Here is a 141,913-nt window from a genome sequence, read left to right on the forward strand (position 1 = left end):
CACCTTTCTCTTGGCTGCTCATCATTGTGTCCAAACTGTCACGCTCACTCGATTTCCAGGTAGAAAAACATCAGGAGTCGGCAGTGAGCCACGGACGATGCAAAGGGATAATGGGGAGGTCCAGCCCAGACCCAAAACTAGAACACTTGAGGGGCTGGAGCAATAGCACAGCGGGTAGGGCGTTTGCCTTGCACGCAGCCGACCCGGGTTCGATTCCCAGCATCCCATATGGTCCCCTGAGCACCGCCAGGAGTAACTCCTGAGTGCAGAGCCAGGAGTAACCCCTGTGCATCACCACGTGTGACCCAAAAAGAAAAAAAAATACTAGAACATTTGGATCTCATTGATCACCTGACCCCCCACAGGGCTGACTCACATCCAGGACCTAGTGTGGAGGAGAAACTGGGCCGAAGGGGTCTCTTGCAGAGGCTTCCCTCTAGTAAAAGCCCTTCCTCTGACTATAAGATGTGCCACTGTCACCCAAGCAAGCTAGTTAGCCCAGTCTCTTAACAAGGGCAGTAGCTAACACCCGCCAGCCCCCTCCACCAGCTTATGAATGTGGGGTCCTCTCTGGAATCCCTTTCCTCAGCTCCACGAGCTACCCCAGGACCCACTTAATCTGCATGGTGAGGGAGCTGCTCCCGACCACCGAGGTTTTAGGAGAATGTGATTCTCAGGCTGGAGTGAGGTTTGACTCTTCGTTGGAAAATGAAAGTCAGTCCTGATCCCTGCTCAGCTCTCTCAGGTTTGTTCTTGAAGCAGGAGACGAAGACACAGAAAGTGTCAGGAGAAGACAAAGGGTAAGGCCAAGGAACTGCATTGAAAGTGGGGTTCTTCAAAGTGCTGGTGAACAGGAGAAAGGAATGCAGGTAACCCCAGAAAGGATGGCATGCCACTGGCTTGGGCAGAGCTGACCGCACTGGCCTTTTTCTGAATTATTGAGTTTTATGATGTGTACACTTTTCACCTCATTTATTAAGATGGCTCCTAAGTATTTGATTTTTTAATGAAACTGTAAATGGACTTGCTTTTTGTCATTTATTTTTCTTGTTAAGTTTGTTATTTGTAGACATACTTGAACCCTTGGTGATCTTTTTTCACCCTCCAGAAGCATCTGCTCTGTGAGGGGACCTGTCGTGTCGAAGGGGGCTGGCTCCGTGAGTCCCCACGGCCTGTTCTGGGAATCAGCCCCAGGGGGACAAGCCTGTGGGTATAGGCTGGTGTTCTGAGTCTGGTGCAGGTAAGGCCTTTTCAGATCATATCTTGGTTTTATGACTTCCCGAAGTCACTGTCAAACACATCCTCCTACCTGTCCGCCCACTGCCTACCTCATGTCCACTCATCCATGGGCACTTGAGCAACTCCCAGTTCTGACTAATATGAATCATGCTGCTCTGATGTACGGCTTTGTCTTTTCTCTCTTCTCTGGGTCTTGCATCTTTTTCTAGCCAGAGATGTTGACCGTTCCCTCCAGGACACTGGTCATAATCAATGTTCGGTTTTTCAATTTGATATTAATTTAATTTGCTATTAATATCCACAGACTTGGGTTCTGTGGAACTTCGCTCATGCGTGAGGCTCAGCCTGAGCGTGTGGAACCCAGGTAATGCGGAACTTTGTGATCTTGGACTCTGGGCTCAACGGCACCCGGGAGCAGAGATCCTCTACCTGTGTCCCCCAGTCTCTGGCAACCTGGGAGTCACACCTATAAGCCACTTCCTGCCGGCGCCAGGTAATCTCCTCATCAGCCACCCTCCAGAACTTATGCTTCTCCCAGAAGGGAGCATAAAATGAGGCCCCCATAACTATGCCACTAGACTCCGTGCCAGGAGCACCCCAGAGGGGGGCAAGTGAGAGCCCTCCCTGCCCCAAGGGACCCAGCCCTGGCAGCCAACCTCCACTACCCAACCACCACCACGCTCTGGGCCACTTTCCACAAGCCACAAGCTCGATCCAAGCTTCACCCATGAATGAACATATTCCTGGACTGCGCAGCCGCAGTCCTCATCATAGAGGGAAGTATATATATATATATGTATATATATTTATATACTTATTTATACATATATACAGCACTGTAGCACTGTCCTCCCGTTGTTCATCGAATATATATATATGTACATATGTATATCTGAGAGCCCGGCAAGCTACCAAGAGTATCCTGCCCGCACAGCAGAGCCTGGAAAGTTCCCCTTGGCGTATCCGATATGCCAAAAACAGTAACAATAACAGGTCTCGTTCCCCTGACCCTGAAAGAGCCTCCAATACGGCAGCATTGGGAAAGACGAGTAAGGAGAGGCTGCTAAAGTCTCAGGGCTGGGACGAATGGAGACATTGCTGGTGCCCACTCAAGTAAATCGACAAACAACGGGATGACAGTGATACAGTGATACAGTGATCATTTGACTTATGAAAGCTTTTAAATGGGACATTCTAAGGAGAAGAGAGCCTTACATTTATGTCGGGCTGGACCCTTCTTGTTTGGTTTGGGAGCGCTCTGGTGGGACTGTATTTAGGAACCATGCAGTGCCAGAGCTCACACCCAGGGCTCCCACATTCACGCATGCACTTCGAGCCCTGGTGCCAACTCCCCAGCCCGAGCAGGAGATTTGGAGAACAGAACAAACATTCCTGGTTCTAACTGGTTGCACTGGAGACTCAGAAAGTGTCAGTTCCTAGGCCCTAGCACCCGAGTCTGACCTTATTGGCTAGACCTGGCTGAAATCACCTGCAAGCGTTTCAAGCCCCAGGAACTGAGAACTGCCTAATGGGCATAATGCCAAGGTTCTCCAGGTCAGTTTATTGCCAGCGGGGCCTGAGAACCACAGCACACACAGCCCTCTTTGGGGGGAGGACCGGTGTGGTGTATATGGGGGGTGCAGGGGAGCCATTCCCTGGACCTGCTCATCCACTCCACCATCAGTCCATGCTGTGGTTAGCAGATCGGGGTGATTTGTGGATTTCAGACACACCTTTGGAGGAAGCCGGCAGTGTTCCCCAGAGTGTACCCAAGAGAGCTGCTGCACCAAAGACACACTTTTACCTGCAGAAATGATCTCAGCGGGCCCGAGAACCACAACCAAGCCCACCCTTCTTTTAGGGGACACCAGCATGGGGCCCCTGGGAGTAGATTTTCCCTCAAATTTCCCAAAAGATCATGCATTCCCACCAACACAGGTAACAGCTGGAGTTTCTTTGCACCCTCGCCAACTGGCTGCGATCGGTTCTTGTTTTGGTCATTCTGGAACAGGTAGGGTTCTCCATCATGGTGACTGAAAATTGAATGTTTTGTTTGTTACTAAAGAAACAAATGAATTCTGGAAATAAAAATGAGGGAACATAAGTTCCTCCCCAATTACCAATTTTAAAACTTCCCCTAGGGCCAGGTAGACAGCTCAAAGGACTCGAGCAGGCGCCTTGCCCGGAAAGACCCGAGTTTGACCCCCAGCACTGCCTGTCCGCTGGGCATCCTGAGTCCTGAGCAGCCCTGGGTCAGCCTTCCAGGCCCCCACATACCACGGAGGATGCCCCTGGTTTTAACAAAGCAAATGTTTCACCAATCTTTTATTATAAACATTCCAATATAAAACAAAGAAGCTCCTTGTGAGATAGGTCGGCACCTTTTTATTTGATTAATCACCTCTCTCCACCCATCTTCCTTAGAATGCTTCTAATTAAATTGCAGACAACGATACCTTCCATTTAAAATACTTCACCTGACAGATTGGCGCTAAATTTGGCTATTCAAATGTTTCCTTTTTCTTTTTTAAAGTTTTTTCTTAATTGAATCATCATGAGATAGAGTTACAAACCTCGTCATGGTCAGATTTCAATCATACAGTGTTCCAACACCCATCACTCCACCAGTGTGCATTTCCCGCCATCAATGTTCCTTTCCCTCTCATCCCCCAGTTGTCTCTATGGCAGTCACTTTATCTCTCTCTCTCTCTCTCTCTCTCTCTCTCTCTCTCTCTCTCTCCACCCCTGCCCTTTGGGGCATTATGGTTTGCAAATGTTTTCTTTTTTTTTTTTTAGAAAAACTTATGGCTAGGGACCAGAGAGACATAGTACAGCAGTTAGGGCATTGGCCTTGCATGTGGTCAACCTGAGTTCAGTTCTTGGCATCCAATAAGGTCCCCCAAGCCTGCCAGGATTGATTTCTGAGTGCAGAGCCAAAAGGAACCCCTGACCACAGCTGGATTACCCAAAACAAAAGAAAAACAGAACTTGTGGCTAAAAAAATAGTACAGGGATTACGGGAAATGCTTTGCATGTGACCAGCTCTGGTTTGATCCCTGGCACTGCATCGTTCCCCCAGACACTGAGCCAGGAGTAGCCCCTGAGCAATAATGGATATTGCTCAAACACCCGCCCCCAAAGAAAACCACGTGACAAGAAAACACTCAACATAAAGTGTCCCCTACTCACCTCCTTTGAGGACATACTCCAGCAGAGTTTGGTAGGTTGACAACACTCTGTAATCATCTCCATCATCTTTTCACCTTAAAAAGCTCCACCTTTGGTCTGAACAAATAGTACAGCAGATTGGGCACTCACTTTCCTTGCACTCAGTTCAACTGGGTTGGATCCCCTGAAACCCACATGAACTCCCAAGCACCACCAGGGAGTGATTCCTGTGTGTCAAGCCAGGAATGAACTCTAAGCACTGCCGGGTGTGACACACGCCCTCCTCCCAACGCTTCAGTGGTTCTCTGCCACCCAGGTCGTCCACTGAGTGCTCAAGCTGGAGAATGTGCTGCTGTTCGACCCTTTAGTGCCAGGGTCACACCCAGTGATGCTGAAGGAGTCACACGGGTTCCAGGGATCAAACCCAGATCAGGCATGTGCCACCACTCGCCACTCTTCCCAGCCCCAAATCAGACTTGTTTCTACAGAACCTTCTTTTAATGTCAATGGCCTTTTCGTGTTTCATGAGATGATCCCAAGACAGTCATTTTCACACTGAGCTCCTCAAACCCTCAGACTTCAAGGTAAAGGTAAAGGTAAAGGTAATGGTAAAGGCCCTCCCGTTGATCATCGATTTGCTCGAGCGGGCCCAGTAACGTCTCCATTGGAGACTTTGTTGTTACTGTGTCTGGCATATCAAATACTCTCGGTAGCTTGCCGGGCTCTCCGAGAGGGGCGGAGGAATCGAACTCGGGTCGGCCATGTTGGCTGCGTGTAAGGCGAATGCCCTACCCGCTGTGCTATTGCTCCAGCCCAAATGTAAGTTAAATCCTTGGAGTCGCCCCAGATCCCCTTCAGAAATCTTGGGGAGAGTCCAAACAGTTTGGAAACTACACATCTAAGTCAGTGAGTTTTACTAACAGAAAGAATTTAAAAGTATAGCAGCAGACACTTTTGTTAGCTAGGTAAGGAAATGAGTGGCTGGGGTCCCCAACGTCTCCAAATGCGGCAGAACCACACTCAGAATGGGGGGGGGGGGGTGCTTGCCCCCTGCTCCTACTTAGCTCAGACTATAGGTCTAAAGGAGAACAGGCGGAAAGTCTGACTAGGTCCCAGAGAAACCAGACCACAGGTGTGATCCTCAACCAAATCCATGAGACCCAAAACATTTGTTTTCAAACCAGTTATTTCTCATCCTTTTTCTAAAAATTGTTTTCAATAACCATCGTAGCGTGTATGATGTTGATTGACATTAGAGAACCCCAGGGATTGAAGGACCCCGCAGGCAATGATTTTGAGCCTTCTTTCTGAGGATCAGCCATTCTCAGACGCTCCCCAGGATGAAGGGGCACGTTTTCAGAGAGATTCCATCTTGCATATGACTCATGGCGTATGTGGACCCTTGGAAACCTGTCCTGATGTGGTGCTGTGTGCTTAGCAGACATCCAGCCCCACTGATGTTTAAGCAGGACTTTCTGTCGGTCTTTGGTAGGAACTTTAGAGTTCCAAACCTTTTTATCTTTAAATGAACTTCATAAAGCAAAGACCACACTCCTCTAACTTATGTTAGACAGGGGAATTAGGAGGAGAATTGAACCAAGTCATCACTGTTTGTGGGACTCTTGCAAGAGCAAGAGCTACTTTCACCAGCATTAGCATCTGGTGGTTGAAATTTTTCTCATCTTGAAGAATGAAATACCCAACAGCACTGTTTGGCCACTTCCTCTGTGCTCTCTGTCTCAGCTAACTCCTGAAGATGCCCTAGTGTATCGCCTCATTTTCGTCTGCTAAGTATTTAAGGTATATGAACATTGGAGGTCATTTTATTGTAACCAACATAGATGGCAGCATTTTATTTAATGATACAGGGAAACATAAACAAAGAGAAGTGTATGTTATCTTATCTCCTCCCTTGTCAGGATGTGAGAAGAATTAGCTCCCTAGTTCTCCCCTGAATCAGTTACAACTTTGCCAGGGGTAGGGGACAATCCCGGTTCTGTGCTCAGAAATCATTCCTGGGTGGTGCTCAGGAGAACATATGGTGCACAGGGATCAAACCCAGGTCAGCCACGTGCAAGACAAATGCTATACTACCCACTATACTATCACTCCGCACCCCTTCAACTCCCAGACGCAGCTCTTGTCCTTTTGCTGAGGCAGGGATTTCAACTTGCAAATCTTTCTCTGAACATTTCCCTATCTGTCTGGCTGGACACTGTTCTACACCCCTATTTCCACCAGGGGGCACCACTATATAAGCAGGCATGGTCCCTAATTAGATACGTGGCCAAGAATTTTCTCCACTTTGCGCCACTCTTAAGGAGTTCTTGAGAACATCAAGTCTTGTTTTGTTGTGTGATGTGTTTTCAGAGCTGAGGGCCTGTTCGGTCTCTGTTTCTCTGTAGGAATCAGAAATTAGTTGCTTGAAAGTGACCCGAGTCACAGCCTCAGACAGATATTCAGACATTCCCTGCCACCATCATGAGAGAGACTTGGCCCTTGCTTCCTCCAGGCCCCTGGCCTGGTTGAGAGTTTGGGAATGAAACAAATTTGGTGCCTGTGTTTGGGGACAGGGTCGACAGGAGAGCTCCTTGTGGTCCTTGCTCTGGATGCAATCCCAGACACACCTCGGCTGAGTCCCACCTCTGCCTACTGTGAGCTCTGATTTGGACCAGGCTGACCTCTGCTTTCCCATCTGTAAAATGGGATGAGGAAGAGACCCACTTCACAATCAAACTCTAATCTAGTCTCTGTACCTGGAATACAATGTTTGTACTTAGTGTGGCCATATGTAACCATGAAAAGAAATAACAATTATTTATTGTGATTATTTCTGAAGGATCCTCCACCCAGATCCTCCAAATTCCAGTAGGCGGGGATCACACACACCAACTGGCCCCCTGGCGCCGTGTAATCCCATCAGCAGCCAAGACTCAGAGACTATAAAAACCAGATCCCGGAACCGTGCGGCCGCATTTGCGGCCACACGACATCTTATTATGACATCTCATTCCTACTTTGACAAACTGGCAGGCTACTGAATGTAACCTGCCCACACGGCAGAGTCTGGCAAACTCCCTGTGTCGTACCCAATATGCCAAATACCAGTAACAATGATGGGTCTCATTCTCCTAAAGAGCCTTGAATATAATCTTAGGGCTAGGATGAAGGAGACGTTACTGGGGCCTGCTCGAGGTAATCGACGAATAACAGGATGATCTGTGATCTGTGATTTCTGAAGGAACAATAACAAATGCTTTTTAATTTTTGCTTTATTTCCTTTTTTTTTTCTTTTTGGGTCACACCCGGCGACATGCAGGACTTACTCCTGGCTCTGCACTCCTGGCAGTGCTCAGGGAACCTGGGATGCTGGGAATTGAAGCCAGTTGGTAGCGTGCAAGGCCAACACCCGACCCCCTGTGCTATCGCTTCAGCCCCCAAATCATTTTTAATGAATAGTTTTCTTTTATTAATCAGAAAGGAAGGACAGTGCGGAGTTCATGCCTACTTCAGTCAGCTTAAGCAATGACAGAATAAATAGCAGTACTCCTACATTAAAAAGAAAAATAAAGGAAAGGGGGTTTGAAACATTATTGTCCCAGTTCCTGATGATTCCTCTGTAACATTCATATATTTTCTCTAGAGGGCCAGAGTGATAGTATGGCAGGCAGGGTGCTTGCTTTGCACATGGCCAACCCAGATTCAATTCCCGGCACCCCGGATGGTTTCTGAGCACTGCCCGGGGTGATCCCTGAGCATGAAGCCAGGAGTAAGCCCTGAGCACAGCCAGGCATAGTGCCCAAACATAACAACAACAAAAAAGCAAATGTTTTTTCTATTTCTCCTTGTGCTCTGAAGATGTGGGTCTATGTCTTATCTATTTTGATATCTCTAATATTAATTACCTCCTTTGGCATCCTGTAGATAAGTGCTGTGAATTTCCTAAGCACAATACCAACAGCAAATTACTTCAGGTTTTTAGTACTTGGTGTAACCCAGATCTTTCTTCTTTTCCATAAATTCTTTGTTCGTGACTTAGATCCAATTTATAATCCTTTGGCCTCTTTAACGGAAGCCTCCACAAATTTGGTTCTCTCCAAATTCCCATCAGAATCTCTTGGATACTGTTGCGTGGCTTCAGGTTGTCACACTGTGTCACTGATGGCACAAAAGCCCATGAGTGAGATGAAATCTTTTCGGGACAAGGGGGACCTCGATTCTGCGGAGATTCTCCAGGGAAATAGGCCTCTGGAGATGGGTCATGTTTCCTTTAAACCTATAGTGGGAGGGTGACTGGGTGTGGTCCTTGGCCGCAAGCAAGGTCGCTGCTGACGATATCCTAGCCTGTGGCTTTCCCACGGTGCCTTTGATCTTGAACTTGGACCGAAGCTGGTTAAGTCACCTCTGGGGAGGACAGGTCCCAGCAAGACGCGAGGCACATGTTTCTTCATACAAGTACATGAAAATACATATTAGCCCTGGGCAGCTGACACAAGTTAGTTGTTGTTTTCGATGCAGTGTCAATACACATCCATGTAGCTCTCTCCTTCCGGGGAGTGAATCCAAATTCACTCCAGATTCCTGGAGTAAATCCAAAGACAAACCCAGCAGAATCACCCTGAGGGAGGGTCCCTGAATCTCGGGAACTCCAGAGTAACCCCAACACACAGTCTAGATATTCACTTCCTGCTTTCACCCCCAGATCCTCTCTTGCTTTCTCTTTGATAATGACATTCTAAAAATTAAACTAAGAACAATAATTTTGGGGGTCAGAGCAATGGTACAGGGGGTAGAGCACTTACCTGGCATGTGACCAACCTGGGTTCAATCCCCGGCATCTCATATTGCTCCTGAGCATGGCCAGCAGTGATTCTTGGGTACAGCGCCAGGAGTGACCCCTGAGCACTGCTGGGTATGGCCCCAAAACAAACCAAGAAGAAAACAGAAATTTTAAAAGACTCAGAATATTGACATTTTTGTTTCTTTTTGTTTGTTTTAGGAAGCACACCCCAAAGTTAAGGTCTTTTTTTTTTCTTTTTGAGTCACACACAGTGATGCACAGGGGTTACTTCTGGCTCTGCACTCAGGAATTACTCCTGGCAGTGCTCGGGGGACCCTATGGGATGCTGGGAATCGAACCCTGTGCTTAGGGGTCGCTCCTGGAGAGTGGGATGTGGGGGCTCAAACCCAGGTCAGCTGCATGCAAGACAAGTGCTCTACCGACTATACTACCTCCCCGCCCCCACATTCAGACTGAGGTAGGTCTTCAAGGGTGCTGGGCTGGGCTTGGATGCCAGCGCCCGGAGCCAGAGGTGAGGGGTGGCAAGAGATGGTAAGAAGAGGGAAGGCGGTACTGGTGTTGACAGCGGCCCCTGTCAGGACGATGCAGAAGGTGGAAGGCACATAGCACTGGGAACTTGCACTTGTGTCCAGCCGGCATCCTGTTCTCTAAGATTCAGTCAACAAGGCGCCAACACATAGCTAGGGTTCTCTGTCCTGGAGCCCGTGTCCTGGCAGGAGGTGGGGGGGTGTGGGGAGTCTCCCCACCGCAGACTACAGCAGCTCCCCGGAGTTTCTAGGCCCAGAAGTGGAAGAGCTGCTCTGTCCAGACTGTTGGAATGCGGCTCTTACAAAGCTATTATCGCCTTATCTCTCCCCGCCAGAACAGAAACAGACAAATAAATGCATAAGAGGCCCGCAAGACCAAGCTGAAGGTAAGGTGTGGGCTTTGCAGGTGACCGGCCCCAGTTTGAAATCCTGGCACCACAGATGGTCTCCTGAGCGCCGAGCCAGGAATAGTCCTGGGGCACTGCTGGAAGGGCCCCCCAAAACTAAGTTAAAGAAACAAATGCCTGAAAATCCAATCAATTCCTCTGTACAGAGGCCAGGATCTCTCCTACTGCCAAACGTGCCCAAGCACGTTTAAGCTCAGAAGTTAAGACGATCAAGTGCAATGTAACCCCTGGGTCAAAAGGAAAATTCCAGCAAGCTTGGAACTTCTCACATGACGCTTGGTGAAAAAGAGCTAGTCCGGGAAAAACTCTGCTGGCTTCAAGTTGGGCCACAGGAAAGGGAGGCTTGAAGGAGCCTCAGAGAGGAGCTGCTTCACTAGACAGGGGACTCCGAACCCTCACCAGGAAAGTCTGCTGAGAGCCCAAGAAAGCAGAAGCCAAATAGTCACCAGGCATTTTAAAAGCGAACTGAAGTTGCTGCCTCAAAGTTCAAAGAGTACAGGGAAAAGAATAGGAAGGCATCAGGAGCCAAAGCATTGGCCCAGAGTTTTTTTTTTTTTAAAGAGCGTATTTTCATTTCTAGTATAGCACTATAGCACTGTCCTCCCGTTGTTCATTGATTTGCTCGAGCGGACATCAGTAACGTCTCCACTGTGAGACTTGTTGTTACTGTTTTTGGCATATCAAATACGTCACGAGGAGCTTGCCAGGCTCTGCCATGCGGGTGGGATACTCTGGGTAGCTTGCCAGGCTCTCCAACAGGGACGGAGGAATTGAACCCAGGTCGGCCACGTGCAAGGTCAACACCCTACCCGCTGTGCTATCACTCCAGCCCCATTTCAAATATAATGAAAGAAAAATAGAAATTAAATTAGCCCCAGGTAAAATATTGTACAAATTTTTATAAGGACACAGAGGGCAGAAATGACAAAAATTCTTTGAGACTGGAGCAATAGTATCACAGGTAGTTACCTTGCAGGTAGCCAACCAGGGTTTGATCCCCGACATCTCATATGGTCCCCTGAACCCTGCCAGGAGTAATCCCTGAGCACAGAGCCTGGAATAAGTCCTGAGAACCACAGGGTGTGACCCCAAAACAAAACAAACAAAAATTCAGCAAAACGAAATGGAAAGAAAGGGACTTGACACCCAACGTTGATTCATTTATTGAGCATCTATGTCATGACAGGTACCATTCCAGGCACAGAAAAACAGCAGCTTCAAGACCACCTCAACACACTAGCCAGGTCCTTCCATCCCTTGAAGTCACTGTGTTGTTGAGTTGTGGGTGGAGTGAACAGGGGTCCCAGAGCCCCTGGAGCCGTGAGTGGGTGCTGCTCCCCACTTGTCACCCGTGGCTGGTGATGGCCTTGTCTGGAAAGTGCCAGTGAGGGAAGTCTCACACATGTCCACACCCATCCCTCCACGGGGTGGCTGCTCTGCTTCTGCTGGCCGGTGCAAGTTCCCGCCAGGCGACCTGAGAACTGCTTGTTCTGCAGGATCTGGGTCTGTTCCCCACCACCCAAATATGGCAGGAGCCAGGGACGTCAGGCCAGAGCCAACCTTCGCTGTTGTCGGGAAGAGGCGACATCAGTTCTGATGGTCCCCAGCTTCTGCGGAAAGGAATTTCAGAAGACAAATGGTGACCTAAAGGAATTGTATCGGAAGGGAGAGAAGTGAGGAGAGAAGCACCCACATTTGGAGTCTAATGAAACAGAGCAAAAAGGCTGGACTGTCTGAATGGGTCCGAACCCCGAGCCTGGCCCACAGATCTGGGGCAGACTGGGCTGTGGCGGTGGCAGACGACTGGATTAGCTGAGGCTCGTGAGCACCTTTGGTGCTGTTGGGATTTGCCAGGGATATTTGTTCTGCTTTCCCTAGAGACATCTCTGCCTGCTTTTGATATCAGGGTAATATTGGCCTCAAAGAAACTGGGAGAACTGCTCTTTTTTTTGGCTTTCTGGAAAAAGCCTGATGAGGAAAGGAAAAGGGTTCTCGAAGATTTGGAAGAATTCACTAGTGAGCTCATCTGGGCCCAGGTTTTGTGGGGAGTGAGATTTTTAATTGTGTTTCAATTGCCTTTTTTTCTTTGGGGGCCACAACCCAGCAGTGCTCAGAGCTTACTCTCCAGCCGCTGAACCTAATTGCCAGTGTCTGGGCTTCTTTTAAATAAGGAAACACAGGGGTCAAAGTGCTAACTCGGCAGGTAGGGCACTTGCCTTCCACGTGGCCAACCCGACTTTCCTCCCTGGCACCCCAAAAGGCTCCTGAGCCCTTCCATTTAAGAGTGAACCCGAAGAGCAGAACCATGAGGAAACCCTGAGTACCAAGTGTGACCAAAAACCAAAAATAAAAACAAAACAAACCCGGGGCTGGAGCAATAGCACAGCAGGTAGGGTGTTTGCCTTGCACGCGGCTGACCCAGATTCGATTCCCAGCATCCCATATGGTCCCCTGAGCACCGCCAGGAGTAATTCTTGAGTGCAGAGCCAGGAGTAACCCCTGTACATTGCCGGGTGTGACCCAAAAAGGAAAAAAAAAAAAAAAACCACCACCACCAGCAACAAAAACTGCCCAGTGCCTTGGGGTTATTTTCTCTCCCATGTCCTGATGTTTCTTTCAGTTTTGGTTTTTTTTTTTTTTTTTTTTTTTTTTTTTGCTTTTAGGTCACACTGGGGCTGGAGCGATAGCACAGCAGGTAGGGCATTTTCCTTGCACGCAGCCAACTTGGCTGACCCGAGTTCGATTCCTCCGCCTTTCTCGGAGAGCCCGGCAAGCTACCGAGAGTATCTCACCTGCACGGCAAAGCCTGGTAAGCTACCCGTGGCGTATTCGATATGCCAAACACAGTAACAACAAAGTCTCACGATGGAGACTTTACTGGGCCCGCTTGAGAAAATCGATGAACAACGGGAGGACAGTGACAGTGACAGTGACAGGTCACACTGAGTGATGCTCAAGGGTTACTCCTGGTGGTGCTCTGGGGACCATATGGGATGCCGGGGATGCAAGGGCCCAGCTCCGGGCCCAGCTCTCCTTCCTTTTAGTTTTTGGAACCCCCAGCAGTGCTTACAGTCTGCCCCTAGCTTGGTGGTACTTGGGAGAGCAGGCATGTCCGGGTTGGAATCTGCTCCCACCTTTTGTGCTCTCTCTGCCTGATTTTCCTAATCTTTCCAGGACAGCAATTGTGTTGGCTGAGGGTCCACAGTCTTCACTGAATCACACCTGCAATGGCCCCTTTCCCATCTCATCGTTCAAGGGGGCACCATTCACAGCAGGATATGTATACCCAGCCAGCTACAGAAGTCTCACTCTGGGATCCTCTCCCCCATCCCCCCACCTCCCCCCCACACACACACACTCCAGTGAACCTCTTATTGACCTGTTTACCCATCTCGTCTTCCTAACTGGCTCAAGCCTCTTCTTCCCCCAAAGTGGCAAAGCCAGAGCCCCAAGTAACATTCCATGATGGCACTCCACTCTCTGCAGGAGAGGTGGGGCCCCTTGGATGAGAGTTGAGTACCTACCGGCTGAGCTGCACTTCCCGGGGAAAGGGCATCTGTGCTGACACAGCTCCCAGCAGCCCTGCCCCTCCCCCCACCCAGGGCTGGTCTCTGGGGCGCTGTCCCCTCTGCTGCACAGGGAGAATCTTGCTCACCTTCCAGGTCTTAGGAGTTTTGTTTGCCCAAGTCACAAGTTCACAAACCCATGATCAGAAAAGGAAGGGGCCACAGGGCAGCAGGTATGGTCCCTCGTTGATTGTTCAGAAGGGAAACTGAGGCCAGAGAGGGCAAGGTCTGGTTTGGAGACCCCCACAGGGAGCCAGAATAGATGTGGGGCCTCCCTCCCACACCCAGTTCTGGGAAGCATCCCCTCCAGCAGGGAGAGGGCCGGGGATTCTGGTGGGGAGTTGGCGGAAGGAGGCTCCCTGGGGGAGGCCTGTGTGACTGACTTCAAGCTTAGGAAAAGCTGGTGAGACCCCAAACTGGAGAGTCCTGCCAGGACCACCTGCTCACCACTCACTCCCATGATTTCCCATCAGTCCATGTGGCTTTGCCTGACTCCACAGAAAAACCCACCCGGCAGAACTTTCAGAAGCGAGTTCCCTCCTTCTCCTGTTCCCCAGAGACTCCTGTGATCTTCCTTACACAAGCACCAGTGGCAGTCAGAAGGCAGAACAGGTTGCTAACAGAACAAATGGACCATATGTGTGATTGAGGGTTGGGTACAGTACAGGGGTTAGGGCACTTGTCTGGCATGAGGCTGACCTGAGTTTAATCCCCAGAATCACATATGGTCCCTCCCAGCATCACCAGGAGATACCCCTGAGCACAGAGCCAGGAGTAAGCTCGAGCACTGCCAAAAGAATGGTCCAAAAGCAAAATAAGCAAATTGAATAAATAAAATAATATATATAAGTTAATAAATAAAATTTAAAAATGAAAACCCTCAGTGGCATATAACTACACTAAAAAATATGAGACTTTTAATTTTAACCGTAACCTATATGCTCTGCTCTCTGCTTTTCTCTGATATTATTTTATACCTCTCTCCACTCACAGTCTTCTAGACACATGCAGTTTCTTACCAGTCTTCACACAGGTCAAGCAGGCTCTCACCTCAGGACCTTTGCACATGCTACTACCCTGGTCTTCTTATGGCTGATTCTGGCATCTTCATATCCTTGATCAAATGTCGCTGCTCAGAGTTGATGCCTATCTAACCCCTCATCCCTTGCCATGCTTTATCCATTTTCCCTGTCTTATTATTTTTAGAGTTTTATCACTATATCACTATCTGGAGTGATTAATCAACTTGTTTTTATTTATTTATGTATTTTATGGTTCTCTCCTCCTCTTCTCCTTTTGCTGCTAGTCTCTTGGGTTGCTGTGATGACCGGGGGTCGCAAACTTGGTTGTGAGCCTGGCTCATTGGGGATCACACCCTGTCTGTAGTTGCAGTGTTTGCACATACTTGGCTGCTATGCTGGAAATTGCACACTTTGTGCATGCACCAGGGATCCCCACAGCGGCAGTTCCTTTGGCATTGTGTTCCGCATGTAGGGGACTGTGGGGGACCCAACTCACAGCCTCATAGCTGCAAGGCAGGTACTTGCTCACTGAACTTTCCCCACATCATATCAGCTTGCTTTTTGTTATTTTTCTTTAAAATTTTTTTTTGAATCACTGTGAGATAGACCCTTACAAGGCTGTTCATGACAGATTTCAGTCATACAGTGTCCCAACACCCATCCCTCCACCAGTGCACATTTCCCAGCACCAGTGTCCCCATTTTCCTTCCATCATCCACCACCACCCCCAGCCTGCCTCTATGGCAGGCATTTCTGTCTATCGGTCTCTCTCTCTCTCTCTCTCTCTCTCTCTCTCTCTCCCTCTCCCTCTCCCTCTCTCTCTCCCTCTCTCTCCCTTTTTGGGAATTGTGGTTTGCAACGCAGATACTGAAAGGTTGTCATGTGTATCCCTTTGCCTACTTTTAACACTCAGTTCTTGTCCAGTGTGATCATTTCCAACTACTACTGTCATAGTTGTCCCTTCTCTATCTTACCTACCCCCACCCCACACCGTGGAGCATGGTGACAGGCACTGGAGCAAATAAGACCCGACCTTGCAAAGCAGCCCAGAAGCAAAACCTTGAAAGAGGGAGTATCTGGGCAAAGTTGACAAGAACAGGGTGTCAGCCAGCACCGTGTGTTCGGCCTTGAGCCTCACTCGACCCCTTGGTCCCATGCACCCAAGACAAAGAAACTGTCATGTATGCTTAGCAACGTGCAGCATCTAGCCTTGATTGGGATTGGACTGGGGTGAAGCAGAGAAGAAAAGGTGACAGGCCAATTATGCTAAACTTCATGTGACTGGACCTTCTTATAAGCTGAGACCCTCTATAAAATATGTGTGTGTTTGGCAATAATGTGAACAGCCATCAGCTCTTCCTGGAAGGTGTTTCTCCACATGCCCATCATTATTCATCCCATGTCTGCCCGGACCCAGTGTGCAATGTGTCTGGGAATGTTGGGGAAAACTGTTCCCCAACACCACACACACTTGTGGTAGGCCTAGCCCTTGTTTCGCCTGGCCTTGGTGTTCTACTGTATATAATATATAGGTTTTTTGGGGTCACACCTGGAGATGCACAGAGGTTACTCCTGGCTCTGAACTCAAGAATTACTCCTAGTGGTCCTCCAGGGACTATATGGGTTGCTGGGATCTAACCCGGGTCGGCCACATGCAAGGTGAATGCCCTACCCACTGTACGTACCACTGTACTATTGCTCCAGTCCCCTCTACTATATGTATATATATATGTACATATACATATATATAATATCCCACAAATGAGTGCAGTCATTCTATGTCTGTCCTTCTTCTCCTGACCTATTTCACTCAGCATGATACTCTTCATGTCCATCCATTTATAGGCAAATTTCATGACTTATTTTTCCCAAGTTCTGCGTAGTATTTCACTATGTAGATGTGCCATAGTTTCTTAATCTTTTTGTCTGTTCTCAGGCACTCAGGTTGTTTCCAGATTCTGACTACGGTGAATTGTGCTGCAACAAACATAGGAGTGCAGATGCTGTTTCTGCTGTGCGTTTTTAGACTCCAGGATATATCCCCAGAAGTGGTATTACTGAGTCAAAGGAAAGCTCAATTTCTAGTTTTTTGAGGAATGTCCATATTTTTTTCCCAAAAAGGCTGGACCAGTTGGTGTTCCCACCAAGAGTGAAGGAGAGCCCCTTTCTCCCCGTGCCTGCGCCAGCACATCATCTTATTTTCATATGGTCAGTGATTCCAAAGTTCGTGGTACGGAGGTGTGTCTTTTAATGGCTTGTTCAGTTTTGATTTTATTTGGGGGCCACATCAGGTGATGCTCAGGGGCTATTCCTGGCTTAATGTTCGGGGTCATTCCCGGAGGTGCTCAGAGGGCTGTGCGTGGCATCGACGGAGCCCAGCACCCCTGCATGCAGAACCAATGCTTCTGCCTTTGGGCCTCTCCCCTCCCTGTCTTCCTGCTCGCTGTTCTGTCGGTGCTTAGAAGAGTGCCTGGTGCATAGCGGGTGCTGGCTGATGTTTCTTGAAAGACTGTGGACAGGTGTGAAGGCTCTGCACAGCCCAAGTGACTCTGGAGAACACTACTGCACTCTTGTGGCCTGCAGGGCTTGTGCCCTCCTCCTTGCTGGAAGTTTGGTTGCTCCTGTGCCTTGGCCCCTCCTGAATCCCTGGAGGGGGTGAGTTCCGGTACCTGGACAACCCCCTGGGACCTGCAAGATCCTCAACAGACCCCGGCGCCGTGTCCAGAGACTGTTCGACGACAGGTTGCTGAGCTTTATTTCCTCTGGGACCCACGGCCCAAGGTCCTTGGGTCAGAGGAACCACCCAACCCCGTCTGCCTCCCAGCATCTCTGCTGGCTGCGTTCCTCCAGCCCCTAGACTGTTCTAAAAACTAAAACCTTCCCTGAACCTAACCATGGGAATCAGCCAACTCAAAACAGAAATGACTGGGACAATAAATTGCCTCAATTCAGCCCTTGCCTCATCACTCAGGACTCAAAGGGAAGTGGGAGGCTTTCTCTGTGAGCAGAGGCTGGAGTGTAAGCCACTCAGCAGGTGGGGGGTGACAGAGGACATTTTTTGGCCAGAATCCACTTAACTTGGAGACCAGCAAACGTATAGCAGGTAGGGCATGTGCCTTGCACGCAGCTGACCAGGGTTGATCCCAGCACTGCATATGATCCCCGAACTCCTCCAGGAATAACCCCTGAGCACAGAGCTAGGAGAAAGCCCTGAGCCCACTTGGTGTGGCCCCAAAACAAAAGCACATCAACAGTCCATTTAGCTCTAAACTTTAGATTTGTGCATTTCAACATATGCAAATTTTATTCCCTCCAATAAAGAAAAGAACTGTAACAAAAAAAGGAAAACAGATGGGGCTGGAGCAATAGCACAGGGGGTAGGGCATTTGCCTTGCAGATGGCTGACCCGGGTTCGATTCCCAGCGTACCATATGGTCCCCCGAGCACCGCCAGGAGTAATTCCTGAGTGCTGAGCCAGGAGTAACCCCTGAGCATCACCGGGTGTGACCCAAAATGAAAAAAAAAAAAGAAAGAAAAAAAGAAAGAAAGAAAGAAAGAAAGAAAGAAAGAAAGAAAAACAGAATGAACAACATGGCTATGTACTTTCCATGTTTGGGCCCCTGCAGGGCCTGGAAGGGGCACAGACAGCAGTCACGCGATAAATCTATCTCTGCCACAGGCTCCCGTAGTCACATGCTAAATCTACCTCTGCGACAAGCTCCCTTTCTCCACTCACGGCTGTGCAGTTGTGGGCAAACTATTACTACCATTGCAAACCCAAGCAAAAGAGGAAAAAAAAAAAGAGAAAGGCAGGGCTTTCTCCTGGCTCTGTGCTCAGGGGTCAGGGGTGGGGGGGGGTGGGGTGGGATCATATGCAGTGTTGGGATCAGCCCTGGTCATTTGTATGCAAGATAGTGGCAAACCCATACTACCTGGAAGAAAACCTATCCTTATTAACTTGTAAATTAAATTTCCAAGGAAAACTATTTGCGAAACTCTGCTTCTTAGCCACACGGACCTACAGCAGCAGGCCAAGCAGAGAAGTAGTGCGCATGTCTTTGCCTTTTGTAGCACAAAACTTAAAAAGGACAAGATATTTTTGACCTATAGAATTAAAAAACCCGGCTGGAGGGGGGGAAGTAGTGAAAATTGTTCTCTATTTTAAATACCAACCGTGAAATTTCCTATTACGATAAAGCAACGTAAAATTGTGACTAATAAATACCAAATCTGGAAGTGATGGCTTTAAAGTACAAGTTGTTTAATAACTCAGTGTTTTTTTTTAAAGTTATTGTCCCGTTTGTGATTTAGTGCCACTAAGCACCTCTCCCAGATGGGACCCCATCTGGGACAGGAAGAGAGGTACCCCAGTTACCATTTCCGAAAAGGTGGACGTCTCTCTCCATACTCCTAGAAGTGGTCACTGCGCAAGGCGCTGGTGCTGTGCTTAAGCAGCGGTCCCCAGCCCCGGGGTGCCTGGTGAGGTCTCTGCCGTGTGTGTGTGGGGGGGGGGGGGCGGGGGGGAACCGCAGAGCATGACGTGGACTGTCCCTCTGTATTTACTTTGGACCCAGAAGGCGGGGTTGGTGGAGTGCGATGCAAATCCTAAGACCAGTGCATTATTTTTCTCTCTCCCCTTTCTGCAAAGGAAATGTAGCTTTCGGAGCCAACCAGGCCGTCACCAGGCCAGAAGAGGTGCAGGAAGGCAGCTGTGGTCCTCTGTCTCGTGCTAAGGACAAAAGCTCGGTCAGCCCAGACAAGTCCCCGGCAGGGGCAACCCGGGCACCCGCATGCTGCACTCGTCCACCTCCGCGGTGACTTGACTCGCCTCTGTGGGTTCAAATCCTGCTGGCCCTGCAGAGGCCGGTCAGTCTTGGGCACTTTGCTTGGAGGCACTTTAGACACCCTAAAATATCATCGTGACAGTGCGCCGCCGTCAAAAGTCAACCCATGCAAGCCCCCTTCTCTGCCTTGTCCTCCTTTGCCCAGCTCTTGCCTGGAACCGGGCCAGTTAAGACCTCTCTGTCCGCGGCTTCCCCACGCGGGGAACTGGCCGGGGTGGAAGAGCACGAGCTTGAGCCCCTCTCCAGGACGAAGTTCCCTGACCCTTTGGGGGGGGGGGGTGTCAAAGCGCAGAAACGGGAGCGGGGCCGCTGTCACGTCTGCAGATCGCCGTGCCGCCCCGGGTCGCCCGGTGTCCTCCCCATCCCCCTCCAGGGCTCTCGCAGAGATGCGCCCCCGGGGGCTGCCCCGGGGCGGCGCCGTGGCGAATCTGCGGGCGGGAACGCGCGGCTGCGCGCCCGGCGCGGCGGTTTCATCATCCCGGCCGCGCCGCTTCCGCCCGCGCCGGCCCATGCCCTGCCCGCGGCCCGCGCTGCTCCGCGCCGCCCGCGCCGCGCTGCTGCCCCCGCCGTCCCCGCGCGCGCTCCGCACGGCCGCCCCCGCGCCCCGCAGCATGGACGGCGCCGAGGCCGCGCTCGCCCCGCTCCGGCTCGCCGTGCGCCAGCAGGTACCGCGCCCGCCCGCCCCCCGGGGGCGCCCGGACCTTGGTCCGTCTCCAGCCGCTGGTTGGATGCGCCGACCCCCGGGGTCGCGCGCGCGGGGGATCTCCACCCCCCACCTCCCCGGCCCCGCCGCTGCGCCCGCGCCACCCTCCTGCGCTCGGGGCTCCGTGGGTGTCGGGGCGGGGGTGGGGGGGCGCGCTGGGGCTTTCCCGAGGAGCGGTACCCGGAGCGAGCTCTCGGTCGTCGTCCCCCGGGCGGAGGGACCACCGCGGGGGTGGGCGCGGGGTTCCCGGCTGCGCGCAGCGGGTCCCGGCCCCCGGCCCCCCAGGCTCTGGGGAGCGGGATTCTCCCCGGGTCGGGAGGGCCTGCAAGGCCTCTGTCTCTCCAGGGCAACGCGGGGATCTCGGGATTTGGGGAGGTCGGAGGGGAAAGATGCTTTTGAGATGATGCGCGCACACCCAGCCCTGTTCCAGTCCCGGCTGGCACGGGGGGCATCCGGGCACCACGACCGAGGAGTTCACCCGAACGGGTTCCTCCTGTACCGGCGCCTGCCTGATGCAATAACTCGGGAGGGTGGGACTAGGGCTGGGAGCGATTCTTTGGGGCAGCAGTGCCGCACATCCAGCAGATACTGCTGCCCCTGGGCAGCGCCCGGGGGCCCCCCGCCTGGGGGCCTGCCCTGGTCGAGCGCGGGTTTTATTGGGGAGTTAGTTTCACGGGGGTCTAAGTGGGTCGCGGGACGCTGCGGTGTGGGCGTCCTCTGGGCCCCTGCCCCGCCCCGCCCGCCCCACATGAAGTTAGGTGTGGTTCCTTTGTCTCTCTCGGGGCGGGCGCTGTCAGCTCTTGCTCTGGTCCTTGGCCTCCCCAGGCCGTCTAATTTGGAAAACACGCGCCCAGAGCCCTCCCCCTGCCACGTTAGCCTGTGACCGCCGCGCAGACGACTCTGCAGTGGACGGGAGCTGGCCTCCGAGCCAGCTTGGAGCACGACCTGCAGACCGGGTTGCCGTGTGTGTGGAGGCTTCTGTTGGCATCCTTGTTCGTTGATTATTATTATTATTTATTATTATTATTATTTTTTGTACTTGACTGCTTTTAGAACATGTGAGTTGGTTTATTGAAGTTCAAGTTCTTTTGACTTTGCAGGAACACACACACACACACACACACACACACACCAGCCCCCCCCCCCCACACACACATACATCAGGCCCCTGGGCTTGGAATCACTTTGACTCCAGTGTTCCCTCGTAAGGACCTGAGCCGTGATCTAAGGTGTTTATGGGGGCATATGGTCCCCTCTGGCCTCTGTGGATATTTTCATGGTGAAGTTTGTGCGGTGGGGTTTTTAAGGCATTTGCGTTTGGGGAATGGGTCTAGTGATGGGTGATGTATGTTACTGTTGTGTCTCATGGAGACTGGCTTCTCTGCTTTTGCTATGTGGATTTTATTTTTAAAGGTTTTGGCTGTTGACTGAAGTATATTTCCCGGTGGCATACTCCCAGGTATTCCTAAGGAATTAGCTGTAGAACATGTAGGAAGACATCACAGCTTCTAAATCAAGTTATTTGATGAAACAAGTGCAGTCTAGGCTTTTGTTTGTTTTTGAAGAGGAGTTAGGGGCCAGAGCCTTGGCACAGCAGGTTAGGGTGCTTGGCTTTGCACACCCACCTGGGGGACATCCCATCTGGTCCCCTGAACACCACCAGGAGTGATTCCTCAGTGCAGAGCCAGGAGTAAGCCCTGAGTGTCACCAAGAGTGGCCCCCAAACAAAAAAACAATAAACGGGGAAGGGGTTAGTATAGTATGACCAGCCCTAATATTGCCAAATAAATAACATTTTAAACAAACAAACCCAGTACATGGGGCCAGAGTGATGGTCTAAAGGGTTGGGTACTTGGCTTGCACTGGCCAATCCAGGTTTGATCCTCAGCACCCTATATGGTCCCCGGGCCCGCCAGAAGTGATCCTTGAGTGCACAGCCAGAAGTGAACCCTCAACCCCACAAAACAAAAACAGTACAAACTACTATCTGTTTTTTGTCTTTTTACAAAGAAAGGAATGTTTTTTTCTTCTGTCTTGGGTCACACCCTGCACTCGGGGGTCACTTCTGACTCTGCACTGAGTAATCACCCCTGGTGGTGCTTAGAGAAATCATATGGGATGTGAGGAATCAAATCCAGGTGGACTGCGTGCAAGGCAAGTGCCCTCCCTGCTGTATTACCACTGTACAGTTCCAAAAGAAAAATTTTTGAGGGGGGTACACTTGGCAGTGAGCGGGGTCGGGGGGTACCCCATCGCTGTGGTGGTCCTGGGGAGCAAACCTAAGGCTTTTGTGCAAAATATGCTCTCTACACCTTTGTTCTTCTCCCAGCTCACGAAAGGATAACATACAACACACTTCCCCCTCTGTGCCCCCCCCAAATTAAAAAATACAGACCGTAACTCAGTAAGAGCCATCTTTTATGTATGGTAGGTACATCTTTAAGAAAAGGTCTAGTGAGCTGTTTTCCCGTACTGTACTCCTATAATAGAAAACAGTTTTAGGGGCCAGAGAGGTAGCTCAGGAACTTGCCTGGCATGTGGCTGACCTGGTTTTGATTTCCCCCGCACCACGTTTGGTCGCCTGAACATTGCCAGGAGTGATCCCTGAGCACGGAGCCAGGAATAAGCCCTGGGCACAGCTGGGTGTGTCCCAAAACCTCGAGACAGAGAGACAGAGATGGAGAGAGAGGGAGAACACAGTATTTAGTATCTGTTTTGGGAAATAATTGCTAGGCCAAGATTATCAGTAGTTCTGTAGAACCCTTGGAGGTCCCCAAGATCAAAGCCATTTTCATGGAAGCAATCTATTTGCAGTTTTCATGCACTGGTGTTTGCACCATGTTGAAAAGGCAGCCGTGCATAAAAGGGCTGATCCTGGACTGGGGGGGCCTAGCTCTGAGGGTCTGGAGCATATGCTGGTTCGATCCCCAGCACAGGTGTGGTTCTGATCGCGTCAGGGGCAGCTCACCAGATCCTCTGTTCCCCACAGTGTAGCTGTTGGAAAAGTCAGTTTTGCTTCCTAGTAGAGGTTCTTTGATCTTATTTGGCCCCTCACCCCCTTTTCAGAAGGGTAAACCAGCTCGGCATCTTCCCTCTAAGGAAATCTGCCTTCTTTCGTGACAGAAAGCAACCCCGTTGCATCCAGTCTGCCACCACTTCTTCCCCCCCGAATCCTAGGAGCCCCTTTGGGAAACACTTCCCGCCCTCCTTGATGAAGCAGTTACCTGTGTCTCTTTAGTATTCTGTGTGTGCGAAGGGAAGTATGTGAGAGCACGCGGAAGTAGGTGGTTGCTTTAGGAGTGACACTTAGTGTGACTGAGCTGCAAGCTGACTGCCTGCTGCTGGCCACGAACGCTGAAATGTCTGCGAGGGTGTTATTTAGTCGTGGCCACTGGGCCTTCATCAGGTAGGGCGTTCGCCTTACACGCGGCCAACATGGCCGACCCGAGTTCGATTCCTCCGCCCCTCTCAGAGAGCCCAGCAAGCTACCGAGAGTATTCGATATGCCATACACAGTAACAACAAAGTCTCCAATGGAGACGTTACTGGGCCCGCTCGAGCAAAGACAACTGATAGTATATGTGGCCAATGAAAAAATTGAGCTTTGGGGAAATCCTAGAATTTCGGAAAGCTTTTTCCTGCTGATAGGTGCTTGATGGTTCTGTAGCACTAAAGTGTTTTTTTAAAAAAAATTTAATTAGGGGGTTGCAATTAAAATGTGGTTCTTCTGTTATGGTGTAATAGATGGGCCAGGATTTGGAAGAACTACTTAACTCGGTTGGGATTTTCTTAATGACCTATGGGTGATGAAATGACTGTCTAGCTGGTTTTAAAAAAGATTTATTCAGAACCAAAATATACTTATAGATCATGAAACTATTATTTTCACTTTTTAAAAAATAATTTGGGAGGAACCATTGTTTTACAAAAATATTACTCCTATGCATGGAGCACAGACTCATATTAGGGGAGCAAGGGGCCTCTCAGATAATTTTCAGGGGGTCCGGGAGCCTTTCTTGGTGGTTCCTGGCCTGTGGTTCAAAGCTGGGGCCTGAAGACACGCTGCTGGCTGGGTCCTGTGAGGTTGGGGTGATCAGGCTACCCCCAGGGGTGCCCAGAGGCCTCCACAGTGGGTCTGCTTGCTTGGACCAAGGAGAGCTGGGGTGGAGCCGGGCGCTGCCACACATGGGTCCAGTGCCCTCATCATCCTCCCCGCCCTGTTGGCTTACTACTGTTTTATAGGAGTTAATCTTTTTAAATTTCTCTGTCTCTCTATGTGTGTGCATGTATGTGTATTTGTGTGTGTATGCATGTATATGTGTGTGTGCGTGTGTATGTGTGTTGTGTGTCTGTGTGTATGTTTGTGTATGGGAGTATGTGTGTCTATGTGCGTGTGTGTGTCTATGTGTGTGTGTATGCGTGTGTATGCATGTGTGTGTGTTATGGGGATGGGGCACACACCCAGTTGTGTTTGCCACTGTTCAGGATCCGCAGTGTGGTGCTGAGGATCAAAACTAGCTTGGCTGCACGCAAGGCAAATGCCTCACCTGCTATGTCATCTCTCCCTTCCTAAATTTCTGTTTTAATTTTGAACACACCAAATGTTGTTTAAAAGAGAAAAACCTGGGATCGGAGTAATAGTCCAGTGGGTAAGGTGCTCACCTTGCAAGGGGTAGACCCGGGTTTGATCCTCGGCACCCCGTACAGTGCCCTGAGATCACAGGAGTGAGCCCTGACCAGAGAACCAGTTCTGAGCCCTAAGCACAGCAGGTGTAGAACAAACAAAACCCATATATTTTATTATTATTATTATTATTATTATTATTCCTTAAAGGTAAAGGTAAAGGCCCTCCCGATCGATTTGCTCGAGCGGGCCCAGTAACGTCTCCATTGGAGACTTTGCTGTTACTGTGTCTGGCATATCGAATACGTCACGGGGAGCTTGCCAGGCTCTGCCGTGCGTGCGAGATACTCTCGGTAGCTTGCCGGGCTCTCCGAGAGGGGCGGAGGAATCGAACTTGGGTCGGCCATGTTGACTGTGTGCAAGGCAAACGCCCAATGGTTTAAGAAATTTCTGAGACCAGAACATCCTAGACTGCTGCTTTTGGACAGAGTGTCGGTTTATGTGATGATAGATCTGAGCTGCAGGGGCCCCCCGGCCCCCTTTCCCCGGCCTGGTTTTCCTTTCTCCCTTTGCAGCCAGGATGCCCCTCGTGCCTCTTCGTTCTTGCTCTTCTTCTTGCTGCGGTCTGCCGGGGTTCCCAGCACCTCCCTGGCAGCTCCCCCACCCCCACCCCCCCGGTGCTTCTCTGGCTCATCCTTTTACCCATCCTTAGCTCTGGACTGAAGATTCGACCCTAAATCAGTAGTCTTCAGCTTCTGCTCTGCAGGGGTGGAGAGTTTGAAAACCTCCGAGTTATTGCCTTGGTTATCACTTAAAGAAGGAAGTAAAACCTGGGTTCCATCTCCGGCATCCCAGAGGGTCCCCTGAATGCTGTCAGGATCATTCCTGAGTACTGAGTCAGGAGTAACTCCTGAGCATCGCCAGATGTGACCCCAAAGCAACAAAAAGAAATAAAAATAAATTGCTTTTCCTGGGTGCATATAGAAATTTTCCTGTTGAAATTATCAACAGGATATTTGAAATGAAAGTATCAGCAGGGTTGGGTCGGGTCAGGTCGGGATGTCGGTTCAGATCATCCAAACCAGGTTTGCAGTTCCTGACCGGGACTTTCTGAAGTGCCGGGTGTGATCTTCGGGTGAGGGGAAGTCAGTGGGAGCTTGGAAAATGCCCACGGGGCTGTGGGGCAAAGGCTAGTGACAGTCTTGTTGCTTTCCGAGAATCTAATTTCGTTCTCTGTCATTGCTCTGGTGAGCTTGAAGCCCTGTGGCTTTTTAAATTTTGAGTCGAGTGCTTATTGCCGTGCTTGTGGTTGCTCTCCTTACCTACCCTTCACCCCTCGCGCTGCTCGAAGCTTTCCCGACCAGCAGTAATCATTTCCTTCGTTTCTCCCAGATTTCCTCCAGCACCGTGTTCCTGTCAAGAAACCAGGGGAGGTTGAAATCAGAAATCGGAGAACTAATTAGGTGGAAAAAACGAGTTTGTGGGCTGAACTAAGAGTGGAGCGGGTAGGCCGTTTGCCTTGCACACGGCCGACCTGGGTTCGATCCCCAGCATCCCATATGGTATCCCAAGCACTGCCACAGGAATACTTCCTGAGTGCAGAGCCAGGAGTAACACCTGAACATTGCCGGGTATGGACCACCCATTCCCCCCCAAGAAAACGCCAAGTTTTTCTGGGTTGTTTTTTTAGGAGCTATGCCTCTCACTCAAGGCATGTGTTCTTGCGCCCAAGCCATTTGTCTTGGTTTGACCCCTGCCACCACATATGGACCCCCACTCCCCACTGCCAGGAGCGATCCCTGAGCACCACTGGATGGGGCCCAAAAATAAGGGGAAGAGGGGAAGAAAGATGTTCTTTCAAGGGTCATATCCTGTATCCCGAAACAGTTTTGCATGTGTGCGTGCGTGCGTGCATGCGTTCGTGTGTGTGTGTGTGTGTGTGTGAGAGAGAGAGAGAGAGAGAGAGAGACATGCAGCGATGCTCAGGGATTACTCCTGGCAGTGCTTGGGGGACGATGTGGGATGCTGGGGATCAGACCTGGGTTGGCTGCGTGCCACTGGACTACCGCTCAGGCCCCCAAGACCATTTGTTTTATATGCACAAGAGGCGGGAAATCAAACGTGGGTGCTGTTCATGGGTCTCCGGTGCCCCCGCTGCTTCGCAGGCTCCTCCTCTCTGCTTCTCTCCTCCCTCACCTGCCCCCTCTCCTGCACCCTGAGTCCCCTGCACACTCGCCAGGAGAGCGCTAGGTTACGAGTGCTAGGGCACAGTGTGTGTTTCAGTTCACAGTCATTTGAACTTCGCACAGTGTCTGAACGTCCGTCCCCCTTCCTGCACAGACGCTCCTTCCAAGCCCTGCCTGCTCCTCTGTGGGCCGACTGCTGCCGGGGCCTGACTGGTCTTTCTCTTCGCCGCTAGGGAGATCTCGTGCGGAAGCTGAAGGAAGATAAAGCCCCCCAGGTGGATGTCGACCGAGCCGTGGCTGAGCTCAAAGCCCGGAAGAGGGTGCTGGAGGCGAAGGTGAGTGTTGGGACCCTCGAGGGTCACCCAGAGAAGGGGCCGGATCCCGCCTGTCTTGAGCGGGAGAGAGCTCCGGTGCTCTTGGAGAAGTAGCAGTTGCTCTCCCTCCTCCTCTCCTGTCACTGTGCCCCTGCAGGTGGCCCCGTCCCCCCTCCCCACAGATTCATGACTCTAGGAACTCCCCTGGAAGCTAATATGACCTGCAAGATTGGCTTTGTTATTGTTTTTAAAACTTTAAAAAAAAAAGGTAGGCTGGAAATGCTTTTTGATTGGATGAGTTTATTTGCCTGCCCCTTCCCTTTGTTGCTGACCTGGTCGTACCTGTGCCTGGCTGCGCAAACACTTAGTCAAACACTTAGTCGGGGCCTGCTTGAGTCGGGACTTGGACTCTGCGGAGGTTTCTCCCGTGAGGTAGAGTTCCATCTGCCCGTTTGGTAGTCGGTGTCAGTGTCGGCATCTGCTCTCAGCCCGGTCAGACCGTCACTCTGCAGTGGGACTGTCCAGTCTGCAGACAGTGAACCCGGCTGGGATAGTTTGAAGTGTGAGGTCACTGTTTCGCTGTAGTGAGCCAGTGAAGTTTCAGAAATACTCATACTTTCCTTAAAAAGGCATCTTTTCCATAATGGTATCTTTTAAAAAAATATATTTGTTAATACGAGATTAATACCTAAGAATAGCCGAGATCAGTACCAGGAGGATTACTCCATGGCATAGAGGCCAGCCGGGCATGCTAGGGAAAAGGGCAGCTCAGATAGAGAAGGGAGCACCAAATAAAGGGTGTTTGGAGGATCCTCCCAGGAGCGGAGATGCATGTCGAAAGTAGACTATGGACTGAACATGATTGCCACTCAATGCCTCTTTTGCAGAGCACAACACCCAAAAGGAGAGAGAGGACAGAGGGGAATGCCCTGCCACAGAGGCAGGGTGGGATGGGGGGATGGGTGTGGGAGGGATAGTGGGATCCGTGGTGGTGGGAAATGGGCACTGGTGGAGGGATGGGTATTTGATCGTTGTATAATTGAAACCCAAGCACAAAAATTTGTAAGTCTACAACTGTACCTCATGGTGTTTCACTAATAAAAATTTTAAAAATATATATATATTTGTCATAGAATCATAATGAGATACATGGTTACAAAGCTGTTCGTGACTGGCTTTCAGTCATGTAATGTTCCAACACCCATCCCTCCAGCAGTGTACATTTCCCACCACCAATGCCCTTGTCTCGCTCTAGTACCCTCCTGCCCCCACCCATGGCTGGCACTTTTCTTCTCTCCCTCTCCCCCTTCCCCCACCCCTTGCCCACCTTCTTCCCCTTTCCTTCTCTACTCCTGCTTTTTGGGCATTATAGTTTGCAATACAGATACTGAAAGGCCAACATGAATATCCCTTTACTTACTTTCAACGTTCAGTTTTTGTCCAGAGTAATCATTTCCAATTATTATTGTCATACTGGTCCCTTCTCTCTCCTGAGTACCCTTCACACACACACACACACACACACACACACACACACACACACACACTTGATCAAATACCTGCTCTTCCCTCCAACTACTTCATTCTTTTTCTTCCAACAATTGACCAGTTTTGGCCTTCTGACCCCTGTTTTTCCTGGCCTTGGATATTAGTCTCTTTTATATATCACTGTCACTTTCCTCCCGTTGTTCATCGATTTGCTCGAGCGGACCCAGTAACATCTCCATTTTGAGACTTGTTGTTACTGTGTTTGGCATATTGAATACATCACGGGGAGCTTGCCAGGCTTTGCCGTGCGGGCGAGATATTCTCGCTAGCTTGCCGGGCTCTCCAAGAAGGGCGGAGGAATCGAACCCGGCTCTGCCAGGCTGGCTGTATGCTAGGCAAATGCCCTACCGCTGTGCTATCGCTCCAGCCCTTTTTATATATAAATATATATATTTTGATATATAAAAAATATATATATATATTTTAATATCCCACAAATGAACACAGTCATTCTGCATCTGTCCCTCTCCTGACTCATTTCACTCACCGTGGTACTCCCCATGTCTGTAATGGTGTCTTTTCTGTAATGGGGGAGATCCCCAAGCTTCTGGTATTTGTGAATTTGCCTGTTGGATCAAGTTTCTAATGAATCCTGCTGATGAATAGATGAAATTTATATGTATAAACCCAAAATGTCTCCTACCTTCCAATTACTTTTTTTTTTTTAATGATTTGCAGGAATTAGCATTACAGCCCAAAGATGACATTGTGGACAGAGCCAAAATGGAAGATACCCTCAAGAGGAGATTTTTCTACGATCAAGCTTTTGCCATTTATGGAGGTAGGAGATGGATGGCAGAGAACAATTGTGTTGTTAGTGTCTTTACCATTGTTCTTAAATAAATGGAGAGCTGTATCAGACACATAAAGCAGAGAAGAGCTGTTTTTGTTTAGAGGAGGACTGTTGACCAAATACCTGCTCTTCCCTCCAACTGCTTCATTCTTTTACTTTGTTTCTTGGGCCACAACGAGCTATGCTCTGTGCTTACTCCCGATTCTGCTCAGGGGTCACTCCTGATGGGACTTCAGGGACCAGAGGTGGTACCCGGGATGGACCCTGGGTCGAACACATGCAAGTACCTTACCCCGTTTACCCCATACTGTCTCTCCCTCCCCCTATTTCATTTCAAAGACTGCTTTCTTTCCTGAAGATGTCAGGGCTCTGGAATTAGCATTTGATGTGTCCATGCATACATCAGAGACCTTCTTTCTTTTTTTTTATTTTTTATTTTTGGGTCACACCCAGGGATGCTCAGGGGTTACTCCTGGCTCGTGCACTTAGGAATTACTCCTGGCGGTGCTTGGGGAACCAGATGGGATGCCGGGAAGCGAACTCAGGTTGGCCTCGTGCAAGGCAAACGCCCTACCCGCTGTGCTATCGCACCAGCCCCCAGGGACCTTCTTAAAATGTGTGGAGACTTGAAGCAGTAGAGGCCAAGGAGGGACTCACTGTACATCCTGCCCTCCACTCTGGGCAGATAAGCCCTCGTGGGGGTGCGGATAAATCCCTACAGCTTTGTACCACTCCATGAAGGCACAGAGTCGGTTAAGACTCACCAAGATTTGTACATGTTCACATTTTGATATGAGTGATAGATACTGTTCATAGTTGACATTATTTATTATTACAGTGATATTTGACTTAAAGGATTTTGTTGTTGAAATTTGGGTCTCTCTGTCTCTCTCTCTCTCTCTCTCTCTCTCTCTCTCACTCACTCAATCACTCACTCTTTTGACCCTATGTCCATCCCTTCATCCTTTCTTCCCTCTCTCCCTCCCTTCCTCCTTCTCCTACACTTGATGCTCAGGGGTTAGTCCAGGCCCTGCGCTCAGGAATTACTCCTGGCAGGGCTCAGGGACCATTAGGATGACAAGAGATCAAACCCTGGTTGGCCGCGGGCAAGGCAGGTGTCCTTCCCACTGTACTATATCTCTAACCCAGAAACTTGAGTTTTTCTAAGATTTTGAAGATTTTTTTTCAGTCTTGGAGACTTTTGCTGCTGCAGATAATGCAACGTCTTAGTTGTCAAAATAGCATCTTAATTTCTCTTTAAGGTTTTTCTGATTTTCCTTTACAAGATTATAAATAAATGTTCATACTTTTTATGGGGACAGTATTAAATTTTACCTTTTTGAAAGTTAAATAGTGGCTCAGATAATTTCGAATAAATTGCAGAATCAGATGCTAAAATTTTAGATCATTGTCATCAGCTGATACAACATTTTTATTTCTAGAGTAGAAAACTATGCTTTCTATTTTGTTTCTTAGTGTACAACTCCTTTTGTGTCTTTTCTTTCTTCCCTAATCCATATTCCAAACTTGGGAATTGTAGATGCAGTGAGAGGTTTTAGTTTTATATCTGTCAGTTAACAAGAGGCCAGACTTTTCAGGATCAAAGCGTTCGAAGTGTTTATTTGAAAAATGTTATTTTGGGGAACTGTAGCAGACATGCAGTTTGGGTTTCAGTCTCTTGTCTCCTGTTTGTTCATGCCAAGGTAAAGGGCTTGTTTTCCTCCCTCAGGTGTCAGTGGCCTGTACGACTTTGGGCCCGTTGGCTGTGCTTTGAAGAACAACATCATTCAGAATTGGAGGCAGCACTTTATCCAAGAGGAACAGATTCTCGAGATTGATTGCACCATGCTGACTCCTGAGCCAGTTTTAAAGTAAGGAGTCTACCAATCGAGGCAGCCTTTTCTGATGGTGAAAAGTTACCCATGCTCATTATAAAAATTTGGGAAATGAAAAAAAAAGAGTATCCCCTACTGCCCACAGGAAGCCATGGCTGGGTTTGTCCTTGCCGTTCTTTCTCCGAAGTTCTTCCATGTATCAGTGTCTTAGTAGCACTCTTGCTTTTTCATGTAATGTAGGTGAACTTTTACTTTTATGTCACTGAGTATTATTTTAGAGGGTTCTTGGATGTGGGAGGGTGGCAGGGTTTGGGGTATAGCTGGCCGTGCTCTGTGGTCAGGGACTGAACCTGGACCCAGGTACAAAGCCTGCTTTCGTGGCTTTCCGGTCCCAGAGCCTTTTTAATAACAGCACAGTGTTCTGTTTTATGGCTGTTCCAGAATTTATTTTGCAACGCTCCAGGATTGCATTTGTGAATTGCAGCTGCATTACATATGCTGCATTTTTTTTTGTTATGTTCCAATTATTTCATTAGGATAAGTTGTAGAAATCCTGAACAAAGTGTTTATACATTGTAAATCATATACTACTGTTTGTATTCAGGTTTGAGTTAGAATTTAGATCATTCCTGCAGGGGTCAGTTGTGAAGGAGCAAGTCTTACTGCTCTGTGCGTTACCACTTTGTTCATTTTGTGCTGCCTGGTAAAGGTCTAATTTCATTTTCACATGCTCTCTCTGATAATTTCATACAGCTGAGACAAGTAAATTCTTGAAGATGGTTCTGAAATTCCAGGTCAGCCTGCACGTTCATTATCTGAATCACTAATAGGAGCGATGTCGAGATAATACCTCACAGTATTCCAGTGTCAAAAAACAATCCCTTATGATTCATTGTCTATACTGAGCTCTGATGAATTCTTGACTAGTCACATTCCTCCTGGTTTGGGCCTTGGCTTGGGTCACTGAGAGTGGGATAGGTGGGGATTAATTGATTTTGCAGAGTAGCACAGACTTCATGGCAACTTGTGAAAAAAATACTCTCTGTGTATGCCCTGTGGGAAGAAAGAATGTAGGGGAAGGTGGGAGTAGATTTGCAGTAGAATATGTTCTGGCGAATATTAGCTATGTGGATACTGTTGTTGGTGCCTCAATCTTCCTGCCACATACTATAAACCAGGGGTAAGAGAAGGGGGATTGTCTCACAGACTGAACTCTGTATGAATTTGTACAGAAGTGACAAGTTGACTTATCATTTGTGAACATAGGACCTCAGGCCACGTAGACAAATTTGCTGATTTCATGGTAAAAGACATGAAGAATGGAGAGTGTTTTCGTGCTGACCATCTGTTGAAAGGTACGTTTTTTAGCTCGTTTTTTAATTTTTTTTTATTAAACCATATCAAGGATAAATACTAAAGTGATTTAAAATCAATGTCTAAGACTAAAGTAAACATCTGTGAGAATCAGAATAATTCTGAAGTTGTATATTGTAGGTATTTTTTTCTTTCCAGTGTTCACATTACTTTAAAATGCTTTAAAATGTCAAGTTCCTTTCATGTAAGATTCATAAGAAATCAATCCAGCTTCTCCTTCCGATTTTTTCCATTAAAGTATTTTGGGCATAGCATGTAAGGAGCAAAATACATGGGCCATGAGTATGCAGATATTGTTGAATAGTGAAAAAAGGTTTCATACAGTTCGTTAGAAGCTCTGTATCAGCAAAAGAATGAAGCTAATAATATGACTCTCCCTGTAAAATCAACCTGAGATTGATATACATTAAGAACATTTTTCTTCTATGTAAACATTCAAGCTCAAAAGTTCATGGTCCTGGGGCTGGAGCGATAGCACAGTGGGTAGGGCATTTGCCTTACGCACAGCCAACCCGGGTTCAATTCCCAGCATCCCATATGGTCCCCTGAGCACCACCAGGGGTAATTCCTGAGTGCATGAGCCAGAAGTAACCCCTGTGCATTGCCAGGTGTGACCCAAAAAGGGAAAAAAATAAAAGTGCATGGTCCCGTTTCCTCTTGAGTGACATGTACCTGTACCTTTCTTGTAGCTCATTTACAGAAGCTGATGGCTGATAAGAAGTGTTCGGCTGAGAAGAAAGCAGAGATGGAAAGTGTCTTGACCCAGGTAAGCTCTTGCGAGATGTTTTCACAGTATCCCAGGTAGAGACTGTCTGTCTTTCAGTGTTGAACTCCACATTGTGCTGTTCCAAGTCTCTCTGCTGGAAAATAAACAGGTTCACTTTTCAATCTTCAGATCATCTCTTTCTGTTTTTTTCTCCTCCACCTTTTATGACTAACCCGTCATTTCAGCTTTTCATATTAGAGAGTCATGGGGTTAGAGCAATAGTACAGTAGATAGGGTCCTTGCCTTACACACGGCCAACGTGGGTTCGACCCCCATAGGGTCCCCTGAACACAGAACCAGGAGTAAGCCCCGAGCATCGCCAGGTGTGGCCCCCAAACAAACAAACCCATAAAATGAGAATCTGGGCTCAGTATGAAATTAGTTCTTGCACCTTTGGGATCAAAGTTCTCAATTTAATTGTGACATCCAGAGAAGTGACTAACAATGAGTACTGTTCAGTGCTGGTGTGGAGATCAGAGGAAGGAGCACTGTTCACTGAGCTGCTTCCAGTTATCCCATCCCTGTCTACACTCTTATTCTTGGAACCTGAGGAGCAGGCCCCGCTGTGGGCCAATAGCTTATAATTTGTCGATAAGTTGACAGGATTTAGGAAAGCAGAAGAGATCACAGAGATAATCTATTCTGACTTTCACCAGATACAGGGAAACCATTTATATGAGATGCAGTTATTGGCCCCTCTTCAATCACATGCCACTTTTAGAAAATCATAAAAGTTGCACATCTTTGCCCCAGGGAGATGCATATGTTCCTGTGTCATAGTGTGTTACTGATTTCTCATTTCATCCTTTAAGCAAAGAACATTTCCCCATACCATGGTAGGTTATGAGGTTCGTCAAAACATACCTCTTCAATTTTACTTGCTTCCTTGCTTTTAGAAGAAGTGAGCAGTGCTATTTTTTTTTAATTGAATCACCGTGAGAACAGTCACAAAGCCTTTCATTTTCTCTTTTTAAGTCTTGGTTGGTCATACAATGATCAAACACCCATCCCTTCACCAGTGCACATTTTCCACCACCAAGAACCCCAGTATGCCCTCCCTCCCACCCCTCCCCCTGCCTGTGTGCCAGATTTCCACTTTACTTTCTCTCTACATTGATCACATTCAATATTACGACAAAAGACCCAACATTATTACTTGGAATTTTCCCCAACAATCAGGCCTGCCAAAAAGACATCATTAGATAAATTTGTTTTCTATTGCTGATTATGAAGAGCTACTGTGGCCAGGCGATTTTGGATTTCTGATATTCTAGTAATAAGTCTGGAGGGATTACTGCCAAAAGCCGCTGGGTTCTGAGATTGGTTTGTGTGCCTCTGGAATCATGGCCGCTCAGGAGCTGGAGGAGGCGTTTGTGGGTGGCAACTCGGGGCCTTGTCAGGACAGGGAGCAGGTCCGGTTCCACCCCCCATCCCATGAGGCCCCACATGCCTCGTCACTGCAGTCTTATACCTGGCTGTCCATTAGGCTCTGAAAGATAGCGGCCATCGTGTCACCACCGCCAGGGGGAAAAGGCAGAGGGACAAACACCCTTACCCTCCCGGAGCAGCATGGCGCAATGCTCAGTCCAGATTCATTTCTGTTGGGCATTATATTTTGCTCGAATTTTCCCACCACCCTTTAAGCCTGCCTTCCAGGGACAGGCGCTGGATTATTTACTTTCCATTCCTCACATTGCATATCAGGAAAGGTTCGGAAGAATAGTCCTGGTGCCCACATACCGGAGCCATGCTTGTAGAAGCTCATGGTCGCCGGGATTCCATCTGGAGAAGGCGGGGAGACAGCACCTGTCCAAGCAGTGCTATTTTTGTGCATGTTTTATTTGCATTATCTTTGTCTGTGTGAGGCTCACTGTAGACTCTGACTCTGGTGCTTCGCTTTTTCCCCATGAGAATTGCTGAGTCGTTTCCCCTGTTGCTCTGATTCATTTAACATGCTCGTTTTCTCTGTAATACTTCGCTTTGTAACCTTACTGAGACGTTTTCTCCTCATTTAAATTGAAAGTTCTTTAACTGACTATTGACTCATCTGTCAGTTTATTTTGGTCCTTGTGAAGTTTATTTTATTCTTTGCTTGCAGCTGGTTGTTTTGCTGTTGTTCCTCATTATTTAGAAAATCACTTCTTTTGACACCACAGTGCTACATTTTTATTTATTCCCTTCCTTTCTTAGAAGAACATGCCCTTTATTTGACAGAAGAATTGAAAAGTATTTCTCAATATCTCAATAAAATTGTGTCCTATTCAGAATTGTTGACCTATTTAGTTTGTGAGCTTTTGTCTCTGAATGTCTTTGGCCTGGAAACTTTTCTTCCACATAAATTGTCAGAAGTAGGAAATAATTCTTGTTTTATTTTTTTTTAAAGTCATAATTTATAGCTTTAGAACTGATTTTCTATTTCATTTCAGGTCTGTATCCTAGAAGATTAGTTTTGTTTGTCTTATGAAATAATTGGCCGGCTCTCATTATAATCTTCAGTGGAAAGTTAGAACTCTGTGGGGAGTTACTGGGTCCAAGAAGGCTCTGGTAGATTCACTGGCTGAAAGATTGTTGTTTGAGCACAGAGAGCATGTTCCGTGTGGGTCCCTTTTAACTTCATGCAACATGATAATTTCTTTTCGAGATATTCATTCACCCCTGATAGGAAATTTTACACCTGTCTAATAATTCACTAGACACAGCTTACAAGGACTTTCCTTAATTTTCATCTCGTTTTGCTGACCCAACACTGAATTTGCCAATTTCTTTCTTTTTTTTTTCTAAGTTTTTTTAAGATTAATTTGTTTTTATAAAGTTGTTCATGCTGATGTATTGCATTCAGTATTCCAACACCAGTCCTACCACCATTGCCTTCCCAGTGTGTCACTTTATCACCTTTAAACTTTTTATTATGAAAAATGAAAGACCTATTCAAGCAGAGAGGTGTAATAAATACGTAGCCATCAGCTTTCTTCATTTTTCTCATATTTTGTTGAATCTGTTTTCTACTTCCTTTCTTCCACTGAAGGAAAAGATGGTGAGGGCCCTCCTGACTGTGTTCAGAGGATCTGGGGCCCCTCATGGTGACATGGCCTCATGGTGAGCTGGGGACCACACAGTGTCTGGCCTGGCTAGGGGCCTCTGCCCTGGCTGGCACAGACCCTCATCCTCTGAGCTCTCTCCTTTGCCATTGCCCTGAAAAAAAATTAAAAGCATGTCTAAAATATTACTCAATTACATGTGAAAGATTTTAAAAAAATCTTTTGAGAGGCTGGAGTGATAGCACAGCGGGTAGGACGTTTGCCTTGCACGTGCCCGACCCGGGTTCGATTCCCAGCATCCCATATGGTCCCCCGAGCACCGCCAGGAGTAATTCCTGAGTGCAAAACCAGGAGTGACCCCTGAGCATCGCTGGGTGTGACCTAAAAAGCAAAAAATAAGTAAATAAATAAATGATAAAATTTAAATAAATAATAAAATAAAAAAATCTTTTGAAATGAACCTCACGGCTATCAGCTCAGTAAATATTAATATAAATATATATGTTTTTATATTACCTATTAAGTCAGCATTCACATTTCCTGCTTGTCTTAAATGTTACCAGTTTTATGTTTGACTTGGCATCTGGATAAAGTCTACACTTTCCTGTGGGTTTGTGGTTCCTTAAGTCTCTCTCAATCCATCACTTTTCTTATTTTTCATTAAAAGTTTTTTTTAAGTTGGCACACTTATTCACTAGTGTTTCTACTGTTTAGGATTTGATAATTGCATTATTTTAATGAAGTTTTTACATATTCCTGCTGTTTCAGGTTTTATCTTTTTCTAAATGTTTTTTTTTGTTTGGAGGCCATATATGGCAGTGCTCAGGGGACCATCTGTGGTGCAGGGGATCAAATCTGGATTGGCCACATGCAAGGCAAGCGCCTTAAATAGACTAGGGTCTATTTCTCCAGCCAGGTTTTGATTTAATTTTATTATTTATTCGGTTTGTGGGTAACATTCAGCAGTCTCAGGGCTTATTCCTTGCTCTATGCTCAGGACTGCTTCTTGCAGGACTTGGGAGGACCATGTGGAGTCCGAGAATCAAACCCAGTTCACCCCTGTGCAAGGCAAGTGCTTTACCCTCTGTACTGTGTCTCCAGTGTCAGGGCTTAAATTTTTTACATATTAAAGGAATTTTTTAATAATTATGCTTTTTTTTTTTTTCTTTTTGGGTCACACCCGGCGATGCTCAGGGGTTACTCCTGGCTCATGCACTCAGGAATCACTCCTGGCGGTGCTCGGGGGACCATATGGGATGCTGGGTATCGAACTCAGGTCGGCCGCGTGCAAGGCAAACACCGTACTCGCTGTGCTATCGCTCCAGCCCCTGCAAAATTTTTTTAATAGATCCAAAGTTAAATTTTCAAAACAAAATAGATTCATTGAAAGTTTTTATTTTCTAGCCCTCTGTGAAGGCACTTTTATTTGGTGTGTGTGTGTGTGTGTGTGTGTGTGTGTGTGTGTGTGTGTGTCTGTGTGCATCCGCACACCAAAGATTGAACCAAAGGCCTCATGCCTGGGAAACATTCCTACCAAGCTGCATCCCCAGTCAGTTTTTAACTTGGAAAAATAAGCCAAGAAAAACAAAGCAAGGGGCTGGAGTGATAGCACAGCTGGTAGGGCGTTTACCTCACACGTGGCTGACCCAGGTTCGATTCCCAGCATCCCATATGGTCCCCCGAGCACTGCCAGGAGTAATTCCTGAGTGCAGAGCCAGGAGTAACCCCTGTGCCTCACCGGTTTGTGAGCCCCCCCCCCAAAAAAAAAGCAAAAATAAAAAACAAAGTAAAACAGGTATTTGAATACCCCCTTCTTGGTATAATAGTATGCATATTTTTCTCCAGTCTGCTTATGGAGAAATTAGTTCTGTCGTGTGCCAGCTGTTGCTTCCAAATGCCTGTCAGCTGGTCTTCCCTGGTAGTCTGCGTGGTACAGCTGCCTGCTGAGTTAGTCCTGAGCATGGGATTGCCTGGTCAAAGGTCCAGGCAAACAGAATTTCGCCAGAGATTGCCAAACTCTATTCCTCAGAGGTTTCGATTCCTGTTTTGTGCCTTTGGAATCTTTTCCTTTGACTCCTCTTTCCTGTGTCTCTTGCTGAAACGTGCTGTGTACCCTGCGCTTGTGTGGAGAGCAGACGCTCACAGGACCTTTCATTCTCTGCAGTTCTCATTGAGAACATCTTAAGAGTGGTATTTATGTCTTGGAGTCACCAAACAGCTTCTCTTTAAGCTGTCACTTCTCAGAAATAGGATGACTGTGGCATTGTGTGAATTCTCCCCTGGACTTCTGTAGTCTCACACAGCTTAGTTTTTAAAAATACCGTTGATTCACCTTTGTCATGTGATTAGTGTAACTAGGATTTCACTAAGGTGTGTAGGTTTTTTGTGGAATGAAAATGCTCATTGAATTTATGTAAGAGCAAATATTAATAGTGCTCATCACTTTTTATAGTAGCCAGCCCGTGGGCTAAGTATTTTATACTTACTGTTTTATTTAATCTTTATACTAGCCCTTCCTAGTGAGGGAAGTCCTGTTGTTTTCATTTTGCAGATAAGCAAACTGAGGCTAAGGGAGGTTAGGGAAGAACTAGAATTTTAATTCCAGTCTTAGTTACAAGTCATCAGTGGTAAATTTTGGCAGTTTACCCAAGCTTCGGTTCCTATGGCCATGAGTTGATTTATTGATTCTGCTTATTTATATTATTTTTAAAAATTAAATACTACTAGCAGATGATTTGCCTTCATTAAGTGGAAATTTTTTAATTGGAGCTTGTCTATCTATTGTTTTAGAGGGTTTGATAATGACTATTAGTACATAGAATTATTAAATACTATCACTGAAGTGAGTGCTGTAACTGAACCAGAGCTATTTGTCTAAATGTGATTTATGTGAGGTTACTGAGTCGATTCACTGAAGGAGGAATTGACTTTTTCTTTTGGTAAATGGATGGTATGTAAACTGGTAATAGTTTTGACATGGATGTCTTGAAGATCTGGGTCATTCTACGTTCTTTTAAATATATAAAATTTTATATTTAGTTTTCCCAATGTGTGGATAGGGTTTTATCTATAATACTTTAACTGATGCCTTGTTTTTTCTTAAGCCTTTTACATGAATTTATTTATTCATTTATTTGTAGCTTGATAACTATGGACAGCAAGAACTTGGGGATCTTTTTGTGAACTATAATGTGAAATCCCCCATTACTGGGAATGACCTCTCCCCTCCAGTCTCCTTTAACCTGATGTTCAAGACCTTCATCGGGCCCGGAGGAAACATGCCAGGGTATGTACCAGTTATAGTCAGTGTCACGAAGTTATTAGCGTAGTGGAAGATCAATGATGCCAGCCTCCAAGGAAAACCTCTTTAGAAAGTAGTTTGCATAAGAAGCACAGATAAAGGAGAAATGATGACATACTCTAAAATTTCATTTCTTCTAATTTTTTCTGAATTTCATTCTTTATTGTAGATGATCATTCTTTTTGCCATAAATTAAAGCAGGAAATGTGAACATCAACTATATAATGGATGTCAAAAATCAACATTTACTCTGACGAATCTTAATATTACTATATCTCCAGCTCCTATAAAATACTTTTTAAAGGCAGCCTTGGCCATGTGGACACTTTCTTAGTTGATGATTTGCACAAAATGCTGTCTGAAATCACGAAGACCATGCGACTGTAATGATGTCTTTGCTTCGGTGTGTCTTTAAAATGTGGGGAAATAACAGAAAAAGCCTCTGGTGTAGGATCTGTATTATCTCGGAGAAGAAGACAGTGTGAAAGATGACAGCATGAAACCGATACTAAAACTTGCCCTGCGTGGTGTGACGACAGAGATGAGTGAGCACCGAGGTGATGGTTTGACCCACACCGACATCGCTTCAATCACAGCTGGGCTTTGATGTTTGTTTAATTGTGCCTTGGAGTTTAAAGAGCCGCTTTACTAGCAGTGCTCAGGCCTGCGTCTTATTTTCAGAAGGATCTCAAGTTGTCTGTCTGCCTCCGTGGAAATGATCAATCCAGAGAGTACCAGTTTTAGGGACTTAGGAGGAAGGATGGCGTTTAGCTCTCTAAGTCATTAAATAAAGCCAGGCTTATGGGGAGCGGTATTTCCGCACCAGCTCTCTGAGGCATTCTTCAGTATTAGCATAAAGTGTCTGCTACTGAGGGAAATGTCTGTTTCAACTTTTTGTTTTGTTGTATTTTGGGCTCACTCTCAGCAGTGCTCAGGACTTACTCCTGTCTCTGCATTCAAGGATCCCTCCTGGCGGGGCTTGGGGGACCTTAGGGGATGCCTGGGATCGAACCCGGGTCGGCCATGTGCAAGGCAAGTGCCTTACTGGCTGTACTATCCCTCTGTTCCCCGTTTCAGCGTTTAAGGCCCACACAAAGCTATGCTAAAAATGGTACATTTAGGACTTCTGTGGTTTGGATGTAGAATCTTAGATTTATTGGAAAACTATTTCTTTTTTTTAACAAACTGATTTATTTAAACCTTGCAGGTACTTGAGGCCAGAAACTGCACAGGGGATTTTCCTCAATTTTAAGCGACTTCTGGAATTCAACCAAGGAAAGTTACCTTTTGCTGCTGCCCAGATTGGAAATTCTTTTCGAAATGAGATTTCCCCTCGATCTGGACTGATCAGGGTCAGGTACTGCCTGAGTTAATCTGCTGGGAAGACCAGGGAAATGACCTTGGCGTTTACGCAGGAAGGAGAGCTTGATGCTTTGAAATAGGTCGTTTCACCCTTCTCAGATTCTGTAGTTGTTGTTGTTGTTGTTGTTGTTGTTGTTGCTTATCCATGTTTTACATTTGTAGTATGCAGAGGAAATCAGTTTCTGGGAGGACAGGTGTATTCAAGTGGAAAAAATGAATCTGAAGAGAAGCCAGCTGACGAGTGATTTGTTTCTTCACCAGTAGAAAGGACAGGTGTTGGCCCACAGATCTAGAGAGGTTGAAGAATGCTGGTTTAAATTGGTGCTTTCTGGGGCCAGAGCAATAGTACAGTGGGGAGATGCCTTGTGTACAGGTTCTGTCCCCGGCACCCTCTATGGTTCCCTGCGTACTGCCAGGAGTAATTCCTAAGCCCAGAGCAAGGAGTAACCCCTGAGCACTGCCTGGTGTGATCCAAAAACAAATTAAAAAATAAAACTTAAGGGGCTGGAGAGATAGCACAGCGGGTAGGGCATTTGTTTGCCTTGCACGCAGCCAACCCGGGTTCGATTCCCAGCATCCCATATGGTCCCCCGAGCACCACCAAGAGTGATTCCTGAGTGCCGAGCCATCGCCAGGTGTGACCCAAAAAGCAAAAAAAAAAAAAGATAAGCTGGTGTTTTCTGGCATTGAAGATGTATATAAGTGTAGAGTGATGTAGGGACAGTGTGACCATTGGCATTGGGGTGAGGGCATTTCAGTAATCAGATACGTGGGACCTATATATGGATATAGCGGGGGCTCAGGTTGGAAATGAGAATGAAAGCAGGCTCGCTCTGCCTGCTATCACCCCCACAAGACCTTCTCTGTCACGAGTCTGGACCATGTCGAGAGGCTGGCTGGCACTGTTAAGTCCGTCTTTCCTTTTTTTCTCTTGGTTTTTGGGGTGTACCCAGCTGTGCCCTGGGGCTGATGCCGAAATATACATGGCACCAAAGTGGGCTCCATACCAGGCAGGCACCTGTACCCCACACCATCTCTCTGGCCCTTTTCCTTTAGAAACATATTATGACTCAGCTATGTATGGGTTACGCTTTTCTGTGTACTCTTGGAAGAATAATGTTTTATAAACAGCCGGGTGGGTAGGTCCATGGAACACTCCAGGCGTGTTTTCTGCAGCTCTCTTAGCCCTCTGCACCTGTTCCCATCTCTGGCCTGAGTTGCTGTATTGAGGCTTCGGTCCTCGCAGGTCCGTCACCTGAGCCTGTTGGTGTCAGGGTCCCTCCGAGGAGGTGCCCGTGTCGTGACCAGCCAGCCATCTGGACAGGAAGGGCTTCAGGGAAAGGTGTGCCCCCGTGGGCCTTAAGAAATCCCTTTAACCACGTTGTTTGGTTAGTTTTTTTGGGGGTGGTCACACCTGACAATGCTCAGGGGTTACTTCTGGTTCTGCACTCAGGAATCACTGTTGACAGTGCTCAGAGGGCCGTATCGAGTGCCAGGGATCAAGCCTGGGTCAGCCGCGCACGAAGCAAGTGCTTTACCCCCGTACTGTCTCTCTGGCCCTGCCTTTGACAGGTTTTACAGCACAGAAAAACTTGTCAGATTTGAGTCTGTTCTAAGTCTGGGCTTATTGTATCTTTTCTTCCCCTTTTCTCCCTATTTCTACTTCCTTTCTCTTCCAGTCTTACTGCAAGCCTGTTCTCAGGGTCTGGAGGAAGCTGTGTTCGACTGACGTCGCCAAAGCTATGGTCTCAGAGAGGATTTGGGTCAAGTGAGGTTTCGTGGGGGACATGGAGGGCTCTGAGGCAGTGTGCAAGGCAGAGGACAGAAACGTTTCCTCGGAACTAAGGGTTGATTGGGGGGTTGACTGGCAGAGAGGCCCCTGAGGATTCCTGGCTGCTCTTTGCTTGGTCGTTACCACTTCAGGTGTCCTGTCTGGGTTCCGAGCAGGAGTGGTCCTGCAGGACCCTGGCTAGAATTCACTCCCGGTTCAGTTTCTTCCACGAGTCCATGCAGGCTGGGGTGTTTTTGTTAGGATTTCTTCTCCGTGGCATAATTTTTCTGGATCTTACTCTTTGTTAGGGTATTAGGCCTTTTGTTTAGGGCAGGAGTTAGATAGTAGCTAGGTCAGTGTAACAATCAGTAGACTGTTCATCAGAAATTTAAATTTTGTTTGTTTGTTGTGTATCTGGATCACTGTTGGCAGTGCTCAGGGAGGCCATGTGTGGTTCTGGAATCGAACCCGGTCAGCCACATGGAAGACAAGTACCTCCCCACTATATCCTATCGCTCCAGCTTCCATGAACTTAAAATTTGCTGATTGACTTCGGGTGATTCTGTCTTGCAGATAAATTGTGTTCTTCACACAATTGACAGCCCTGAGGAAAGGGTAAGGAGTGGTTGGTAAAGCCAGCGTTAGTGTGGCTCTCCGTCTAGTGTGGCTTTAGGCCGGGATTATCCAACAGAACAGATGGGATGGCTGGGGTGAGGATTATTTGGGGATTCTAGATAGGAACCCTTTTTGAATCTTTGATGGCTTTTAGATGTTGCTCCATCAGCCCAGTCATAGACTCTGAGGATAGACACTGCTTCGGTCTGTTCTCTGCACACTGTTTGAAGCCAGTTAAAACTAGTCATTGCACCACCAATTAAAGGTACCATTAAAAATAAAATTTCCAACCAACACTCTGAGCAATTAATGCATTTCATGTTACTCATTTAGTAACTTTACATTATTGCTTTATATTTTTTGCGTTCTCTCTAAAACATCCGAGATATTCATAAGTGCTCTAGTAATGCTTTGGCACATGTGCACCCTCATGGCAGGGTGACATTTGAATCTGACTCACAAAATTACTTAAAATGTTTTTTTCTCCAGTAGCGACTAAAAGCGCCATTCAAAGAGGTTTCTTTGGGAAACGATTACGATGTGCATATTTATTTTGTCATTATGCAGTTGACTGGATGTTTGCCTGTTCACTTCATGCCTGATGTCCTCTGCCTTAAATAACACTTCTTGTAAGAACCCCTTGCTTAAAGAAGCCAGCTGGATGGTGCCATTAACAGCCACTCACTCATTCAGGGTGATACAAAGGAGAAATCCAACTGGTTTAAAGGCGGATGAACTGTTTCAATTCACTTTTAATTTTGTATTCTCTAAAAAGTAAATCTTGGAGACTTCATTTAGTGTGTATTTATCAAGACTTGCTAATGCTTTCAGAAAACTTTTTTTTTTTTTGGTGAAAGTCACTTTTCAATATCTTTTTTTTGGATTTGACATATGATTACGTTTTCTTAATTTTAAAAACTGCCAACTTGTTCCTTAAAAAATTACTTCCATTAAAAATAATAGGCCTGGAGGTTGGAGAGATAGTATAGCAGGTAAAGTGCTTGCCTTACACATGACCAACTGGGTTCAATCCCTGACATCCCTTATGGTCCCCCAAGCACCACCAGGAGTGACTCCTGAGTGCAGAGCCAGGAGTAACCCCTGTGCATCGCCAGGTGTGACCCAATACAAACCCCAAAATTAATAATAATAATAATAACAATAAGCAGCTGGAGCGATAATACGGGACATAAAACTTTAGATGTCACTGACCTTGATTTGATATCTGGCACACATATGACCCCTTAGCTTAGGGTCGCTACCTCCTGAGAACAGAGCCAGGAGTAACCCTTGAACACCTTTGGGTAGGGGCCCCCAAGCCAAAATAAAGCAAAATAATAGTCTTCTGTGATTGTAGGTACTGTCAAAGGAAGAATAGTGATTAAAGTGGCTAATTCCCTGTTGCAATAGGGACAAAAGAGAGACTTGAGTCTAGTACAGCTTCGTGGGCTGTCGGGAAGCCATAGCTTGGGAGTGGGCAGGCGTTGGTGGGTGGAACATTCTCAGGGTGATCACCTCGCATATGGAGGGTAACAGACCAGATCAGGCTAGCCAGCCTGTGAGGGCGGGGCTACTGGATCAGCCTCTGGATTTAAACAAGGTGCTGCTGAAACTGGATTTTAGAGAGTGCATGAATGGGGCTGGAGCCATCGTACAGCGGAGAGGGTGTCACCTTGCACATAGCCCACTCAAGTTTGATCCTCGTCATCCCTTATGGTCCTAAGCCTTGCCAGGCGTGATTCCTGAGCACAGCTGGGTGTGGCCCCGAAACAAAGAAAGTGCTTGGATGGGTTTAGAACAATGTTCAGGAGACTGAAGTTCGACCCACAAAGATTCTTTGTCATTGGACAGTTGGAATTAATATTTAGACAGAGTTTGTATTTTAAATAATGAATAGTAAAGTTTTCTATATATACTTAAAAATAAGTCTAGAAAGTCTAACTTCAACGTTTTTTTTAACCATTTCTTTAGAAAACAATTTTCTAATTAGTGATAAAAGGTTGCCATGGTGTGAAGGCCTGTCACTGTAAAGCTGGAAATAAGCACATAGTTTATTGCATTTTAGGGCTTAGCTCACAACCTTCATTCCTTGATTTTTGCTTCCAGAGAATTCACAATGGCAGAAATTGAGCACTTTGTAGACCCCAATGAGAAAGACCATCCCAAGTTCCAGAGTGTGGCAGACCTCCAGCTGAATTTGTATTCTGCGAAGGCTCAGGTCAGCGGACAGTCTGCTCAGAAAATGCGCTTAGGGGATGCTGTTGAACAGGTGAGATGTTATCGGTCATTTCATTTGGGTTTTCACCTGCACCAGGCTTGCAGAATTTTGCAAATTTTTTGTGCTGGATACCATTTTATTTTAGCACTCACATTTTCTGTGCAGTATTTTTAATGCAATATTAATTATAATTAATTCAGTGGGAGAAAATCACATAGCTGTTTCAATTTGTGGGCCATTGGGTCTAACATGCAAAAAATGTTCTAGAAATGCACTTGGGTAAAAGACTTCAGTTTGAACTGTGTCCTACCAACTTGAATTGAGTCCAACTCAGCTTTTAACAATATGTGCTACTTTGAGGGAGATATTTGTTTTGTTTGGGAGGGGTTTGAGCACCTGTAGGATCATATTGGTTTGTCCTTTCTGCCTTGCCACAGGGAGCTTAGGTTTATTGGCTTACTCCCATCACAGTGCTCCCATTCCTCTGTGTTTATCTGTAACCTCTTTCTTTGGGCTCTGCTTCCCCAACCAAGTCAGTCACCATTATCTCCTAATCAGACTCTGTTAACTTGTAAATATTGCTTCTCTCTTCGTAAGTCCTTTGCATAGGTAATTCAGAGCAGTGTCCTTTTTGTATAGACACAGGAAGACAATTAATGCCCCACTTTTGTAACTTGGGAGTTAATGATCTTCTCCTAGGCATCTGTTCTCTCTACTTAAACCTCAATTGCCCTTACTTTCTAGCACCCCGAATACAGGGGTGCTAGGGACTAGATGGACCCAGGGCAAGCTCTGAGCTACCCTAGCATCAAAAAGGGCCAGGCCAAAGCGCCATAATACTTCACTATAAGTTAAGAGCATGGTCATGGACAAATTCTGTCATGATCCAAAAAGTAACAACTAGATTAGGACCCTGCTAGGGTTAGGAAAGATTAATCTGGCCTGAGCACTGTAGTCTGAGATCTATAGGGAGATGCCCCCAGGAGAGCCACTCTACAAGCTCAATGTATCTCTTACTGTGTCTATACAAAATAAGGTAAAGGTAAAGGTAGCTAATAACTAATATTAAGAAGTAGAATTTAGATGTTAAGTTATTAAGTTATTGTACTAAGGGAGGGAGAAACCCCCCTAGGTGGTATTTCTGACCTTGCGATCAGGAAGGACTTTGATATGTTGAGTGTGCTACCCCCACAGTATGTTGATCGTGCTACCCCCAATGCCCAATGTGGCAGGGCGGGGGGACTAGAGAGAGAGAGACCAAGGCAGCAAGTCAGAGTGGAGAGACTAGCCAGGGGTACCGGAGGAGACTGGAATGGGGAACTTAGTGAGACTGGAACAGGCGTGTGGGGAAAATGGAATAATCAGCAGCTGATCACCAACCAGCCTGGCCCTGGTTTTCTCCTTTGCCCACCCATGGCATCAACCATCCCGGGTGGGGAAGTGGCCTGAGACCACCAAACACAGGTGGCAAGAGAGAACCGCAGGCTTCCCAGCCGCCTGGTGATTACACAAGCACCCAGTGGTGTTCAAGGGTCACTTTTGTTGGTTCTCAAGGGACCATGCAAAATTGGGATCAACCACATGCAAGGCAATATCTCTCCAGCCCTTAAGAGAAAGATTTTGAGTCTAGAAAATACGTCATCTGGAGTTGAAGCTCTTCTGCTTATCCATAGACAATGGGATAAAGTCTTGCTTGCAATAGACTTTCTTGAGTGATTTTTATTTATTTATTTATTTATTTATTTATTTATTTTGCTTTTTGGGTCACAGCCGGCAATACACAGGGGTAATTACCCCAGGCTCACGCACTCAGGAATTACTCCTGGCGGTGCTTGGGGGACCATATGGGATCCTGGGAATCGAACGGGGTCGGTTGCGTGCGAGACAAACACCCTACCCGCTGTGCTACCGCTCCAGCCCTTGAGTGATTTTTGGGGGGGAAAGGGGTGCATGAAACTTTGCTGTGTAGCTACAGCAATGGAATGCAAAGCCCAGTAGAGCAGTGAACTCCCCGGAAAATATTCTAGTAGAGGTTGGGGGAATAACTTGCCAGCCGTTTTGCAGAGAAGACCCTTACAGTGAGTGGGAATGGGGAAATGCTTGCTAAGACATTTCCAGTGCTGACCCTGCGCATATATTAAATGGGGTCCCACATTTTAGTGACTTGAGAACACATTCAAGTCCTCTCTGTATCTTCTTGCTTTTGATAATGAGAAGGGGATTCTTTTGTCACTCCTGAGGTTCATTATTCTGAATATCATTTTGTTCTGTTTTGGGGCTACTCCTGGTGATGTTCAGGGGTTACTTTGGGCTCTGTACTCTGACTCCTGGTGGTGTTCAGGAGACCATATGAGATGCTGAGAAGTGAACCAAGGTTAGCTGAGAGCAAGGCAAATGCCCTACCTGCTCTACTCTCACTCCAGCCATGAATATCATTTTTTTTCAGCAGTCAGTTGAGAAGAACTGAGCCATTGGCGTTAGTCTGCTGGCCCAGTGAGTGTGGTGGAAAGAGAATACTAAGAACTCCATGATGATAAGCTGGTTGGCTTGACATCATCTCTTCATGAAAAAGCCAAAATCATAGTCTGGGTACAGAGACTGTTCTGAAAGTTGGATAAAATGGATTTACCTTGATCTTTGAGATTTTGCACTGGCCTCCAGGAGTGCCCCCGTGTGTGTGTGTGTGTGTGTGTGTGTGTGTGTGTGTGTGTGTGTAATATGTATCACTGTCATCCCGTTATTCATTGATTTGCTCGAGCAGGTGCCAGTAACGTCTCCATTCCTCCCTGTCACGTGCTGCTGTAGCCCGATGGCATATTGGGAGCTCTTTCAGGGTCAGGGAATGAGGACCATCATTGTTGCTGTTTTTGGCATATCGAGTACAACATGGGTGGTATTACACGGGTAATATGTATATCCATATATAATATATCTTGCATCCATATTTCCTTTTCCTGTGACTGGAGACTTGCATGCTTGCATCTGTACTTATTTGTTGATCCATTCATTTTCAGGGTGTGATTAATAACTCAGTATTAGGCTACTTTATTGGCCGCATCTACCTCTACCTCACGAAGGTTGGAGTATCTCCAGAAAAACTCCGCTTCCGGCAGCACATGGAGAACGAGATGGCCCACTATGCATGCGACTGCTGGGACGCCGAGTCCAAGACGTCCTACGTGAGTCACACAGAAGGGCCTTTGCTCGGGGACTCCGCAGCTAACTCAGAGCCCAGAGAGCAAAGTCAGTGTTTGTGCACACGTTACCGAGGGTGCTGGAAAGATAGTACAACAGGCAGTGCACTTGCCTTGCATGCGGCCTGCCTGGGGTCCACCCCCAGCATCCCAGATGGTCCCCTGAGCACCTCCAGAAGGAATTCCTGAGTGCAGAATTAATTTCAGGATTTGTCTTGAAAACCAAAAAGGAATAAGAAGAAAAAGTTACTGAGGACAAGAGGTGTGGCTTAGCAGTAGAGCACTCGCCTAGCTTGTGTGAGACTCCAGGTCCAACTGTTAGGACACGGATCGTGATCTCCCTGTAACGACAAAGAGACTCCAGAGACTGCAAACAGCAAGCAAGGTTTATTGGAAGACTGGCTAGCCAGGGTCGAGCTGCCTACGCAGACACGCAGGTCCCGCACGTTGGGCAAGACCCCAAGCTTCTTCAAAGGAGATCTTATATAGGCCTTCACTGGCCGTTATAGTAGAGCCCGCGCTTTAACGTGGGCAGGGTATGCATGCGCTTTCATGGCCAGTAGATTCGTAACCACATACACTTTCTTAACCAATCCATTTAAAAGTACATCACTCCTTAGCCTATCGATTCAAAGATCAGCATTTACGTACATGGGTATTGTGACTAGCGGGTATCTCGTAACTCAGACATCTGGTTATCTTCTATGTCTACCCGGCTCCCCGTGATTTACAGCTCAGGACCCCTGCATTCCGGTGGAGTGGAATAGGGAAGAGTTACTAGTGGAGGGGCAGATAAGGAAGAGTCAACAGTGGAGGCAGGATTTACAGCTCAGGGCTCTACTAGGGAGGGGGCAGGATTTACATCTCAAGGCTTTACAAGGCAGGTAAGGAAGAGTTACTAATTAGCAGAGCTTAGCTCTGGAATTTCCCTCGGGGTCCCATGGGACCTTACACAACCCACAGCAGCACTGCCCCCGCCCTCTCACCCACCCACACACACCCTCACATAGCTACTGAGAGCTAATGCTCCATCTTTCCCCTCTACTCTCCTAAAGATGCTCACCAGTCTCTACATGGGTTTTGTTTTGGTTTTTGGTCTTTGGGCCATACCCGGCAGTGCTCGGGGCTGCCTCCTGGCTCGGCACTCAGGGATCACTCCTGGCGATGCTTGGGAACCATGTGGAGTGCTAGCACTTGGTTCCCAGGGTTGGCATGTGCTAGCAAACACCTTGCCCCCATTCTCTCTCTAGCTCCAGATTTCTTTGTTGCTACATATCAGGTTTTTTTGAGCTTACCTGAGACTTTTTAACCTGAAGATAACTTGTGATAACAAGTATTTGTAAGGTTTAGTAGTTACGGGTGCTTGAAGTTTCCCCAACTCTTTGTATCAGGGGTAACAAAATAAATATTGAGAAGGACTTAATAGGTATCTAATAAAATAAGCCTTTTGCTGCTTCATTCTCATCCAGGTAACTCGTTGTTATTTTATCTTATGTTTTTGGGTGTCAGGGATCAAAGCCAGGGCCACAGGCATGCAAGGCTTGCTCTCCACCGCTAAGCCACATTCCCAGCCACAGTCTCTGGAAACAATCCAGAGAATGGTTCTGCCTTCCTGAAGGCTTTTCAGAAGCCTTATTTCCACAGTAGGAATTCTGTGACCCTTTCAGCAATCTACATTCACAGTCAGAGGAGATGCAGAAATACAGACAGACACTTAAAACTCGAACGCCTCTAGATTTTGCTTTTGATAAGTACCTTTGGAATGAAAAGGAATCTGAGTGAAGAACCAGTGTGAAAGTGAGGGCCCCGCTTTGGGTCTCTTCGGGCAGGTGGGAAAGGGCCTGAGCACAAACACCCAGTTCAGGGCCAGCTCGGATGTGGGTCTAGCTGGCATCTACGGCCGGGCCCGGAGCAGCGCTCACACACTTCCTGCTGGACTGGGAATAGTGGCACCTGCCAGATTCGCTTGAGTCCTGATTACAGATTCCGAAAAATAAATCAAGTTTCATATAAGTACACATTTTATTTCCATCATTCAGTCCTAGACTATATTAATTTAAGATTGCTTGCACAAATGGCAAAATCAATCTCTCCCAAAAACAAAACTATGAATTATATTTTCTTGGGTCATTAGCAGCCTGACATGTCAGACATTCATAGTTTGAATGAAAATCGTGTGTTTGAGTTCCACATGAGCGTGGGCAGGGTATGCATGCGCTTGTGACAGAATGGGAGTCAGTAATTGGTGCTTTCCCCTTCGATGTCTTCTCAGGGCTGGATCGAGATTGTCGGGTGTGCTGATCGTTCCTGTTACGACCTCTCTTGTCATGCACGAGCCACCAAAGTCCCACTTGTCGCTGAGAAACCTCTGAAAGAGCCCATATCCTTCCTGGCCGCCCCGGAAACTCAGGGCTGACTGACATCTCACCTGGTTCGGTAGAAAAGCCGAGATGTTTGGAATACTGTGCTGTTGGTTTAAATCTTACCCCACTCCATGGTCTTGGTTCTTTCCTGTCCTCATTACTGACCTGCCCCATGATCGGGATGTAGAGGAAAAATACTCCTGAATACGTATGAGGATATTGACCTGTTTTTCTCTGCCTTTTTTCCAAACTGCATTTCCCCAGAGCTGGTAGTGCTAGGAATTGAACCCTGGGTCTTACACATGCAACCCCCAGGCTCTCACTGAGCCAGAATCCTGGCCCTTTAACTAAGAGGCCTCTGTTCAGTACTTCCTCTGTGAAAAGAAGATTGGTGCTATTTCATGGAAGATTTTTAAAAAATAGTAATAATCAGGTTAGCTTGCTTGATCCATAAATCAGCAAAATAGAAATTTGCTTCCTTTACGTAAGTTGTGTCCTGGTATTCATTCCAGACCAATGACAGGAACCAGATCCGGTAGGAAAGATTAAATTGTTACCAGGTTACTGTGCTGCGGATAGAATATGGACTGTTTTGCTGAAAATACCTTTCTCTTTTGTCTCACTTCGATAACCTCCCCATTGACAGTGTCTATTTAGAATGATTTTATGAACAGTAGTGCCCATCTGTACATGAAGTATTAGCATAAAAGGGGTGGAGAGGGGGCCGGAGTGATAGTACAGCGGGTAGGTCATTTGCCTTGCACACAGCCGACCTGGGTTCGATCCCTGGCTTCCCATATGGTCCCCCAGGTACCACCAGGAGTAATTCCTGAGTGGTACTGCCGAACCAGGAGTAATCCCTGTGCATCGCTGGGTGTGACCCAAAAAGAAAAAAAGAAGGAGGGGGTAGAGAGGGGCTAGAGCAATAGTACAGCAGGTAGGGTGCTTGCCTCACGCTCAGCTGACCTGGGTTTGATCCCCACATCCCATATGGTCTTCCAAGTCCCACCAAGAGCAATACCTGAGCACAGAGTCAGAACTTTTATAAAAGGACATGCAGGGGGTAGAGAATTGGTCGCTGTTTTCAATGGTGATCAATCTCTAACTAATTTTTCACTGTATCAAAGCAGTTCCTTATCTTTGGGTTCCTTAACTGCCTCATACAAAACGGTCAACGTTGTTCAGTTTGAACCCAATAAGGGCGCCGTTGGCAGAGCATATAAGAAGGACGCAAAGCTGGTGATGGAGTACCTTGCCGCGTGTGAAGAGTGCTACATTACAGAGATGGAGAAACTTCTTGATGAGAAAGGGTAAGCTAGAAGCTCTGTGCTTTCACGCGGGCTCCTGCCGATGCCCTCCCTCCTGCCAGCTTCAGAAACTAGGTTGTCATTAATTTCTTTAGGAAAACAGAATTTTTTTTTCAGGTAAGTACTTTTGACTGCATTTAAAGAACTCGGCAGAGATGTTGACATTTCAACCTAAAAATTGATTTGGGATGGACTATAAAGGCTTATTTCTCCTCCTAAAATGTCAGTGTGGTTTTGTTCTGTTTGTTTAGCTTTGGAATGGCCTGCACAATTGTTTTAAGCCTACATTTTAAAAAATGATAGAGAAGAGCCTCTAAAGAAATATAACAAGACATTATCAATGTAAATGTTTCGTTACCATATCCTGCCATTTTTTAAAAAAAAATCACTAGATATTTTTTTAAAACAGAAAGATCCTACCCACCATGATGAGCAAAAGCAGTCCGAAACAACCTGGGTGGGCCCAGGAAACACCCCAAAGCATGGTAGCACACACTTTGCATGCAAGATCCACAGGTTCAGTCCCCAGAACAGCCCCAGACTTCCTTGAGCACTAGTCAGAGTGACTCTCAGAGGAACCCAGAGCACTGTGTCAGGAGCAGCCCCCAGCTCAGTTGGGTATGTCGCCTCTTCCAAAACAAGCACAAAAGCAACAAAACACTCACACGAGGGATAACAAACATGGTGGCACAAGTACATAAGGATTCGGAAGTGATTATAAATATTCTTCATATCTTCAAGGACATAAGGAAACTTGCCATTAGCTGAGAATCTCATAGGCTCTCTGGTACCAGTGACTCAGGTGGACATAGCCCTGAGTGTGCTGAGTAGCAGGCAAAGTAGTACAGACGAAAGATCATTGAATTTAAAGACGTGGCAAAAGAAATTATCCAAAATGAGTCATGGGGAAAGGCTAGGGAAAAACATTGTCGTGGGACTGGAGACATACAGCAGGTAGGGGGCTCGCCTGGCACAGGGCTGCCTGGGTTCAATCCCCAGCATCCCATTGAGCACCACCAGGTGTGACTCCTGGGCATCACCAGGTGTGGCCCAAAAACTAAAAGAAAACCTTTCTTTTGAAAGAAAGAAAGAAAGAAAGATAGATTGTCCTTTGGGACCACACAGAGCAGCCTAATGTGTAAGATTGGGAGTTTCGTAGAGAAGGCTGTACAGAGAAAATGTCTGGAGATACACACAGTAACTGGAAGTTTTCCAACTTTGATGTAAGTTACAAATTACAGATTTAAGAATTTTAGCCCCGAGTAGTATAAACATAAAAACAATAACATCAGAATAAAAGTGCTGGAAGTGAATAAATCAAAACAGAAATTTCAGAGAGCCCAGGGCAGGGGGGGCACATTCCATAAAAGGAGCAAGATAAGAAATGATTCCGATACTTGTCAGATCATGTGAGCTGCAGTGCAGTACAGATAACCAAGCAGTAGAATGGCTGCCTGTGAGGCATAGGCATGGGCTGTGGCATGGCCCAGGCAGTCGGGCCGTGCCTTGTGTGTGTGTGATGCCCCGGGTTTGTCCTGGCACTGGGTAGCACCTCGAATGCCCAGTGCTGCCCTGGTGCCCTGTAAGCCCCTGCCGTTTGCGGCCCCTAAAATCAAAACCAAAGTAGCCACAGACAGAATTCCTGTCCCCGCACAGACTGCCTCCAGAGGGGACACGGCAGACCGGCACGACAGAAGTTGCTAAAGGACGTTTCCAGGCAGAAGTGTGGTGGGTTAGTCTGCTGTGAGGAATGGGGAGCTCTGGATAGGATATGGGGAGTGAATTTAAGGAACATATTCCTTATTTTCTTTAAAATGACATCTCAGGGTTTGTTTTTTTTTTTTTTAAGATCTGCCAAAGCAAAAAACATCCATATTGTGAAAGTCATACCGTCCAGAGGTGAAGTGTATGCTATCAGTGGCCCAAAGGATGGGGTCAGAGAATTGGGAATCTGAGTTGTAAGGTATATACATGATCCGTGGAGTAGTGTGATATATGAAGGTAGACTGTGGTGCTTAAAAAAAAATGAATATTTTTTTCTGGAGTGATAGTACAGTGGATAAGGTGCTTGCTTGCACATGCCAGACCTGGGTTTTATCCCCAGCATCCCATATGGTCCCCTGAGCACCACCAGGAGTAATTCTTAATACAGAGCCAGGAGTAACCCCAGAGAATGGGCCAGTGTGGCCCAAAATCAAAAAACAAATATGTAAAATCATTACTGGTGGGGGAGGGAGGGAACACTCAAAACTAAAGGGATAGAGCTAAGCTAATAAACAACAGAGATAAAACGATAATAGAAAAACTCTGGAAGGACCAAGGATGCAATTCAATGTTATAACATGTATTTTAGGTATAAGCGTCTACATTTGAACGCTGGCAGCCCAAAAAGCCCTAAAAAACCCTAAAGGTAAAGGTAAAGGTAAAGGCCCTCCCGTTGATCGTCGATTTGCTCGAGCGGGCCCAGTAACGTCTACATTGGAGACTTTGTTGTTACTGTGTCTGGCATATCGAATACTCTCGGTAGCTTGCCGGGCTCTCCGAGAGGGGCGGAGGAATCGAACTCGGGTCGGCCATGTTGGTTGCTTATAAGGCGAATGCCCTACCCGCTGTGCTATCGCTCCAGCCTTAGAAAAACAAAAACCTCTAGAGGACAACAGGAAAACTAATAACATCAACAGACCAATAGAAAATGATTTGTGAGGTGGTAGATTTAAACTCAGTAACAAGAACTACACTATCGTCATTATTGGTTCAGTAATGGGTGTAAAAAGTGAAGATCCAATTAATGCTCTTTATAGGAAACACGTTGTAAATTAACTTTTGGAACTAGCTATTTAATTTTTCTCTTTCTTAAAAAAAGGAGAAAAGGGTCACATCTGTGGTTCTCGGGTTGTACCTGGGTGATGCTTGGGGAACAGTGTGCTCCAGAGACTGAGTATAGATACCTGCACGCAGAGCAGAGACGCTCCTGCCCCAGATCACTAATTTATTACACAAAGGTTTAAAAGTAAAAGAGTCAAGATGTTTCTCCTTATGGCCATCAGAAAGAGCGACTCTCCAGAGTAGACAAAGTAAACTTCAGAGCACAGGAAATTGCCAACGGTAAAAACTGCATTTCCCCCACGATAAAAGGGGTCAGTTCATCATAGCAGCCTCATACTGTGTGGGCAGCTGAGAGCAGGACCTCCTGGCATAGGTGAGAGAGAACTGAAAGGAAAACCGATCACATCTCTAATTATAGTTCCCTCTGCACTCCTCTCGGTAATTGGAGTGCAAGCAGACAAGAAGTCAGTAGGTATTTGAAGCGTTCTGTGCCGCTAATCGTCTTGTCGTTTATAGAATACCCAGTAACCAGAGTCCACATTTTTAAAGTGCACTTGAAACATCTTTTGCACTATTTCTTGCTTAGCCTTGCAGCTAAGAATGTGTCTTGTACTTACTTTTCTTTAAGTCACTGTCACTGTCACTTTCCTCCCGTTGTTCATCGATTTGCTCGAGCAGGCCCAGTAACGTCTCCACTGGAGACTTTGTTGTTATTGTGTTTGGCATATGGAATACATCACGGGTAGGAGCAATTTCTTTAAGTAACTGACTTATTATTTTTATTACTATTTTTTTCTTTTTTATGGCGGCCACTCCCAGAGGTGCTCTGGGGCCTGTGTGTGAGCAGATGCTGAGCCTGTGCTCCACGGCTCGCGCCTTCTCACCCTCCCAAGCTTGACACTGTCAAGGACACTGTTTCCAAAAGCAGAGTATGAAAGACCTTATGTGGCTGCAAACCTGAGATGTTCATTATCTGGCTCTTTATAGAACATTTGCCCACCTGCCATGGACATTAGTCTACAAAGAGAGGCCTTACACCAGGGACTACTCGCTGTTAATGTCTGGAAAACAAAAAGACAAACCTAGTGATAGTGAAGGTGGAGAGCAGATGAGCAGAGGGCGAGTAGGGGGTTGAAAGAGGAGGGACGCACGGAACCTTTGGAATGGTGGCCGGACGTGTCTGTCTAGGTTTGTCCTAAAAGCCAAAGGAAAATTTTAGAAGGAAAATTGTAAATCATAGCTGGTCCTCGGGAATTTAGGACCTGTTTATGCTAAACCGCTGAATCCCATTTAAATGGACATGCCACTCTAGTTAGGTATCATTATCCACGAACAAGGTGGTCTCTCTTATTAATTTTTCCCCGATAATAGTGTTTGTTTTTTCATGCTAATTTCAGCTCATCTTCCCTCTGAGAAGATAAACATGACACAGTTTATACATGCGACTCAGTTGCATGCCCACATAAACTTCCAACAGAGTGATGCAGTTGGGAAGTGAATGGAGACTACTTGACTCCTAAGAGTCCAGTATTGCTCTTGAAACAAGTGGGACAGGGGCCAGAGCTCTAGTGCAGCAGTTAGGGCTCTTGCCTCGTATGCAGCGGATCCAAGTTCGATCCCCAGCCTCCCCTGAGCACCGTCAGGAATGATCCCTGAGCATAGAGCCAGCAGTAAACCTTGAGCGTTGCCAGGTGTGGTCTCCAAATCAAAGTAAATTAGTTCGTTGAAAACAAGAAAGGAAGGAAGTAGCAAAACATGGACCACTTTACCACTCTCAAAACAGCCACATGAGGGCTCTTGTTCTCTAGCACTGAACTGCTTAAGACAACAGGAACATCTAGTTTGATCTTCCTCAGAGAAAAAATACACCTCAGAAACAAATACAGGTACTAGTACGTCACTTTATTAAAAAAGGGAACTCATGGGGGCCAGAGAGACCGTACAAGGATAAGGCACTTGCTTTGCCTACGGCCAACCCAAGTTTGATCCCTAACACTACATATGGTCCCCCGAGCACTGCCAGGAGTCATCTCTGAGCACAGAGCCAGGAGTATGCCCTTTGCACTGCTGAGCAGGCCCAAATAACATTAAATAGCTAGCTAAAATAGGTAAAGGTAAAGGTAAAGGCCCTCCCGTTGATCGTCGATTTGCTCGAGCGGACCCAGTAACGTCTCCATTGGAGACTTTGTTGTTACTGTGTCTGGCATATCGAATACTCTCGGTAGCTTGCCGGGCTCTCCGAGAGGGGCGGAGGAATCGAACTCGGGTCGGCCATGTTGGTTGCTTATAAGGCGAATGCCCTACCCGCTGTGCTATCGCTCCAGCCCTAGCTAAAATAAAAAAGGTAAATTCTTACAACTTTAAATGGGGCAGACGTCTCTCAAAATATCGCAGCTCATGACTTCAGGGGAAGTAGTACTTTATATTCATGTACCAAGTAGAATAAAGAAGCTGCTTTTATGTGGGAATTTTCAAAATTCTGGTCGCAGATATGACTCAGTGATAATATATGTTCTGCCTGCTTGATCCCGGGTTCAATCCCTGTGAGCACAAAAAAAAAATAGAAAAATCAAATTGCATTCTGATGACAAACTGATCATTGTTTCTATTTGTTAGGACAATAATGGGAATTTTTTTTATATGTCTTGAAACAATAGAAGTAGTCTTTTGCCAGCAGGCCTATTTCTTTTTTTTTTTTTTAATAATTTATTTATTTATTGAATCACTGTGGGAAAAGTTACAAAGCTTTCAGGTTTAGGTCTCGGTCATACAAATATCAAACACATTTCCCTTTACCAATACTTATTTTTCGCCACGAAGAACCCCAATAAACCCCCACCCCCCACACCCCCCAATGCCTGTGGGGCAGATGAATTTTAGTTAACACTCTATCTACTTTGACTAGATTCATTGTTTTGATAAAAGATGCACCATTATTATTTAGAGTTTACACCCCCAAATCAGACATGCTGAAAAGGCATTGTGAAATGATTTGCTTTCTACAGCTGGGTTCAAGAATTAAAAGATGTCCAAATGGTTTTGGATTTCTGCTATTTTACTTATTAACTCTGGAAGTATTTCTGCTGAGAGTCAGATAATTAAGAGATTGGTTTCTGTGCTCTGGAGCCATGGCCGTGCCGGAGAGCCGCTCGTGGGGGGCAACTGATGAACTCGGTAGGGCGTGAAGGACCGGCCATAACGCCCCCCTTCCCGTGAGGTTTTAGTCGCCCCATCGCCCCCGGCTCATACCTGCTCTCCACAAGGCTCCCAGGCGGCGCCATCTTTCTCTCCAGAGGGGGGGAGGGCGGAAGGGAGCAACACCCCTTTCCCCTCCGGGCAGACATGATGGCGTGGATTAACGCATAGTCCGTTCAGTTTTCCAGCAGGCCTATTTCTGATACATGTATTGTGATTATTCTAAAGCTGGAATTTTTTTAAATGCAAATTTGAGGTCTTATCTTGTTCTTAAAACCAAAAGAATTGGTCATTAAACTACTTGACAATTTTTTTTTTTATTTTTTTGGGGGGGAGGGGCTGCACCTGGTGGTGCTCAAGGATCGAACCCAGGTAAGTCACGTAAAGTGCAAGCACCTTGCCCTTTATACTGTCTCTCTGGCCCCAATTTAAGGAAAAGAGTTTTATCTTGGGATATCTCCCAAAATATTGTTTGGTGTAATTGTTAGACTAACACTTAATTTGGCCTTCTGCGTAAAATAGTTTAAATCTGACTGCAGTTATCATACTTGAAGTGAAGCAGTTCGGCAGCCTGTACAGCTCTTGTCATACAGGCATTAAAGGAAAAGACGTGTGAACTAATGTGTAACGTTTCCTTTCTTTGTAGTGAATTCACCATTGAAACTGAAGGGAAAACGTTTCAGTTAACCCGAGACATGGTCAGTGTGAAGAGATTCTCGAAAACATTACATGGTAAATGTGTGCAAATAACGAAGGGAGCATCATTACCCCTGAAGTATCTGTCAGACTGAGCCCCTTCCCTCCCTCCCTCCCTCTGGCTGCCTTGCTGTGCTTTGGGGGCGGGGGTGTCACACCTGGGTGTGGCTGGCTTGTCAGTGTGCTTGCTGGGAGCAGTGGGGTCCCCCATGTCATTTCCCGTGCTCACCCAGGCTTGCTGGGGTTGCCCTCCACCCGCAGTGCTCGCATATGCCTGGCCATACCGCGGCCACATGTCTGCTCCTGGTGGTTCCCCAGGACTGCTTGGTGCCCCCAGCCTCAGCTGGCAGGATGGGCGCTTCAGCCGCTGGGCCCTCCCCTGGGACCCTGTAACTTGGCTTTTGCAGCAAATCTGAAGGTGAAAGTGAGTCTTAATGCCGCAGACCTAACAACGTCGAGGCTGTGTGTGAGGCATTATCTTGGCCCTTTTCTTTTTGAAACGTAACTGCACTCATCCCGATGAGTAATGGATAATGCCACATTTTTATTTCCTGTGGTAGGAAGTGCACATGAATTCTGTGTCTGACTTTTAAAAATTCTGATTTTTTCCCCCACATTTAGGAAGTAATTGTTTTTTGCTTCTTGAGTGGTAAACAGAACTTTCTCCTTTTCGCCTTTGATTGAACAGATGAACACACTGAACAGTGACTTGGTGACCATTCATCCCTTTTTGTTTTATTTTTAAATTGAGGTCACATTGGTGCATATGAGTGTAAACGTGTACATGTTTTAGGGGGGATAGTATTACCCTACCAGACCCACCACCAAGATGCCAGTACCCTCCACTGTGGTCCGTTAAGCCCTCCCGCCCTCTTTCTTCCTCACCCCTGGCTTGGCCCCTCAGTTCTTTGGTCAGAGTCAAAGGGTTTGTCTCCACTGGACATCACCCCTTCCCTCGCGGTATCCCTTTCTGCACACCACAAATGAGTGTGGTCCCCCGACCCGCAACTTCCTCCTTCTGAATCCTTTCGCTGAGCTTGAACCCCTCCTGGTAATGTATTATGGCAGAAAGCCAGGTTCTGGCGTGCTTTTTTGAAAGCCAAGTGAATGATTGCTGTTTGTAGAGCAAATTCTTTGCGTTGTGGAGTGTTTCAAGCGTCTGTGAAGCGTGCCTGCAGTCGGCTCTGGCCAGACGGAAGCCGGCCAGGGGCGGCTGCAGCAGCCGCCTTCCCCACTGGGCTTGGCTTGCTGCTTGGAGCTGGCAGTGAAAAGCAGGAAGGGTAGGAGCAGAGGCAGGAGTGGGCGAAGGGGCCTTTGCCACACGCCGGGGCTTTGTAGCCGCTGTACTGGCATCTGGTCCAGAGCCGCACTTGATTGTTTAGATGCCCTGCAAGGAGCGGCAGATCGTGCCTTGGTTCTGTTTCTGAACTGTCATTAGCATTATTAGCAAAATCCTCAGGATGGACAAAAGGAACAGCCTCACATACGTGAGTGCCAGGGTCTGGTTGGTCTCGTTTCCCTTAAAGCGTCAACTCTCCAGGGTTCACATCAGTTACCTGAGACCTGGACGGTGTCTGGCAGGTTGTTTTGGGGGGTAGCGGTTTTGTTCATTTTGGGGTTTGGGGCCCCAAGCAAACAAAAGATCAAGTTTTCTGCTTTCTGGGTAGAGGTAGGCAGAGCAGGTGAGAGAAAATACGTAGTGACTGTTAAAAGCAGCTCTGCTTTTATTCTTGTGCTGTAGAAATGAGTTAATTAAATTTTGTCATTGACCTTTACTTCACTTTTTCTTTTTTTCTTTTTTTTTCAAGGTTCTCCACTGCTAGAAAATTGTTTTTCAGGAGTGTTATGATTTCTTGCTCTGATGTGCAGGATGGCTCAGAATCTATCAAAAATGAAGACAGAAATAGGGAGTGAAGGGTTAGAGTAATAGTACAGCAGGCAGGGCAGTTGTTTGGCATGCAGCTGACCTTAGTTCGATCCCCAGCACCCCATATGGTCCCCTGAGCCCTGCCAGGTGTGCCCCCCCCAAAAAAAAACCCCAAAAAAGTAATAGAGATAAAATGCAGATAGAGTGTTGGTAGGAAGTGCCTTGTGTTGGTGCTGAAAACATTACTGAGTTGCTGTCTCTTACAGTGGAAGAAGTCGTCCCAAATGTCATCGAGCCCTCCTTCGGCCTGGGCAGGATCATGTACACGGTGTTTGAGCACACTTTCCACGTCCGAGAGGGGGATGAGCAGAGAACGGTGAGTAGCCCGTCCCCTGCCAGAGAAGAACGTCTCAGTCTCTGCTGACAGGCAGTAGTCAGACCCCAGAGTGACCGGGGTCAGTGTTGCCATGTGCCGGCAGGGTCAGCACTCACTTCTGCTGGCCTGCGGATGAGGAAAAGCACTGTTGAGGATCCTGCTTCAGCGCAAGGGCGTGCTGTTCATCTTGGTGCCTTTGTCCTCCTTGCCGCCTGTGCAGGCACTGTCTGTGGAACATCACTAGGAAGAGAGAAAGGTGCTCTCAGGTTTGCAGAAAGTTGGGAGTGAAGAGATGGCTTCTAGAATGTGGCCAGACCAGAAAATTGTGTCTGTGCACCAGTAAAGCAGTAGAGAGGACCATGTCAGATTGCGTAAAATGGTTGAGACGGTTCTAAAGTAAAGACAGAGACTCCTAGGCCTGTCCTCAGAGATACACTGATGGATTCGTTAGGTTTGAGACCCACTGTCTGTATTCTCTCCACGATCCTCTTGGGGAGGTCAACATTAACATATTTGGGATACAGCCTTTCCTAGACTCGTGTATTGCTGAAAACAGACACCTGATTAAAAAAAAATAGTGTTCAGCTCCTCCGAACTTTTCTTTTCCTGCCTTTCTGATGTCTCATCATCTCTGTCCTTTGACTTCTGCTTCATCTCCTCACTCTTTATTACTTCGTCTTGCTTATTCATAAGCCTCTGCCCACAGAAATAGTTTCAGGCTGGATTTCTAGGAAAAGCAAACAGAAGAAAGGCCGGAAAGGAAAGGTCACGGCAAACAGATTAAAAGTTTGAGTTCGTGGCTGTTCCAAAGCAGAGTGTGATGGGCCCGTCATTGCACGTCGCACTGCAATTTTTTGTTTTTAATTTTGGTTTGGGGTCCACACCTAGGGTTGCCCAAGGGCTACACCTGGCTCTGTACCCCAGAATTCCTTCTGGCAGTGTCTGCGGGACCGTATGGGATTCCGGGTCACCTCACTTGCATGGCAGGTGCCCTGCCTACTGTACTATCTCACCGGCCCCACTCTGCAGTTCTTTCTTGGCGTTTAACCTCACAGAATGAGCAGGCTGCTTGGTGCTACTGCTTTTAAAAGTCTGACATGATTTGGTAACATGTAGTATAAGACTATTATTTTCATCCCTGCCCTAAAGTTGCACCATTATTTCTTGAAATTTAAGGATTAGCTGTGCCTTCTGCAGACAGTAAGGACCTGGACCAGACATCAGGCCTTCTGCGGAGTCCGGGTACTTCTCGAGCAGCACAGCACGTAGAACTGTGCAGTCTGCACATGTCAGCAGCACGTGTAACCCAGGACTGTTTATAGTTGTCAAGTTGGTTTTAAGCTTTTCCTTGTTTTTTTTGTTTTTAGGATTTGTTTTGTTTTGGGGTCATACCCGGCAGTGCTCAGGGCTGACTCCTGGCACTGCACTCAGGAATTACTCCTACCAGGGCTCAGGGTACTACCTACTGTATTATCTCTCTAGACCCTGTTTATTATAAAAATTGTTTTGTGCTGTTGGGTTTTTTTTTTTACTATTTTTTCCACTTTATTTAAACACCATGGTTTACAAAGTTGTTCGTGGTAATTTGTGACAGGCATTCAATATTCCATCCCCAATCCTACCACCACTGTCACCTTCCCTCCCCCATTGTCCTCATTTTCCCAACCACCCCTCAAGTCTGCCCCTGTAGCAGGCCCAGAATAATTTATATTGCTTGCAGGTAGGGTGTTTGCCTTGCACACCGCCAACCTGGGTGACCCGGGTTCGATTCTTCCGCCCCTCTGAGAGAGCCCGGCAAGCTACTGAGAGTATCTCACCCGCACGGCAAAGCCTGGCAAGCTACCCGTGACATATTCGATATGCCAAACACAGTAACAACAAGTCTCACAATGAAGACGTTACTGGACCCGCTCAAGCAAATCAGTGAACAACGGGACAACAGTTACAGTGACTAAATGGCTAATGGAATGCTTAAAAAAAAAAAAAAACTTCAGTAAAAGAAAATTTGTGAAAATTGTTTTATCTTACCATGGGGTCATTAGGTCTTTATGTAAGGGTTGACTAGGCTGTGCTGCTAGTGAGCCTTCTGCATTGTTTCTGTTAGTCGAGCTTGGCTGGCTTCTTCGTTACAGCGCGTTAATCTGGTGTGCTCCTGCTGGGATGTTGGTATTACAGAGTTTGAAGATGCCTCTCCAGAAAAATCCAGATTATGTAACTGGGCATTGAGCTTACGGGTGGCGGTGGTGGAACATGGGTGTGGCTGCTGAGCCTTCCAGAAGTACAGGGGCAGGGTCTGTGGGGAGTCACCCACCCCCACTCTGAGAAGCCTGGGGTTTTCAGACAAAAAACTGCAGTGTACCTGAAGTGTTTGGCAATTTGGCGTTTCTGTGGATCTCAGTCGTGAAGCAGTGGATCTTAGCCATTGGTGTAGCCTGGTAAAATTTTCAATAGAATTTTTGTAGGGTTGCATAGAGATTCCCATCAGGAGGAGAGATTTGATTTGGGGAGACCAGAAGTTGTCTCTGTATCATCAGCACGTTGCTCCTTAATTTGTTTTCATGCAACTTTGGTATTAAAACATTGCCGGCGAGATGATGAATGTTGTTTTCCTGTAAAGGCAGGTCTCGAGTCTTGTGCTCAATAGAACAAGCTGGAAGAGAAGGTGCGGATTGTTCCCTTCAGGCAGCCCTCTGGGCTGGGCCTCGGGTTTACTCGTACCTGATGTTTAAACTCAGTTTGGCTTTTGAGGGGTTAATTTGGAATCTGTAGCAAAAAAAAAAAAAAAAAAAAAGAAATTCTGTCTTTTGGGGGTGCCACACCTAGCATGGCTCAGAGCAGGGGACCGTGCGGTATTGGAAATCGAACCTGGGCTTCCTGCGTACGAAGAAGATGCTCAGATGTGCAGTTGTCTCTCCACCCAGGCAGACTGGCTTTGCTTTCCACAGCATATCTGTTTTATTTCTGAATAATTCTGCGCCTCATTTCAGGAGCAGTTTCAGAGGGCTGTAATTTTCCATATAAAAATACAGAACATCTGAGCCAGAGAATTAGGACAGTGGGTAGGGTGCTTGCCTTGCACATGGCCGAAGCAGGTTCAGTCTCCGACTTCCCGTATGGTCCCCACAAGTACCTCCAGAAGAAGAGTGCAGAGCCAGGAGTAAGCCCAGAGCATCACCAGGAGTGACCCCCAAAATAAATAAAAACAACCCCAGAACAGTTTTGCTTTGAAGTCTGTGGTCTGTAGACATGCGATCATCAGACTTCTCTCTCACTTGGTCACCTCAGAGATCCTTCTGCTATGCTGAGGGGCCCAGAGGCATCGGAATTCTTTGCTTGGTACTGACACGTTATTCGACGAATTTGGGAGAGGTGCTTTAAAGGGTCTTCAGAAAGAAGGGAGGCTTTTATGTAATGCTAAAATAATTTTTGTTCTCTGTGTAGCTTTCAGAATGCTTCTGTGCCATTTCATTGATCGTCACATACCTCTGAAGTAAGCAGTGCAGATGGTTTCAGTTGAGAAGCTGAGAGGGAGGGAGGGAGGGAGGGAGAGAGAGAGAGATTTCTGTGTTGATCTGTAGTCAGAGCTGAAATCAGAGCTGAAATACAGCGTTCTCATTCTGCTCTGGTTATCCTGTCTTTTCTCTTTTGACATACATACTGCTTTCCAAATCATGTTTTCTGGTATTTTGATAGCGAAGACCTAACGTTTAGATCTTCATAAGCTGACGTGCTAGTCTCGCTCTCTCCTTTAAACCATTTAGTTCTTCAGTTTCCCGGCCGTCGTAGCTCCATTCAAATGCTCTGTCCTTCCACTGAGTCAGAACCAGGAGTTCATGCCCTTCGTCCGGGAACTGTGTAAGTAAATCCGATTGGGGGCATCTCCATGGGAACGCTGGCGAGCAGCTGGGTCGTAGGAAATGGGCCATTATTTTCCCCTGGTAAATATTCCTAGAGCAAGAAGGAGTGGCCGAGATGTTCGCTTCTGCCTTTCTGGGGTGCAGTTGCTTGCTCGGGCCGTTTCCCTCCCTGACTGACCTCAGTGCTTTCCTCTCCTGGGACCAACCCAGTGAACTTGAAGCCACTTAATGGGCCCAGGGCCCAGGAAGGTCCCTTGGGGCACCCTCAAGTTTGGGAAGAGGGACAGGTCCTTGAGTGGCTTGAGGCATTGTTGGCGGGGGACGGGACGAAGCCAGGAAGGGCTCTGGGCCTGCGGGGAACTTTCTCCCCCCACCTGCAGTGGGGTCAGTTGTGGGGGCTCTAGCCAGGGCCTTGTGAAACGGGGGCGATTTTCTGTTTCTTGCCACCGTAGTTTACCACCCTTTGTCCCTCAAGTTTCCTAAGCAGGTGAGACCACCTCGAGGTGCCCTGAGCACCCTGTGTGTCTGCGGGGTCTGGTTCCTCACTCCCTCCCTCTGCCTCCCCAGCCGACGCCCTCACCAGGAACGGCGTCTCCCACAAAGTCGACGACTCCTCGGGGTCCATCGGGAGACGCTACGCCAGGACGGATGAGATCGGGGTGGCCTTCGGCATCACCATCGACTTTGACACCGTGAACAAGACCCCTCACACCGCCACCCTGCGCGACCGGGACTCCATGCGGCAGATCAGAGCCGAGGTACGGCCCCTCTTGGCGTCTTGATCCTATACCCTGAGTGCTGGGGTTTGGATGGATTTAGGCTTCCCTTCCTTCCTTGGTTTTTTCACACTCTCTCTTCCTTTCTTTTTTCTTTTTTTTTTTTTCAAATTTTAATCCAGCTTGTATCACACAGAGCATCGATTCCCAAATCCCTGTGGTTTAATTTTGAAAATATCTATGAATGCAGCTCTAATATGTGGTAGCCCGGGCTGACTCCTTCTCCAGCAGTTTGCTTTTGTAGTTGTTTGTTTATTTGGGCAGGAACGCTCTGATCCCAGGTGGTAGTTGCCATAGTTTTTATTGGCAGGATTCAAAGGCTTCTGACATTTTCATGTTTGTGTTTCTGCGTGAAGTCAAAGCTCCTCTGCATTAGTTCAGAGCAGTGGGTAATGTGCCAGCAGCCTTACTTCACAGGGAAGGAATCATGGAGATGGGGGAGTAGTGAAGGTGAGGGGGCAGAGAGGGCTCGTGGGGCCAGAGAGGCAGGAGCCTTCGGTCACCTTGCACACGCCACCCCCAGTGAGATCCCCAGTACCACATATGGTCTCCTGAGCACTGCTGCGGTGTCCCCAGAATAAGAAGCGAAGTCTCTTGAGTTGACAGGTGGCGCCTGACTTGTTTATGAATTTTGGCCAGTTTTATGCTGTTTGCTTTCTTTGTTTTGGGGCCACACCCAGTGGTGCTCAGGGCTTACCCCCGCTCTGCGCCCAGGAATCACTCCCGGCAGACTTGGGGGACCATCTGGGATGCCCTGCCCACTATACTCGCTGTACTGTTACACCAGTGCCGTCTTTTATTCAACATGTCTGCTGTGTGCTCAGTTTACTGCAGAGTAATGGAGGAAGCAGAGTAAATGGTTGCTTTTCCCCAAGCAGTTTCTATCCTGATGTATACGTCCGTTTCTGCTCTGATTCGGAAGTCACAGGCTTTGGCTTCTCTTTCTACACTGCTGGTGGGAGCTGACCCGGACTCCAGTGTCCTGGGCCCCTCAGTAGTGCCAGCTGGTTGCTTGTCAGCTCAGTGCTTTCTGCTCTGGACCCCCTCAGACACAGTGGACCCCCTCAGACACAATGGACCCCTCAAACACAGTGGACGCCCTCAGACACAATGGCCCCCCTCATGCACAGTGGACCTGCTCAGACACAGTGGACCCCCCTCAGACACAGTGAGCCCCCTCAGACACAGCGGACCCCCTCAGGCACAATGGACCCCTCAGACAAAGTGAATGCCCTCAGACTCAGTAGACTCCCTCACACACAGTGGACCTGCTCAGACACAGTGGACCCCCTCAGACACAGTGGACCCCCCCTCAGACATAGTATCACAAAGTTCCTGTTGAGGTGGGGAGGGAGTTTAGGGGGGGGCAACAGTTCGCATAGAACCTCTGGACAATTCTGGGGCACACCGCAGCCTAAGGACAATTTTCACGTGGCAGCCAACATTGAGTCATCAATGTCTGGGGTCTCCACAGTCGGCCATGTTCCTTTCAGTGCTGAGGCCTGGCCGCTCCTGTGGTGATAAGAAACCTGGGTGTGACTGGGAGAGCTTGGTGGGCGAATCACATTCTCCAGGGCTGCTTTCCGACGGGGAGCAGAGCATGGGCCGGGCTGTGAGGGAGGCATGGGCAGTTCTCTCAGGACCTTCACTGGGGTGGGCGTGAGTGGGAGGATGCAGCTTCTCCGCCCGTTGCCTCCAGTTGGTTGATCAGGGTCTTGTTTCCCCCCTCAGGTCTCGGAGCTGCCGGGCATGGTCCGAGACCTGGCCAACGGCACCCTCACGTGGGCTGACGTGGAGGCCAGGTACCCGCTCTTCGAAGGGCAGGAGACTGGGAAGAAGGAAACCCTGGAAGAGTGAAGACAGCGTCGTGCCCACCTGCGGCCAAGGAGACACGTCCCTCGCCACGTCCACCTCACGCCAGACGCACGGTGGGCGCTCCCAGGCGCTGCCTCCCCTCAGTGGCCGCCCGCTCGCACCCCACAATTAAAGCTGAAGGAATTCGAAACAGCCTTGTGACGCGTGTGCTTGTCTCCCTCCCCTCTAAGCAGACACATTCCTGGCCCGAATGCTACACGTGCATGATTCGTTATAATTAGCAGCTTTATTGGGGCGCCCTTGCAGATTGCAGATTGTCCCCTTTGGGGCATACCACTCATTTCAACGACGCTCTGTGTTTTTTCAGAGTATTTCCAACCACCACCGAGGTCCAGCCCCCAGCAGCCTCTTATTTTCTGTCTGTGGTCTTGTTTATCCTATTTCCCTCTTGCTCTGTGCAGACGCTGAAGAGATCACGTTCTCTAAGCGGAGTGAAGCAGGCTTCTGGGGGGTGGGGACTGGCCTGACTGGAGTGAGGAGCAGGAGGAGGCACAGTTGAACCTTTTGCTGGCTCTCACCTCCAGAGTCGCCTCCTCTAGCACCACACAGACAAGGTGTTAATACGTGTTGGATGGATCTTGAATTTTTAAATAAAACCTCTTGGGAAGAAAATCTTTTCCTAAAGCTGTTTCTCTTCTGCCTGGTGCCGTCAAAGCATGTCTTGTTAAATTACAAGGAACTGGGGGGTGGGGAGATTGTATAGCAGGTTTGCCTTGCGCATGGCTGATCCCAGCACCCTATAGGGTCCCCTGAACCCCAGCAGGGGTGAATCTGAGCACAAACCAGGGAGTAGACCCTGAGCACCACTGGACGGACCCCTCCCCAATCCCAAATTCCAAAGGAGTTGGATTGGCAATAAGCAGTTATTATTTTCTAGGAATTTCTTTTTTTTCCATTTCCAAATTCTAATCCAGCTTTATTTTTGTGCACCCTAGAGTCCTCACCTGGTGAGGGGAGAGTGTTGTCTTGACTTCTAGGCTTATTTCCTAAAAGTTACTTCCATTCTGCAAGTATAACTCCACAGTCCGGCAGCTCCACCCTTTACACAGGACGGGGCCTGAGCTGGCATGGGCTTTGCCTGCTCTCAGGTCATCAAGAGCTGCTGTCTCACTCGTCACTGGAGAACGCATTTCTCATGACTTAGGTACTCAATATTCATTCTGCAAACCCGGCCCCGCCGTGCTCAGCTCTCCCACTCTGCCATTTCTGACTCCTTCGAGACGATTCCCTGGCTCTGAAGTGGAGAGATGGGCCGGTGGCACAGCTCTCATGTTTGCTCGACTCTGAGCACAAGCAGTGAAGAGCTGCTAAAACAGCCTCTTCGCATCGGAGTATTGTATGTGCACTGCCAGGCGTGCGTGCACCTGCATGCACTTGCCTGCACACAAACATGCACGCACCTCTGTACACACACGAACCCACGTGCACAGATTCACATGCCACAGGCACATGTGCCCACCTGTGTGCCCACACGCATACATGCATGTGAATACCCCCACGCGTGCTTGCAACCATGTGCATGCATTCATATGCCCACACACAAGTATGCATGTGCACACACATGCACGCACCCCATACACGTGCATGAATCTACATGCACACATCCACATGCTCACACATGCACATGCCTGCACACACATGCATGCACCCACAGGCACACATTCACATGCCCACACAGATGCACCCAGACATGTATGCATGTACCCGCACACACATGCACGCCAGCTAGAAGGCACTGAATGTGTAGTGCTGTGCCTCAGGTTCTCTTCTTCAGCCTCCACAAGCATGTCAATGAGGTCCGCTGTGAGGGAAAGCCCCTGCCTGCCAGTAGCTGGGCCCTGGGCTGACCCGTGTGCTCACTGGAACCCAGGGGATACTGCCCTTGGGGAAACTGGTGCCACAACAAAGAAGTGGGATCCCTGGCACCCCACAAGCAGATGTGAGCAAGCCCTGCACTCCGGAATGCCTCTCCTGGCACCACAGCACCAAAAGGGGTTACAAAGATGGTGGGGAAGGGCCCGGGTCTCACTGGGTTCCACGGGATGTCTGAGATGACACCGCAGTCGAGATTCTTGGAAGCAGAGACCAGGGGCAGGGCACTGCCTTCTATGTTGCTGACCTGGACTCAACCCCCAGCACTTCGGTGGATCCTTGAGTATCACCAGGAGTGACCCCTGAGTACAGAGCCAGAAATAAACCCTGAACACAGCGGGGGTTGGCCCAAAACACCAACAACCAGAACAGCAAAGAGATTCTTTGAAGCGTCTTTTTGGAATTCAGATATTCTATCACTTGATCACTTGACATCCCATTACTCATATATTTGCTCGAGCAGGCACCAGTAACGTCTCCATTTGTCCCTGTCGCATGCTAGTGTAGCCCAATGGCGTCTGCTCGCTCCAGGAACATGAAGAGCCTCAAACTGATTGTTCAGGGTCTTGGCGAAGAAGTCTGACCATCTCGTAGATGGGTGGCCACGTGATCTTTTGACATCCCGTGGAATCCAGTCAGTAACGGCTCTAGTCCAGCAGTCATCTCAGATATTCTATCAAAGAGAGCAAATCGTGCTGAGAGAGATGGTCAGGGTCTGACTGCAGCTGGAGTCTGGAACTTCCCTGTGTCTCAGACGCCCACACACTCCACCCCAGCTCTCCCACTGCACAGCTTGGGGTGCATCATTCACCTCTTTGAAGGGGTTCCCTCTCCTCTCCTCTGTCATGCTTCCTCAATAAAACTATTTTACTCGACAAAAGAAAATCCCACGGCTTGGTAGTTTATAACAGTAAAATGCTGAGTGTGCAAGAATTTTTCCAGGGGGGAAAAATTCACTATCAAACGCCTATAAACACAGAAGTGAGCTGACAAGATGGTACTAGAAATGTCAGGTTCCAAGTTTCTTGTGACAACATAAAAGTATTTGACAAATAACTTGAAATACATTCACTCTGTTCTTGATTCGCTGTTCTCTCTGTCTCTTTCTCTTCTCTCTCTCTCTCTCTCTCTCTCTCTCTCTCTCTCTCTCTCTCTCTCTCTCTCTCTCTTTCTGTGTGTGTGTGTGTGTGTATGTTGAGAATGACCATCTTAGCCTGTGGAATCTATTCATGAGAGAACGGAATGCCACGAAAGTGTGCACACTCTCAATATACCTGTAGTGAAATTCGCCTCCTGAAAGCAGGGAAGACATTCATCTCTGGATGGGGCAGACAGGGACGGCTTTACCAGCAGTTGTCATACTAGAGACACTTGCTCCTGCATCTTTGCTTTTGTTTGAGGCAGGTCTTTGGCCCTTGGTCAACAGCAAAATGAAATTTACTTGATTCGGTAAGTGAATAGCTGAGTAATGTTGCTCTTCCTCAAAGTTCACCTCTTATTGCCTCTCCGATGATTCTTGGTTAGGGGGCAATTGTATTAAAACATTAGGGATGGAATCAATGTCTCCTCAGGAAATTAGGGTGTAGTTTGGGTGCTTTGCCAGGAGGAGTCTGAGAGAAGCAGCCCATGACCAGAGCTCCTGCTTGGGGACATCACATCTCTCAGCTCAGTGGCTGGAAGTCTCTTCTGTATATTTTTAAAAGAATTTGGTTTTTTTTTTTTTTATAATTTATTTATTTATTGAATCACTGTGGGAAAAGTTACAGAGCTTTCGGGTTTAGGTCTCAGTCATGTAGATACCAAACACATTTCCCTTTACCAATACTCATTTTTAACCCCAAACCCCAATAGACCCCCACCTCCCACCCCTCCCAGTTCTTGTGAGGCAGATAAGTTCTAGTTAATAATCTATCTAATTTGACTAGATAGATTATTTCGATAGAAGATGCACAATTATTGTTTAGAGTTTACGACCCACCCCCCACAATCAGACATGCTGAAACAGCGTTGTGAAATGATTTGCTTTCTACAACTTGGTTTAAGAATAAAATGATGTCGCGCGGCCGCAATAGCGGCCGCGCGGATTTGAATTTCTGCTATTTTACTTATTGACCCTGGAAGAATTTCTATTAAAAGTTAGCTAGTTAAGAGATTGGTTTCTGTGCCCTGGAGTCGTGGCCATGCCGGAGAGCTGCTCGTGGGGGGCAGCTGGCGACCTCGGTGGGGCGTGGGGGACGGCCCACAAAGCCCCCCTTCCCATGAGGTCCCTGCCGCTCCCACCAGCCCCGGCTCAGACCTGCTTTCCACAAGGCTCCCGTGCAGCCGCCATCTTTCTTTCCAGAGAGGAGCGGGCGGGCCGGTCAACGCCCTTTCCCCTCCGGGCAGGCTTGGTGGCACGGTTCAACACAAGTCCATTTGCTTTTCTGCTCCAAGCGGCTGGTTCTCTGTGCTAAGTCCTTGTGCCTCCGGGGCCATGGCCGTGCCGGAGAGCCGCTCGTGGGGGGCAGCTGGCGACCTCGGTGGGGCATGGGGGACGGCCCACAAAGCCCCCCTTCCCATGAGGTCCCTGCCGCTCCTGCCAGCCCCGGCTCAGACCTGCTTTCCACAAGGCTCCCGTGCGGCCGCCATCTTTCTTTCCCTTTTAAAAGAATTTGAAGCAGTCAGAGATGCGAGAGTGGTGGCTGGTTCTCAACCCTGGGTAAACACATTCAAGTCACTTGAGCTTTCAAAATACTTATGTCTTGGGACGAAGAGAGACGGGACAGCGGGTAGGGTGCTTGCAGGGTCAATCCCCGGCACCCCATAGGGTCCCTTAAGCCCCACCATGAGTGATCCCTGAGGACAGAGACAGGAGTAAGCCCTGAGAACCACTGAGTATGACCCCAGTTCCCTGACCCCCCCCTCCCACTCATGTCTGGGCCCATCCTCACACCATTTTAATCATTTTCTCTAAAGATGAGTCCAGACATCAGCACTTTCTGAAAGCTTTGTAGGAGACCCATGGCTCCAATGTGCCTGAGTGAAGCCTGGACAATCCCTCACACCTCACTACAGTGACAGTTGCTGAGCAAAGACTCTTCTGAAGACAGACATCAGGTAGTCTAAACTGACCACTGACGTTTCCAGAAAAGATTCATTTAGCAGGCATCATTTCCATGGTAATGTGCCCTCACAAATCCCAGCAATGTTAGAGCTTCCCTGAATGGTGTTGGTGGATTGAGTCCTCTCCGGCCCCTAACCCAGCCTACTTCCTGTCATCAAATATCAATGAGGTCATTCACAGCGCACATGTTCTCCTTGGGGAGAACATTTATTGCATGTTCCCTGCACCAGAATATATTCTAAGATTCCTCTCTCAGCCCTCACCAAAATGAAAATTCATTGTTGCTCCTTTACATAAAAGGGAAGTGACGCCGAGCCCTTTGACTAGCAGGGTGGGGACAGAATCACTGCAGTCCGTGGTGATCCCTCACCATGCTCATTCCTCATCACCTCCCTTCATGATTAGTGACGAGGTGACGTGGGAAGGACAGCTTTGTAGCAGTGGGATGGAAAACTTTCCTTTAGAAAGAGATGTGCAAAAAGCTCAGGACATAACTCAGTGGTAAAGGGTGTACCTCGCGTGTGTGAGAGCCTGAACATCCCCAGTAGCCCTGTATCACTGTCGTCCCGTTGTTCATCAATTTGCTCGAGAGGGCTCAAGTAACGTCTCCCTTTGTCCCAGCCCAGAGATTTTAGCAGCCTCTCATCCTTCCCAATGCCATTTTGGAGACTCTTTCAGGGTCAGGGGAACATCCCCAGTACTGAAAGAAAATGTGTAGAAAGAATAACATGGTCAGAATGGGAAGATACCCTGTTGAGTGAAGTAAGCCAGAAGAAGAAAGACAAACACAGGATGGTCTCGCTTATCGGTGGGACATAGAACACTGGATGAGGAAATGTACTGTGGTAAAAGGATGCCTAGATCACTCTTGACCCCGGTGTTTGGAGAGGGGAAGGACAGAGAAGGAAAGTAATCAAAGGAGGGGAGAAGAGAATGAGAAGTAATGGGTGAACAGGCATCAGGGCTTCAGTCATGCCAGTGATGTGAGTGAGGGGTACAGCCTTATACCCAAAACACAAATTCAACAGAACTGAAAACATGAAATCCAAGCAGCAACCACTGAAACTTTGTAACTTTGTTATGTGCCTGTCAAGGTGACAGGCAGGGATGGAGTGGAGAATGGGATCGGGAGGGAATCTGTGAACACTGGCGGAGAGACATTGATACTGGTGGAGGAAGCGGTGTTGAATTGTTTCCTAAAATACAACTATCAGTAACTTTGTAAGTCATGGCTCTTCAATTAAAAAATAAATTTAAAAAAATTGTTTTAATTAAAAAAGAATAGTCCTCCAGGACCCTCAGCCTCACGCCTGAGGAAAACCACATTCTGGGAGTCTCCCAGTTAGGACGTGCAGTTGATGTGACTGACAGGACAGGCTGCTCAGGCTGTCTGGGGTGGAGCCTGGGGGAGCGTTCCAACCATTCCTGCCCTTGTCACTGTCCTCAGGAGCCATACTTAATCACCTGTCACAAAGTTCAAAAGTTTGTTGATATCAGAAAAGGCCACTTATATATCATCTCAACACCTTCCTTCTTCCCTACCCTTTGGAGTTGGTAAAAGCAGCCGGTCAGCCTGGCTGGAAATCCTTGTTTTATCTGTCCTAAATTAGTCCCAGAGAAATGGCGCATGTCTGAGGGTGTGGCTGCCTAAGAGGCGGCAAGAGACAACTGGTAAACCCCCACAGGACACTGCGCCCTGGGACTGAAGCCATAGTACAGCGGGGTAGGGCGTCTGCCTTGCACACGGCCAACCTAGCTTCAATCACTGCTATTCTGTATGGTTCCCTGAGCACAGCCAGGAGTGATTCGTGAGTGCAGAGCCAGGAGTAACCCCTGAGCATCGCTGGGTGTGGCCCCAAAACAAACTTTTTAAAAAGACTGCACCCATTTCTACACTCCGCCCCTATTTTGGTTTACAGCCTTCTCCAGCTAATTGCTCCTTCTCCTTCGTCTCTTCTCTCCCTTGCTGGTCTAGACTGTGCTTCTCTCCCTGTGTTTATAGTGTATAAATATTATAAACTATAACATGGTTTAACATTTACCTACTTGGGGTATTTACCACCACAAGGCTCATAATCTTTACTTGGTACCAGAAGATTCTTTCAGCACATTTCTTTTTGCCTTGACACGGAGATGTACCCAAGCCACTTAGGCACCACAAAGAAATATTTCTGGCACAGGTAGTGAATTGAAAATATGTCTCAGAGAAGTCAGCACAGCTAGGGCTGTGGCAATGGCCCAGAGGCTTATAAAAGATCTATGAGCTAAGGGCCTGGCTTTGAGAGGGGAAAACTGGACTTTAGTCACTTGTTCCCTCTGCTGCTCGCCTTGGGGGCTCGGCCTTTGCTGAAGGCGGTTTGAATGGAATGGTTTGGTGAGTGTCCATGAATCAGCTGAGTCATTGTCTTTCTTTCACACCTCTCAGCTGGCTGAGTGGGAGGCCGCAGGCCTTGGCCAGACTTCTTTCTTTGGGTTGATGTTGGATTCTGGGCCGGTAGTCATTTTCCTACCCCACATCATCTCCTGCTGATGGCAAGTATGACAACCCTGAAAGGCTCAATTTGGAGGTCACATGAGAACCTGACTTTGCCCCGACAGCTAGTGATGCCTCTCATTTGTATAACCTAACACTGAAGGTTCTGTGCCATTAAAGAAATCGCAACCTTCGGGTTGGAGCAAGGGGAGGGTGTGCAGTGGGGACGGCGTTTGCCTTGCATGTGGCCAACCCTGGTTCAAACCCCAGCATCCCATATAGTCCTCCAAGCCCCTCCAGGAGTGATTTCTGTGTGCAGAGCCAGGAGTGACCCTGGAGCATCACTGGTGTGATCCACCAAAAAGAAGGAAAGAGGGAGGAAGGGAGGGAGGGAGGGAGGGAGGGAGGAAGGAAGAGAAATATCTTAATTTTTTTAAGACAGGAAGGAGGAGAAGGAGGTCTGCAGGACAGTTTCATTCAGATTCATCCAGCCTGATTTGGGGCTCCTGTATTCTTCCCTTCATCTCTAAGCCGCTGGATATGACCCAAGATCTACCTCATGGGCTTTTTTCTGAGCTGAGGCTGAGCAGAGCCAGAGTTCTTCCTTCCTCTTTTTTTGATTTGTTTTTGTTTGGAGACCCCATGCAGCAGCATTGAGGCTTATTCCCACTCTGTGTTCAGGGATCATGCATATTGGACTCAGGGAGGCCGTCTGGGTGACCAACCCCAGGTTAGATGTTGAAGGCAAGTGCCTCACCCGCTGTCAGGGGCAGGCTGTCCTCTCTCTCCAACCCCTTACCTCCTTCTTAACACTCAAACCTTAATGGAGAAGCAACTTCCACTCCCTTCCAGTAGAGTTGTTCCAGTCAGGACCTGCTTTTGTCAAGTCTTCAAACTTAATCACTAACAATTAGCACAGCAGCAGTTATGCTAACTAAAACCATTTAGGCTAATTAAAGCCTGTTTTGGTTCATCAAAACCCACTGTTCTGTGTGTGAGTGTGAGTTCACTGATAAGCAGATGAAGCACAATGAGACTGTGGGAAGAAAACCAAAAAACACTGACAGATGTTATAAAAACTTTTAACGTTCTTTCCAGCATTGCGATCAGACCTTCCTTTATTCGGAAAAAGAATCCTGAAGCAAACCTGCCAACCAACACACCCATGAGCCTGATTTCTGAGCCCCCTGCCCTCACACAAGCCTGCACCCCACCTTCATTGGGTGCCCAGTGCCAGGCAACTGCCTACTGTGAGGTTTGCTCTGACCCAATGGCCGGTGAAATAGAGACATCTCCAAAGTCAGAGATCACCCTGCCCCCTGCACGGGAGACAGGACTTAATGGCCCACCTGACCATGGAAGCCACCAGGCTGCACTCCCTACTTCCTCACATCCAGCCCCTGCAGATGACAGGCCAGACCAAGTGATGTCGGTGGGCCCCACGGGTGACTTATGTGAAGTGGGGAGGAGAAAGATGGTCACTTTCTCCCCACCCGCCTCTGCCACCCGGGACCCTGGGTAGGTTAGGACCGGTAAAGTCTGCAGTGAGCACCTGCTCGGCACGGGCCTAAGCCCCGCCAGCCCCACAAGGTGGCCGTCAAGCCACACCTGAAGTCCGCTTGATCTTCTCGGCACCGGGGTTAATCCCCGCCACCCGATTGCTCGGGGAGCACGGACTCAAGCTGGGGCGAGAATTTGCTCTTTGCAGGAAAGGAGAGACCAGTCCCAAGCCTTACCCGGGGTTTCTGGGGTTCTTGTCTCGCTCACAGAAAAGAATTTCAGGAGTAGACGAGCAGTGAAGTAACAGGTTTTATTTGGAGGCTTTTGGAGAGGGAGAGAAAGGGATAAGCAGATCAGATAAGAGAGAGAGAGTAATGCGTCCAGAGGGAACTCGGGCTTCTCCGAGGGTGGAGAGAGCGCCAAGTGGGCTCTCGAGCTGGTTCTTATAGATCCTTCTGACTCGGAATCTTCTGGAATCTCCTTGGGGCTGGGTCGCTGGAGTCAACCGGATTGAAAGGGGGTTCTCGGAAAGGAGGAATTTCATGGGGAGGAGGCCCATATCTTCAGGGTCTGGGGATGGTCTTATCAAATCTTTATTCTCTGTGTGCATAGGGTGGGTTGGTCCTAGAATTCTTCTTCTATGAGACTTTGTTTCATTGCAGAGAGCCTTTCCCTATCTACCTGCCTACATCTACATCACAAGCATACCGGTTCCCCTGGTCTTTGTTCCCTTCTTCCCTTTTCCCACCCAAGAAAACTTAAGAGGCCCCTTAGTCTTTCCTAGGGCGCAGCTTTGCCCTAGCCTCACCCAAGGTTTGTGGAGTTCCGTCCCGGAGTGCATCTCAATAAATTTCTCCTATTTCATTCACTTTACTCATCTCTGTCCCTGCACCGGACAGGGCTCTCAAATCTATCACTTACCACCTTCCTGCCCAAGCCAGCCCCGTTCCACCTGGTTTCTTACCAAAACCCTGAAGCCGTAGTCCAACAGCTAAGGAAAGACAGGTCCAAGAGCACACATCTGGGGTGGAGATCAAGCCACGCCCAGAGACGCTGCATGCCTTTGCAAAGCTGTTTTTTTTTTTAATTTTTTATTAGTGAGGTACAGTTGTAGACTTACAGATTTTTGTGCTTGGATTTCAGTTCTACAACGATCGAGTACCCATCCCTCCACCAGTGCCCATTCTCCACCACCACTGATCCCAGTATCCTTCCCACCCCCCATCCCCCCACCATCCCACCCTGCCTCTGTGGCAGGGCATTCTCTTTTGTTCTCTCTCTCCTTTTGGGTGCTGTGGTTTGCAAAAGAGGCATTGAGTGGCAATCATGTTCAGTCTATAGTCTACTTTCAGCATGCATCTCCCATGCTGGGATGATCCTCCAAACACCCTTTATTTGGTGCGCCCTTCTCTGTCTGAGCTGCCTTTTCCCCTAGCGTGTGCAGCTGGCCTCCAAGCCATGGAGTCAACATCCTGGTACTTATCTCGGCTATTCTTGGATGTTAGTCTCCTATTTTGTTACTTTATGCTCCCCAGATGAATGCAATCTTTCTATGTCTGTCCCTTTCTTTCTGACTCATTTCTGCAAAGCTGGTTTTCTATGTCTTGCCCCACATGGGCTTTTCTTCCTAGATTAGACCCATTGCCATGAAGTGGTCAAAGAGAAGTGCTTGAAACTTTTGGCGTCCCCCTTCACGTCCTTATCACAACCCATCTTTCCTGCTGCAGCTTCTCTCCAGGGGCCATTCAGGCCTCCCCTGCAGTCTTGGCCACACTGTGGATTTGGGAATAATGCTTTTGGCTGCATGGGGCTGGTGACTGTAACTGGTGACAGTAACTCCTTCAAATCTCATCCTGGCTTTATTACATCCCAAGAGCTCATCACCAGCCCCCATCTACCCGCCTGCTTCAGTAACCTTGCGGTCGTAACTGAGTTTTGAGATTATTAGTAGGTTTTAAGAATATTAACTATAGTAATAAATGGAAAAATCCTTTTCAAAATGGAAGCTTCTGAGAAGCGTGTGAGGCAGAGAAGCTCTTCCAAGGCCCTGGGGCCCAAGAGGATTATTTAAGGAGCAGAGTGCGAGCAGTGTCTTGGGGACCTGGCGTGGATCTCTAGCATCATGATCCCCCAGCACCAATGAGTAATGCCCTCAGCACCCAACTGAGAGCATCCTGAGTGGCATGGTATGTGATGCCACCACCTAAGAAATGGACGTGAAGGTCTTTTAGGAACAAGCATCCAGGTGAGACGCAGCTGAGCTCCGTGGAAGAGGCTCACAGTGAAGCCATAATCTTTGCACACATCTGGAGCGGGGTTCCTCATGCGAGCGTTGGGGTCACACTCCCCAGTGGAGGGCCGTGGCAGGCGTTGAACTCACAGCTTCACACAGACAAGGCGCCACTGAGCTGTGCCCTGAGATTCTGTAGGATAATATTGGTTTGTCCTTTCTGCCTTGCCACAGGGAACTTAGGTTTATTGGGTTACTCCCATCACAGTGCTCCCACTCCTCTGTGTTTATTTGTAACCTCTTTCTTTGTGCTCTGTTACTTGTACATATTGCTTTTCTCTTTTCCTTAAGTCCTTTGCATATGTCCTTTTCGTATGGACACAAGAAGACAGTTAATGCTATGCTTTTGTAACTTGGGAATTAATTGACTTTAAATGATATTCACCCCTGGGCATCTGTTCTCTCGACTTAAGCCTCAGTTGCCCCTTCTTCCTAGCACCCCAAAAGCAGGGTCCCGATGAGGGACTGGATGAACCCAGTGCAAGCTGTCAGCTACCCTGGCATCGAAATGGACCAGGCCAAAGAACCATAATACTTGACTATAAGTTAAGAGCAGGGTCATGGACAAATTCTGTCATGATCCAAAAAGTAATAACTGGGATAGGACCCTGCTAGGGTTAGGAAAGACTAATCTGGTCTGAGCACTGTAGTCTGAGATCTATAGCGAGATGTCCCCAGGAGATCCATCCTACAAGCTTAATGTATCTCCTCCTGTGTCCATACAAAATGACTAAAATTAGAAAGAAGTAGAATTAAGATGTTAATTAAGATGTTAATTAAGTTATTGGACTAAGGAGAGGAGAAACACTCCTAGGAGGTATTTCCCTCCCTTGAGCTTTTGATATGTTGATTTTGCTATGGGACGGTGGTTTGTGATGTCTACCCCCAATGTGGGGAGTTGGGGAGAGATCAAAGAGAGACCAGGGCAACAATATGGGGCTCAGAGAGACTAGCAAGGGGGATAGAGGGAAAAGAATGTAGGGGAAGAATGCAGGAACAGGCGCGTGGAGAGACAAGAGACACGGTTGCCAGATGGAGCACGGAGAGATGAGCGGGAGAGACAGGAGGAGACGGGGATGAGGAGCAGTGTGAGACTAGAACGGGGAGCTTAGTGAGATTGGAACAGGCGTGTGGGGAGAATGGAATGAAAGGCAACTGATCACCAACCAGCCTGGCGGCTCTTGCTTCCTCCTTGGCATGGGCCACCCCGGGTGGGCGAGGGGCCCAGTCCACCGAACACAGGTGGCGAGAGAGATCTGTGCGGGGGTTCCCTAGCCTCCCGGAGATTACACAAGGTCCCCCTGACTTTTCTTTTCAAACAGTTTTCCCATGAGTCAGTGAGGCAAGACAGAGTAAGGCACTTGTTTTGCACATAACTGTCCCAGGTTTGAGACCCTGCACCATAAACACCTATATGCTTTTCATATAGATTTAAATGCTGCCAATTGAGGGGAATTTTAATTAGTTAAATTAGTGGGTTTTGTGTGTGTGTGTGTGTGTGTGTGTGTGTGTGTGTGTGCTAGCCTGAGAATAAGGGATTTTCAAATCCGAGTCAGTGATTCCTTTAGGGCTGGAGTGATAGCACAGTGGTAGGGCGTTTGCCTTGGCCACAGCTGGCCTGGTAGAGCCAGGTTTGATTCCTCCGCCCCTCTCAGAGAGCCCGGCAAGCTACCGAGAGTATCTCGCCCGCACGGCAGAGCCTGGCAAGCTACCCGTGATGTATTCGATATGCCAAACACAGTAACAGAAAGTCTCATGATGGAGATGTTACTGGGCCCATTCGAGCTAATCGATGAATAATGGGAGGACTGTGACTGTGCTTCCTTTGAGAAATTCTATTATAATGCAATGCATTCATTTATACTTTTTAACATTTTATACACTGAATTTTACCCTGTAAGGCATGTTTTTCTGTCAAGACGATATACCCTACTTTGTTGTTGTTGTTATTGTTGTTGTTGCTTGTTGTTGTGGCCAGGGGCTATGCAGCCTGTTGTGTCTGAAGATTTGGGATTGGGGCTCCTACTCAGCAGTGAACAATGCTGAGGATCAAACTCAATACCTCACACCAGAAGGCAGATGCTCTTCACTGGACTAACCTGGGTCCCTGCATACTGTATTTTTAACATCTTCTATATCTGCAGCATATTTCCCCCTATAAAAAATAATTCATCATATTTCCAGGAAAGTTCATGGTTTGGGGGAGAATTGGGGGCCACACCTGGCAGTGTTCAGGACTGACTCCTGACTCTGCACTCAGAGATCACTCCTGGCTGAGCTCAGGAGATCACATGGGATGTGGTGCCGAAGATCAAAGTCGGGTCAGCCGAGTGCAAGGCAAACACCCTACCCACTACATCACTCCCGCCCGAGAAGTCCTACTTTATCCTCAGTTTTTAGAGTACGGACTTGAACCTTCAAGTGATGTTGAGAAGGTGTGCTGTGATGGTGGGCGGGGCATGACCCAAAATCCATTTCAGATTGAGGAAGGAGATGGAGGTGGAGACACAATCTGGCCCGGAGAGGTTCGCCAGCTTGGAAGCCAAGGGCATACTGAGGAATTCTCCCTGCGAGCAAGTGGGACTATGCCTTTGAATCAAGCAGGGAGGAGAAGCAGGAAAGAAAGGCGCTGAGGGGGACCCAGGGTTGCCTGCAGCCTGCTCTGAGACCAGAATGGGAGTGGCAGCAGGAAGTGGCAAGTCTGTGCGTTTCTCCGCTCTCAGCAGTGACGGCTCAGTGGGGACCCGCAGTGAGGGAGTGTTCATCGTGCTGAGGCTCCAGAGAGCCAAAGGACCTTATTCAGTGCCCTGCATGGCTCATGAGGAAGCGCAATGAATCACTTTGTTGTATTCACAGCAGAGGTAGTGGGACCATTTTCTTCCAGAGCTAGAATCAATTCTTTTTTATTTTTTTATTTTTATTTTGCTTTTTGGGTCACACCGAGCAGTGCTCAGGGATTACTCCTGGCTCTGCACTCAGGAATTACTCCTGGAGATGTTTGGGGGACCATATGGGATGCCAGGGATCAAACCCAGGTCAGGCGGGTGCAAGGCAAACGCCCTACCCACTGTACCATGACTCTTGTCCGAGAGTCAATTCTTTCTTGCCCTTCCCAGCACACCCATTTGTCCTCGAGGCAGCTACGGGACTTGGGACCCAGCCTCGAAGGTCCCTTCTCTTCCTCCTGACTCTCCAAAGTGCTGCAGCCAAATGCTGGGGAGTTTCTGTGTACCTGCCTTCCGTCATTCATGTACCCAAGAGACAGTGTGGCCCTGTGGCTTCTCAGACACATGTCAGGTGCACATCTGTCTGGGCCCTTGTGGGAGGGGGCGCTTCTCATCACAGCAGGGTAAGACAGCCCTCGGTGAGCTGGAGGGACCGGGTGTGGCCACTGGACCGAAGGCCCTGGGGAGGGACAGACATACCCTTTTCCCAGTGGGACACACGAGGCCCCGAGCCCCGCAGGGTGGATGAGTAGGGGTGGCTGCAGGGGTATCGGGAGGAGGGAAGTGGTTCCGACTGTCTTCAGCAGGACAGGCTCTGGACTCTGTGGGGTATGTGCAAAACTGCTGGAGAAACCCCTCCCTGCCCCCCACTGCTCTCAGCTCCGGCTGCCTTTGGTCCATCTGGCTAGTGCTGGACTTTAACTTATGGGCTGACCTGCTCTAGTGGAACAAACAGGAAAAGGCAGTTTATGCACAGTATTTCTTTTTTGGGTTGGGCTGGAGCGATAGCACAGCGGGTAAGGCGTTTGCCTTGCAAGCGGCCAACATGGCCGACCCGAGTTCGATTCCTCTGCTCCTCTCGGAGAGCCCGGCAAGCTACTGAGAGTATCTCGCCCGCACGGTAAAGCCTGACAAGCTCCCCGTGACATATTCGATATGCCAAACACAGTAAAAACAAGTTTCACGATTGAGATGTTACTGGGCCCGCTTGAGCAAATCGATGAATAACGGGAGGACCGTGACCGTGATTTCTTTTTTGGAGGGGAGAGGAGTTAGGGGCACACCTAGAGCTGACTCCTGGCTTCATGCTCAGGGATCACTCCTGGCAGGGCTCAGGAGACCCTATGGGATTCCGGGGACCGAACCCAGGTCATCCAAGAGTAAGGCACGCGCTCTTCCCACTGTGCTATTCCTTCAGTCCCTGCAGTGAGTGTTTCTAGATCGTCTGCTGGGTTCGGGATCTTGCTGTGGCCTCACTCACAGCCCAGGCTCCCAGCAGGGCTCAGCCTGGCAGCGGGCAGGAAGGACCCTGGTGCGAGGCTCTGTGAGCTGGTTCTGGAAGAGGCAGGTTGGCCCACTGGAGGCCCCCAGGGGTGGCTCTGCAGTGGAAGCGGCCTGCAACCACTCTCATTGTGCAGGAGCAAGAGCAAGACTGAGCCCACGGCCCATGCCAGTGCACCCTCCACCTGCCCGCACATCTTCTGGTTAACATCGCTTAGTGAAGCAGCCCGTCAGGAAACTCGGGTCCCCTCCAGGAGGAAGACTGGAAACCATTCGCACTTCTTTTTTCTTTTTCTTTTTAGGTCATATCTGGTGATGCTCAGGGGTTACTCTTGGGTCTGCACTCAGGAATTACTCCTGGCAGTGCTCGGGGACCATATGGGATGCTGGGAATCGAACCCAGGTCAGCTGCATGCAAGGCAAACACCCCCCACGCTGTGCTATTGCTCCAGCCCCACCATTCCCGCTTCTCGATGAAGCCTCCTCCTTCCCTCCTGGCAGCTTTCCGGAGGCCAGACCCTGCTCTCACACGCCCATGGCACAGGCGTGCCACGTGTGTCGTAGAGAACGCAGCTCTTCCCCAGTTAGTAGCTCTGGCACCAGCCAGCAATAGAATGACCCAGGTGGGTGGCGCACAACCAGGGGATCTGAGAGAAGCGTCCCTGAGGCCTGTGTACCCCCAGGTGCCCGGGGCTGCTCTCTGCACTGCTGTGGGCACCCAGCCAGGCTCTCGCATCTGTCTTCAGACCCTCTTTCGTGCTCTGCCATTCTGGCCTCCAGTCCACGGGGCACCCACAGATCTGTCCCACTGATGTCACGGGAGCAGCGGGGAGTGAAGGAGGTCTGTGGGAAGCCAAGAGCCCTCTCATAGACCCTGGCCATGGTTCCCTTGTTAGGAACTGCTTGGGACAGACATTGGTGACAGTCTCCCAGGACTTCCTGATCTCAGTGGATGCCTGATCTATAGCCACACATCAGGCTGACAGCTTATCTGGCCTTATCTATAGTACCCTCCAGGATGCATCTACTCCCTAAGACCCTTTGATATACAGATGTAAAGCTCAGGATGCACCTACTGCCACAAGACCCTTTGATGTACAAATGTCTACCTTGAATGTTAGGTAAAGCTCTTGTTGCTGACCTTACCATATATGGTTGTATTGCTTCTGCTCCTGACTGAGCTGCCCGGATCCTATATAAACAGCCTGTATCCCTCAATAAAGCCTGTCCCTTTTTCTCTCTGTTTCTAAACTGTACTCTGTCTCTTGTGTCTCGTGTTCATTCAGTTGGTCCCTCCTTGCACCATCGGATCAATCCTCGGGCCACCTCCGCGGGCCGGAGAGTGGTTACCGGGGGCCCCCTGCAGAGGTCATAGCCAAGAGACAGACAGACAGAGACAGCAGACAAGGACCAGAAAGAGAGAGACACACACAAAGAGAGAGACAGAGAGACAGGGAGAGATAGGAAACAGACAGGCACGCACGTACACACACACACACACACACACACACACACACACACACACACATCCCTCAGTCTCCTGGAGGCTGAGGTTATAAGGTATGACACATCCCACCAGCCCCACAAGGCAGCTGCCAGGCTGCACCCAAGGGCCCCTTGCCAGCACAGCGCCCGGCTGATCCCTGCCCCCTGAGTAGGAGAGTCGGGGCCCAAGCTGGAGTGCGGGGTGCCTCTTCCCAGGAAAAGGAGTCAGTTCTGTCATGCTGAGATTCTGAGCTTGGAACCCTGTGCTCCCTTGGGCTTGCTAGGTTTGCACCCATCCTGGCAGAAGAGAAATTCAGGAGGAGATGAGCAGCAAAGCATAACAGAGACATGAGGAGGGAGAGAGTAATATGCTCGAGAGAGGTGGTGGGCTTCGCAGACGGGAGAGAGCCAAGGGTCTCCGTAACGTGAAGTAAAGGAACTGCATGTCCAAAGTTGAGGTGCAGATCACCCGGAATAGGGAGGCAGGCTGCTTGCCTTGCAAAGTGGGTTTTCTGAGGCTTTCCCCAAACTGCCCCAGCCTGGGGCTTTCTACGCAAACAAGACTCCTTTGTGAGGGCACTGTCAAGGGGAAATGGGTGAGGCAACTTCAAGGTTTTTTTGTTTGTTTGTTTTGTCTTGTGGGGGGGAGTGGAGTGGTCCAAGTCTGGCACCTTAGACCACTCGGCCACCCTGACACACAGCAGTAGGGCATTTGCCTTGCGTGCAGCTGGTCCAGCCGAGCCAGGTTTGATTCCTCCGCCCCTCTCAGAGAACCCGGCAAGTTATTGAGAGTATCTCGCCTGCACGGCAGAGCCTGGCAAGCTACCCATGATGTATTCAATATATCAAACACAGTAACAACAAATCTCACAATGGAGATGTTACTGGGCCCACTTGAGCAAATCGATGAACAAGGAGGACAGTGCTACAGTGACAGTGCTTGTCTGGGGGGGGGGGGGGGTGGTTCTCCCAGCAAGGCTCAGGGCTTACTCGCAGCTCTGAACTCAGGAATCACTCCTGGTGGGCTTGGGGGACCATCTGGGATGCCCAGGATCAAACTCGGGTCAGCCACATGCCAGGCAAGCGTCCTGCCCCTGTGGCCTGGGTCTTGCAGCAGCAGAAGCCCTGTCCGACTCACTCTTGGGTTGCTGTGCAGGCACAGAGCACTCCTCTGCCAACAGGATCTGGGTGCCTGGGAGGGACTCTGCTACCGTGTGGACACCTGTGTTCGTCCAGCTGCCCTCTCCAGTCGCGAGCCTCTGTGTGTCTCCGTTTCCACGCCAGGCTGCAGGCTGATGACTGTTGCTGCCGGGATATTAACTCCACTAAAGTGGATGCTCTTTCCTGCAGCTCTGAAGTTCTTTTCTCTGCGGGATAGCAGGGTATGGGGGCCTCTGCCCGTGGGAAACACCCCACCTAGCAGGGCCCCTGGAGGGAATGAGTTTTGCCCTTCACTGTGTCCCTGCACGCTGCTCAATCCACCGTCACACCTGGGGTGTGTTTGGCATTTGCTCGCTGGAGTACCAGAAGGCCTTTGAGGGTTCACCTGGATTCGGGAGCTAGGAGCTGGATGCAGGCCTGAGGGGGCCAGCAGGCCTGTGTGGACCCTTGTGGGTGCCTCTTCTCTGGCATCTGACAGGACTGTCTTGGTGCGCGGAGGAACATTTCCAGAAGGTCAGTGGAAGAAGCCCCCTGAGTGGAAGTGACCCAAGGGTGCCCGCTCAGCTGCCAGGACAGGCATGTGACACAGGGACGAATGAGCATGCCAGGGCCTGGGAAGAGCCGGTGCCTCAGACACAGCTCCGGGGATAGGTGGTGGGTCCTGTCAGGGAGAACTGGCGAGAGCACAGGCCAAGTTGCTCCAGGCGCTCTCCTCAGGGCCCTGGGAAGCCGCACCCCAAATCGTGGGAGCAGAGCCAGGCTCCAGGACCTGGTGCTGAAGATCTGCCAACCCGGGTTCCACCCATGAGGTTTTGCTGTTTTCTTATCTCTCCTTCCCAAGAGCCCTCCTGGGGGGCTGGGGGGCAATGGAAGCCTGGGGTGCACAGAAGTTTAGCCAGACCCTGCCGGAAAGTCCCAAAGTTGGGTCCCCTCCTGCTCCCACTGTGTTCTGAACTTAATCTCCACAACACTCAGCAGTTCCTGGTGAGGAAATCGGTGAGCACATGTCCCCTCACAAAGCCCTTGGCAGTTCTTTTTTTTGGGGGGGGGCCACACCCAGCGATGCTCAGAGTTTACTCCTGACTCTGCACTTAGGAATTACTCCTGGTGGTGCTCAGGGGACCGTATGAGATGCCAGGGATCAAACCTGGGTCAACCGCGTGCAAGGCAAAAGTCCTACCCGCTATACTATCGCTCCGGCCTCCTGTCATTTTCAATTTGATTTTGAATCAAAATTTCCAAAGGACCAAAGTGGTCAGCTGACATCATTTTTGCTTGAATGATGCAATTCTGTCTGTACATCTCATGATTCACAGATTTAAATAGCACCTACTTGTTTATGTGACACTTTCTTATTGACGTGAAAAGCCTTCTCAGCAGGGAGAGGATCGATGCAGACTCGTGGCTCATCCGAGCAATTAATAATCATGCAGACAGTCACAGACAATGAAATTCCTATTTGTTTCATTACGCTTTCAGTAATTTTTCTTTTTCAGCCTTGCAATTATCTATACAAACTTTGAGCATCCATGTTGTTTTGATTTATTGCACACTAAATTTTACATAAAAAAACTAATTGTAAAACTAATGAAATATAGAAAACTAGCAGGTAAATCCAGAATACTTTAAAAAAAAAAACTTAGGTTTTTAAATCATGGGAAATTATTTCTACTTTAACTTCTAATAATTTTGAAGCAGAGAAGTATGACAAGATGAACGACACAGCTTCCCACCATAAAAACAGAGTAGCACTGTAGCACTGTCTTCCCATTGTTCTTCGATTTGTTCAAGCGGGCCCAGTAACGTCTCCATCGTGAGACTTGTTACTGTGTTTGGCATATAGAATACGTCATGGGTAGCTTGCCAGGCTTTGCCGTGCAGGCGAGATACTCTCAGTAGCTTGCCGTGCTCTCCGAGAAGGGCGGAGGAATTGAACCTGGCAGCCACATGCAAGGCAAACGCCCTAGAGAAAGAATATTTTGCAAATTGTCTGCAACACAGCAGGGTGAGGTGTGGAGGAGGGGGCTGAGGGGATACTGGGGGGTTTTGGTGGTGGAAAATGTGCACTGGTGAAGGAATGGGTGTTTGATGACCATATGACTGAAGTTCAAACATGAAGGTTTTTTTACTGTACTTCACGGTGAATAAAAATTAAAGAAAGAAAGAAAGAAAGAAAGAAAGAAAGAAAGAAAGGAAGGAGAGAGAAAGAAAGAAAGAAAGGAAGGAAGGAAGGAAGGAGAGAGAAAGAAAGAAAGAAAGAAAGAAAGAAAGAGAGAGAAAGAGAGAAAGAGAGAAAGAAAGAAAGAAGGAAGGAAGGAAGGAAGGAAGGAAGGAAAGAAAGAAAGAAAGAAAGAAAGAAAGAAAGAAAGAAAAGGGGTGGGGCTGGGGGAGGAATAAAGGAAGAGGTGGTGGACTGGAATTCAATCCCTGGCACCCATATGGTCTTGTGAGCCCCACCAGGAGTGATCCCTGAGGACAGAGCCAGGAGTAAGCCCTGAGCCCTGAGCACTGCTGGGTGTTAAAACACACACACACACACACACACACACACACACACACACACACACACACACACACGAGTGGGGGTGGGAGGGAGAGAAAGGGACAGAAAGGCAGGTAGGAAGGCATCCAGGTAGGAGTGCCAGGGCCAGCCTGCATGTCCAGAGCCGTTCACTCTGCACCTAAGTCATCGTGTCCCTGTGTGTTTGGGGACTGTTCTGGTAGCCCCCAGGGAGCACCCGTCATGAACAGGGAGTCAACAGAGATCCTGAGCTGTCGGCCTCAGCACTCACTACCATGCTGGTACAATCATCACCATCTCGGGAGAGTTCCATCCACAGAACTGAGAGGCGTGGAATCACTTGTCAGTGGGGACAGCGGGGAGGCTGGTGCTGCCTCCTGAATCCCGGCCTTCCACCATCCTTCCCCCTAGGAGCACGCAGCAGACCACGGCACACTCAGATCCCAACAGGGAAGCAGGAGGCAGGGAAAACGGCATGGAGGGAGCCTGTTCGCTCTATCCACTCAACTATCCCACCTCTCCGCTGGATTTCCGTTTCTGCCTAAGAGCCTCAACTAACATCTCCAGGAAACACCGAGTCTCCGAGTCTTCATCCTCCGGGTGGAGCTGGCTAGCACGCATGAGGGAAAACCCAAGGGGTTTCCTAGCTGCAACTTTGCTCTTTTGGTTTCCAGTTTTCCTGGCATGATGGTTTGGAGGCCACATCCTGAAGTGCTCAGAGGCTACTCCTGGCTTAGAGTTCCAGGGTCTCTTCTTGGAGGTCCCTTCTGGGCAAGATCGTGGGGTCCCCCGGGATTCCACCTAGGCCTCCTGCAGGCAAGGCATGTGCTCTAGCCCTTTGAACTCTCTCCCCAGCCTGAAATCCCACCTTTTTATCACCTGATCTCAACTAGAAACTGTCTTTCCAGTTTGAAACAACTGTGTGGTGTTTTTAAAAAAAGAATTCTTTAAAAAAAAATCTTTTATTTTTAAAGCACAGCTTCAGTCAGCTTGCAGTCAAATCGGGCAGAGTGTACCCAGAGTCCCCTGCTGACTCCCCCCTCCCCCCACCACAGGCACCGACCTCGCCATCAGCACCTTCTGTTTGAAACTTTTGGAATGTGGATTCCAAGACTGGGGTGACCTCTGGTAGTTTTTCATTTTAACTTTTTTTTTTTAATTAGTCACAGACAAGCTTCCTTTTGTGAAGCCAAATTGGCCCAGAAGACCTTCAAATATATGTGTGTGCGCAGGATGTTTTCTGCTTTTGTTTGACGGAAAATGTCCTTCAGACCGTGGATCTCAGTAAAGTGGAATGAAAATCTCATGTGTTTTCCGCACCCCCTTCCACACTGGGCATTAGACACTGTCCTTGGAAAGGAGGGGGTGGGACAGTTGGGGGGCGGGGGGGTGGAGACTCTCTTTGTCACTTGAGAAGCCAAAGTCACCTTTGTGACTCTGACTTTTAACTTCCTACCCTGAGATGGATGGAACTCCTTTCTGGGGAAGCACCAGGAGCTGTTTTACTGGCTCAGCTCTGGATTTGCCAGTTTTCCTTCCAGCATGTTCCTGCAACTTGTGACCCACATTCGGTTGCAGTTGGGAGGCCTGGGGCTTAGGACTGCAGAAGCCTCAGTGGCCACCAGCAAACCCAGCCAGAGACAGAACGGAAGGAAACACAGTATCTGTGTATAATTCTCTAGGGGAAACAGAATGTAGATCCAAGTTCAAAAAGAAACACTTAAAAAAAGGGGGGGAAGGGTATATTGGGGTTCTTGGTGGTGAAAAATAAGTACTGGTGAAGGGAAAGGTGTTTGATCATTGCATGACCGAGACTCAAACCTGAAAGCTTTGTAACTTTTCCCACAGTGATTCAATAAATTAGAAAAAAAAAAGGAAGAAAAAAAAAAGAGCTGTTTGTAGGTTCTGAGCTTCTTTGAGGGAGGTGGGGGGAGTCACACCCAGCAATGCTCAGGGCTGACTCCTGATTATACACTCAGGGATCACACCCAGTGGGGCTCAGGGGACCATATGGGATGCCAGGGATCAAACGTGGAATGCCCATGTGCAAAGCAAACCTCCTGCCCACTGTACCACCACCTGGTTGTACATTTAAAAAATGCATGCCTCTACTGAAAGTAACTATAGACCAAACATGATTGCCATCCATTGCCTCTTTTGGAAACCACAACACCCAATAGGAGAGAGAGAACAAAAGGGAATACCCTGCCACAGAGGAAGGGTGAGATAGGGGGATGGGGGGTGGGAGGGATACTGAGACCCGTGGTGGTGGGAAATGGGCACTGGTGGAGGGATGGGTACTTGATCATTGTGTAATTGAAACCCAAGCACAAAAATTTGTAAGTCTACAACTGTACCTCATGGTGTCTCACTAATAAAAATTTTTTAAAAAAATGCATGCCTCTGGGTATTAAATCAGCTCTGTATTTGGATTCTGTACGACGTATTTTAAAGTGTTGTGGCAGTTTTATTTTGAAATGTAAATATTTGTCAAATACCAGATCTCACAACCTGGGCAAATATTAAAATGTATGTACAAACATTAGAGGTCAACTTGAAAACATGCAGGACGAGACAGGAGCTGAACACTAGAGGGGGACTCCCTGGGGAAGGAAGCAGGACCGAGGGCTGGATCTGTGCTTGGCTTTCCGAAGGGGGGGAGGGGGGCCGTTCCGGCTGTGGGTGAACAGGACCCGACGCAGCGGCTATGCCCTTCCCCATAGTCCCCAGCAGGGGGCGCCTGCGAACAGGAGGGCAGAAGGCAGGGCGCTGGATCAAACCCCACCCAGGCCCCAACACCACGCTGGTGGGTGCGTCTACACCCTACGTGGGCCAGAGGACCCCGTGAGTGCACAGACGAGCTGTGAGACTAGGACAAGTCCTTCTGGTTCCAGGCCTCAGTTTCCTTATCCGCAAACAGGGCCACGGCGAGCACCCAGTGCAAGCGGCCAGTGTGGGAAACCAGGAGGAGGAGCACTGGTTCTTCCTGCACATTCCAGTTTCCCGGGCTCCGCCCTCCCCTGCTCCCTGCGCACGCCTGGCTCGGCTTCTCTCCCGCCCACCCCCACCCCAACCCCGTGCGCTGCAGGAGACCCCGGAGACCCCGGAGCAAGGCTGCCCCGGAGGCGGGGAGTCACACAACCGCCGTCTGCTTGATGCTGTGGAAGCTGACCCTCGTGGGCGAGGTGGGGATGGACATGGCCCGGGCCACGGGTACCCGCAGCGAGTGGTGGTCTTGCCAGCGGTGCCACTTCTTCCGCACGGCTGAGCGCACCTGCGAGGAGGGGAGACTCAGCTGGACCCTCCGCACCCACCCTGGGGCTCCGGATAGTCCTCTCCCTATTCCCCACGTCCTGCAGGGAAGACCACCACCATCACTCCCCAGGACCAGGGGGCTCCAGAAGGCCCGGGTCCCGCCGGGAGACCCCCACTCCCTCTCTGCAGCCTCAGGGGCTCCTCCTTCCAGATCCCTGTACTGGAAGAGCCTCTGCCCACACTGCGGGCTGGCCCCACCTCTTCACCTCGGACACCTTCTGCCAGCCCTTCCTGTTCCCTTCCTGTTCGCCCTCCTGGCCAATTTATCCTCATTGTGCTCTAAAGCAGATTTTTTCCCCTGCAATGAGTAGCACAGCCTGGGCCCCACAAGCATCCACTGTACCAGCAGCTCCCCGTCCCCACATTCCACACTAGCCCCTGACCAGCTCTGCCTGGCGCCACAGGCTCTGTCTGCTACTACCAGGGCCTGAGGGTGGGCGCCCCCACAGGCCTGACGCTGCATCTCTGGGACTTGGCTGCACTGGGGTGCTGAGTCTGGCTCCCTGGGGCCGCCTGGAGGTGCTGGTCATCTCCTGCTTGGAGGTGGGGGACATGCTGGTAGCTCTGTCCCTCCGGCTCCCCTCAAAATCCCACAGCCTGCCTCCTGCCCACCTGCCTCTGGACCACATCTGTGGGGTGCTAGTGTCTCATTTTGGGCTGGAACAGTTGACCTCAAGTGACTGGAGTTCCTCAGGAAAGACTCTTTCTGTTTGTTTTTGGGGCCACACCTGGTGATGCTCAGGCCACTCCTGGCTCTGCACTCAGAAATCACTCCTGGCAGGGTTAGGGACCATAGGGGATGCCGGGGATGGGATTGGGGTCCAGAACGTGTGAGGCAAGTGCCCTACCCGCTGTATGATAGCTCCAGCCCCCCTTGGGCAAGGGTTCCTGTATCCCCAAGGCAGGGAGGGAGTTTCTGGGCCTCCCTCCACACCCCTGCAGAGTGGAACCTCCAGCTCCAGGACCCTGAGAGCTGGGGTGGTTCCATGGGAGCCCCTGGAGTGGGTGACAGGGCCCAGGCTCACCTCTCCATTGAAGAAGCAGTAGAAGACAGACACAAAGAAGCCCTGGGGGGTGGGAAAAAAAAAAGACGGGCGCTCAGGGCACTACTGGGGTTAAGGGAGGTGCCCAGGACTCTGCTGGGGGAAAGGGGGTACCCAGAGCTCTGGTGGGGGAAGAGGGGTGCCCAGGACCCTGCTGGGGAAAGAGGGGTGCCCAGGACCCTACTAGCGGTGTGGCCTGGAACAGGGTCCAAGGAACCTAAGGGTGAGATCCAGACAGGGCCAGCCCTCAGGGTGCCGGAGGTCCCAGGGTATCCTTGTGGTGAAGCCTGGCAGGTGGGGGAGCAGGTGGGTGACCCCCAACAGGTCCCTGAGCTCCGCAATCTGGGGGGCCCAGACGCCCACCTGGAAGGACTGCAGGAAGGAGTTGAAGTAGATGAAGACGATGTGGGCCAGGCCATCGTCCCCGGGGTTGACGAAGAACAGCATGTAGGTGCTGCCCAGCAGGGGCAGCAGGACCAGTGTGGCCTTCACCGCCTTCCTGGGGATGACAGCAGGGCCAGCTAGGGCGGCCTCAGGGTCCCCCCGGGGACCTAGAGGCGGGGCCCCACCACCTCTCCACCCCACCTGTATTGGACCGTCTCCGACGTGGTGGACGCCTGCAGCTTGGTCATCAGGATCCTGACAATGTTGAACAGGAACACGAAGTTGATCTGGGTGGGGCGGGTGGGCAGAGGAACAGAAAGGGCCGTGAGGGGGGGTCGCTGTCCCTCCCAAGATCTGAGGGAGCACAGACGCCCCCCAAATCCATTTTTCATCTGCCTCCCAGCCTCTGCAGTGCACGGGACTCTCCAGGTGAGGAGAGGGGTCCGGGGGTGATGGATGGCCAAGCCCCGGAAGAGAGACGGACTCTCATCACAGCTCACCCAAAGCCCCTGGCAACAAAGGCAAACGGCTCCCGGGTTCCTGCATGGCACCTGCATCCACTCCAGGCCTGCTCAGCACACCCCCTTGCGCCACCCTGCCTGCTTCCCTACCCAGCTCTGAGTGTGAGTACACGTGTGCAGGCCTGACACACTCGAGCTCTCCCCAGAGAGCACAGGAGACGGGGGGGGGGGGGGGGGGGGAGCCAGGTGGGCCATGTGTGCAGACGAGTCTCTGTGTGTGCATGTGATGTGCATGGACACACACACACACACACACACACACACACACACACACGCATACCCTTGCAGAGCCTAGTCCCTGTCCTGAGGGCCCTTACGTCCCTCCAACTCCTGGGCTCTGGGCAGGAGCCACACAGGTGACCTTGTGGGACAGGCACTGCACTGGAAGTCTTGAGCAGCGGCTGCTCTCAGGCTCAGACGCCTCCACACCTGCTGCCCCGGTGCCCTCTGGCTCTTCTCACTTCCTGACCCAGGACTCCTGTCTTCCCCATTAGCAGGAAGGTCTCCTCTCCACATTAGACCATTTCCAATTGTCTCACACGTGGGATACAGAAAACCTGACCTTTTAAAATTCCTCCTGACTTCTCAGAAACTAATTAGAGGCTGTTGGAATCCAAATATATTCTCATTGCTGCCACATTACACTGCACTAAATCTTATCCACCCATCACCTGGCAAACCTCTAGTCCACTCACTCAATTATTTACCTGCTCTAGTTCTTCCATCCCCTCTACCATCCATACTTCTACCCACCATTCACTCACCACCTGTCCAAGCCACCATCCATGCATCACCTATCCTTCCATCCACCCACCTATCATCCACACACCCATCCATCCTTCCATCCATCCATCCATCCATCCATCCTTCCATCCATCCATTCATCCTTCCATCTATCCATCCATCCATCCATCCTTCCACCCACCCACCTATCATCCACATACCCATCCATCCATCCTTCCATCCTTCCATCCATCCATCTATCCTTCCATCTGTCCACCCATCCATCTTTCTATCCATCCTTCCATCCATCTATCTTTACATCCATCCTTCCATCCATCCATCCTTCCATCCCTCCTTCCTTCCATCCATCCACCTACCCATCCAGCCATCCATTCAACCATCAGCCATTCACCCACTCTCCATCCTTCTCCTTTGCCCACACCTCACTGCTGCAGGAGTGAATGAAGCCTGGGCCAGGGGGCAGGCACTGCCAGGCCCTGAGGCTCAGGGCAGCACCACCTGGCCCGTCAGCCTGGAATTAAGTCAGTGACGACAGGTGCCAGAAGCAGAACCAGGCCATCAGCACGCGCCCAGAAACCCCTGGTCTTCATGGCACAGATAAGATACTGAGGCTCCAGGAGAGCAATGAGCCCCTCGAGATCACAGGGTGACTCCCATGGGTTCCAGCCATTGTGTGTTCCCTGGTGCCCCTCCTCCTTACGGTAGGCCAGCGCAGCACATTACAGCTCAACGGTTCTCCACCTCCAGGGCTGCGCGCAGGGAGACCCCAAGCACCCCTGCAATGAGCTCACAGCACTCACAGCCCTTCTTGGTGCCCCAAACAGAGGCAGATGGGAAGGCCTGAGGCTTCTCATTGGCTGGGGGTGGCTTCAGACAGAGACAGACACAGAGGGAGACACTGACACTGACACCGACACAGACAGACAGACACAAACAGACACACAGACACAGACAGACAGACAGTTCCTCGCCTCCTTTACTTACTGATTTCTATTTAAGTATATATGTGCATACATATATATGAACGATCTGTTTGAGGCTCTTCATGTTCCTAGAACGAGCAGACGCCATTGGGCTACACTAGCACACAACAGGGACGAATGGAGATGTTACTGGTGCCTGCTCAAGCAAATCGATGTGTAACGGGATGTCAAGTGATCAAGTGATCATATATATGGGTTGATTGAGGGGGGCCACACTGGCTGTGCTCGGGGTTTATTCCTGGATCTGTGCCCAGAGGTCATTCCCAGTGGAACTCAGGAACCACATGAATTGCTGGGGGTCGATTGCTGCTTGCAGGCAAGTTTCCTATCCTATCACTCCTCCCCTCCTTGAAGCCCAGAGGAAAAGGCCCCAGTCCTGGACTCCCCTCCATTCTCCCCCCCACCCAACTCTCCCAGGGCCCCCCATTCTCAGGCACACACAAGCATCACGACGATCACGACCATCCTGTTAATCGTCGATTGCCTTGAGCAGGCCCCAGTAACGTCTCCTTCGTCCTAGCCCTGAGATTTTTTTTTAAGTGCCATATTCAAGGCTGTTTCAGAGTTAGAAGAATGAGACCCATCATTGTTACTGGTATTTGGCATATTGGGTACGCCACAGGGAGTTTGCCAGACTCTGCCGTGTGGGCAGGTTACATTCGGTAGCCTGCCAGTTTGTCAAAGTAGGAATGAGATGTTATAATAAGATGTCGTGCGGCCGCAAATGCGGCCGCACAGTTCTGGGATCTGGGTTTTATAGTGTCTGAGTCTTGGCTGTTGATGAGATTACATGGCGCCAGGGAGCCAGTTGATTAGTGTGACCCCTGCCTACTGTAATTTGGAGGATCTGGGTGGAGGATGCTCAGCCCCGATCCGAGTAGGCTGGGAGATCTCAGTCCCGGGACCTGCATGCCTTTGTTCCTCTGCCGGTACCTTCAGGTGTGTGGAGAGTGGTCTCAGCATGGTGGTGGCTGGTTCTGGAGGTCTTCGGCTGCCGGAGCCCTGGTCGGGGTGGGGAGGAGAACTCAACCCACTCCCCTCCAAGGGGCCCCGGCAAGGACAGCCAGATGCAGGGGCAGGAGACTCTGCACACACAAGCATATGCACACACAAACACTGACAGGCACACACACTCTCACCCAGCTGACATGTGCACACACACTCAGGGATACATACACATGCCGACATATTAACATACGTAAACACACAGGCAGCCACTTGGCCTTTAGGCTTGGGTGGGTAAGTGCCCAACTGCCTGATCCCCCCACCCCCTGTTCCTCTCCTCCCCAGCCCTCCCTCTTCCCACCCCCCCACACACGCCTTCCAGCTGGTCCATGTGGTGGGCACCCAGCTGTCCACTCACCTGTGTGTCAGTGGGTCCCTCCCCCAGGAGCCCACCCGGGACCCAATCATGGGCAGGGAGCCAATCCCAGGTCCAGGGAGGGGCCCAGGGCCCCACACACCTTTCCAAGGCCTCCTACCAACTCAGCTAGTGGACGCTGTCCAGGGACAGGGCACGTCCTGCAGTAGTGGGCGGGCCCTGGGGCAGCGCAGTCTCCCCGCCTTCTCTGAGGTGGGGCACAGGGGGTGTGAATGAGGCCCTGAGGTCAGAGCTTCAGGCAGGGATGTTCTCAGACCAAGCAAGCCACTGGGGGCAAGCAGCAAAAAGCTTCCCACATCCTCCCTGTGCGTGGTTCCAGCACACAGGGCTGAGTGGGGGGTCTGCGGGGGTCTGCACACGCCCGAGAGGGAATGACTCACTGCAGTTGGAGACCCGGACAGTGCTCCTGCCCCCAGAGAGAAACGGCCTCTGACGGAGTTCACAAGGAGTGGGGAGGGGCACCCCAGCTCACACCAGCGAGGGCTACTCCAGGCTGGCAGTCAAGTGAATGCTGAGGAAGCCACAACAGGAGGAGAGAGAGGAAGAGGAACCAACAGCTGCCTCCCAGGTAGACCCAGGGGCGCCCGTTTGGCACCGACTGTTTGCGGCCTCCTGCCAGGCCCGGCAGAAAGCAGGCGCACCCAGGAGGTTGAAATTATGGCGCCTGAAATAAGCCTTACATAAATGCCAATTTCTCAGGGGGTGTTGGCATCTCCCTCCCTCGCTTCCCTCTCTTTAATGTGTGATATATGATGGGTTCAGGATTGCAGAATGCAGCCTCCACTTAAACTCAGTCTTAATTAAGGCTCCTTGTGGATCAGAGACGAGGGGCAATTACACTGTGCGTGCAGATACGGCTGGCAGAGGGTGGGGTGTGCGGGGGAACAATTGCTCGTTACGCTTCATTCTAGTAACACAGCTCTGGGCTGGAGGCGGTGGGGGGTGGGGCCCGGAAGGGGTCACAGGGGCTGCTGGGGGTGTTGGACTAGGCTGAACAGAAGCCCACACACCTTCTTTGCTGCCAGCTGCCCAGGACTGGCTGTCTCAGCGCTGTGCTGAGGACCTCAGTGTGGCAGATCACTGAGAAGCTGAGAGAGAGAGAGGGAGAGAGACAGACAGAGAGACAGAGACAGAGAGACAGAGAGAGACACAGAGACAGAGACAGACAGAAACACAGAGACACACAGAGAGACAGAGACAGACAGAGATTGAGAGAAAGACAGAGACAAAGAGACAAGAGGCAGAGAGACAGAGAGAGACAAACAGAAAGACAGAGACAGACACAGAGATAGAGAGATAGACACACAGAGAGGAACAGAGAGAAACAGAGACAGAGACAGAGAGACAGAGAGAGAGACAGACAGAGAGAGAAACAGAAACAGAGACAGAGACAGACAGAGACAAAGAGGCAGAGACAGAGACAGAGAGAGACAGAGATACAGAGACAGAGAGACAGAGATAGAGATACAGAGACAGAGATAGATACAGAGACAGAGAGAGATAGAGAGATGGACCGAGAGACAGAGACAGAGAGAGACAGACAGAGACAGAGAGAGGGACATGGACAGGTGTGGGGTGGGAAGGGAGAGGCGGGGGCTATCAGAGTGGTGTGTACAGGGGCCATGTGGGTCCACAGTCTGCGCCCAGGCCTCTGCTGGGGCGGTCCCTTGCCCCATGGACTTACCAGGAGAACCAGGATGATGGGGCCCTGGTAGATGAAGTCCACGAGGTCCCCTGGCTCCTTGCCGAACCAGCACCTGCATACAAGGGGTGAGCATGACACACACAGGGAGCTCAGGACCACCAGCCCAGACCCTTCCTGAGCCCCAAGCCCAGGGCTGGATGGGAACCCAGACCCCCCTAGCAGGGTCTGATGCCTCTGTACAGAGGGCAGGCCTTGAATCCACATGCTCCTCTTCCTCCTCCCCTCCAACTCCTCCCCCCCACCCATTCCTCGTCTTTCTCCCCCCTCCTCTAGGTCCTCCTTTTCCCTGTCTTCCTGCGTCCCCTCCTCTTCCTCTTCCTTTGGGCCAAGGGGAGCTGATGGCCCTGGCTGGCCCATACCCCTGGCCAGAACCACATGCTCAAGTCACGCATCCCCCTCCTCTTCAAGGCACTCAGAGTGGGGATGCCGTCCTCTCCCACGCCGAGCCTCGGTCACCCAGCCAGGGGCCCCACAAGACCAGACACTAGACTTTAGGTGCATGGAAGTACAGCGGAGACCCCCAGCCAGGACCCACGCTGATTGCCAGCAACTCCTCCCGGACCTCGGGAAGTCCCCCAGGGACCTCTAGAAAGTCGACCCTACACCCACCCCCAGAGTACCCCGTGGGCAGCAGCATCTGTCCTGCTTCCCGGAGTCAGGGCTCTGCTCTCTGCTTGAATGCTCCCTGTGATGGGGTGTTCACTGCCTCCCACACAGCCACTCATGAACTCTCAGAAAGAGGTCTGCCTCCTGTGCACCCCTGAGCCCCTGAGGCGTGTCCAGACACTGGCCACATTGTGCCCACTTCTCTAGCTCCCTAGCGGCTCCCCACGTCGGGGCAAGCCTCTGCTGGGGGCAGGGGCGGAGGGGGTCTCCAGGCAGGTGACTGTACCCCAGGCAGACCCTCTGCCACAATGCCGGACTCAGCTCCCGACAGACCTTCTCCGAGGTCTGAGGGGTCACCCTTTGGGGGGCTTACAGACCATGACTCCTCATGCAGTTCAAGCCACAAGCCATGGTGGCACCTGCGACAGTCCCCTCTGGGTTCTGCAGGGGAGCCTCCCCCGGGCCGGCCCTGCCCACTTACTGTTTGTCCTCATAGTAGAGTTTGCCCAGGGCCCAGGCCATGATGATGGGGCACGGGATGCCTGGAAGAGGACAGACACGGCTGCAGCGGCCAGGCGGGACACGGGCGCCCACATCCCCTCATCCCCCTAGCAGGCCACTCCTGCCATCCTCTGCCAGGCCAGAGAGAGGAGAGGGCATGCAACTGTCTCCCATTTGCTTACTTGCTATTTTTGGGGATTTTTTCCAAGTTTGGGGGCTACACTGTGCACTGCTCAGGGCTTACTCCTGCCTCTGTGCTCAGGGATCACTCCTGACAGCCTCAGGGGTCCACATGGGGTGCCGGGGATGGAACCAGGCCTATGCATAGCAAGTGCCCTACCCACTGGACCCGCTCCGGCCCCTGCCTAAGGTTTTTCTGCTTGGAAGTCAGCTTTCTTGGTTCTGCCCCAAACAAAGGGGTGGGGTGGGGCATCCCCGGGGGAGGAGGGGGCGCAGGTGGGAGGAGCCTCGGGGACCCTCACACCAGCCGATGAAGAGGAAGAGCCAGGGGCGCAGGCGTTCTGTGGAGTAGGCCATGGCGATGGCCGTGTGCAGGTAGCAGCCTTCCACGAACATCCAGAAGAAGTTGGTGACCACGAAGTAGTTGAAGACGGTGGTGATGCAGCGGCACCAGACCTGCGGCGGGGAGCCAGCGGGGGCAGGCGGACAGGTGAGGGGTGGTTCCCGCGGGGTCGTGGAACCTCCCTGACCCTCCTCATCCTTCAGCATGGGGGGGGTCTCCCGGCCTCCTCCGGGGGACAGCGTGGCCCCTCCCCCGTGCTCCGAGCTTCCCCTCCGCGTTTGCTCAGGCAGAGGCGGCGGCTCAGCTACCTCCCTCCCGACTTCCAGTGCCAACATCTTTTCCTTCCTGTGGGGCTCACACCCGGCTGAGCTCGGGTTTGCTCTGTATCTGCACTCAGGCACCCCCATGGAGATGCTCAGTGGCCGTATGGGGTGCCAGGGGCCAGACTGGTGCAAGGCAAGTGCCCCACCCACTGCAGTACACGGCTCTGTCCTGGACGGCAACACTGGTTTGTTTGGGGGCCACACCCAGCTGTGCTCAGGGCTGCCTCCTGGCTCTGTGCTCCAGGATCACTCCTGGAGGAGCCGAGGAGGACACTCTGGGGTGCCGGGAACCGAACCCGGTGAGCTGGGTACACCTCTGTACTATGAATCTGAAATAGGCTCTTGCTGAGCTGGGGCCAGGGAAAGGGTCCAGCCCCGGAATGTGGGGCCTGTGCTCGGCCACATTCAGTGCCCAGCTTGACAGGGACCTGGATGCAGCACCTCAGACGCTAGTCGAGGGTGGACAGGCAGCAGCTGGGGTGTCCTGTGGGTGGAGGCCCTCTGTACCCAAGGGAGAGACTTGTATGGGTAGATGGAGAACCCTGCTCTCCTCCTCCCAGAGGCGTCTTTGTGGGGATCTGAATTCCCTGGGGAGCAGGGTGGGCCAGGCCGATGCTACGGTCAGACCAGTGCTCCTGAGGCCTGCCCTGGCGGCACCACCCTTTAGTCCCCCTCCCCAACATTCCCCATACACACATTCACACGCTGGAAAAGCTGCCAGTGCATGCAGCAGGCTCCTGTCCTAGGTCCTGGGGGAGTGCTGACAGGGGGTAGGTTGCCCCCTGGAGGCTGGGCCCCTGCTCTGAGCCCTAGACCCTTCCCCAGTCTGCGCCCCCCGACCGGTCCCTGCTCTGGCCCCGCCCATCCCTGGCCCCTCCCATCCCTGACCACGCCCACCCAGCCCCTGGCCCCATCCCCAGCACTGCCCAGCGACCTCGTTGCTCTCATGCACTTCGTGGTCGATGAGCTGCAGCAGGAACCACAGGACGTTGCGCAGGATGAAGGTGGTGACGAGGTTCCAGTGAATCACGTTCCTCAGGCAGCGGATACTCCTGTGGGGGCCCAGCGGGTGAGGCTGGGAGGGGTCCCCTGGGAGCAGGGATCCCCGCTGTCCGTGCAGGCCACATGAGCTCAGGCCAGCTCTGCCCTGGCACCTCCCTCTCGGGCCCCCTTGGTCCAGGGTGCCCCCCCTTTGCCCCACCGTGTGGGGGCGTCTGGGAGGGGTGAGTGGGGCTTGGGGGGACAGACTCACCGCAGGGCCAGGAAGAGCAGGAAGGCGGCCACGAGCGCGGCCATGGAGACACAGTGCCCCAGGTAGTTGATCACCAGGGCAATGCGGTAGTGCTGCTCATATTTCCTCTGCTGGACAGACAGACAGACGCGTGCATACACTGATTCAGGCCGCCCGAGCTGACGCACAAGGGGCCTCAGAGCTGTTGCCCGGGGCTCCGGAGGCTCTGTCATGAACTCAGAGGCTGCAGGGCACCCCCAGATGTGCTTGTGGGGTAACCAGAATAGAAGAGCCACGAGGCGTGGGAATATGGGATCTGAGCTCCTAGAGTCTGTTCACGGACCCACATGTGATGGTGCCAGCCCCACCCAATGCCAGTCTGTGGAGACACGAGGCTTCTGGCAGCTCCTCAGGGGCCTGGGGGCCAGAAGACCAGAAGGGAAACTGAGGAAACTTCTGACTTCTGGAGTCAGAAGACCAGAAGGGAAACTGAGGCCCCAAAGAGAATTTGGGGAAGGACATGGAGCTCTGGCTCCACTCTCTCTTCCTGTGCCTCTCGTCCCCGTGGGGTTGTCTGCTTCAAGTCTGAGCCCTGCGCCCCTTCCATGCAGGGCTGCACAGAGGTGAGGCTGAGGCATACAAGGACAGTTTCCCGTGGCCCTCACCATCCACCGGGCACACCTGGGCGAGGCGGCTCACCGTGTCATGCAGAATGGGCACGCACTCCGAGTAGTTGATCCTTGAGGCCCACGTCCCATTCTCCCAGCACTGCCGGTAGGCGTTCCCTGCAAGACACCCCAGCCCCACAGGAGGGTCATTCGTTTCTCAAGGGCACCCCACGGTGTCCAGGTCCCAGCTGATGCCACACTTCTCACCCTTTCTTGCCCCAAAACACTGGACAGCGGGGATCCCTGCTCGCAGGGAACCCCTCCCAGTCAAATCTCATCACATCTGGAGCTAAAGCCATCCTAGGGGCTGGGGAGAGGAGCTGGGGGCCGAGGTACGGCTACACATGCAGGACCCCTGTCCAAGGAGCACTGCTGGGGTGGCGAGGAAGACCCCACTACCAAAGGCACGAGCAGACCATGAGTCCAGTCAGCTGATTCACCCTGGGCTGGCTCCCAGGCCTCCAAGCACTGCTTGAGACATCCCAAACATGCTAGACATAATCTTTTTTCTTTTTCTTTTCTCTCTCTCTCTCTCTCTTTTTTTTTTTTTTTGCGCTGTAGGTCACACCCGGCGATGCACAGGGGTTACTCTTGGCTCTGCACTCAGGAATTACTCCTGGCAGTGCTCAGGAGACCATGTGGGATGCTGGGAATCGAACCCGGGTCAGCCGTGTGCAAGGCAAACCCTACCTGCTGTGCTATCACTCCAGCCCCTAGACATAATCTTTGATCTTTCGTTTTGCTCTGTTTTGTTTTCTGTTTGGGAGCTGTACCTGGTGGTGCTCAGAGGTTCTGCTCTCAGGAATCACTTCCGGTGAGCTCCAGGACAGATGGGTTGCTACAGATCAAACCCCCGTGTGCAAGGCAAACGCCTTCCCTGACGTACTATCTCTCTGCCCCCCTAACTTTGGCATTTTGCACTCTGGACCCGGAGTCCCTATTTTCAATAAGGCAGTTTCCACCCTGATCACAATCCCTCTGCTTATGAGGGCCGCCTCTCATGTGCCCACACTCTGCTCCCAACCTTTTACCATCTACATCCCAAGGGCGTCTTTGCTTTGCGTTGCTAGAGACACGGGTCTCCACCCGAGCCTGGAACCAGTAAGCAAATGCTGTTAGCCCACAATTCCGAGGAGGAAACACTCAGAGAGAGGAAGTTGTGTGCCAAAGAGACAAAGATGTGTAACGGAGTCGCACCCTAGCTCTAAGCCACAACTAGTCCTAAGGCATGGAGGATCGGGGGGAAACACCATTGCGTGACTGACGGGTCAGAAAGTCCGAAAACCAGCCTACATGTTGGAGCTGGAGGTGCCATGGGCGTGGACACGCAGAGCTCAAGCCTGACAGACGACATGTGCCGCAGATCTAGAGAATGGGAAAGCTGAGGGGTCGGAGAATGCTCAGGCTCTAAAGCGTGCAGGGTGAGGGTCTCAGTCCTCAGCATCCCGCACCCGACCTTTCAATCCTCAGCCTCCAGCCTGCAGCACTCCCATCTATGCAGCCCCAGAATCTTCTCTTCTGCAACGTGCCATGGGGCTGTCTTCTCCCTGGAAAGTGGCTGGAAATCCACACTGGGGGCGCTTTGGAGTCCAGGGCTGTGGGAAGGGTCTTGTGGATTTTTCTTTTGGCCTTAACAACAGACAACAGAAAACTACTACAACGGAAAAAGATAAATAGCTCGCCGAGCCCAGAGTCACGGAGCTGGTGGGGGAACCTGTGATTATAGTGGGAAATGGTGAGTTCTGAAGTAATGAAGTTACCTGATATGCTCACTTCTGTCGCTCTGACAGGGGGCTGAAAGCAATGGAATTACTCAGGAGCACTTGCTGAGGAACAGAAGCAATGGGGAAAGCTTCTATGCGCATTGCGGGTTTTGAATTTGGGGGCACTGAGCTCAGAGCCTCTCTCAGCCTGGGGCTGTGACCCAGTCTTCCCGGCCCTGAGTTCTGTCTGGTACGTGGTCCTGATGTAAGGACACCGGCCACTGACCTCAGGCCCGAGGGCATCTTCTTTCTGAGGGCTCGTGGGCGGGAGGCCACATCGATAGCAAGTGCCCACATGATGCTTTGAATCAGCAACATTGCTGAACTCTAGGATAGTGTGGGCTAGGGTGGTGTGTGTGTGTGTGTGTGTGTGTGTGTGTGTGTGTGTGTGTGCGCGCGCGCACGTGCATGCGCGCACAGGGAGGGGAGGTGAGAAGACCAGGTGGCCCTCTCATGGGAGGGAAGTATCTTTGGTGAAATGAACCCCCTTTCCTCTGGAGGGGGTTAATCCCTCTCAAAAGGCCCATGTGAAATAAGCCAGACATTGATCCTGGCTGTGGTTCAAAGGACAGAAAAAGGTATCACCTGGGGATGAGTTCACAGATGAGCCAACTTGCTGCACCCCTTCCTCCAGGAAGGCCAACTGGGTTGCTCCCAGCTCTGATCTAGCCGAGCCATCACCCCTCTGCCCATCATTATCCCGACAACCTGGTCCTTGCTCACCACCTGGCCTGAGCTGTTCTGAGGTGCTAGGGTTTGTCTCTCTGATCAGGGTCCCGAGGAGAGTTCCTCAGGATTCTCATCTCCCAAGTGTGATTTCTCATGGGGCCGCTGAAACTGGGAGTAAGGGTTGGATGGAGGGGTCAGGAGACAGGCAGCCAAACCTTTCCTGCGTCAGGGCACAGAGTTCCCAGGATCCCATCCTTGTTGGTTTTATCTGGAGTCCACTCTCTCATTCCCTGTTCCTGCCAACCACAGGGAAGCTCTGCCCCACGGTGGTACCAGGACCCCCAAATCTTGGGGCTGGTCCCAGTCCAAGAAGGACAGACACGGGAGCCACTTGTGCATGGCACCTGCCTGCACTGCTGGTGCGGGGAGCATCACTCGGTGGGAAAAGGGTCCCACCGCTCGCTTAGCTCCTGCCTCCTGGCTTCTTCCTCGACCTCTGACACCCCCACTCACTCTATCTTTTGTTCCTGCTGCCACAGTAAGCTGGTGATCTCTGTTATAATGCCTCAGGTGGCATCTTAATACAGCCCAGTCCCCTTGGGAGGGATGTTCAAGGCCTCTGGCATGCAGATCACAGCCTACACTTCCTGTTCCCACTCCACCGTCTGCAGGACAAGTGGCAATGGAAAGCACCAGGCCCTGGGTGGAAGCACCACGAAAGGTGCTGTTCTCTCCACCACACCAAACACACACCGAACAACATGGTTCTTCAGTCCAGGCTGGAGAGAGAGCACAGTAGGGGAAGCACTTGCCTTGCATGAGACCAACACAGGTTGGGTTTCTGGCATCCCATATGGTTCCCATGGCACCCTCAGGAGTGATCCCTGAACGCAGAGCCAGGAGCAGGCCCTGACCTCTGCTGGGTGTGGCTCCAAACCAACCATCCGAACTCTAAATTCCAGCTCAGCTGCCACCTCCTCTGGGGGCTTCCCCAGCTCTGAGGAAACCGTTTCTCTGGCCCTGCTCTTGAAATGCAACAACATATCCAGTTGGGGTCAGACTCCAAGACACAGCTTTCCTGAATCCAGTTTCATAAAGCAAAATTGATCCTGACTACAGTGAAAACACGCTTCCTTTTCTCCACCCATGAATTCTCTTTAGTTTATAAACAAATATTGATCATGGCCTGCAACTAAATTCACCATCCACGGTTGTGCTACAATCCATTATTGGAAACACAAATGTCCCCGTTTGGAGCATGTTGGAATTCACCCGGCACTTACTTTCTTTGCTAGGAAAAAGGAAAAACTCAAGCAGGTCAGGTACAGACAGGAGGCAGAAGTTGGGATGCTGGACCCCCTTTTGGACACAAACCACCGAGTTCCAGGTGGAACTAAACCAAGTGGATTTGGGCCTGCTGCAGTCTAGAAGTGCAGGGTCTGAGATGAGAGATACAGAGGTGGAAGGACATTCCTGTGGGACTCAGCAATGCCTGAGAAGGAGTCTCTGTCTCCAGACACCGGGTCCCGGGGGATGAGGAGACAGATGAGGCAGATAATGAGGCAGCTCAGACCTGTGCCACAGCCTCAGACAGGAAGGAATTAGACAGAAGCGTCCACCTCTGGCTCCTGGGGAGGACGGGCATGGACAGGGGAGGTGGTCAGGTCAGAGTCTCCAGATGGACGTGGTGAGGTGGGTGCCTGTTTCCACGACAACACAGGTACCCGTGTAAAGATCAATGTCCTTGGTGTGCAGCAAGGCCTGCCAGGGGCATTAGACTCTGGATGATGCAGACAGGGAGAGCCGGAGAAGTGTGGGTCCCAGATTCTGCCACTCCCACTCCGTGGCCCATTCCTGTGGAATGTCCCCAATGCATTGAGTGATGAGTGTCCTCCTTCCAAACAGAGCTAATGGGATATTTGAAAAGAGATCTGGAGGGCCAGAGTGATAGTACAGGGGTGGAGCACTTGCCTTGCATATGGTTGACCTGGGTTCAGTTGCCAGGACCCCATATGGTCCCCTAAGCACTACCAGGAGTATAAAACAGGATATAATATATATATATATATATATATATATAGAGAGAGAGAGAGAGAGAGAGAGAGAGATCTTGTCTCTCAGGCTTTCTCTAGAATAGTTCAGAAATCTGCTTGAGGTACTATATTTATTCTGCCTGTAGTTTGATTCTTTCTGACTATGTGACATTGACTAAGTTTCTTCTTCCTGTCAAGCCTTAATTTCCCCCTTTCAAGAAAAGTTTAAAGTAAGGGTGGGGGGGACAGAATTCTAGGAATATAGTGCAGAGGGCTGGATGCATGTGTCATGTGCTGTGCCCCAGGTTCGATACGTGACACCACATGATCCCTTAAATGCTGCCAGGGATGACCCCAAAACAAAACAGCAAAAGGGTGAAGAAGTGAAGTGAAGTGAAGTGAAGTGAAGTGAAGTGAAGTGAAGTTCTGAGCACCTCAGGTGGGCCAAGGAATTTGATGTCCGGGAAGTTTCATTCTGCTCAGCACCTGAAGTGCCCTGGGGCCAGCACGAAGCATCCAAGGACCACAGACAAGCTCCAGACAGAGCTCTTGGACAACATCCAAGGACCACAGGCAAGACCTGGATCCTGCTGTCTGCGATTCTCAGTGGAAAGGCGGGGCACACGGGCACCAGGGCCCATTTGGCGCAGTAGCTATGGACCAGTCACTGTGATACTGGGTGAAGCTGTGGGCCGCTGGAGGTATGGGGAGGAGGTGAGAGGTGAGGGCGGGAAGTGCCCGCAGACAGGAGGGAAGTGGGGGGGATGCCGGATGCCAAGCTTAGGGAAGGAATGGGGCCAAGGATGGCGCGTTCAGCACCACGGACAGCAGCATACCCGCCTCTGTGCAGGCATGTTGTGGAGAGGATCATACTAAAAGCACCTTGGAGAGCTCCCGAACCCACAGCATCCAGAGCAGTCCTGGGTCCAGGCTTGGGAGGTCGGCTGATCCCAGTCTCTCTCTCAGGAAGCACCAGTCCAGGTTCCTCAGATGCTTCCATGAGAGTACCATCCCCAAGAGCTTCCAGCCACTCACGTCTCTGATTGGAAGCGCTGGAATCGCTCTCATCCGCCCATGTCAAGGGGGTCCCTCTGTCTGAGCTAGCCTCTCTGGTGGGAGGGATCCACACCTGGAGGTGCTCAGGGCTTACTCCTCCCTCTATGAGTAGGGATCACTCCTGCTGGGGCTCAGGGTCACAGAGATGGTGTTAGGAATTGAACCAGGGCCAGCACCTCACTCCTACACTGTCTCTGGCCCCGGACAAACTTTTGCCTCTCTCCTGGGAAAAGCCCTCGGGGCCAGTATCCTCCCAGTGGACAAGTCATCCATGTGGTGGGGAGGCTCACTGGGGGACATGTGGGAGAGCATGGCTCACTCAGTCCTGCATCCAGGGTGTCAGAGGCCCCCAAAGGAGAGGAAGGCTGACCTCGGATTCCCACTGAGGGAGACACCTTGATGTGTTCCCAAGGTCATCCCCCACACCCCCATCACTACTTGGCTGAAGACAGAGCTAATGAGAACTGGCTCCTGTTTCAGTGCTCCCTGCTGGTCTTGCTACGCTGAGAGCACGTGAGGGTGCTGGGGGTTTGGGGGGGTCAACAGTGCTCCCCCTGGCTCCACCAACCTGGCCGAGGAGGTCAGGGCTGAGACACGGGGACGCTGCCCCACCAACCCAGCCCTCAGCGAGAGGGACCCCTGGAATGCGATCCAGGGCTGTGTGGGCACTGCTCTCAGCTCTGCCTTCCTTCACTTTGGACTCCTCACACTTTCAGCTCCTATTTCTAAAGCAGTTTCATTCATGACCCCCTTCTATACTTTTTTTTGGTGGGAGGAGGGCACACTGACTGAGCTCAGGGCTTACTCCTAGCTCTGTGCTCAGAGATCACTCCCGGGGATGTTCAAGGGACCATCTGGGGTGCCGGGGATCAAACCTGGGTTGGCGGCATGCAAGCTTTGTGCTATTCCTCTAGCACCACCTCTCTTCTTAAGGAGGCCTGGCAGGGGTGAATGTCCACGCTTAGAGCAGAGCAGAGAAACCGAGGCATGGGGGCACAGAGCACTTCGTGGAGACCATGTGGGGTCATGGAGCAGGGGGCAGAAATGAACGTGGCTGGACCTGGGAGAGCACTGATACCCCCCCAGGTGTAAGTGTGGGGGGAGGCGCCCATCCCCCTGCCCGGATTCTACTGTGGGGAAATCCCCCGCTGCCAGGCATGCCTCCATGCCGAGGACAGTGGGTGGGCCCATCCTGTGATGGCACCTCACAGAGAGGGCAGGGAGGGGACAGCCACGGCAGGGGGAGCCCCTCATATGAGAACAGAGTGTGCGGAAGCACAGAGTGGGGGGGAAGCTTCGAGGGAGGGCCAAGGTACTCACCCATATCCCCATGGGCTATGGAGACTGCAGGAGCGTCTCTGCCCCATAAGGGCCCCCATCCGAGAGCCGAAAACCAGCTCTTCAACTTGTGGATGGAGGGGCCCCGCTCCCCCACGCCATCCAGGCATCTGTCCTGATGGAATGAGTGAGCTGGGGGGGGGGTCCCAGGAAACACAAACACGGAGATAGCTCCAAGAAAAGTCTCCACTGGAAGCTTAAGCCCCCGAGCCTGGAGGAATCGAATGAGCGCACTCGTGGGACAAGGTGGCCCCAATAGCTGCTGTGCCCTGAACAGGCAGGAGTGGGGGAGGGGCGGGGGCTGGAACTGGGTCTCCAGCCTGCCCAGTGATTCCCGGACCTTCCACAAATCCTTCCTCTGTGAACCCGGCAGCGTTGCCACAGAACCTGGGTTCTGAACCTCACTCTGTTGCAAGCTGGGTGACTTTGGAACAGCCACTTGAGCTTCCGTTGCCTCGGTTTCCCCTGGTGCTCCAGGAGGCCACCTCTCTGTCTGTAACTGGGTGAGTCCACAGTCTGGTGGATGAATGTGAGGACAGGAAGGAGACAGATGCTTGGAACTGGATAGACAGCAGCCTGGATGCTGGGAGATCACCGGGGGACACCTGGCTTGGCCACAGATCTGTGTGTGGCCCCAGACAAGTCCATCCCCTTCCCCTGCCACTGATACACCTCTGATCTCTGGTGACACTACTAGAAGCTCTGACCTGGCCTCCCAAAGTCACTACCTGTTAGCAAACCAGATCCTGGCTGGAACCCCCCAAGCCTCCCACCAGCGAGTTTCCTGAGCGTTTCCCTGTGCAGGCAGCATTGTCTGGACAGCTCCAGGCTCATAACCCTCCCACTCCTCCCAGCCAGCCTCCTCCCTCGACCCGACCCCCCACCCTCCTCACTCCTGACTCCAACCCAGGATTGTCTGGTTGACTTCAAGGTCACCTGCAACATCCTTTAGTGGCTTTTACCACCACTCAACCCCTAGCTGCTGCAGGTGCCCCCAGACTCCCCACCCTCCACTCACAAGCACCCCCAGGGCATCCCCCTACCTGGCACCCACGGCAACACCTATCCTGCATCTGGTCTTGTCTGTATCTTTCTCCTCCTCCCCGTGCTCCACAGGAAACTCTCCAAGTCCGAGGCATAACGCACAGTTCCACCTTCCACCCCATACTAGCTCCTGGTCACCTGCAAAACCCTGACTGTGCCCTTGAAGTCCGGCTCAGCCTGCCCTGATCTTCGAGACAGAGGCTCTGTGCCATCCAAAACTGTCCCCACACCCTGAACGTTTGTCTCAAGAAGGCAGTACTGCCCATGGTTAAGAAGCTACTCTTAGCCTCGGTTTTCTTGTTTTCCAAATGGGCATAAAAGCAGTTCATGGATTGAAGTGACAGTACAACGACTTAGGGCGTTTGCCTTGCATGTGGCTGACCCAGGTTGGATCTCCAGCATCCCATATAGTCTCCTGACCCCTGCAAGTGATCTCTGAGTACAGAGCCAGGAGTAAGCCCTGAGCATCACCAGGTGTGACCCAAAACAACAATAAAAGTAGTTCATAACTGCGTGCAGGGTGTCACATTTTCCTCCTACATCTTTCTCAGAGGAAGACTCTTCCAGAAGCAGGGTTCAGCAAGGCAGCAGCAATGGCCGGAGGACCAGGGAGGAACCAAGAGTCAGGGGCAGCTCTGCCCTCCTGGCCTCAGCTGTGAAGTGGGGTCATCCTCACCCCTACCCCTTCCCCAGCACTCCATGATTTGCTCCAGTGGAGCAAAGTGTCCATGTCTAACTGGTCCAGGGTGTCACTGGCGGCACCCCGACCCTCTTCTCAGATTCTCTTTTGTTGGTTTTGGGGTCACACCCAGAGATTTCAGTCAGGTCACTCCTGGCTCTGCCCTCAGGGATTATGCTTGTGTTGCTGGGGGGACCATATGGGATGCTGGGGGTTGTGTGCAAGGCAAATGGTCTCCTGCTGCACTATCGCTTCGGCTCTCGGCTTCTTCCGGTGATGTTCCAGGAGTGCTCCTGGCAGGTGTACTCTGGACCCACCTCAGAGGAGTCTTTCAGTCTTTCTTCTCTGTCCCCCTGTTCAACACTCCCCAGGATCCCCCCACTAGGGCATTTATCATTCTGTATTTCTGTGGAGAGGGTGCCCAGGCAGAGGTCAGGAGTCTGGGCTTCCCATCAGTGATTCTTGGCCCACGGGACTAATGGCTCAATGTGGGACCTGAGGATGCAAAGCTGATTGGTCCTTGTGGTGCAGAACAGGAGGAGGGGGGTTTCTGGGCAACCTTAGCGGTACTGGGGACCTGCAGGGCCATTCCAGCTGTCCCCGAGGCCTTCAGGACCAAGCCCAGAGAGCTCTGGGGATAGGGGGTACCAGGTTGGGAGCATGCCAGGTATCCCCCGTCCACCGCACTTCTCAGACCTCCACTCTCTCTTTCTCTCATCTGAGACAGGCTGCAGTGCCAGGCGCTGGCTGGCATGGAGTTAGTGCTTACAAACACTGTGCCCGGTTCTGCCATGAAGAAAAGACCCAGTGGGAGTGCCAGCCCGGACAAGCTCCCTCCCTTCACCAGAGATGGGGCTGAGAGACACACCCCCACTCAGCCCTGGGCCTCTAGGCCCAGCCAGAATCAGAGCCCCCCACCCCCACCTACAGGAGCCAAGGGATGGGGTTGTGTAGTGTGAGTCTGAGAAGCACACAGGCATTCTTCCCACTCTACGCAGCCGGCCCGGCTCCCTCCCTCCCAGGATGGCTGCTGTCCCCTGACCCTGCCCTGGGTGTCACCCTCCCTCAGCAGGCGCCCCCACCCCCGGGACCACCTCTATCCATCCAGAGGGCACCCCAGCCTCAGCAGCGACAGAGCGCCCGGGCAGCTGCCCTCTCGCCCCCTTCCAGCAGGGCAAGGCTCAGTGCCAACAGGAGGGAAGTGCGTGTGGGAGCGTGGGAGCCCGGCCACTGCAGGGTGCAGGGATGCTTCCAGGAGGAGTGCTTCAGGCCAACACACCCCCACCCCTGGCTGGGGGTTCTCAGCGGGTTCTGTTGTGGCACAGGGCTGGAGCTGTGGGGGACTTCAGGGCCGGCTCTCCAGACTCTTCCATGTGACTGCCTTCAGACCTGGCACAGAGCTGGGCACCCCTGTTCTCCTACCCCTCAAAAGCCCTCAGTCCGAAAGAAACACCCACCCAGGGTGCTGTCTGTCTCCAGGAGCCCCTGCCACGGCCTTCTCCGGAGCCGGCAACCTTATTTGCCAGGAACAGGGAGGAAGAGGTGGCAGAGGGGTCCGAGTTCAGATGTCACCTGGGGCAACTATCCACCGCCCTGTCTCAGCCTGGGGCTGGCTGGCAGGGGACGTGAGCTTAAGGAAGAGGGCACTGCCCCGGCTGGCCCTGAAACATCCGTGCCCCCCTATCCCGGAGCTCACCCCATCTCTCCTGCCTCCCATCCTCCTCTGCCATGGATGGCTACCATCACGCATCAGAGTGGGGGGCGGGGAGCAAGTCCGGGTGGGAGAGAGCAGAGCGCTCAGGGAAGGTGCCCCCCACCTCAACCCCGTGGGCAGCTCCGCTTCCTTCTCTCCTGCGTGGGCTCCCGCTTGCAGCACCTCCTCCTTGAGGTCTTGGGCTCCAGCGGAACAGGGACGAGCACCCAACACGCCCCCCCCCATCCCTCGGGGTGCACTCCACAGCCCGCCGGCCGCCGCCCGCGCCCTCACCTGTCGTGTTGTACTGGACGCCGTTGAAATACTCGGGGCACGGCCTCTCCACCAGGGCGCCCGCCGCGCTCCGGGGCCAGCACGTCCCGATTTGGTCCCAGGTGGTGTTGCAGGAGATGGGACCTGGCGCGGGGAGAGCGAGGCGAGGGTCAGAGGGGCCCCCGGGGGCTCGGGCCGGTCCGCGCGCGCCGCCCAAGCGCGCCGCCTACCCGCGGGGTCCAGGGGCGCCCCCCAGCCGTCCAGGAGCGGCCCCGAGGTGGGCGCCGGGCTGCAGTCGGCTTCCAGCAGGCTGCGGAGCAGCGCCGCGTCCATGGCCGGGGCCGAGCCGTGCGCGCCTGTCGCGCCCCAGACCCCGGCGCGGGCCCGCGCGCGCGGCGCCCCGAAGTGCGGAGCGTGTCGGAGCCCCGAGTCCGCAGCCCGCTCGCGGCCAATGGCTGCTCCGGGGGGCGGGGCCCAGCCTGAAGCGCCCCCCTGGACCCACCCGGGCCCTGCCCTGCCCAGTCCGCCCTCTCGGGCCGGGGACAGGGATGTGCGCACGAGGGCGGCGGGCAGGGAGAACTTGGGGCGGCGGGACCCCCGTCGGAGGCTCAAGGCGCAAAGAGTGCAAAGGCCGGACAGCAATCCTGAACCCCCTCCCCGCAATCCCCCTAGTCCGGGGCCTCCCTAACCCAAAGCCCAAAGCTCCTTCCTGGACAGAAGGAGCGAGACTGGGGGCGACCTGCTGCATTGCTGCGGACCTGCAGGGGTTGAGCAGGGAGTCCACGCGTCCAGGATGAAGAGGGCTGGAGTGGTATGGAGGGAGGGAAGTGGGGTGTCATCGAGAAATCTGATGAGACCAAATGGCAGGCGGGGATGGCACCCTGGGTAGCAGAGGATTTCTGAGAGAGGAGGCTGGGGAGAGGAGTGGGCAGTACCGGTGGCGACTTCCGGAAGGATCCCAGGAGGCCAGGGTACTGTGATAGGGACAGATAGTGCTGACAGCTGGTGAGATGGGGAAACTGGGGTTAAAATGTGCTGAGGGAGCCGGCCCCCCACTCCTGCGCACTCCCCCCCTCCCCAACCTGTGTCTGACCACCCTGGGCTCAGGAGAGAAAGGGAGGAAGAGCCTGAGTCTCTTTCTCAGGTCTTGGGAAGGATCCCTGGGACAGCAGGTGTACACTCGTGTAGGGTCTGTGTGGTGAGTGAATGGTATGCACATGGATGGTGTGTGTATGTGGATGGTGTGTATGTGGATGGTGTATATATGTGGATGGTGTATATATGTGGATGGTGTATATATGTGGATGGTGTGTGCGTGGATGGTGTGTATATGTTGGATGGTATGTGCTGGATGGTGTATGTACATATGGATGGTGTGTGTATGGATGGTGTGTATATGTGGATAGTGTGTATATGTGGATAGTGTGTATATGTGGATAGTGTGTATATGTGGATGGTGGGTGCTGGATGGTGTATATATGTGGATGGTGTATATATGTGTATGGTGTGTGCGTGGATGGTATGTATATGTGGACAGTGTGTGCATGGATGGTGTATATGTGGATGGTGTGTTGGATGGTATGTATATGTGGATGGTATATGCTGGATGGTGTATATATGTGGATGGTGTGTGTATGGATGGTGTGTATATGTGGATAGTGTGTATATGTGGATGGTGTGTATATGTGGATATTATGTGTGGATCGTATATATATACGTGGATAGTGTGTGCATGGATGGTATATATGCGGATGGTGTTTGTGTTGGATGGTACATATGTGTGGATGCTGTGTATGTGTGGACAGTGTGTATGTGGCTGGTATGAATACTTGGATAGTATGTACCTGAATGATGGGTTCGTGGATGGTGTATGTGGGGGGGGGGTGGTGTGTGGATGGTGTGTATATGTGGATGGTGTATGCATGGATGGTGTGTATGTGTGGACTGTGTGTTTGTGGATGATGGGTTTGTGAATGAATTCTGTGGATGGTGCGTGTGGTGTATGAGTGTGTTACACAGATGGTGTGGATGCCTGGAGAGCATGTACGTGGAGGATGGGTTTATGGATGGTGTGCGTGTGGGTGGCGCATGTGCAGATGGCATGTGAGCAATCTGCACCCTCGGGACTGCCTGCTCTATGGCCTGCGGCCTCCCTGCCCGGGGAGCACCTGGGGAGGCTGCAGGGTGGGGGCGGGGAGAGGTGGGAGTCTGGGCCCGGGACACGGATGCCACAGCCTGGCTGGCTTCAGGTCCTGTTCCGCCTCTCCTCCCCGGCATGCTTCCTTGACTCCTGCCCCTCTTCCGAGGCTGTTTCTGCGATCTGCTCCTTGAGGCTGCTCCTGCCTTGAGAGCCCAGCTCTGAGTTATGAGGTGCAGAGGCGTAGGAAGACACTGTGTGTATGTGTTTCTATCTTTAGAGGGAGGGTGAGCCAGGACGGACCCAGCTGGGCTGGAAGCCCCAGGGAACTAGAAGCTGTCCCTCAGCCAGCCTTTTCTTGGAAGACAGAGTTCCCCGCCCCCACCCCCACACCCAGCCTGTACTCCGCCAGGACAGGGAGCAGTGGACACAAAAAGGCCGGCGGCCTTTGTATGCTTCATCTCACCAGCCCCCATATTTCTGCTGCTACTGGGCAGAGCTGGAAAGTAAGGAAAGCGGGTGAAGCAGAGGGCTGGTGACCGCAGGGACTAGGGACAGAGAAGCTGCCAAGGATGTCCTCTGCCTCCTGTACGGACAGGGAGGATTCTCAGCGCAGCTGTGGGCATGCACAGAGATAGCAGAGCGGACGTGGAGTCCCAGTCCCAGTTCCGGGGACAATCTGACCAACAGCAGCCTGATTCCTTCTCAGAGGGTCCCACCCGGACTTACAGGGTCAGCCTGGCTGCCCTTCAGTGGGAAGCAGCAGTTTCCTTTCTGCGCCAAGGTCCCACGCCCCTTGGTTCCCACTGGTGACAGCACAAGGAAAGAAAGGAATCAGGTCACTGCAGCTCCTGGACACAGAGGACAGAGCAGCCTCCCCTGAGGGTCTGCCACAAGGAGAAGCAGCCCTCTGCGGAACAGCGCAGGGAGCGGCCAGGAGACTCGCAGTGCTCAGAACTGCTCTGAATGGAGAGGCGCCATGGAGAAGGTCCCTCTGTAGGGACCTGTCAGGGCCAGAGTCTCAGGCCAAGGAAGAGAGACAGAGGCAGGACCAGAATCCCCCGGAGTGGTATCTTGACCTTCAGTACCGAAGTCCCCTGTTTTCCAGGGAGCAGGGTTACTTCCTGGCTCTCGCTACTAACGGCGCAGCCGCCTGCTATTCTAGAAGCAACAGAGAGGACAGCACACGGGCAGGGAGGGAGCAACTTCAGAGGAAACTAGTTTTCCAGCAAATTCTGGGGGTTGCAAGTGGATAAAACAGAAAGACACTGGGAAACGCAGAAACTTTCCTCAATGAGCTCCCACCCACCCGTCAAGGAATCCCACGGTGGCAGCTGGGCTGGAGCAGGCTCTGAGCCAGGGGGAGCAGCAGTGCCCGGGGTTGTGTGTACCCAGAACCATGGGGACAGGCCTCGACTGGCGGCTCCATGGGAACGGAAGGCCTACGGGAACATCCCAATGTTGGCAGGGGCCCGGCTCACCTCGGACACAGCCACAGCCATGCCAGACAGGTGCCAGCAAGCAAAGAGAAACGTCAGGGTCAGCCCGTGCACAGCACAGAGGCTGGCACCAGAACAGGAGCAATGCCATGCCACATCGTCTCGCATTGTCACATGCATATCACACACGCCCCCATCACCGTGCGCCCAGCGTGAGCTGAGAAACAGTGTTGGGGACCACGGCCTCTGGGCCGCATCTCTGGAACTTCCCTTCCTCAGCCTAGGCAGACAGAGACAGAGCGGTGGGCTTGGAGGGCCACTGAGGACATGCAGGCTTGCTGGTGACTCCTGGCAGCACCCCCAGGCCAGGTGCTCTCCCATGAGCTCCCCCTGGGACAGGGGAGATAGCCAGAGTCCTCCCCTCCCCAACCTCCTCATCCCGCATGCCGGCGGCCGCCCGACATTGCGCCCTGTCTCCGCCAGGCAGGTGAAGTGATGTTTCTATTTAAGATCCTGTTCAGTCTCACTAGAGTGGCTCCCCACAGAGCCGCCTTCTTGCTCACTGCCAAGAATCTTCGGAGCATCTGCCCCACCTTCTCTTCTCTAGCTCTTCTTCCCAGCTCTGCTGGGCTGGAGCTGCCCTTGGGGGTGGTTTGCCTTTCCCTGGGGCGCCTAGCTCGCGCAGCAGTTTGGCACGCACAGCGCCCTCTGCCAGGAGTGTCTGGTATGGGACACTGTTCCCCTAAAAGAGCCCTAAAGTGGAGATCGTTCCCCCCACTCAGGCAAAAGCAGCTTGGGGGGGGGGGCTGGAGTGGTAGCACAGTGGGTAGGGCATTTGCCTTGCAAGCGGTTGACCCAGGTTCAATTCCTACATCCCATATGGTTCCCCCAAGAACCACCAGGAGTAATTTCTAAATGTAGAACCAGGAGTAACCCCTGAGCATCACTGGGTGTGACTCCCCCAAAAAAAACTGCTTAGGGTTTAGAATCGAAACAGGTGGCATAAATATTCCCAGGAAAGAACAGATTTCAGAGCAAGCAGAAATGTGTCCAGAAAACAACAAAAAAATTGGTTTAGAGTCTCTAGGTGGAGAGGGCAGTGTGGACACAAACAGAAGAGAATTGTGAAATCCTTGCCCTGTATTATAAGGGCGCCCGCTGACTGGCTACATGAACCCCAGTCTCTGCTCTTCACACATCTATCGGATTCTGATGCCCTTAATAAGTGTCCTTCCTGTCTGTCAACTTAAACAGTGGCTCACGTGCTGGGGAACCAGGGTGGGGAGTGATCTTATAGTGACCATGGGCTCACTCAGGGCTGCCCAGGAAAACCTGAAGCTTGGAAAATCCATGGGTGTTTATCTCATTCTCTGACCGACGCCTCCAGATGCAAGTCAAAGGTGCCAATTTGGCTGGCTTTAGAAGCTCGGGCCACTGGTGCTCCAGCTAGCTGAATCCACTCCTGTGGCTCTGTCAGTGATCATGATGTGTGGCTGGTGTGCCTGGGGCTCCCATCACACTGAGGTGGCTGGCTCTGCTACTGTGTCCTCTGCTCAACTGTGACCCCTCAGGGGCAGGGCTGGCCAAGTAGGTCCTTGGAGTGAACGCCCCACAGAAGGATCTGGGGCTGTGCACATTGAAGGAACAGAGACTTAGTGGCAGCTTGGTTTCATTCTCCTCATTTCTTCTCACTTGAAAGCCCTGGGGTATATATAGGTGGGTGGTTTGAATTAGAGATTTCTTTATTTTTGCTTTTTGGGTCACACCCGGCAATGCACAGGGGTTACTCCTGGCTATGAACTCAGGAATTACTCCTGGCGATGCTCAAGGGACCATACGGGATGCTGGGAATTGAACCCTGGTAGGCCGCGTGCAAGGCAAACGCCCTACCCACTGTGCTATCTCTCCAGCCCCCAAATTAGGGATTTATTTCAAGGGATCCCTTTGTTTGTTTGGGGGGCCACACCCATCGATGCTCAGTAGTTACTCCTGGCTCTGCACTCAGGAAATCACTTTTGGTGGTGCTCAGGGAACCATATGGGGACTGAACCTGGGTCGGCCACCTTCAAGACAAGTGTCCAACCCACTGTACAGTTGCTCCAGCCCCTCAAGGGCTTCTTTAATCCACTCAGACCTTATCTTGCTGCTGTTATATGCTGGGTCACATGTGGTGGCAGTTGGGGGCTACTCCAGCGTTTGACGATTGCTTCTAGTGGTGCTGAAGGGATAACAGGTCCCAGGGATCATGTCAGGATCCCCAGTATGCAAAGCACATGCATTAGCACTTTGGACTATCTCCCTAGCACCTGGACCCTATTTTAGCTATGGCCTGAACCCCTCATGTGCCTCCCAGATACACCCCGTTAGATGCCTCAGTGATGAATAAAGCAGAAGTAATGCATTTAAAGCCTCTCACCATGATGTGCATTTGCCTTTATTGGGACCTCAGGGGCACACAATTTAATCAGCCACAGACTTTGATTCATGACCCCTTGTCATCGTTAGCCCATGCATGGCCTAGCTTTATTTTTGCCTTTATGGGTTTCTGTGTAGAGTAGTAAATATAATAAATTTAGCACCCATTCTGAAACGAGATCATTGCCCACCCCCACCTCCCAGGCAGTATTTTCTTCTATTTATTCCTTCCCCAGGGGAACATTCTCTCGGACAGTTTCTCTTGGACAGTGTTTGTCCTTGTCCCGCTCTGTGTTTCCTTTCATGCTAGCACGTCCATCTCTCTAAATAGGAGTGTCTGTATTGGAACTCTGTTAGTCACTGGCACTATCTGAGTCAGTAAATGCTCAAGACACGTTGCACACAACCCCCCTTGGAGACCCAAGTCCTGAAGCCCAAGTGTGTTCCCAAAAGCCACCTCAGATCACAAATAAGGCTATTGACAGGTAACAGTGTAACTGTGGGGAGATCTACAACAGTTTAACAACAGGGGAGAATGTCCACTCTGAGTTTGAGTCAAAAGAGCTTCCAAGGTATCCAAGATCACCCTAGGTTTGTAAAAGTGAAAAAAACAAAAGGGTCTAAGGATTAATCAATTTCTGAATGGCGCTATAAGAATAATAAAATATCAGGGTTGGTTTATTAGCTTTGATTCTTAAAAATATTTTCCCTTGGAGGGGCTGGAAAGCTAATACAGCAGCAGGTAGGGCACTTGCCTTGCATGCAGCTGACCCAGGTTTGATCCCCAGCACCACTTATGAAATTCTGAGCCCCTTCAGGAGTGATCCCTGAGCATAGACCAGGGAGAAAGCCCTGAGAACAGCTGACTGTGGTCCCAAAACCCCCATTTTTTCTCCAGGTAATATATTAGTGTATATATACAGGGATTATTTTTTTCATGTCACTTTCCTCTCTCTCATTACTTGCGTATAGGAAGGCCATGGATTTTGGGGCATTGATTTTATAGCCTGAGACTTTACTGTATAAGTCTTTTGTTTTTAGGAGTTTCTTGGTAGATGATTTAGGATTCTCAAGATATAGTATCATATCATATGTGAATAGTGAGAGCTTGATTTCTTCCTTTCCTATCTGGATGCCTTTAATGTCTTTTTCTTGCCTAATCGCTATTGCAAGTACTTCCAGTACTATATCAAACAGAAGTGGTCATAGTGGGCATCCTTGTCTTGTCCCTGATCTTTGAGGAAAGGCCCTTAGTTTTTCCCCATTGAGGATAATGCTTGTCATGGGTTTGTTGTAGCTGCCTTGACTACCTTGAGGAAAGTTCCTTCAAAACCCATTTTGGTGAGAATTTTCATCATAAACGGGTGCTGGATCTTGTCAAAAGCTTTCTCTGCATCTATTGATATGATCATATGGTTTTTATCTTCACTTTTGTTGATATGATAGATTATGTTGATTGATTTTCGAATGTTAAACCATCCTTGCATCCCCGGGATGAATCCCACTTAGTCATGGTATATGATCTTTTTGATGAGTTGTTGGATTCTATTTGCTAATATTTCTGGAAGTTTTATAGTCTCTAGGTCTTGGCCATTGATGGGATTACATGGTGCTGGGGGCAGTTGGTGGGTGTAACGCCTACATACTGTAAGATAGGGGATCTGGATGGAGGAGGTCCAGTCCCAATCCGAGCAGGCTTGGAGATCTAAGCCCCAGGTCTCGCACACCTGGGTTTCTCTGCCTGTTCCTTCATGCATGAGGCTCGTCCGAATGTGTGGGCAGTGGTCTTAAGTATGACTGTGGCTGAACCGGAGGTTTTCAGCTGCCGAGGCTCTGCTTGGGGGCAGGGAGGGAAATTCAACCTGCCCTCCTCCAAGGGGCCCCTGTGAGGACAGCCTAGTGTGGAGGCAGGAGACTCTGCGCTGTTCTCTTCCGGGAGGAGGGTTTTATAGTCTCTGAGTCTTGGCCATTGATGGGATTACACAGCTCCAGGGGCAGTTGGTGGGTATCTTATTATCTAGTTAATAACATCTCATTATCTAGTTCTCACTCTGGAGAACCTGGCAGGCTACCAAAAGTATTCTGCCCGCATGGCAGAGTCTGGCAAACTCCCCGTGGCATATTCAATGTGCCAAAAACTGGTAACAATGATGGGTCTCATTCTCCTGACCATGAAAGAACCTCGAATATGGCACTTTCTAAAATCTCAGGGCTAGGACGAAGGAGACATTACTGATGCCTGCTCGAGGAAATCGAAGAACAACAGGATGACAGTAATACAGTGATATATACAGGCATATATAGTTTATTTAAAATACCGATCCCTATTATAACCAGATCAATGGCATTGGGAGATGGGGAGACCCTTTATGTCAGCCTCAGAGGGGTCCTCCCTCCAGGTACCTCCCACTGAGTGGGAGGGAGGGTGGAGTCTTTCCTTGTGTGTTGGGGTGATGGGTCTGCTCATAAGCCAGTATCACCTCCCAACAGAGAGCTCACTGGGGGACACATGGGCCTTCCTGAAACGTGGGGGTGGGGGGGCTTATCTCCTGTCTGATGGGCATGGTCTATCTCCATAGTTTCTGTTCCACAGGTGTGATGCGACTCTGGACAGGGTATTGCCATCTCTCAAAATGGGGAGGCTGAGGTCTCTCAGAAGAGGAAATGAGTTCTGAAAACCCTTATGTTGGAGCATCAACCCCAGAACCAAATCGTGGGACCCTTATTTGGAAATAGGTAGCACTGTAGCACTGTCCTATAGCACTGTCCTCCCGTTGTTCATCGATTTGCTCGAGCAGGCCCAGTAACGTCTCCATCATGAGACTTTGTTACTGTGTTTGGCATATCGAATATGTCACGGGTAGTTTGCCAGGCTTTGCCATGCGGGTGAGATACTCTGGGTAGGTTGCTGGGCTCTCTGAGAGGGGCGGACTAATCGAACTCTGGGTCAGCCGTGTGGGCCACGTGCAAGGCAAATGCCCTATGCACTGTGCTACTGCTCCAGCCCAGGAAATAGGTAACTGGGTTAAAATTAAGCCATAGGATGGACCATAATACAGTGTGAGGAGCATCTCTATAAGAAAAGGGGATGACGCCCCCCACCAGTGAGAAGGGCCGATCCTGAAAACAGGAAGCAACGGAGTGGGGGGGACGTGGGGGGTGTGGGACATAGCAGCCTCTTCGCTGTGGCTGGGAATGTCTTCTGGTTCCGCTGCTACGGAAAATAGTATCACGATTTCTCAAAAAAGTAAAAATAGAACTCCCATAGGACCCATTAATTCTTCTTCTACTTGGCATCCATCTGGAGAACACACAGTCATTGAAAAGACCCACATATACCTATGTGCACGGCAGCCCTAGTTCCATCAGCCGAGGTTTGGAAACAACCCAAACGCCCCGTGACAGATGAGTGGGTATAGAGAAATGACTCGGTTGGAAGAGCCGCCGAATGCTTGCCTTTCGTGTGAACGTTGCAGGAGCTGGAGGAGGTGGTGCTCAGGGAAATAAATCAGAGGGAGAAGGACAAAGATCGCACTCATCTCTGGCGTGGAGAGAAGGCGATGAGGGAAGGAACGGTGGAGAATGAAAACAAACCCTGGGCTCAGCCGACAGACAGAGGTTACTGGGGCAGAGCCAGGAGCAGAGGGCAGGGAGGGAGAGGGGGCACGCAAGAGCCCCACTGTAAAACATTTAGAACAGAAAGAGAAAAAATGACAGGGATGGGGTCCTCACACCGAGTGAAGACCCCTCTGAAACCCAGGGAAAAGAAGGTGCCCTGGGACCTGAGGTGAGAGCCTGCGGCCACCGTCCTAGCCCCTCCAGCCTCCAGAACCACGGGCCAAGGACACTAACACAGCAGGGCAGGGCCCGTCCAGGACACACCAGGAGGCGAGGTGGATCTGGACTTGGCTGACCCTGCTGTTAGGAGGGCGGCCCAGCAAGGTCTCCTCTCCCAGTCTGCCTTCGAAGCTGGGTCCTGGGGCTGGCCACTGCCCTTGATCCCAGGAGCCGTGACATCGGCCCCCTGCTGTCCTGTCTCCATCTTCTTCAGTCCCTGGATGCGGACCCCAGGGGATCGGGAGGCTGGGCGGAGCAGAAGGCCAGGCTATCATCTTGGATGCGATGGCTCAGACTCTGGCTGAGCGCTCAGCACAGGGACCCTGGCTACTATTTCTGGGGTCCTTCCCAGGAGGTGACACCTGTAGCCACGGCAACCAAGCCCATCTTGTCTTTTTCACACCTCCGGAGCCTCTGCAGGCTCCTGGAAGCCAGCCAGCCTCCTTCCCTGCTTTTGCTTAGAAACAGGGGCCACTCCCGGCAGTGCTCACGAGAGCAGGGGATGGAGCGCAGGGCCCCACTCAAGCTTGGCTCATGCTCCAGCCCCCCCAGGTCACCTGCTGGCCGCCCCTTGGGCTTCCCTGGAGAGTTGGGAGCCGAAGGTTCCTCGCCCAGCCCTTCGGCAGCAGCATCGTCCTCATGGAGCTGAGCTCCAGGCACCGAACCGACCCAGGGAGCCTCGGGAACCAGGAGCCAAGCCAGCCCGTGCCCGGGCCCGGCTCCTCTCCGGCCGTCGTGGGTGGGGGCAGCATACCTGGGAGGTCTGCGAGGGTGGTGGCAGCCGAACAGAACTGCTCCAGCACAGCCCACACCAGCTGCTCTCGGGACACCTGGCTCGGCCCAGCTGCCTAAGGGACAAGGGAGAGGGGCCAGAAGTCAGCACAGGTGAGCCGCTGCCAGCACCGCCCTCGCATGTCCTGTTGGACCCACTCCCTGATCCCTACGGTCAGCGTCCTCAGGACCCACAGCAGAATCAGCTTGGCCAGGCCTAGAACACGAAGAGGCCTGCGGAGCCTTGGGCCGCTGTGGTCCTGAGGCAGGAATCTGCCCCGTCCACTTCCGATCCCCTGCCCTGCAGTGTCCTCCTTGGGATGTGGGCAGCCCTGGATCCTGCAGTAAAGTCAGGGCTGGAGGAACCGCCCGCAACTATTCATGTGCTGGGTAACGGTGCCCTATTTGGAAAGAGCAGAAGGAGCGAGCACCGGTGGGAGCCTCTCACCCAGCACACAGCACAGGGGAGCCAGCTCCATGCAGGAGAAACACCTAACCTGGATGGGGAAGAAATGGCACTTTGGGGCACTAGAAGGATGAGGAGGTGTGAGAGGGGAGGAACCCATACTGCCTGGGCAGTGCTCATCAGGGAGCTGATGCGACTGTGGCAACACAGGCAAACCCATCCGAATGGCAAAGCTACCCAGGGTCCCGTCATCTGAACACGCCATAAGAATGGGCAAGGAGAGAAAAGATGACCATGGTGAAGGTGATGGGAGACCAACCTGGCTTGGCAGGTGCGTTCTGTGCATCAGCACTGGGGCAGTGCTGCGGAGGAGGAGGACACGCCAGTGTGGGCTCTGAAGAGCGCATAGGAGCCTGCCAGGGAGGGCCGAGTCTGGGGGATGTGAGCTCCACCAGGGTCGTGTACTTTAGCATCCCAGCCCCTGTGCCACCGGCTTTCCTGTGTGGCTCCTCCTCCCCTGGGACCCATGTGTGTGCGAGCGTGCGGGGCTCCAAGTGTCCACAGCCCCCCCCCTCCCGCCCCACCAGGGCGGAAGCTCCGGACTGTCCTCGCATTCGATAAGGAAGCCAGCGAATGTGCGGTCTTGGCCGCATGTGCATGTCAAGAGGCCAATGAGCGTGCTGTCTGGGCGCCTGGCGGCCAATGAGCATGTCATTTGGGCTGGTGGGCCAGCAGAGACCATTTGCAATTACAGTCTGAGCCCTGGGCTGTGCCCGCAGGCAACCAACTACCACCCCAAGTTCGAGGCGCCAGGAAGTGGTTTTTCTGCAACCACTGGGCCAGGCTCCCTGGCTGCCCAGAGCCTTGTTCTACAGCACAGCAACAGCTCTCTGTGGCCAGGGTCAGCGCATGCTCTCCTCACAGGAGTACTCAGGGCTGGGGGTCCAAGCCCTACGCCAGCCCTTCTCTGGAAAAGCTGTGTAGATGCCCCTCAGTAGGAGCAGGGGGCTCTGTGGGAAATGGGGCATCACACAGACGAGATCAGCGGCTGCAAGGACCTGGTCCAGGGGCAGCCGCGGGGTTGGGGAGCGTGTGAGGGAGGAGGGAGACAGTGGGGCGGGGAGGGTGTCCTGCAAGATCCAGAGAGGCCCAGCTACCCAGGACGGACCCCCGCGGCCAGGGCAGGACAGGGCATGCCAGAGCCAGGGGCTGCTCAGAGCCGAAGGAGAAGGTGGGGTCCCCGGAGCTAGGAGAGCCCGGGGGAGCTGGCTGCAGGCTGGGACCGGAGCTTGGGCCTGTCATGTGTGCGGTGCCGGCATCATCGTCATTGTCCTCAGAGGGACGTTCCTGGCCACCACCAGCACTGGTCAGCTCAGCTGGGCCCCACTGCCACAGCTGGCCCCCCGCATCCATCTTCAGCTCGCAGCTGGGGCCTGACCCCCAGCCGGCGGCACTAGACCGAGTGTGGACAGTGAGACCAGCCCCCTGCTCCCGGGTGTGCTGCCCCTCCCCAGTTTCAGGGACAGAGCTGTTCTGCCTCAGGCACAGCTCACTGACCTTCCACCCACACCCGGCAGGGCCTTGGGTGCCTCTTCAGGTCCCTGCTGGCCTGGGTGAGAAACCCCTCCTGAGCCCCTCCCCAGCCGCAGTGCCCCTTAGAAGTGCTCAGGGGAGTGTCGTGGCCGGGCAAGGGTGGTCAGGTACCCAGGCTTTCTCTGCTCTTGCTCCCCTGTGGATCTGATACATTCAGAACCTGTACCCAGGGGCTGAGCAGCTCTCAAAGGAGTCACTTCCCAGGAGCCTCTGTGGGGGGTGGGGGGGCACCGTGAGCCAGCCGCTAAGTGCTGGCCTGGCCACAGAGGCTGCATCTAAATTTAGCCTCTGGTCTAAGCTGGGAGATTTACCTAGCACTGGCCGGGCTGCCAGCGCCTGGGCACAGGATGAGCCGCTCCTGACTCTTCCCTCTCCGCCCAAGGTCAGGCAAGACCGTCCTCCTCTAGCACGGGGGATGGGGGGTGCTCCCCACTGTTTTTGCTCCTTCTGTTCTGGTCAGAAAGGACGCCAGGAGAGGGAGAGTAGAGAGGGAGGGAGGAGGGACAGCACAGGAGCAAGGAGAAGGAAAACGGAGGGGAGAAGGTAGGGTAGGAGAAGTGGACACGAGGGAGGAGGCATCCCCCTGGATCCTGAAGGGATGCAGTATGCAGGGCTGCCCCAAGTATGCCAAGGCACAGGGGGAGGGGGTGGGGTGCCCTCCCAAGAAGTCGGTCTTTGTTTCAGGGATCATCCTGGAAGGCTTCCTGAAAGAGGCTTCTAAGTTTCCAGGTGTTGGCTCTCTGCTGAGATCCTCCTCAAAAGCAGCTGCTTCGTCAACTCTCTCTTCCCAAGACATCCCACTCTTCCCTCCCATGCTGAGTCAGTCACTCTCACAGCTCCCGGGGAACCGTCTAGCTTTCTCCTTTTTATATAGTCCCTCACCTTGGAAAGTCTGTGGGTCCCTCCTGGTCTGCCAAGCCCCCGGCTCTCCTTGCTCTTGCTCCCCTGTGTCTGAGGGTAGTGGAAGGGTGGAGGTCCACCTTAGCTTAATAACGGTGAGGGGGTCCCTATAAAGCGCATTTAACAGGCCCGGAATGGTCCTAACATTCAGCTCTCCCACATCTAGCCCCCCCTAAGAAGCAGCCCTTCTGATGGGCTTTGAAGCCTGTCGCAAATATGACCTGGCCTTAAGGCCGAGTCACTGGGGAATGAGGTTTTTACTAGCAACTAGGAGCCTGGCACCAGACTGACTGCTTTGAACCTTGGCCATGCCACTTACCAGCCGAGTGACTTTGGGCATGTAACCGTGCCCTGTTACTTAGCTGCCCGATGACGGCCTATTCCTTGGGGTGCCTGAGAATCCAGAGGAGTCTACACTCAGACAAGGCTAAGGGGTGGTGATCCCCACACAACAATTAAACGAAACAAATGCATGGACCATCTGCCCTTCTGTCTGCTGGATTGGCAATCACATCTTTTAACTATAGATTTTTGAATCAAGTGACTTTGGACTAAGTGACTAAAGAGTTCCTCCAAATAGCTAAAATTAGGTAAAATAGAAAATTACAGTTAAGAGGCTACAGAACGGTCCCATAAATCATAAAGTGCCATGAATTTGAGACTTACTTAGAGTACCAAATTAGACAACAACCTCGGACAAATTGGTTTTTATAGAAACTATTTAAATTTCACCAAAATGGCAGAACCACAGGGACCAACTTAGCTGATTAGGTTAGAAAACACTTAATGGGACTTGGGGTGGGGGGCACAAGTCATTAACTGAATTAGCTTCTGGCAAAAGGCCTTCCTGTGCCCCCCCATGCCGACCGGGGTGTGTGGGGGTGCAGGGCTGGGGTTGGGTTCTGGATGGATTACAGAGGTTTTGAGGCCTCTCTTTTGGCTGAGACATCTCAGGACAGCCCAGCCCAGCCCTGTTATGTCAGAAGCCAGGCTTATGTCAAGAGTCTCCAGTGCAATGTCCTACCCTGGGGTCCGAGTTGGGTGGGACACTGTGCTCTCTGCCCAAAGGCCAGGCAGCCTGGCCAGGAGGGGGTGGGGTCTTCACATGAAGTCTCTAAAGGGTTCAAATCAGGGTTTGGCTTAAGCAGAAAATCACTCAGCCACCCTGGACTTCCACATGGAACTTTTTTTTTTTGAAGGGGGGATGAACACCTGGCAATGCTCAGGGGTTGCTCCTGGTTCTGCACTCAGGAATCACTCCTGGCGGGTGTGGGGGACCACATGGGATGATGGTGATTGAACCCCAGTTGGCGGCATGTAGGGCAATACTTCCCCACTGTCCTATAGCCCCGGCCTCCCAACTTCTGTTTTTGAGGGACCCCTATTTCTGTTCTGTTTGTGAGGGACCCCCATTTCTGTTTTAGAAAGCACTTAGGGGTGCCAACAACAGGCTGCCCGATGCGGCTTCCCCCAGAGGGGCTTCTTCCAGGGGCTCCCAGGCACCCCCTGGAGCACCAGAGCTAGGCTGGGCTGCTCCAGCGCCCTGTGGTGTGGGCTGGGCCAGGGTATTCTTGGGGACAGCAGCTGGAACTGGCCCAACTGCAGAGCCATCAGGCCCGGCTGGCGGTGGAGCCCCCAGCCTTGGAAGGAACGCCCCCTGCAACCCTCTCCCCCTGGGCTCTCCTGAGCCCCTTCCTCCTGCCAGGGTGCCCCTCTCAGGCCCTCACCTTGGCCATCCTGCTGCTCGGCCGCAGGGCAGGCACAGTCTGTACGCACAGACTCAGCCCTGCTTCTTATCTTCCTCCTACTGAGGGTTCCTTCCAGGCCCAGCTCTGGCAGACATGTGTCACAGCATCCTGCGGGGAACATGAAGGCCCCAACCAAGGCCAATTTCCTCCTCTAGGTGATGTGGGGTGGGGATTGGTCTCTGGTCTCAGCCTGCTGCCCTGGAGCCTCTGAGTCCCCCATTCCAACACTCCCAGAGCTCAGGGCCCTGCCTGAGAGCCCCTTCACCCTGCCTGGTTCTGGGGCAGCAATGGGGACCCTGCAAGTGCTGTGGGTGAGGGCCATGCATTCAGGGGTTGCAGGCCGGTGCTCTGGGAGGACAAGAACATATGCGCACATGTGAGTATGTGAGCATGTGCATGCGTGTGTGTAAGTGTGAGCAGATGTGTGAGAATGTGTGTTCATATATATGTACATGCATGCATGAGCTGTGTACACAAGTGCATGTGAGTATGAAAATGCATGCATGTGTGTATGTATGTATGACAACATGTGTGTGCATGCGCATGCATATGTATGTCAATGAGCATGTTCATGTGTGTGATAGTGTGTAAGCATGTCCGTGCATGTGTGAGAGCACGTGTATGCAAGGGTGAGAGCATGCTGCACATATGTGAGCATGTGTGTGAGTTGTGTATATATGTGGGTGTGAGAGTACAGCAATCTGTATGTGCATGCATTTAAACACATGTATGCATGCATGTGATTAATATGTGTGTTGTGTGCATACGTGTGCATGAGTGTGTAGGTAAAGGTAAAGGTAAAGGCCCTCCCGTTGTTCGTCGATTTGCTCGAGCAGGCCCAGTAACGTCTCCATTGGAGACTTTGTTGTTACTGTGTCTGGCATATCGAATATGTCACAGGGAGCTTGCCAGGCTCTGCCGTGCGGGCGAGATACTCTCGGTAGCTTGCCGGGCTCTCCGAGAGGGGCGGAGGAATCGAACTCGGGTCGGCCATGTTGCCTGCGTGCAAGGCAAACGCCCTACCGCTGTGCTATCGCTCGGAGTATGTATGTGCACGTATATGTAAATCTGGGCATACACATATGGCACGCAGTGGCATGTGTCAGTGTGTGCATGTGTAAGTGTTTTGTCATGTGTGTGCAAGAGCCTAAGTGTGCACATGTGGGATTGTAGCCCAGGACTTCCAGGAGGGGGTAGTGACAAGCACCTCCCACAGCCTCAACCCTGCAATGTCCCTAAAGGACTGACTGATCTGAGCGGCCCAGGCTCACCCCACCCAAGGGCCCCCCAGAAGGTGGCCCCTCAACACAGTCCTTTGTGCCCTCATCTGACCGGAGAGGAAGGAACTGTGGCGGGAAGCCATGTAGTCCAGCCTGAGGTTCTAGCGGCACTGGGCTGAACACAGACAGTGGCCGGGAGCATGGGACTCGGGGGAGGGGGGGGGAATTGAGACTCGGCTAAGGCCCCTGAAGCAGGTATGGGTGGGAGGCAGGGCAGTGCCCCGTGTGATCAGCTGTGCCCCTAACTATGAGGCCCCGGGAGCCTTGGATGACACACATGGTGCCCACCCTCTCTGAGCACTCTCCCCCGAGCTCCACTTCCTCCCAGCCCCGCTCTATTTTCACTTCTGCCCAGCTCCTTCCCTTGGTCACCAGCCCCACAGGCAGATTCCGACTCTAGCAGAGGATCGGGGTGGATGTGTGTTTGCACTAGGCCCTCAAGAACCCCTCTGCCCATTGCTTCTTTGCTGCCAGGGTTGCCTAGTTCGGGCATTAGGAGGAGGGTGAGTTGGGGGCTGGAGCGATAGCACAGAGGGTAGGGCGCTTGCCTTACACATGACTGACCTGGGTTCGATCCCCAGCATCCCACATGACCCCCCTGAGCCCGCCAGGAGTGATCACTGAGTGCAAAGTCAGGAGTAAACCAGGTTTACAAAAAAAAAAAATTAATAAAAGCAAAAAAAGATGAGAGTGAACCAAAGAGGGGCTGCAAGAGGTGTGGCCGACCGTGTATGGGGGTGCACAGAGGTGGGAGGGGACTAGAGATTCCTTGGGGAAGGCAGTGAGGAGGGGAGCTCTGTTCACAGGCCCTTCCTGTCCACCCTTCCTCTCTCTGTTTCAGGGACACCTGCCCCGTGATCTCCCCAGATAGGAGGGGGCTAGAACCTCAGTGCAATTGGGGTGGGGGGTTCTGTGTGTTCTCATCAGGAAGGGAGATTCTCACCTCAGGCTCAGTGATCTCTAACCCACAAAGGTGGGCCATAGGCTTAGTTTGGAAACCACCGTCTTACTCTGTCTTACTCTATCCCATAGTCACATTTGCGGATCCCCAACCCCAGGGGGGGCCACTGAGCTCTGAAATGGCCCCTTCCCCCTCTCCCCCCTCTACATACACACACAAACCCACTCTCAGCAGCTGAACCAGGCCGAGGACAGCACCAGCCTGTCATCCTGTTCACCCAGTTCCAGGCGATGCAGCTCCCGCGCCCCACCGGACCCAGCACCCAGCACCCACCCAGCACCCACTCAGCACTTACCGTGAGCAGCGCTGGGAGGAGTTGGAGCAGGCAGAGGAGCGGCTGAGGGGCGTGGAAGGGGCGCGGGGTCCCCATGCCCAGGCTGGCCGGGGCACAGCGCACCTCCCCGCGCCCTGGGCGCACGCCGCCAGGCCCCTGGTCCCTTGACTCCTCTGAGGCGGTCAAGGTAGGGCCCGGCGGGGCTTCCCGGGCTCCCCTCCCCCAGGGCGCCGCACCGCCCCGCCGCCCGCCCCCTTGGCTATTTATAGCCTTGCGCGGCTCAGCCTGGCCCTGCCTGGCCTCCAGCCCGCTGGGAAAGGGTTAAAGGCTCGGCCACACTGCCCTTCCCTGATAGGGGTTCCCTCTACCCAGGCAAGGTCTCATGCACCCCCACCCCCACTGTGGTCTGGGAGCTTAGACTTTTGGTTGGAAGACCATCATTTTCAAATAAATATGAGTACATTATTTATCTGAATGTAAATTACAGGAGGCTGGTAGGTGGGAAGGTGAGGGCAGGCTGGTGTTTGGGAAATTCATGTCTGTGGGATGGACACATGGTACAGGGAGTAAGGCGCTCACCGTGATTGGGTTCTATCCCTGCCACTACGTCCGGCCCCTAATGCTCGCCAGGAGTGATCCCTGAGTGCAGAGCCAAGAGTAAACCCTGAGCATCACTGGGTGTCCTGCCTCCCAGAGGAGGAACTGGAGAGATAGCCTAGCCAAAGGGTGCTTGCCTTGCTCTCTTGCACACGGAACATGGCAGACCTGGCTGGGATCCCTGGCACCGGCAGGAGTGATCCCTAAGTGCAGAGCCAGGAGTAACCCTTGGGCATCACTGAGTGTGGGTCATAAAAGGTCATAAAAGGAAACTCATGCTTCTTCCTGAAGGGGCACCCGATTACCCAGTAGTTCAGAGATGCACATGCAGAGAACTAGAACTCATGGATAAACCAAGTCATCGGCACATCCGGCCACAGGGATGGGGGTACACTTTAGATCATCCCTTCAACCTTTATGTCACTGTCACTGTCACTGTCACTGTACTGTCACTGTACTCCAGCTGTTCATCAATTTGCTCGAGCGGACCCAGTAACGTCTCCATGGTGACAATTGTTACTGTGTTTGGCATATCAAATACGTCACGGGTCGCTTGCCAGGCTTTGCCGTGCGGGCGAGATACTCTTGGTAGTTTGCCGGGCTCTCCAAGAGGGGTGGAGGAATCGAACTCGGGTTGGCCATGTTGGCCGCTTGCAAGGCAAATGCCCTACCCACTGTGCGATCGCTCCAGTCCACCTTTATGTCATTTGAAATAAAATGCTAAGACACCCTCAAGCCCCGAATACCATCTCCCTACAGTGGAGCACTCCCCACTGTGCAGAGGTGAGGACCAATGAGGTGTTCAGAGAGCTCCAAAGGCCCCGGATCCCACCCAAAGACCAGCCGTGGTGGGATTCCAGGTCAGCGATCAGGAGGCCCCGAGGCAGCTTGGAGAGCTGGCCCAGTGGGGCTATGCAGGGAGTTAAAGGCTTAAACAGCGTTCCAGCAGCCTGATCCCTGGAAGGCATCTGAGGAATGTGATTAGCTTAGCGTCTCACTAGGTGAGTGGGCGGGTGGGCACAGGTTTGCCAACGCCCACAGGCTCCACACTGCCACAGGGAACACTCTGCGCTGACTCTGGTCACCCAACCAGGGGGGGCTTTTTGGTTCTTTTGTTTGTTTTTGATTTTGAGCCACACCCAGAGATGCTCAGGGTGACTCCTGGCTCAGAGACCATTCCTGTTGGACTTTGGGGACCCCATGGGGTGCCAGGGATCGAACCTAGGTCAGCCATGTACAAGGCAAGCACCGTCCGTGCTGGGCTATCACTCCAACCCCACTTTTCTGCTCCTTCCGCCCCCTCCCTCATTTCTTCCTCCCTGCTCTCTCCCTCTATCATTAACTTTTTTCACCATTTTGTAATTCTTGAGTACCAACTGCAGATGATCTGTCTACTCTATTCTCGTCCTCCAGAGTGAATTGAATGCTCTTTGGACTATGAAACAGCTGCCATTCTGGGAGCAATTTTCCCTTCCTCTTGTGTTGGGTCCTGCTTTCTGAGGTCCATATTCTTTCTTGGTGTCGTCCCCAGTATATTGCTCAGTTCACACTGTAACTTTGCATATTTGATAGTTTTTGCAGGTGGGCTGGCACAGCGGTAGGGTGTTTGCCTTGTGCACAGCCGGCCTGGCCCAGCCGGGTTCGATTGTTCCGCCCCTCTCAGAGAGCCCAGCAAGCTACCGAGAGTATATTCAATATGCCAAACACAGTAACAAGTCTCAAAATGGAGACAAGTCTCAAAATAGATACGTTACTGGGCCCGCTCGAGCAAATCGATGAACAATGGGAGGACAGTGACAGTGACAGTGCTCTCTCCCTCCATGCTGCCCTCTCTGATTGTTCGGCTGCCACAGCCCTCTTCTGCAGTCTCGCAGACCTGGGTCTGGGCCCCTGGCCCTTTCCTCCTCGGAAGGGCCCTCTCCCGCCCTTTATGGAGGCCAGTCTGAATCCAGCTGGGGCAGGACTCGGAGGCCCTCCGGAAGGAGATGGGCTAGAATTGGCCTCTTTGTTGGTAGGGCACCAAGCCTTGCCATACTCAGGGGCCACTTCTGAGTCTGTGCTCAGGGACCACACCTGGTGCTGCTTGGGGGACCATATAGGGTGTTTGAACCAGGGCTGTGGGCCGCTGCATGCTAGGCAAACGCCTTCAGCTTTGTGCTTCTGTTTCTCTGCCCCTCTCTCTGCCCATAGCCTCAGCCCAGTGCTGCGGGGAGGGGGACAGGGGGGTCCTTCTGGGGAGTTTCTTGAGGTGCTGAAGTGGTCTCTCATTCAATCTACTTTCTGGGCCTTGCTGGGTGCTGCGGGAGAGGGAGATCTCAGAGACCTCCCAGTTGCCAATTCTCAGTGTCCACTCCCAACTCAGGCCTCTCCCCTCTTTGTAGGGTGTGTGTGTGTGTGTGTGTGTGTGTGTGTGTGTGTGTGTGTGTGTGTAGGGGAGGCACCTTCACGCAGTGGTGCAAGGCAGTTGAGCACTCAGCAGCCTTTGAAGGAGGAAACGTTGGGCCCAGGGTTTTCCAGGGTGGACGAGCACCTGGGTGCAGTGTGAGGCTGTGAGGCAGAAGAGCGCCCCGAAACACGTCAGCAGAGGGAAAGGGAAGATGCTGGGAAGCGGGAGGAGGTCCCTGGGCTGGGCTGGAGCAGGCCAGGCTGGAGGAGAACTCGATTTCCTCATGTTCTAGAAGACTTTGTGGTGCTAGCATGTAGGCGTGGGCCTTTGAAGGCAGAGATTTCCTCGACTTCCAAACCCACCCCCTGCCACCCCCAGCCCCCAGCCCCCCAGCTAGTTGCTTGCTTGCTGGACTGGCCAGAGTCACTCCCTGTCACTGCCCCTTTGTCCTCTGTCCTCCACGGCACCACCCCACCGGCCTCTCTGGGACTCACATATGAGTTGACGCCCATGAATCCTCACCCCAGGGGCCTCAGGGTGCCTGCCCCGAAGTCAGGGAAGTCTGTACCCCTCTCAGAATAATGGGTTAAAACCTGAAGGCTAAAGATTTTATTTTATTTTTTATGTAGGAGTACTGCTATTTATTCAGCCACTGATTAGCTGATTGGTTTGGGCATGAACTCCACCTTACTTTTTTTTTTATAGTTTTATTTATTTTTCTTCTTATATTTATTTATTGAAAATAAAATAAAATAAAATCTCTGCAACTGTACCTCATGATGTTTCACTAATAAAAATTTTTAAAAAAGAATAAATCTAAAAATAAAATAAAATCTTTAATCAAAATTGCTCAGTAATTATTCTGGCTGTAGTATAAATATAAAACATCTAGTAATCATAACATGTGGAATACTTCATTTTGACAGTTTTGAATTTGTGAAATTAAACATCTATGGAGGAAAAAAAAAAAAACCTGAAGGCTCAGGGTGACCAGAGCATCTCCTGCACTCACCTGCCCCGGTGTGCTCTGGGCCAGGCGTGTTGACCTGCCGGAAGTGCCCAAGCAGCTGGCCCCAACAGATGAAAACTGTGTGTTCTCTGCGGGTGCAGGAAACTCTGCATGTTTGAAGGATGCACTTAGAAGGTACTTGAAGGGAGGGTTGCTTCGTTCAGTGGAAGTGGCTGGGTTTAGCCAGGTACCTCGACGGAAAAGAGGAAGGTGATTTGGACCTGGCTGGGCATGCCCCAGGGACTCAGCAAAGAGGGGACCAGACTGCAGGGCTGGCTCAGAGTGTCCTGGGGGCTCTCTGGTCAGTGGGCAGGCACACCTGTGAGGGCTCCTGGACTTGGAGAACTGGAGGGGATGTGGTATGAGGCTGGAGTGGACACGTGCTGGAGGGAGGGTACAGTGGACAGCTCTTTCTCTCCAGAAGGCCACTGTCTTTTTGAGAAATGTCTTTTCCGTCAGCCTTTCTTTCTCCCCCACACCTTTCCTGCGAGCTGATTCAGACTTCTGTCCCGATTGCCTTTTGGAATATAAGACCAGAGACCCTCCTGGGGCTAGAGGGATAGTACAGCGGGTAGGGCATTGGCCTTGCATATGGCCGACAAGGGTTTGATTCCCAGCATCCCATATGGTACACTGAGCACTGCCAGGAGTAATTCCTGAGTGCAAAGCCAGGAGTAACCCCTGTGCATCGCCGGGTGTCACCCAAAAAGAAAAAAAGAAAAAACAAAGACCATGGACCCTGGGTTATCAGCTGATGTTCTGGGGTTCCTGGGATGCTCACAGACATGTTTGTTGTGTCTGAGATCGAGTTGCCTCATGCCCCTTCGAGAGCGCACACTTCACCCCTAAGTCTGGCTTTACTCTGAGCAGGCACCAAGTTTGCCAAGGATCAGGTGGGTCAGAGGAGGGGCCCCGCCCCACGGGGGGCTGACGAAGGAGGGGGCACTGATCAGAGTGACACAATCCAAAACGCTCCCTTTTGTTGTTGCTTTGGGGTCACATCCTGCAGTGCTCTGGGCTTGCTCCTCGCTCTGTGCTCTGGGATCACTCCCGGCAGGACTCAGGCAAGCACCTGAGCCACTGTGCTACCACCCCAGCCCGATCCACGTTTTCTTAGCTTTGCATCAAAAATTGACAAACAACTTCTTAGAGGCCTGGGGTTCAGCCGATGCACTGGGGTTCTTGGGACTCTCACAGATGTGTTTGTTGAAGAGACTGAGACTCTAGGAGCATTGGTGAGTGTCTGGAGAAAGTCAAATGGGGTCAGCAAAGGAGAAGGCCCCGGAGGGCCATGGGGCTCTGGTTCTGGTCCAGCCAGAGCCTGCTCTGTCCCTGCTCCCAGGCATCTGAGCACCCAGGCCGGAGCTCAGATGCCCGTTAGTCCAGTATGGGGCTGAGAGAAGGGCAGGCTAAGAAAGCATCTGCCACACCCCCTCTGAACTCTGGAGGGTCAAGACCAGACCCCCAGTTTCTTGGGGGCTTGAGGAGCTCAGACTCACCATGGCAGAGGTGGCACCAGGAGCTACGTAAGGGGAGCTCTGTGCTGCCCCCTCCCCCTCCCAAGTCCCAGTTTTTCCCTGGTACGTAGGCTTCAGCCTGATTTTAGCAGTGGTGCTCTGGGATTAACCCTGGAGAAAGCTTTCTGGGTGCATTTTCAGAAGAGAGCTTTAGAGCACCATTGAAGGGACCAACCTTGAATTTGCTCGTTTTAAATTTTATTTTTATCCTCCCTCCCCCCCCCCACCCCGCAATGGTCATTACTTTCACCTGCTTCTCTTTCCCTCCTCCTCCTCTTCCTCCAGGGCCCTGCAAGGGTCATGCTCGGCTGTGCTGTCACTCAACTCGAGAGGAACAAGCGTGCACTCATGTCCCATGAAGAGGGATTAAGCCGGCCCTGGCAGAGCTCTGACCTGCTCGAGGAGCAGCCTGGAGCTTGGGGCGGGGCCCAGCTAGGACTGGCCAGTACTTGGGCTCAGGGACACTTGGGCCTGGTTCCCGGCGTCTGTAGTTTCATGCATTCCTCTGTCCTGGCCCCTGTGGAGCCGGACCAGAAGGGGTGGCAGAAACCCAGGGGTGCCACAATCCAAGGGCTGGGGATCCAATTTTGTGCCCAGCATACATGCACTGGAAACCTCTGGGAGTCCGCCCTGAGCACTGTGCTCTAGGGGTGCCCCCAGCACTGCTGGGTGTGGCCCTAAAACCCAGTAAATAACCAAAGGGCAAAGGAACACCAAAGGGAACAAGCTGACCAGGTAAATCAAGATTCTCTAAATCTAAGCCTCCTGAAACAGCCGAAAATTAAATTAATCCCCCCAAATACTGTAATGGGACGAGAGTGGGAAAGTCAGGAAGGCAGCAAGCTCCTTCATGGTCTGCAAGAGCTGTGTTCCCCAATCAGATAGAAACACGCACACACACATGCACACATGTGTATAACACACACATATTCACATGTACACACATACCCATATAGGCACACATGCATACAACATACACTCTCACACATACATGCACACATGTGTACAACACACACATGCATATTCACATATGCACACATACCCATACAGGCACACATACATGCAACACATGCTCTCACGCGCACATGTACACACTTGTGCACACACACACAGGCACACACGTGCACACAGGGAGTAACCCAGGTATGCCAGGCACGGAATCCGGTCACCTCCCTCCACACCTGTGGCCGAGTTGCACAGTGTCTGCGGTACTCTGGGCTTGGATCAGGCTCTGGTCCCATGCTCAGAAGTGCTTGCTGGGGCTAGCTCTCTAAGTTTCTTTGACTGGTTTATTTTCTTTCTTTATTTATTTATTGGCTTTTTCGGTCACACCTGGCGATGCACAGGGGTTACTCCTGGCTCTGCACTCAGGAATTACCCCTGGCGGTGCTCAGGGGACCATATGGGACACTGGTAATCAAACTCGGGTTGGCCGTGTGCAAAGCAAACACCCTACCCGCTGTGCTATCACACCAGCCCCTGACTGGTTTATTTTTTAGGCCACTGCAGCTCTGCGCAGGCCTTACTCCTGGCTTTGTGCTCAGGGATCACTCCCAGCAGTGCCCAGGAGACCATCTGGGATGATGGGGATCAAACCAGGGTTGATTGGGGGCAAGGCAAGCACCATCTTGGCTGTGCTGTGGCCCCAGCCCTTGGCTCTCTAGGCTTTGACGGGTGCAGATGGCGCCCCCTGGGGGTCGCCCTCCTGCCTTTAGGTATAGTTTCTTCCACTCCCCTTGGGTGTGGGTAGCAGCAGCTGTGGAGCAGAGAATCTCGGGTGTCCCTGGCGCTGGTCTCACAGCCTCCTGATAACAAGGTGGGCGCTGGGAGCCATGGGCCAACTCCGCAGATCCGAGGTGGGATCTTAATCCTCATGTGTCCATGAGCTAATGGGGACGGCCATGGCAAGAGTCAAGCCCCTGGCACCACACCAGGGTAAATCTGGGTGTTTCCTCTTGCACAGCCTCTCCTGGACGCCTCAGAGAGCCGGAGCTGAAGCATGAGCCCCCGCAGCACAACCGAGTCTTGTCCACACATGTGTCCTGAGGAGCCTCAGTGCAGGGCGCAGACAGACCCAGGGGCTGTGGGCACTTGGACGTGGGGTGCAGCAGGGCTGGGGGGAGGGGCTTGACGGTGAGGGAGCCTGAGTGTCTCTGTGGGGTGCAGTCACTGTGGGTGTAGGGGGTGGTTTGGGAGGGACTGAGCAGAGGACACGGGCTGCAGTGCCTGCGGGCTGGCCAGTTCCCCAGTCTGCCTCAGAGCCCCCTGAGCCCTGGCTAGGACCCCGAGACTGCTGGCCGCGGCCTGGGAACTCACTGAAACACCAACGCAGGCCTCTCACTGGCAGAGTCAGTGGACAGGCAGGTTGACAGCAGAGACAGGACCAACAGCAACCCCCAAGACACAGGACACACGAGAGGCACTGTGGCTAAGAGAAGGGGCTGGTGTCCCTAGGCACTGTGGAAGAGCTGAGGCCCAGTGATGGGATCCCAGTGTGAGGTGCCCAGTGTGGGAGCTTAGTGTGGGGTGCCCAGTGTGAGGTGCCCTGTGTGAGGTGCCCAGTGTGGGATGCCATGCACCATGGGGCACCCACCTCTCCCAGCTGATCTTCTTGGCTGAATTTGACCGCTGAGTGCCCTGTGCCCTCTGAACCCAGAGTGAGACAAATTCGTGGCATGTGCCCGCCCCGCCCCCACCCCCCCCCCCAGGCTGCCTCTGCTGTGCGGTGGTCTTTGAGTGAGCCGGAGGGCAGGATCCCAAGATACAGCCTGGGAAAAGCTCAGCCATTTCTGAGTCCGGCCAGGCCTGTGCCAGCCTTGTGCTGGGCCAGCGCCAGGGTCTGGGAGAGTTGAGGGCGAGGCCTGTTGCCACCTTGCTTAGGCCGAATGGAGGGAGGGAAACGGGGGGAACACAAAGAAGACTCTAGAGCCCAGAGGCTGAGTGAAGCCAGGGCCCATCCAGGTCTGGTCTTGCGAAAACCCAGCAGCCAGACTTGCTCCTGCCTATACTGGCTCCGATCTCGACACCGGGATAGGACTCAGGACACAGAACACCCTGGTGGAAATAGGAATGACAGTGGCTCCTGTATGTCCCGGGGAACTACGTGAGCCAAGGGACTCGGAAATGGGGTTTGTGGCCGGAGCAATAGTATAGCAGGGAGGGCGCTTGCCTTGCATGCAGCCAACCCAGGCTCCATCCCCAGCATCCCCCTGAGCAACACCAGGAATGATTCCTGGGTACAGAGCCAGGAACTAAGCCTTGAGCATGAATAAAACACAAAAGGAATGGGGAGTTCAAACCATGGAAAGGAGCGGGGAGTGCAAGCCAATCAGCCGGTGGCTGCAGCGTGAGTCCTGCCTTCAGGACCTGCTCTTGGGGCCTCTGACCCCTTTGGTAGAAGCCACAGAGGCCGCGCTGCTCTCCAACCCAGCGTGTGTGAGCTCCCCCAGAAGGGTCCAGCCTCCTGCCTCTGGACAGTCAGCTCTGGACCAGAGAAGCGGCACTGGTGGGTACTCAGGCTTCCCGTCTGTCCAGTAAGGCCAAGGCTGCTCCCCATGGCTGGGCGGCCTTAGGCAGGGGACCCTGGGGAGGTTCGGATCCCAGGGCCTGGCCCTCTGCTTTGCTGCTTGCAGGACTGGGGGTGGTGGCCTCTTAGCGTGGCCACTCTGCGGGGTTCCGGGGCCGAGCCAGCTTCCAGGGCATGAAGCCCACGGCCTTCCACATGATCTCTGCTCCCACACCTCAACTGTGGCTGGCAGGGACACGGCCTTGCAGAAGTACAGATGAGTGCAGGAGAGTTGGCCCACTGAGCGCTCCCTCCCACCTTCCCCAGAGGCAGAGATCATGCCCAGAAGTTCTGGGGCTGGCATGAAGGTGGAGCCAGGAGACACTGGCCAGCCAGGACCCATGCAGGGCCTAAAGCAGGACAGGGCCCAAGTCCTGCCTCCTGGCACCGTGTGTGCGCCCTATTCTCTCAGCTTCTCTCTCTCTCTTTCTCTCTCCCTCCCTCCCTCCCTCCTTCCCTCTCTCTTTCTCTCTCTCAGTCTCTCCCTCTCTCTCTCCCTCCCTCCATCCCTCCCTCCCTCCCTCCCTTTCTCTCTTTCCCTCTCCTCCGCCTCTCCCTCCCTCCCTCTCTCTTCCTCCTTCTCTCTCTCCCTCTCTCTCTCCCCCTCCCTCCCTATCTTTCTCCCTCCCTCCCCCTCTCCTCACATGGCAATTGCTGTCCTGCAGCCATGTTCAGGCAGAAGTGATGGCTCCATGCCACTGCCCTCAGGAACATGTGGTGACCTCCTAGCAGGGTGTCCCCGGGAGTGCCCGTTCTCCTGGCCAAGTCGGGGCCAAGCCCAGTGTTTGTTTTCTCCTCCACTCCATGCACTCCTCCTCTCTCCGGCTCACACACCCCTGCACACCAACTTCCCTAGGCCCCCCGCCGAGCTCCTATGGGGGGACTCACCTCCAGGCTGTCCCCACCTCACCAAGCCCGATTGTTGTCTTGTGAGCCCCTACCTAAGAAGTGCTCTCCCACCCACCTCCGCCAGGTCAAGGCCCATTGGGACTAACCACTGTCCCGAGGGACTAACCACTAGGCAGGCCGGCCAGCCAGCCTCTCACAGCCTGTGGCTGTTGGGGAATTGGGAGTAAAAGTCTCTTCCCTCTGGGTTTTTCGCTGCTAGGGGCCCACAGCAGGTACTGTGCATTAGGGGCACCCAGAAAGGCACTGAACATTTGGGGTGCTCAGGATGGCATTATGCAGTTTGGAGTGCATGGCATTTAGGGGCGCACATCAGGGCACTGTGAGTTTTGGGGCGTATAGCAGGATCCTGAGCTTAGGGGCACACAGCAGGCTCTGTGCTTTGGATGCGTGAACAGCTCCTTCAGGCCAGCACATAGGAGCTATGCCGCTGAGAACCAGCTGTGGGGGCAGCCACTCTCTGCCCTTCCTCCCCTCAGGCTGGGCAGCACTGCCCTTGCCCATGGCCTCTCGTCAGGCCTCCAGGAAGCAGGGGCAGCCCTGTGGGGAGGGCTGATGGCCCGGAGCTGATGACTTCCCAGGGTCTGAGATCCCAGGAAGGCGGGCGGGTGGCAGTTCCGGCAAAGCCGAGTCCCAGAGACACAGGCACAGGCAGGCTGGGAATGACTTTCTGTGTGGAGCTCTAGGGGCCGAGTTCCTTCCCAGGAAAAC

General features: G+C 51.4%; 2 protein-coding genes across 5 annotated transcripts; one reads left to right on the plus strand and one right to left on the minus strand.

Moving 5' to 3' along the window:
- Nucleotides 1-20,068: 20,068 nt before the first annotated feature.
- Nucleotides 20,069-68,874, plus strand: GARS1 (glycyl-tRNA synthetase 1). Its single transcript, XM_056118108.1, has 17 exons — nt 20,069-20,239; nt 27,321-27,422; nt 29,628-29,730; nt 31,472-31,613; nt 32,844-32,932; nt 33,641-33,717; nt 39,896-40,041; nt 41,264-41,413; nt 45,911-46,073; nt 49,037-49,201; nt 51,489-51,601; nt 52,749-52,889; nt 59,554-59,639; nt 61,737-61,846; nt 65,608-65,701; nt 66,271-66,461; nt 68,211-68,874. The coding sequence occupies exons 1-17, from the start codon at nt 20,084-20,086 to the stop codon at nt 68,334-68,336; spliced, it is 2,154 nt and encodes a 717-aa protein (XP_055974083.1). The 5' UTR covers nt 20,069-20,083; the 3' UTR covers nt 68,337-68,874.
- A 23,241-nt stretch (nt 68,875-92,115) lies between these two features.
- On the minus strand, nt 92,116-131,354 carry CRHR2 (corticotropin releasing hormone receptor 2). 4 transcript variants are annotated; one of them, XM_056118329.1, is made up of 13 exons: nt 131,244-131,354; nt 124,044-124,137; nt 113,483-113,605; nt 102,945-103,030; nt 102,267-102,373; nt 101,949-102,066; nt 100,651-100,804; nt 100,149-100,209; nt 99,041-99,113; nt 93,929-94,014; nt 93,707-93,842; nt 93,326-93,367; nt 92,116-92,259 (listed from the first exon to the last, which is right to left on the minus strand). In XM_056118329.1, the coding sequence occupies exons 1-13, from the start codon at nt 131,316-131,318 to the stop codon at nt 92,119-92,121; spliced, it is 1,296 nt and encodes a 431-aa protein (XP_055974304.1). In that variant the 5' UTR covers nt 131,319-131,354; the 3' UTR covers nt 92,116-92,118. The 4 variants fall into 4 exon arrangements, with proteins under 4 accessions (XP_055974304.1, XP_055974303.1, XP_055974306.1 ...); XM_056118328.1 differs by having other exon boundaries at nt 102,267-102,376; XM_056118331.1 differs by lacking the exons at nt 124,044-124,137; nt 131,244-131,354 and adding an exon at nt 113,692-113,842.
- Between the last annotated feature and the right edge of the window lie 10,559 nt (nt 131,355-141,913).

Source organism: Sorex fumeus, unplaced genomic scaffold (assembly GCF_029834395.1).
Source record: "Sorex fumeus unplaced genomic scaffold, SorFum_2.1 ptg000037l, whole genome shotgun sequence".
In the NCBI taxonomy this organism is placed as follows: domain Eukaryota; kingdom Metazoa; phylum Chordata; class Mammalia; order Eulipotyphla; family Soricidae; genus Sorex; species Sorex fumeus.

What these genes read in the sequence shown, in the direction of transcription:
- GARS1 (XM_056118108.1), top strand. Translation starts at nt 20,084, where the DNA reads ATGCCCTGCCCGCGGCCCGCGCTGCTCCGCGCCGCCCGCGCCGCGCTG. An exon ending in CCGAGTCCAAGACGTCCTAC is followed by an intron (nt 49,202 to 51,488) that starts GTGAGTCACACA and finishes ATGTCTTCTCAG; the next exon opens with GGCTGGATCGAGATTGTCGG. An exon ending in AAACTTCTTGATGAGAAAGG is followed by an intron (nt 52,890 to 59,553) that starts GTAAGCTAGAAG and finishes CTTTCTTTGTAG; the next exon opens with TGAATTCACCATTGAAACTG.
- CRHR2 (XM_056118328.1), bottom strand. Translation starts at nt 131,318, where the DNA reads ATGGGGACCCCGCGCCCCTTCCACGCCCCTCAGCCGCTCCTCTGCCTG. An exon ending in AAGTGCATGAGAGCAACGAG is followed by an intron (nt 100,805 to 101,948) that starts GTCGCTGGGCAG and finishes TCCCCGCCGCAG; the next exon opens with GTCTGGTGCCGCTGCATCAC. An exon ending in CCATCATCCTGGTTCTCCTG is followed by an intron (nt 94,015 to 99,040) that starts GTAAGTCCATGG and finishes CGCCCCACCCAG; the next exon opens with ATCAACTTCGTGTTCCTGTT.